Here is a 121,896-nt window from a genome sequence, read left to right as displayed (position 1 = left end):
ACCGCTGGCGTTGAAAAGAGCACAGGCAACCCTGTCTTAGTGCCAAAAGGTGACAATCAAGTATATCCTGCACTGTGTCTGCCTTCTGAACGTCGCTATTGTAAATGACAAATTAAACTTCAGCGTGCAAGTTACAACTTGAGTCATTTTGTGAACAGACATTATGAATAAATCAGAAACAGTATTTTTTAACTTGTTTGGTAGTAACTAGCTCATGCAATGCGGCCCTATACCAGAGACCAGAGACCGCATTTTCTTGCATTTTCACTGGTTGCCCAGATGTTTTTGTTTCGTTCTCACCCCATTCTCGTCCTGTTCTCAACGTGAGTGCCCGGATAGCTGCTCTCGATTTCGTCTGCAGTTGTCTTAAACGTCGTCCAGAGACTGGAGCTAAGAGCATTTCATGCTTAACATTACAAAGCAGTAACAAAATAAAGTCACAAAGGTCGTTCGCTCGCGTAGAATGGCTTCAGACGCACCACGTGAACATCAGGACACGCCCAGCGACGTCGTGATTGCGTAATGCCGACTCCAGCACGCCACTAGTTGAAGCATCCTGAGTGGTACGGAATAACGTCGAAGTGGCTTTCCACTAAATCCTCATTGGTGTATACACCGCTTTTTTCGTGGGCGCCGCCATATTATGAACTCAGTGGCGCCGCCTAGGAGCAGCGCCACACTGGCTTGGGTGAAAGCGGTGTTTGGCATGGCAGGTATACGAGCAGCTACAGTTGCAAGCGTTTTTTTTTTTCGTACTGGTGTGCTGTATTTCGCATGATGTGCTGTGTTCTACAGCGGAAGTGATCCTGTGTGACGTCCTGAATTCATTTAACCGATTTAACCGAACATGGCCTGGGTTTCTGCAGCCGGTGAAGGAGAGAGTGCGCCCGTGTTCGAGCCTACTGTCAGCGTCGGAGGTGAGTTGCTTATTTGTTTCTTTTGAGGAATTCGTCTATAGATTGTGCTGTTGCTAAAGTTTCCCTGTATTTCTCGAACTTCAGCAGGAAATGACCAGCTGAAAATAAAAAAACGCTAGACAATAGTAACAGCGTGTGCGCCGTTTTATTGTTTACTTCAAGAAGCATTAACTATGTTGTAGACACATTGCGCGACTGCTCAATTATTTAGAGGCCACTCTTGATCGCGCTTTTGATTAGGTAGTAACAGGATGTCGCACAAGGTACAGGCCGTTAAAAAGCTATCTTTATGTTCTACCTTCGTATCGCTGGTCGTCGTCCATGCGCCCACCTGTGTTAGGGAAATCGCGCCATGACAAGGAGCAACCGCCTCCTTTTTATGCAGTGTCCATTAGATACTACTTATTACTGGGCAAGGAACCGTTTCTGAAGCGAAACTCTTATGCAACATGTGTGTTAGCAACTGCAGCGATCACCATGTTGAGCCAAGCCATCGGCCTCGTAGACGGCATCGGCCCAGTGTAGACGTAGCTCCGTAGATTTGAGAAAAGCGAGAACAGTATCGTTGGTTTACGCAGGTATGCTCACGAGTGGCACTCACATGTTTGACAGTTTTTCAGACAGGCCTTTCCTTCAGACTGCATTGAGTAGGCAGTACGCGAGTACTGTTATATTTCATCAGTCCGGTCATACTTGATTGCCCGTTTGATCGACGAGAGTGCTGGTTATTGTGAAAATGTTGCGGCACTTGCATATTTGTAAACTGTGACAACACAAACAGTGGCCTGTTGAGCATTTTATGTTATTATTCATCGACCGCGGTATGTGCATGCGTCCCATTGTCGCTGCCATATGGTTTCCTTGCCCCCTTTTTCTGTTTGATGGACACATGCTTCAGTACTTACCGTAGCATTTGTATTCATAATTTCTGCTTTTGTCCCTGCCACAGAACAGTGGTTGTGGCACCTAAAATCCCAGAATTTCATTTTTTTAATACCCAGATAATGATATCATTGCAACTCTCATTGCTAAAGCTGGAAAACTAATCTACGCAAAACGAATGCATTTTGTGGACGCACACTAACAGAGTAATCATGACTAAATCCTTCCTGACCCAGCGCTGTGCCATGATCGCATAAAAAGTGTTAGTTCTCAATGAGTCACATTCATGCCCTGTTACTAGCGTGTTAAGCCAGCAACTTCTGAAATGTATGCATGACAGTGCACAGTCATGCAGAAACATGGGAGTAAACAATAAACACCGGAAGAACCACCTAATTTTGAGAAGCAGTTAAAGGAGCAAATGGTTCTGGTGTAACCTAAACTGCAATGTTGAGTAGTCTTGTTACTGTCGAGCGTTTCTGTTAGGAAACTCAAACATCTGATGTTTTACTACGAACTACTCGTCGTGAGCAAAGCTGTTTCAGCTGAATAAAGTCAAGGTAACTATTGTAGAAATCAAATGTAGCAAGCGTTGGTGACATACTTGTTGCGCCGCGACAGGTATGGTATCATAACTGGATTCCTATGTGCTATGTTATTGCGGTTGTCGATCCGCGCATGAGAAACCTGCAATGGGCTGGTCTGCGCTCCTTCAGCTGGCACTGTTGCGTTGCCTTTGAGAACTCTATTGTCGTCTAAGGATTAAGCCTTTTGAATGAATTTTCGCCCACGAAGACGTCGCAAAAATATATTTGAGATGACCGCCATAAGTATACAAGCAGAGGGAACGCGAGCAAACAAATGAAAACACTGCAGAAGGCGCCCGGACACCGCCCGAACTGCAGCAGACGACAGGCGCGAGTCCGTGCCCTGACGTCACGCGGGCGGCGCTCGCAGCGCCCCTGTAGTTCATTCTCAGAGTATTCGCTTTTCCCACGCCTCTCTACTAACGTCCAGCAGCAAGTAATCCGCCTGGCGGCTGTGGCCGTGAAGAAGCAACTACACTAGCCCTTAATCTGCAGGGCAGTCCTTGAACCCCCTCGGCCTGCGTGCCGGGGCCGCGCCCAGACAGCCCCTTTTCCGTGGAAATAAAAGTCCTTCATTCATTCATTCATTTTTGACCTAATAGCCATCATCAGCTGCACTGACCATTTTAGGTAGAGAAAGGTTCGACCAAGCCATTTTTAAAAGCATCAGCGGGGAGCAGGCCACCACACGAAGCAACAAAACAATAGTGTCACGTGGTGGTGACGTTGAAGAACACAGTAGCAATACTCTGAAAGACAAAACTAACTTTTATTTGGCGAACCTGTGCCCACAAAAACAGGCTACACTTATAGCACAACGATAGCGGCGAACACGGTCGGCGATCGTCGAAAATCTGATCTATGCGTCAAACGCGCCGGCTTTTATACATCAATCGTCGAATGTTCCAGATTAATCGTTGGAACCCGCGTGCCTTCCACAAAGTTCTACACCATTCGCGTCAGGCGATGAAATCAGATAACATAACGTTCGGCGACAACAGACAGCGGGTAGAAGCATCGATAACTTTCCAGAAACTGCGGATACATGCAGGCGCGTCCCCCGCTGTGCGACAACACATGTCAGGCGGCGAAACGTGGTCGCCCGATAAGGATAAGTACACGTGTCAATAGTGACAGGGAGAACTCGTCCTGACAAGAAGGGAGGAGGGGGCATTTTCCTCCGCTACAGCAGATCACATGTCGCAGCGTCGCCACAGGGAAAGAGCGGAGCATGCTGCGAAGGCGACGAGCACGTTTTTTATAGAAATGACTCTGCTACCCAGAAAACACCTGGTTCACTAAATATGACCTTCAAGCTCACCCAAGGTCAAACTGGAATTTAGCCTGCCACTATCGGCGGCTGCTACATGCGCCACGCGGGCGCCCATGCCATGCAAGCGATCTGCGATCTGTACAAAGTGTGCTGAGTGCTGCTAGCTTCGTATGCACTGTGTTTGTGACGCTCAGTTCACGTTGAAGCGAGGCGCAGCGTGAAGGTCAATTGACCACTTACAGAAGTACGACTGCGCATGCGCCATAGCCGGACGGGGCAGCCCTCGGAAGTGTCAGCAGTCAGTGTTACGTGCCCCACGAGGCCGAGAGCGCGTCATGCCAGCGAACTGCGTCGCTTTCAGCTGCACGAGCTATTACTATGAAAAGGGAAACAGTAATTTCTGAACATTTCCAACCACGAAGGTTAATGCGGATAGAAGTTTGTGGATGGCAGTGGTAAAGCGGTGGAACCCGGACCGCACGCCATGGCAGCCAAGGGCGCATTCTAGGATCTGTAGCGCGCATTTCATCACAGGTAAGTGTGATAAAGCGTTTATTGTTTGACGTTTGCGTAATTATTGCATCTATAAATGTAGGCCGGCCGTCTAAATCCACTATGCACCGTGAATACGTGCCTAGCCTGTTCACGTACAGGAGAGCTGGCAGCGACGCCGATGTTCGGTGGCACAACCTTTCTGCACAAAGGCGGGAGAGCAAAGGTAAGTTTCCTCATTTGCTTTCGCCACACCTCGCATCGCTGTCGTGTGTGCGCATGCGTATGTGTAATTCGAAAGTAAGCCGCACTAACAGGAGGAAATGATGCCGAACGCCACTTAGCAAATAGGGCATTCGAGCAGGTTATTCATGACCGCTACAGTAAAGCTGCGCTACGCAGAGCTGCGTTTTTCAACGACCGCTCCAGCTGGCCGCAGGTTGGTGCTCGGGAGGTTTTATTTTGCCGTGATCTGCTTACGCAACGCCGAGGTGCACACGCAGATTTGTACACACACAAAGCATTTACGTTATCCTTCCTCTGAAGTAGTCGCATTATTGCTTAGCTTTTTGAATAACGTTTATTGATTAATCTGACATAACAAATTTCATTTCAACTTGCTCCTACAATATGTTAAGCTTTTCGCTGATAGGTCTGTGCTTGAGGTCTGTAGGGGCTGCTACTATAGCTTCTGAAAGGAGAAAAGTGGACCCCGCGACTGTACCAGGAAAGGCCCAGCCTGCTGTAGTCATTCAGGGTGAGCATGCTTCATTGACTATATTTAATACATAAAAAATGGGAAGTTTCTATGGAATATTAAGCTCGAGTGCACTAATAAGTGTATATTGACTGTGGATACGTAGAGACGTCGCTTATATATTTGATATGTCACTTTTTGTGGGATAAAGGTGTAGTGCTGTGTATCATTAAGTTACAATGTGTACCATGTCATGGCTAACTTAACGGTACAGAATGTTAACTTGGGTGGAAGTTGCGCCAAGTTGATAGAAATAGTTAATAAAAAAGTGATCACTGGTATGGTTTGGCTGTGCATGCATCCATCAGTTTCTATTTCTTCATTTTATTGAGACTTCCGCATTTATTTGCAGAAGCTTAGGTGCCCATTTAACCCTCAGGTAGTGCAGCCTCGCCCGCGGACAACACGCCTGAACCGAAACCATTAGGAAGTGGTGAAGGTAAGGCTGCCGGCTTGTAGCATGCTGTGCTTCACGTGGTAGTTATAGGGCGCGCACTCGTATGGAAATCTGTAAAAGAAAGTATTTTGCTATTTGTAGAAAAGTAAGAGACTGCAAGTATTAAGCCTGCCTATTCTAAATCAGGGAAATCACTCCAAAGCATAAAAGGTGAGGCTAATGGATTGCCTTTTAGAAATAAGGCTGTCAGCTGAATGCACAGCTCAATTTCTTCACATTTGATTGGTATTGAACGTTGTTTTATTCATGGCTGACTCGAGTGCGATTGTTTTCGGTCCAGCTTGCAACTAATAGGAAAATATAATGGTGCTGAAATCGAGGGTTCGACGGAAGCCCGTCTGGTCGGGATGAAGCATTGAAGAAGTAAAACCAAGGACACCGACCAGCATAGAAGTGCTAAAAAATGAAAAAATCTAAAAGACGTTTCGGCTTCGCTACGGAAGCCTTGTTCACAATGGGATCACGGAAGGTTCAAGGAAGCTTATGTATGCTTTAAAACGTGACGTAAGCAGCGCGTGTATGACGGTGGGAGGGTTCCCTCATTTCGATTAAGCGTGTGATGTGTTTTTTGTATCTCCAGTGACTCCAGATACAGACGCGATTTTTGGTTTCTTTCTTGGCCGATAATTCTTGAGCGATCCCAGTCGATATCATGGCCCGTTGGATCCGCGTGCTCGGCAAGGGCATTCGACACTGTACGCTTCTTTTCGACATCTTTCTGATGCTGTCTCAGTCTCTGTTTGAAGTTGCCGGATTCACCGATGTATGCGTAGTCGCAATCAGCGCAGGGTATCTTATATACCACGCCGGGAAACGATTCTCTCGGAAGCCTGTCCTTTCCGCCGACGAGCGCTTGCCTCAGCTTACAAACGGGCACGTGCGCCACCTCAACGTCATAACTGCGTAGAACGCGAGACAGGGTTTCGCTTATTCCTGGAACGTAAGGTATGGCAGCACGCTTTCTTGGTCGCGGATTGGTCGGACGTGCAGGATTGGACAGACGGCGCTCCACAGCAGTCAAAAAGGATGTGGGGTAGCCGCTTGGCGAGAGATCACCTCGCACGTGGTCCAAGTCAGTGGAACGGCTTTCTGCTGTGGTGCAAATGCGGTTCGTACGGTTGAACAGTGAGGCAGCAACCGACCTTTTGTGAGCGTCAGGATGAACGGATTGAAAGTTCAGGTAGCGGCCAGTGTGGGTGTCCTTACGGTACACGCTGAACGAGAGCCGTCCATCGCGTCTGGTGACAAGTACATCTAAAAAAGGGAGTCTGCTGTCGACCTCTGTCTCAACCGTGAATTGGATGGCCTTTTCTTGACTGTTTAGGTGCGCAGTGAACGAATCCAAAGCGATGCGCCGAATCAGACAGAAACAGTCGTCCACATAGCGCAGAAAAACTTTTGGCCTAGGGCTGAAGGACGCGAGAGCACGCCTTTCCAAACATTCCATCGTAAGATTGGCAGCGGTAACAGAGACGTATGCACCCATTGCCGTACCGTGGACTTGCCTGTAGAAGACCTTGTCGAAACAGAAGTACGTGTTTCCAAGGCAAAAACAGAGGAGCCTCTTGAGGTCGGGAACGTCAATGGGCGACCTGTCTGGCAAGGTCCTGTCAGATTCCAGAGCAGAGGTGCATGCATCCACAGCCAAGTCAGTCGGAATTGAGGTAAACAGTGATACCACGTCGAACGAAACCATCACCTCGTCGTCGTCTAGAGACACGTCACGAACTTTTTCAATAAAGTCACAGGAGTTGCTCACGTGCGTTGAGCTCTTCCCGACGAGTGGAGCCAGTGGCTCCACTCGTCGGGAAGAGCTCAACGACGAGTGGACGAGCTCGAGTGGACGAGCTCGAGTCGACGAGTGGACGAGTGGAAGAGCTCAACGACGAGTGGAGCCAGTGGCTCCAGTCGTCGGGAAGAGCTCAACGCACGTGAGCAACTCCTGTGACTTTATTGAAAAAGTTCGTGACGTGTCTCTAGACGACGACGAGGTGATGGTTTCGTTCGACGTGGTATCACTGTTTACCTCAATTCCGACTGACTTGGCTGTGGATGCATGCACCTCTGCTCTGGAATCTGACAGGACCTTGCCAGACAGGTCGCCCATTGACGTTCCCGACCTCAAGAGGCTCCTCTGTTTTTGCCTTGGAAACACGTACTTCTGTTTCGACAAGGTCTTCTACAGGCAAGTCCACGGTACGGCAATGGGTGCATCCGTCTCTGTTACCGCTGCCAATCTTACGATGGAATGTTTGGAAAGGCGTGCTCTCGCGTCCTTCAGCCCTAGGCCAAAAGTTTTTCTGCGCTATGTGGACGACTGTTTCTGTCTGATTCGGCGCAGCGCTTTGGATTCGTTCACTGCGCACCTAAACAGTCAAGAAAAGGCCATCCAATTCACGGTTGAGACAGAGGTCGACAGCAGACTCCCCTTTTTTAGATGTACTTGTCACCAGACGCGATGGACGGCTCTCGTTCAGCGTGTACCGTAAGGACACCCACACTGGCCGCTACCTGAACTTTCAATCCGTTCATCCTGACGCTCACAAAAGGTCGGTTGCTGCCTCACTGTTCAACCGTACGAACCGCATTTTCACCACAGCAGAAAGCCGTTCCACTGACTTGGACCACGTGCGAGGTGATCTCTCGGCAAGCGGCTACCCCACATCCTTTTTGACTGCTGTGGAGCGCCGTCTGTCCAATCCTGCACGTCCGACCAATCCGCGACCAAGAAAGCGTGCTGCCATACCTTACGTTCCAGGAATAAGCGAAACCCTGTCTCGCGTTCTACGCAGTTATGACGTTGAGGTGGCGCACGTGCCCGTTTGTAAGCTGAGGCAAGCGCTCGTCGGCCGAAAGGACAGGCTTCCGAGAGAATCGTTTCCCGGCGTGGTATATAAGATACCCTGCGCTGATTGCGACTACGCATACATCGGTGAATCCGGCAACTTCAAACAGAGACTGAGACAGCATCAGAAAGATGTCGAAAAGAAGCGTACAGTGTCGAATGCCCTTGCCGAGCACGCGGATGCAACGGGCCATGATATCGACTGGGATCGCTCAAGAATTATCGGCCAAGAAAGAAACCAAAAATCGCGTCTGTATCTGGAGTCACTGGAGATACAAAAAACACATCACACGCTTAATCGAAATGAGAGAACCCTCCCACCGTCATACACGCGCTGCTTACGTCACGTTTTAAAGCATACATAAGCTTCCTTGAACCTTCCGTCATCCCATTGTGAACAAGGCTTCCGTAGCGAAGCCGAAACGTCTTTTAGATTTTTTCATTTTTTAGCACTTCTATGCTGGTCGGTGTCCTTGGTTTTACTTCTTCAATAATGGTGCTGTGAAAGTCATTTACCCTTGCACCACTCGGCAAGCAGTGGTTATAAAAATACACAGGAAAATATTGGGAAAGACAAGGGAAACAGAAATACATGGTTGTCAAGCACGGTTTTATGTTTTAATACAACTAAAATTAACCGCAACCAATGGAAGTGCTTTCTGGAGCAGTCATGTCAAAAACATTCTGGGGTTCTACGTTAAAACCACGATGTGATTGAGGCACGCCGTATTATGGGACTCGGAATTATTTTGACCACCTGGTGTTCTATAAAGTGCACCCAATGCATGGTACACGGACAGCAGTCAAAGTATGTAATGCAAATTCCAGGACAGGGCTGACATATTTGGTTTTTGGTATTTTATATCAAATTTGAATATCAGCACAACGAAATGAATGACCTAAACTGGGCTATTGCTTCTTAGGTGACATGCGAACGAGTCTTGCTGAAGAAGACACAGCTCCTGGGCGCTACAAATATCAGTGATTGGAAAGTGACTTCAGTAATTTAATCATAAGGCTATACGTTCACTATCGTCGTGCCTTTCTTTGAAGTAAAACTTAGCAGCTGTGAAGTTTTACTCATTTTAAGGTTCAGTGCATTGATTTGATAAACTTTCTAGGTGCTTCACATCCTTCTTTGTAGCTTACATCTGCCTTGAAAGCTTGCGTCAGAAAATGTAATCAAACCAACAGAAAATTCCATATCAAATGTTGTGTTCATAGTAAACAATGGTTTTAGCCTCGGGATTAGTCAACGTCGTTCATTCCAAACATCACTTCCAGTGAGTACATAGACAAAGGGACCGAAATAACGATGAAGACAAGTGCTGTCGATGCCCGACGAACTAGAAATATACTGAAGCAGGGCTTGAGTACGGGCAAGTTGGTATTTCATTGCAAACAGCGCTTGCCTCCGTCATTCTTTCGGTATCTGTGTACGTGCTGTAAGTGATGTTTCCAGTGGAATCCCAACTAGCTCGTACCCAAACCTCGCTTCAGTATCATTCATCGGACTGCACAACTGATTAAAAGTTATAGTAACCTGGCTGTTGTCCTCTCGTGCGAATTTTCTAGCAAAGCTGGCTTTGGGTAATTGATTGCTTACATCACTTAAGAAGTTTTATTATGTCTTTATATACCATTATCATAGGTTGCCAGGTGAGCACCAGCTACCCAAGTACTTTGACGAGCAGTGACGCACAGAGAGAAACGGCGTTGCTGCACCAAAACATTGCTTCTTCAGAAAAGGAATATTTGGCTTGAAATTAAGCTTGATGAAGCCAACTCAAGGATACTCACTTTAAATATCATTAAGCTCTCGGCAAACAAGCTCGCCTTCTATACGGGGCTGCCTAGTTTTGATGTGTTTCGAAGCCTCTTCGAATACGTTGAGCCCCAAGCCAGCAAGATGTAATACTGGGGGGGGGGGGGGGGGGGGGCAAAAGGAACGTTAGAAACATAGTCCCTGGCCGGCCAAGGGAACGTGAACTCGAAGTAGAGTTTTTCATGGTGCTCGTGTGGTTAAAAACTGGTATGCCCGGAGAAGACGTTGCTCGCAACTTTTCAATGTCCGCAAGCCATGTCAGCCGCATTTCGCTGCCTCGATTAATTTCCTTGAGCTTGAGTTGGAAGCGAGAATGCACATGCCGACGAGAGAAGTGATAGCGCCATACCTGCCAGAATTTTTTCGAGGTTTCGAAAACACTAGGTTGGTGCTAGCTCCAACGGAAGTTCGTGTACAGCGGCCCTCATCACTTAGTGCACAGCGCCAACCATTGTCTACTTATGAGCCCTACAATATTCATAAGGTGCCTTTGGGGTGTACACGGCGTGGGTATATTGCGTATGTGTCGCGCCTTTGTGGAGGATCGGGGTCTGATAATACTGTGCCTCAGTGCAGTGGGCTTTTGGATCGTATGGATGAGGGAGACACAGTAAAGGTAGACAAGGGGTTTACATTTCCTTATTTGCCACCAGGAATCACGGTTTTTTGATCCCCGTTCGCGAGCAACACGAGTCCCAGGTGAAGCCTGAAGCTGTTGAGCGGACACGTCGCATCGCATGTGCAAGAGTTCATGTTGAACGCGGGATAGGACGCATCAAAACAATCCAAATATTACGTAAACCGTTTCCGATCAGCATGACTGATATTGCAGAGCAAGTGTTTAGGGTGTGTTGTTTCCTCTGCAATTCCAAACCACTGCTGATAAAAGACGGCGAGTGACAGCTGCAAAGAACATGTAGAGGTCCATTATTATCTGGAAGAAGTTGTAATGATTTCGAAGCACGAATAAGAAAATTTCGGCCCTATTTTTTAGCCAATTTACGGCTGTAAATGCGAAGTCAACATATCTATTCTCGGCTGTGAACCTTCCTTGGACTGGCACGGAGCTGCTGTCATTTGTTGAAGATTGTGGTTGTGCTTCTGACGTTCATGGCGTTCAAGCAACGAAATGCGGCTCATTTTCTATAGGGAAAGAGACGAATGCCCATCGAAATACACCGGGAAATGCAGCCCACGTATGGGGAAAGGTGTCTCGCTTTGAGTGAAAGTGTGAGGTGGTGGTGTTGTGAGTTCGATGGCGGAGCGGTCCCAGACTGCTGTGGTCTTGCTTGCGAGCTTCTTGATAGTATGCATGAGTTCTGGCATGCTAAAGGGTCACTTTAGGAACTGCTAGTTTGTGCTAGAGTAGCAGATTGTGTAGAATGTAGGAGGTCCCGTAAAATGTACCTTGAGGGTCATGCATGCCTGTCTGAAGTTCTAGTAGGCGAGATGGTTGCCATATTTCGCGACAGCTGTATTGATGGTTGTGGTTATGGTTCTGTTGACGCCAGCAATTGAGAAGGCTGTTCAGTGTTTTTCACAAGCGTGCACATACAAGGTTGTCGATGGTGAACATTGCTTCTTCGGAGTGCTGATTATTAGAGGCTTTAAGAAAAGCCATATTTCTTGAGAATGCAAAAAAGCGTTAGTTGCTCACTCTGACCAGTAGTCATTCCATTGGTGTTACTGCCTGTGTTCGTGGCTTTTATTAGCATAATTTCTCCATTATACTATGGGTAGCTCTCTACTCTTTATTAGGGCTTTGTTAGCACACTTTGCATTGTTAGTACGTAGCATGGTCTCAAGGCTAGAGGAATGTCTTGACTACATAATTTTTGTCCAGTACAATAGCAAAATAGAATATACTACCAGGATCAATTGTCACTGAATGTAATCCTTCATTAGTTCGGGAGTTTCACTTCACACTTTGGGAATGGAGTGTTTCCAGTAGATCTTTTTGTTTACAAGTATGATTTTGCTTTGCTTTTTGTCGCATGAACTGTCGCATAATTCTATTTGTTTTCATAATTGAAGCTATTGCTATCGCCATTCCTGTTCGCTAAATAATGAAATTTTTCTTGATACAGATTTTAACCGTTTGTAGTTCTACTTTGCAATTCTTGTTACGCATTGTCGTTATTATATAAATTAGTCACATAGTTCTCTTCTTAGATCATCGTCCCAGCTTATGTAATACCGCAACCGGGATCATTGAGGGCAAAATAAATTGCCATATGCGTCCTTGTTCACTGTAAATGGCGGTGTCAGGTGCTGCGGCTCAAGATAGCATTGAAGCCTAGGATCCTTCCAGCCACAGGGATGAATAAGTCCGGGAGTAGGAGAGCGAAAAAGGGTTTATTCTGCAATATCTACAATGGCTATAGAATCCCACTTTATGTAGGAGTGGGCTTCCACTGCATGTCTCGGCATTAATTGGAACACATCGGGACACACGCTTGGTCCCAAATGTGCCCGCTTATAAAGCAGTATTCTTCCCTAGGTGACCAGACTAGGGAATCTGATGATCTTGGTTCCGCTAATCACAGGGGTCGTATTGTTCACAGAACTCCGCCTCTGATATCCAACCTTCTAAGTGACGACGAGGGAGTCTGGAAACTGGGCTCATATTCCTTCCACGAAAGTCGTCTATTTGCTTTGTTGCTCTCCGCGACGGTCATCTTGCCAGCGTCGGGAGAACGGCCTTCGCACTGGTCTCCACTGCCACTAAGGGTGGCAGTTGTGGTCGCTTCTAAGAGAGCTTCTTTGTTATAACGTTGTAGCCGGTGTCGGGCAGCGTCGCTAGGTAGGCGGACGTCGATGAAGGGGGGCCTTGGAAGAAACACTTAAAGAATGTGCGTTGCTATGTTGAGACAAGACACAAGATGCATGCTGTGATAGCAGTGAATTTCTATTGATACAAATAAAGCACACTTTGTTATAGTGTATGCGCTGAAGGTGGATCTTCTTGAGCCAAAACCACACAACAAAGTCGCACCAATTGCGACCTGTGATGGCCAGCTGTCCTTGATTTGATAGTAATATTCATGGTCTGTCTTCAACACAGCCTCACCATCTTCTAGCCCAAAGCAGAATTTCCTGTCTTTGCAGGCTTCCTCCATAGTCTATCCCTGTTTAGAAAATGGGCACATCACTTCCAGAGTGCCTTCCACTCTATCCGCTGTCCCAACTCTGTCTGATGATGCAGCCAGCAGTGGATGGTCACTGTGTGCATGCAGGCCTGTTTCCTGCAGCGTCACTTGCCAGTTTGGCTCCTGAGTAGGAGCGCATATGCCTCAAGGCATCGTTCTCATGTACCCTTCCGTATACCATTGCTTCAGCAGACGCTGCCCTATCGCTTGGATCGAGCAGGGTCTTCACCAAACTTTCTGGCTTTATGCAACGGCACACCCGCCTAAAAAGGGACGCTGTGAGCCGGCCAACTCTGGTAACATGTCAGTTTTTGTTGTCTGATTGCCCTATCGTAATTGCACGTATTCTTTCACGCTCATCCTTGTCTATGGGCTTTAAAGATGACGTGTGGACTGACTAACTCTTGAACTCTGTCACTCCACACGTCTTCTCCATCCCCAATTAACTGTGCAGATGGCTGACGTACATGCTGTTGTGCCGGTTGCCCCATGTATCGTACCGCTTGGAGGCTGGGGTAGCATTCCGAGAGGCTTTTCTCGAAACGGTACACTTGATTTTCGGTAAGAGGCGACGGGTGACCACATGGATTGTATTGCCGCTTTCTTTTTTGATGGAGTTGTTTGTTTACTCTGTACTTCCGGAAGAAGTTTTCCACCAAAGGCACCCTTGGTGCAGGCTTCTTGGCTGCAATACAGTAAAAAATCGTGGCTTCGTAGTGCCACATATTTGAACTTTTTCTAGCCTAATACCCACAACATCGGAAGGCCTACATGACATTCTGCTGTAGTTACGCCGAATCTAGCTGACCAGTCGACATAGAGATACAGTTGGCATTCTTGGCATAATTCACAACTACTTTCCTCTGACCTCTTTCTAGGTGGGAAGTAGCGGCTGGTACACCTTCAAACTTACTGACCGAGAGTCTTACTACCTCCAAAATCCTAATCATGAAATATGTAATCACCAATGAGGCATCAATTATAGGAAACAATGCTAAATTCAATAAAGTTGCGTAACATCTCTGAAAAATGGATTCGAATTGAGGTCAGATGTAATCTGTGACCTGCACTGCATAAACTGAAAGAAGACAGGTTATGAATGGTATCCAACGCTGAAATTTTAACCCTATGAAAATACGAAGGAATGTATCAGCATAACTACTGATATAAAGTTATTGTGTTTCTCGTGATTCTGCATACAGAGAAGGCCGAACAAAAAGGAGGGCAATGTTCTGCTCCAGGTTCATTAGTGTCTGTGTAATAAAATTATTTGTTGCCGCTCTATCAGCACTATACTCTCCACCATGTCTTGATGTGGCTTGTTTAGAGCTTTTAGGGAGCACTTCCCATGCTTATTTCCCGTGACAGTTGTCGGTGCTGGATTGGAATTAGTTTTGGCGGAGTGAACCTGTAAAACTGTATGTACACTGAGCATTTGAGCAAAGCTATTGTGTGTGCAGTGAAAGTATGTCTTGTTCTTGATTCAAACACCACTTGCAACGCATACAGGGACAAGGGACCGAAAGAACGACGAAGACAAGCGCCGACTTCCAACTGATTTTTATTTTGAGTAGCACGCATATACACTGAGACACCAAAACAAAACCGCCCCCCCCCTCCTCCCAAAGCATTAAACCCACATGAGTGTGCGCTCAAAATTGAAATGAACCATGACCGCCGCCTAAGATGAACGAGAGCGCATGTGCGACCTCAGAAATACGAGCTCGTTATCTGTTCATGCAATTGACGGCAGACTGAGTCACCTTCGGCAATTGCTGCTGCTTCAATAATAAGTTTGGTGCTTTCATCAGAATGCCAGAGTAAGATAGCAGTTTATATATATACAGTGAAAGCTCGTTAATTCGAACTTCAATAATTCGAATTTATGGATAATTCGAACTGCACGATTTGGTCCGGCCAAGCTCCACAGAAGTCTATGTATAAAAAAGTCCGTTAATTCGAACGCGAGAAGGTTCCCTCACGGATAATTCGAACTACGCTTGCCTGGCACACGGCCAGAGAAACGCGCCTACTGACTACACACAAGGCTGTCATCATCATCATCAGCCTGGTCACGCCCACTGCAGGGCAAAGGCCTCTCCCATATTTCTCCAACAACCCCGGTCATGTACTAATTGTGGCCATGCCGTCCATGCAAACTTCTTAATCTCATCCGCCCACCTAACTTTCTGCCGCCCCCTGCTACGCTTCCCTTCCCTTGGAATCCAGTCCGTAACCCCTAATGACCATCGGTTATCTGCCCTCCTCATTACATGTCCTGCCCATGCCCATTTCTTTTTCTTGATTTCAACTAAGATGTCATTAGCTCGCGTTTGTTCCCTCACCCAATCTGCTCTTTTCTTATCCCTTAACGTTACACCTATCATTCTTCTTTCCATAGCTCGTTGCGTCGTCCTCAATTTCAGTAGAACCCTTTTCGTAAGCCTCCAGGTTTCTGCCCCGTAGGTGAGTACTGGTAAGACACTGCTATTATACACTTTTCTCTTGAGGGATAAAGGCAACCTGCTGTTCATGATCTGAGAATGCCTGCCAAACGCACCCCAGCCCATTCTTATTCTTCTGATTATTTCCGTCTCATGATCCGGATCAGCAGTCACTACCTGCCCTAAGTAGATGTATTCCCTTACGACTTCCAGTGCCTCGCTGCCTATTGTAAATTGCTGTTCTCTTCCGAGACTGTTAAACATTACTTTAGTATTCTGCAGATTAATTTTTAGACCCACTCTTCTGCTTTGCCACTCGACGTCAGTGAACATGCATTGCAGTTGGTCCCCTGAGTTACTAAGCAAGGCAATATCATCAGCGAATCGCAAGTTACTAAGGTATTCTCCATTAACTTTCATCCCCATTTCTTCCAAATCCAGGTCTCTGAATACCTCCTGTAAACACGCTGTCAATAGCATTGGAGAGATCGTATCTCCCTGCCGGACGCCTTTCTTTATTGGGATTTTGTTGCTTTCTTTATGAAGGACTACGGTGGCTGTGGAGCCGCTATAGATATCTTTCAGTATTTTTGCATACGGCTCGTCTACACCCTGATTCCCTAATGCCTGCATGACTGCTGACGTTTCGACAGAATCAAATGCTTTCTCGTAATCCATGAAAGCTATAAATAAGGGTTGGTTATATTCCGCACATTTCTCTATAACCTGATTGATAGTGTGAATATGGTCTATTGTTGAGTAGCATTTACGAAATCCTGCCTGGTCCTTTGGTTGACAGAAGTCTAAGGTGTTCCTGATTCTATTTGCGATTAACTTAGTGAATACTTTGTAGGCAACAGACAGCAAGCTTATCGGTCTATAACTTTTCAAGTCTTTGGCGTCCCCTTTCTTATGGATTAGGATTATGTTAGCGTTTTTCCAAGATTCCGGTACGCTCGACGTTATGAGGCAGTGCGTATGCAGGGTGGCCAGTTTCTGTAGAACAATCTGCCCACCATCCTTCAACAAATCTGCTGTTACCTGATCCTCCCCAGCTGCCTTCCCCCTTTGCATATCTCCCAATGCTTTCTTTACTTCTTGCGGCGTTACCTGTGGGATTTCGAATTCGTCTAGACTATTTTCTCTTCCATTATCGCCGTGGGTGCCACTGCTACTGTATAAATCTCTATCGAACTCCTCAGCCACTTCAACTATCTCATCCATATTAGTAACGATATTGCCGGCTTTGTCTCTTAACGCATACATCTGATTCTTGCCAATTCCCAGTTTCTTCTTCAATGTTTTTAGGCTTCTTCCGTTCCTGAGAACATGTTCAATTCTATCCATATTATACTTCCTTATGTCAGCTGTCTTACGCTTGTTGATTAACTTCGAAAGTTCTGCCAGTTCTATTCTAGCTGTAGGGTTAGAGGCTTACATACATTGGCGTTTCTTGTTCAGATCTTTCGTCTCCTGCGATAGTTTACTGGTATCCTGCCTAACGGAGTTGCCATCGACTTCCAGCACACTCCTTAATGATGCCCACAATATTGTCATTCATTGCTTCAACACTACGGTCCTCTTCTTGAGTTAAAGCCGAATACCTGTTCTGTAGCTTGATCTGGAATTGCTCTATTTTCCCTCTTACCGCTAACTCATTGATGGGCTTCTTATGTACCAGTTTCTTCCGTTCCCTTCTCAGGTCTAGGATAATTCGAGTTCTTACCATCCTGTGGTCACTGCAGCGCACTTTGCCGAGCACGTCCACATCTTGTATGATGCCAGGGTTAGCGCAGAGTATGAAGTCTATATCATTTCTAGTCTCGCCTTCGGGCTCCTCCACGTCCACTTTCGGCTATCCCGCTTGCGGAAGAAGGTATTCATTATCCTCATATTATTCTGTTCTGCATACTCTACTAATAACTCTCCCCTGATATTCCTAGTGTCTATGCCATATTCCCCCACGGCTTTGTCTCCAGCCTGCTTCTTGCCTACCTTGGCATTAAAGTCGCCCATTAGTATACTGTATGTAGTTTTCACTCTACCCATCGCCAATTCCACGTCTTCATAGAAGCTGTATTGCCTCCAAGGCTGTATTGCCTCCAAAACGGAGAGAACGGCGAGAGAAGGCAAAATCGGAAAAAAAAATCTAACCGACGCGGGGTCAGCCAGAAGGCATCGGCGGCTGCCGCCTCTCCGTTCTCCGTAACCTCCGAGACTTCTTGCCCGTTGCGAATCTCGGAGGCTTTGCAAATTTTGTACAGCTGCTAATGTTGTGCGGAGATGGCACGGCAAGCGCCAAAACACAGCGATTCAAGTACGTCGCAGCTGCGCTTGCAATCAAGAACCACCGAATCAGGGCCTTCGCCACCTTCACATGTTCAGCGTCTTTGTCTCGGCAGTCTTCATCGTATGTGCACCTCTGTTTTCAGCTTAGGAGGTATCGGCCGTCGCGATTCATTGTGCTGGTGTTAAGCCTCGGCTAACGTTCGTTTCGATGGACAACGGTGGTGTGGCACAGTCGGACCCAGAGCTTTGACTTGAAGATGGCGTGTGCCCGCGGCACACGCCCAATTTCTGACAAGCCCTACTGCTTCCAAATCGCAGTGTACTGTTGCTCTCCTTCACTTTCGTTAATTCGAACTGAAGCGGCTTCCCCTTGCGGTTCGAATTGACGAGCTTTCACTGTTATATATATATATATATATATATATATGTATATATATGCGTCTTACTCAAAATAAGACACATTTGGCAGCCAGCGCTTGTCTTCATCGTCCCTTGTGCCTGTATGCGCAGTAAGTGATGTTTGAAACATTGGAGTACCAACTAGCCCGTACCCAAACCTTACCTTGTCCATGCGTTCACTTAAACACACCTTACACATGAACTGCAGAATAGCCAGCCGGACACTTAACCTAGTTGACCTTGCTCTGCCTTTCACTTCTTGCTTTCTTCTTCCTACACATATGGACTGTTTTGTAAATATCCAGTACATGTGAATATGGAGCACATCTTAAAAACTGCATGTTTGTGACCCTAAAATGCTACCGTAAAGGAGTCATATTAAAAGGTGTCAATATCGGTACACCTGTGCCACACCTTCTGGGGGAACAATCCACTTGCATGGTTGGTCCGTGCAGGCTACTTCCATTCCCTTATCTCCTGCCAGTTCAACAACGCTGAGCAGAAGGCCGGCGACGTGCTGGGAGGTCTCGCTGAGGCTGCAAAATATAAAGAATGCAGTTTTTCTTCGCGCTCGTCAATGCGCTCTCATTCCTGAAACAAGATTTAGGCACTCGTCGCTGAGTCAATCTGAGCATAAGCGACTACGATTGAGTGCAATGTGAAAAACGACGCAAACAGACGGCCGCCCAGTCTATACACTCTTCTGTGCATTTGATCATTCGTTTCCAATAAATTTTCATTTGTGAGTCTGCGCACTGCTTTCTTTGTTCTGTACGAGTCAGTTATGTTGCGCTCTCTTCCACAATGACTTCAAACCAACTCGCCCAACTATCTGCGTTGATATCAGTATGCTCTAGTGAGCGGGAGTGCACTGGCCCGCGGACGCTCGCGCTGCCCATATTTGAGCTAATATAACATATAAAATAGGTTGGCGTATGCTTTGAGGCCTTAGCGCTCACAAAAACACCCTGAATAACCTGCCGGGTAAATATAGCGCATAAGCAATTTGGGATGCGGTTTCGTACACCACAAGCATGCAACACCGCAGTTTGGCGAAAAAGCACGAGACGAATACCAAATTCGCAGGCTAGCACGAGTGAATCTACTCTTCCATGCAATAACTAAGAGTGCGAGGAATGCGAGAGGCAGAAAGTACTCACCCGCCCACACATTCACAGTGCGCTCCGGCAATGTCGCCAGTGGCTTTCGTGTACCACGCCGTAACCACCTAGATGCCCGATATCATGGATGGCGTGCACGTAGCTCGTATGAGGCCAAGTGCAGCGTCCGCGGTGTTCACGTTACGTTTTATTTTGGTAACGTAAGCTTCTTTTAAGGCCCATCCGAGGTGTACAGTCGCGATCTTTTTGAGGGTGAACACGGGAGCGCGTGGCTTTCCGTACTACCAGCGCAGTTTCGCGGCGGCAGCGAGAAGCAGTGCGCATGCGCAGTGCGTCTCGCGTGTGAGAATTCTACCTTCGCGCGCATTGCGTCACGCAAGCACGCGTGTGTCGTCTGTTACACGCGCACCGCTTCAAGAGCGGTAGCAATGTTGAACTTGAAATTACATACCGCACGATGTATGAATAAACTTGAAACTATGTTATCTTTTGCCAATGTTCCTAAGATCATTGTTGGACTGTAGCTAAGCTTTTGCGACGCATGCGTATTATACTGGTGGGCGTAACAGTGACCACCCCTGTGTTCGAGGAAGGTATATATCCGTTCACATTACCGCATTGATCAAAGCAACTGCTTAACGTCAGCATGGCCAGTGTTCCTGAAGAGGAGAGGTGGAAAATAGTAGAACTTTCGTTGAAGGGATATTCTCAGCGCTCCATCGGCGCATGGGTGGAGAGGCCGCTGAAGACTGTCAATAGGATCATCCAAGCGTTCAGGAAGGAAGGCCGCATTTCTGACGCCCCACATAGGCGTCGGGCAAGGGTAACGACAGATGAAGAAGATGCCTTTATGGTAGCTGCGGTAGTGCAGAATCCCTTTCAGTCGGTGAGGGAAGTGCGGCAGCTGCTCGATGTGGACGCTTCCGTTGTTACCATACGGCGACGCCTCAGGAGCGCTGGATTGGGAAGTTATGTGGCTGCACAGAAGCCCGCTCTCACCGCTTCGAACAAGGTGTCACGCCTGCAATTTGCCGAAGTTCACGCCTTGTGGACTTCCGATGACTGAGGCCGAGCAATCTTCTCGGACGAGTCGACTTTTTCGACACGCCAAGACCAACGCGTGCTGCTGTGGCACACAAGAGGAACACGGTAAGAAAATGTTTCTTAACGGACTTTATTTTGTGTGAAGAACTGAATTTACTACAATTTCCACGCAGGTACGAGCGAGCCAATCTGCAGGGAGTCGCGGCGAGCGGACGCACCTGCGTGAACGTGTGGGGCGTGGTGTCAAGACATGGTTTCGGGCCTCTATGCCGCATCGAGGGCACTCTTACTTCGCAGCGCTATTGCAGCGAAATCTTGGACAACGTGCTCCTTCCTTACGCCCACGCCACTTTCCCCGATGCTGATCTTGTGTTCCAGCATAACCTTGCGCCGGTGCACACCGCGAAAATTGTGGAAGAGCCCCTACAAAATCGTGGGATCCATCTGCCCTCCTGGCCGGCCAAGGGCGCTGACATGAACATCTGTGAAAACGTATGGGGCTGCATAAAAGCAGCCATGGTGTGACACCCTATACATTCGGCAACTGCGGACGAGCTGTGGGTAGCTGTTTCCTAAGAGTGGGAGCATCTTAGAGCAAGTAACTTTGTTCCTGCCCTGTACTCTTACCTACCGTCTAGAATGGCGGCAGTTGTCGCTGCAAAAGGGAGTAGACAAAATAATAGAGAAAGTGAAACAGCGATTAATTCCAGGTTGCAGCTGTTACTTTTCCGAGTCTTTCATTATTTTGTGAAAAATGGACAAAATAAAAGTTCTGACGTTTGTGTTTGTTAGCTTCTTTTCTTAATTGTGTGCCTGCAAAAACCCGGCAGAAAAGTAGGTAACGATTTCCAGGTAATTAGGGTAACGCTATGAATAAGGAACACACCATTTGTAATGGAAACATCTCGATTTCGCTTAGAGTAATAATTCGGTCATCGCCGAGGCAACAAAAAAGCAGCTAGGAGACAACAAGCGATCGCTCCGATGACGTGATGCGCGCGAAGGGACGCTACTCTTGCCGCGCATGAGCACAGAAATTGTGAGGCGCCACTAAACTTCGGTGGTAGTATCATAAGCCACGCGCTCCCGTGTTCACGCTCAAAAAGATTGCGACTGTACCTGACGAACGGACGAAGTGTTGGCGTGCAGATAACGCCACGCCTTACGGCTCGTTATGCTGCACCAGGAAAAGTCAGTCGTCCATCCAGTTTGCAAAAAAGGCAAGGGATGCAGTTCTCTTCAATCCTATTTAAGACAGGTCATACGCAACTACCAAAGAGCACCGACGCTTTCCTCAAAACGTGGCAGAAGCTCCATAAGCACAACGTCCCCACTCGATGCCACGGTACCAAAGCATGGCCGGAGCTCGGATGTTTTCCAACCAAGCGGCGAGGCACAAGCTTCCCGTTTTTCATGCTAGGTGGCGCTCCGACTTCTGGATGTTCTTGTCTGGATTTTGTGGCGAATGGACATGCTTTTCGGGGCTCCGTGGCGGCGACGAAATCATAAGTTTTTGTGCATGCTTTGAGCTTGCTTCCGTTTTTTATTTCCTGATTTTTTGCCTTCAAATAGTATTGGGTGGTTTTCTTTTTTTTTCCTTTTTTTAACTCGTATTTCGGGTGCACGGGTGTGCTTCGCGTATATTTGTTTTGCAGGATGGTTAGAGCGTCCTTTCGTGCCACGTGCTCCAAGACGTGCAGCCGGGTGGGGCGTTGTGTGTTTGCAGTCTTTAAATGGTAGCTTTGAAGTGGCAACACAAATAGCTATTAGTGGTTTTACTGTGCTTGTTTTGGTAGCGAAGTTAGAGCGTGGTCACGTGGTTGAGCGCGTGCGAGAGCGTGTCATGCCTTCGATCTCCGCGGAATTGATTGTTTTTGAAACAGTGGCCTTTTACACAAATCTTACTTTCTCTCTGGGTGGATGCTGCGGACGCTCCTTTGCCGGGGCTTCAACGACTTCGTTCCTAGCTAAGTACGCTTTTCTTCTTATTAGGTGGTGTTTTTGAAGTGTTTTCTTTTGCATGGAGCAGCAGCGCAAATTTTGAATTCCTGGTAAGAGTAGTAAACGTACCGGCTTTGTCTAGGTCTGGCGGTTTCCCCCGTTAGGCCTAGGTCCTAGGCCGGACCTATTTGATAGGCTTATTTAACTATCTCAGCTAGCCTTTCGAAGTGATTTGGCGGACTTGCTCGTTGAGCCTATGCACGTAGGCCTAGCGATGAAACCAAAGAAAGGGAAGGCCGCGTGGGACGCGGAGCAAGTGCAGTGCGACGAGTGCCTGCGCTGGTGTTCCCTCAACGAGACCAGTTCCCAGAGCTTAGCAGATGCGGAGTGGTCAAGCTTTACGTGCAGGCTGTGCGAAGGAGTCAGGGATGCAGTCCAAAAACTGGAAAGAAATTGGGCAGCCAAGTTCGAAGGGCTGAAAGCAGACCTGAGGGAGGAGGGGGTAGCACTGCAGACGAAAGTCGCCGAGTTGGTCGAGGTGCAAGCGGTCCAGGTCGTGCAATTAAATTAGTAATGACCGTGGCCGAGCTTGGAGAAGAGAGGGAAAGGAGAGCAGAACTGGATAGGCGGCTCGATGCGCTTGAGACGCGGGCAGCGGAAAACGATGGGTCGGGACACTAAGCCGGTGGCAAAAGCACAGAAAGTAGGGTAGACCCTGCAGGCGAAGTGGGAGGCAGGGAGCCAGAGCAAGTGGTCGTCGGCTCGCCACCGGTGAATCGGCGTAGCTATAATGAAGCAGCGCAACACGCCCCGAGTGAGGCGACGCTGCAGCCACAGGGGCGCCAGCGAGCGCGAGGAGAGGAGGGGAACAAGCTAACCCCAAGGAATGAGCTCATAGCCAATGATAAGAGCTGCAGCATAACCTGGAAGTTAGGAGGGAGGGAGGGAATGCCCAGGTACTTATCGTTGGTGATTCAGATATGAGGAGGTGCAAAAGAGCTATAATGGAGCGTGCAAATGGTGATAAGCAGGTAGCAGTCGGGACGTTTCCAGGCAGGAAAGTGGACGCAGTACTGATAGAAACAAAAAGCGAGCTTTCTGAGAATGTTGCAGAGCGCATCTTGGTAGTGGTAGTGGCGGGGCTAAGCGATACCTTGAATGGTGAAGCCGCAAAAGTAGTGGAAAGATTAGCAGAGGCAGTTGACGATTTAAGGGCGATAGCACAGCAAGTCCAGATCGTGGTATGCACAGTGCCGGAGGTGCAAGGACGGAACGGAGAAATCGCCAAGGACGTTGTGGCTGTTAATCGCGAGACAAGAAAGGCAAGCCAGGAGAAAGGATTAGAAGGGGCAGACATAAGCAGAGAAGTGCATAGAGCAGGGTTTGGTGGAGGCTTTACACGAAATGGCATCCACTTTAATGGAAGGCTACGAGCCGAGATCGGCTGGCGCATGGCAGGCCGGGCAGTAGCTTTTTAGGTGGTCCACTGCGGCTCAGGGCGTAGGGGTAGGTAGAAACAATGTGGAAAGTGCAACAACAGAGGCTGACGCCAATAAAATGGCCACTAGGAGGTCCAGGAAGAAAACTACAAAAAAGAAAATTTAACACCAGGATCAGGTACATAAACATGCAAGGCGGTAGAAAGAGAGCGAAGTGGTTAGAAATAGAACAGCAGTTAAAGGACGAAGAAGTAGGTGTATACGCGCTATGCGAAACAGATCTCAGGGATCTAGAAGACCCACCGTTTATTGAAGGCCACGTCTGGGAAGGGAGCAATAGAACAACAACGGAGAGGAAGGGAGGAGGAGTAGGTATGCTGATACATCGAGGAACAAATTGGCAAAGAATAAAGCTATCTTGCAAAGAACATGTCTGGGTATCAGGTACAATTGCCGGTAAAAGGCATGGCTAGGAGTAGTTTATTTAGGGACAGGGGACAAATGCAGGCAAGAGAACAAAGATCTAGTGAAGTGTCTCGACGACGATATAAAGCAGTTCGGAGAAGGTGCCGATATTTGTCTGCTGGGTGCCGTGAATGGCCACATCGAGGATCTGGATGGATACACAGATTGTAATGGGAAGTCGATGCTAGACTTTTGTGTGCGACATAACCTAGTTATAGTAAATAGAGAAACTAAGTGTAAGGGACAAATCACGTGGGAGTTCCATAGCAGACAAACGACCATTGACTACTGCTTAATTTCGCAGGGGTTGTATAGCAAGCTCGCAATAATGGAAATAAACGAAGAGGGGAAGTACAGCATCGGAAGTGATCATAAGCGTATTAGTCTACATTTGGGAGCCCTGCTCAAAAGAGAAATGCAGGGCAGTCAAAAAGAGTACGCAAAATTAAATGACGAACAAATAGCGCAAATAGCGGCGGGCATACAGGAAGCAATAGAGAAACATTTAATGGAAAGGTGGGATTATAATCAGTTGGAACTACTCATTAGTACAGAAATAAAAGAAGTAAAAGGAGTAAACCACTGGAGAGGAAAGAGGAAGCCACGGACGTGGGGGAATAAGGAAATTAGGGAGTCTATCGAACAACGACGGTGGGCATCTCGGGAACACAGACAACCAAAGAGGGCGCAATTATCTAAAGAGGAAATATGCCAAAAATGGGATTATTATCGAAAAAAGAAACAAGTGCAGATCATCGTCCAGGCTAAAATAAAACAGTCCTCTGATCGCTGGCTGGCTGAAGTTCGCGATGCAAATAAAGGGGGGAGGGGAGGGGTCAAGAAAATTCTGGAACCATAAAAACTGGCTGGGTAAAGCGAATCACAGAAAGCAGGAACAGATTTACGATGCCGAAGGAAATTGTTTAGAGGGAGATGACGCTGTGAACTACATTGGTTCAGTTATAGCAGAGTCATTTAGGAAAGACGATAGGGTAATCACCCCAAATGAGGGAGCAACACAGGATAGCATAATATAAAACAGCTTAGAAGTGACCAATCTTAACTGGAAAATAGTGGAAGCAAATGTTCCAAAATTCACGTCCGCAGGGATAGACGAAATTCCAATCACGTTAATTAATGAATTTGGCCCAAGAAGCAAGGAAACGCTGATAAAAGCATTGGAGGCAGTCATAACAAATAATCAAATTCCGCACAGCTGGAAACATAGTATAATTAATTTGATTTATAAAAGGAAAGGTGATAAGAAGAACATAAAAACCTTCCAACCAATTACGATAAGGAGTAATAATAAGTGATAAGTAACAAGAGTAATAAGAGTTGCTCTAGTACCTCTGGCCTGGCAACTACATCGGATTCCAGACGTGAGGTTCTTAATCTATGCGGATGACGTCACTTTGTGTACCGTGCATGAAGATATATCTAGACAAACTCAACAGCTTCAAGAAGCACTTGATGTTCTGAACAACTACGCTCGGAAAGCAGGGTTGGACATTCGCTCCCAAAAATCATGTTGTGGTGGCCAACAAGAAAGGACGCACAAGAATCACGCAGCACCCCTTTACATTTAGACTCGGCGCACTGACGATCCCTGAGGCTTCTGAGGTCCGCATACTGGGTCTCAATATTCACCACTCCGGCAATGGTGCACACTGGCTCCGTAAAACCAGACAAAGTTCGACAAAAACAGTTCACCTTATTCGTCGCATTGCAGCAAAAGCAGCTGGAGCTCGTACTGACGTAGCTCGACGGTTGGTGCGTGCAGTCTTGCAGCCACGAATTTTATATCAGGCACAATTTCAACGACTGACTTTGGCACAGCTGGCACAGTTGAAGACGATTAATCGCGATGCTGTGGGCACAATCATAGCACTGCCCCGCATCACTCCGATACCAACCTTACAGGAACATGCCCAGCTCAACGCAAGTGCTGAGCCAATTTTCAACGTGAAAAAGCACATGTAATAAAAAAGTAACTTATTGCGGCTGTCGGCGCGTTGCATGCTCATTTTCAACGCGGCTCTCGGATTGGCAATCAGCCCTATCCAATGCCTCCCTGGGAATTCACCAGCATCACAACTAATAAGCCAAAGAAGTTACGTCGCAGCGATACAACAGGTATTATTGACGAACACACTGTCGTTGATGCACGTGCGCTAACACCTGCAAAGTCTATACGGTTGATTCCACCTTCCCAGACGGCGGAAGGACATCATTCCTGAGTACTACGCATAATTTCATAAGTGGCCACCAGCGCTATTTATCTACGGAAGCCAACGCTCTAGTAATAGAACTTCAAGCCATCCACGACGCTGTGCAAGATGCGACATCTAAGCTGCCTACCATCAAGGAACTAGATATCTTCACTGATTCTTTAGCGGCTATTCAGTAACTCAAGAAGGTTGATAAGGCGATGGAAATCTGCGAGAAAATACATACTATGAATAGTAAAACAGCTACTTGCGTAGAGGTACACTGGATTCAAAGCCATTCAGCGAACCCTCACAACATTGCTGCTGACCAGCAGGCGCACTGCCTTCCTAATCCTGATCTTCCGCCTGTTGCCCTCCCACCCCAACCCTTTAACTCGCTCCGAGCCCGTAAAAATTTTCTCCGGCAGGACACACGCGCTCTTATCCCACCGTGTGTCTGCTCCCTCCCCATTCACATTACTAGGGCGGAGGAAGTTGTGCTTAGGAGGCTTCGGGCCGGGGTGGCCCTTACGCCGGCTGTTATCTCGAGGTGGAACTGGTCGCATTTACCACTGGGTGCTACGTGTCCATGGGCAGGTTGCGAACGTAGTTCCCGCGCCTACTAGGGCGCCCCTCGCGGTGGCGAGCGCGGAATCGGCAGGATACGACCGGCCCGCTTGCGTTCGGAAAGCCTGTATGCTCACTGTTTGGCGCGTAGCTGTTGCCTTTTCTGAGCAATGCCGAAGTCCAACCCGAGCTGTTGAGTAGTGGGCTTCAACAGTACGTACACCAACTCACGAGGAACAAAGTTTTACAGGTTTCTAAGCCGACCGTATGAAGCAGAACGGCGTCAACACTGCATAGCGCTCGTCCGACAACATAAGCTGTTTTATGTTCCGGCGTTATGCCAAGTGCGTTATAACGCGGAATTCTTTGCTTGTACAGCAATGATGGCAGCCACGGGACACCTGCAGTCAGTGGCGTAGCTAGGTCGTTTGGCACCCGGGGCCCATAGGTCTTCTGTCCCCCACCCCTCCCCCGGGTTTATTCGAGGAAGGCGAGGATATCAACTATTTCCGTGTGTCTCCAGGCGTATATGACCCCCCCCCCCCGTTGCTACGCCACTGCCTGCAGTGCGTACCAGGATATGCAGCAAACAAAGTAGTTTGTTTCCACTCTGTACTGCAGTAAAGCTGTGAAACTCTTTCCCAATCCTCTCCCATTCAAACAGCGCTAGGGCTTGCCGAGAGATTTGAGGAGGGGTTGCAGCCGGCTGAGCTGGCATACGCCCTTCTGCGCCCAGCATGAAGGGGCAGTTGAGATCACCAAAATTTTTGACAACGTGGTTTATTGGAACCTCCTTTGCACGCACTGAAAAATCGCAACATAAAAGTATCGCACTTCCAGTAACTTGGGCGAAAATATTTTCCCAACGTAGTCTAACACAACTGGTAAGTTCATCGCCTTTTTTTGTGTTTGGGGAGAGCAACGTTAGAATACCTCTGGTAGGTCTTACGAGTCGTTCGTACGCCCCACGTTCTTGGATTAGATGTTTTGGATTCGTATTTGCCGTCCTTTATGTACAGGTAAGCTACCGCGACGTTCTTGCACTTCCCTGCGATGCCAGCACGGCAATCGCAGCTCCCCGCTAGGATTTGTCTGCTGTCGCCGATCTTCAAGAATCAATGTCGCCTATAATTTCACGCGTCCACACCGTAGATAACGAAGTAACTTACGCTGAGCTTCACGCATCTCGCTGGTGCATTATTTTTCGTTTGCGGATTAAACCTAGCAGTCACTTCCGATCAGCGCGAGTTCAACACTTCCCTCACGTCGTAGACGTGCCCCAATTCAAATAGACGACTTCCTTTCTCTAAATTCTTTTCACGAAAATAGCTATGAAGATCTTGTAATTCCCGAAACCCGGTTAAAATTAATATCGGCACGCTGTTTCGCGCCATCACTACCGTTTGACAGGACGCCAAACACGCAGCGCGGGCTGCTGACGCCGTGAGTAATCCTACCACATTCGGGAAACTATTCGTCAGATGGCGCTAGGGGTCGGAAAGACAGGGCGCCGCCTAGCACTTGCAACGTGCCCATACTGCTCCGTTCCTGTGATGGAAGCAGATGCATACCACCTAATTTGGACATGTACTGGTTTAAAATTGGAACGCTCGCGTCTTCTACTGCAAGCCAGCCTCCGCTACAGTGTGACAACCATGACCACTGGATACATGGCAAGAGATTCCACGAAACACTGCTTCAATTTATACACAACACAGGCCTCACAGCATACATATTGCTACGGCATGAGCCGGGCGAGGAGAAGAAGAAGACGTTAGCGTGTGCAGCCTCGGACGCCATCTTTACTTCGCCATCAATCTCGGTCCCTAAATAAAGCCGGTTTAACATTAACCGCAACAGTTTTGTGGTGGAGGTGCTGGGTACTTCTACCAAGACGACGGAGCTGCTGCAGCAAGTACCACGCCGGAGCCGACGCCTCGCTCGACTGCCCTCAACACCACTTGAGATCCCTATGTCCCACAGCGGTGACCAACAACCTTCTCTGGCAGCTCCAGTGCGAACAACCGGCGCCTGGATGCATCAGATGGAGCCCCGCCGTTTCTCAGGAAAATTCGGCGAGGACGTGGAGGAGTGGCTCACCCACTACAAGCGTGTGAGCAAGTACAACGGCTGGAACTCCACGGCTCAGCTCGACAATGTGGTTCTGTTCCTCACAGACACTGCGCTAGTGTGGTTCGAGAACCATGAAATATCTGCACAACGTGGGACAGCTTCGTTACTCACCTTACCGAGTGCTTCGGCTATTCCACCACGAAAAAGAAGCGGGCGGAGCAGACATGGCTTCAGCGTGCTCAAGTCCCAGGTCAGACCTGTACTACGTACATTGAGGCAATCTTGAAGCTTTGCAGAACGGTCAATCCTCGAATGTCCGAAGAGGACAAGGTTGGACACCTTCTCAAAGGCATAGCCGAGGATGTGTACAATTTTGTAATCGGAAAGGAGAGTCTCGCCTCGGTCGCCGACCTCATCAAGCATTGCCGCACATTTGAGGCCTTGAAGCTGCGCCGTATCACGCCTAACTTCGGCAGGTTGACAAATGTCACAACGGTGGCAAGCGTTGAAGACAATGACAACTACAGTTTTCAACTTGACCTGGCGACCACTATAAGGCAAATTGTTCGCGAAGAACTTGAAAAACACACCAAAGGGGCGGATGTCGAACTGCTTGGCTGGGCTCCCAACCAGCCTCAAGAACATGCATCTGCTGTGTCCGCATTGTCTGCCATGCCAGGCGTTGCAGAGTGTCGAGTCGATCAGTTGCGACAGCACCGACGTACCTTTCCCGACGACGCGACGCACAATCAACGAACTCGTCGAGCCCACCACGAATCGGAATTCGGAAGATCGCGTTTATTATTCGCAGCGTCCCAGGGTTGACCCCGAGGTTTACAACGTCGGTCGCGCATCGCCTGTGTGTTACAGCTGTGGTGGCTCAGGACACATTGCTCGTTTTTGTCGCCGGCGCCGACAGACAAGAAGATATGGCCCACCACCAACTTGGCCTAATTTTGAACGTGACAGTTATGACGACCGTTGGCCGACAGACCCTGATAGTGCCAACGCCACGGGCGCGCCACCCCGGAATACTTTCCATCAATATAGTAGAAGGAGTGGCTCGCCAGCTTCAGACCGCAGCCTGACGCCCCCAACCAGTCGCCAACGCCGTTCACCGTCACCATGGCGACGTGCTGCGTCACCACCGCCGTCGGGAAACTAGCCGGCGCGGCCGATGGAGGTAAGGTCGCCGGACAGTCTGCGTCTCTGCGAAATACTCCTCTGCCTATTATGATGGTGAAAAACAAAGTGCATGTGTTAATTGATAGTATACCTGCAACAGCATTAGTGGATACTGGTGCTACCGTTTCCGTCATGAGTGTGACTTTCAAAGAGAGGCTGGGTCGGAAAGTTATGTTCCCCTGGAATGATGGTGTGACGTTTCGTGGTGTCAGTGGAGAGTGCCTAGTTCCCCTTGCTATTTGTGTTGCAAGTGTTTTATTCAGAGGAGAAGATCTTAAAACAGAATTTCTCGTACTACCGCGATGCACTCATGATGTGATTCTCGGGATTGACTTCCTTCAGGATTGTGGTGCATCCGTTAACTGTGGCACAGGGGAAATTACTTTGAATAGCGCGCTTCTCGCCACCCTTGCCGACACATCCTTACCAGTGAAAAACTATTGTGTTGTTTCGAACGATTTGCTGATACCGCCTTGGTCGCTCTCCCGTATCCCTGTCAATTTCGCTGCTGCCGACCTTTCATCGTTTGATGCGCAAGTCCAGCCACTTATGTCGAGCTGTGCAAACAAAGGTGTATTTGTACCACGGCTCTATCGTGAGAGTAGTGGATGGCACCTCAAAACATCCCCAACGAAACATTTCTGAAGAGCAGATCCTACGAATGATCATCAAGGCACTGCCCTCACATGAGCGCCGCACTCTCGCACAAGTTTTGTGGGCACATCTTTCTGTGTTCGATTTCACACAAGGCGACAAGCAGGCTTCACTCCCGCGTTCTCGTGCTCGCCACAGAATTGACGCCGGATCTGCGCACCCCATTCGGCAAAAGCCTTACCGCATTTCTTCAACAGAGGACAGTTATTGCTGAACAGGTGAAAGCAATGCTGCGGAATAATGTTGTTCAAGAGTCTTCTAGTCCGTGGGCAGCACCAGTAATACTAGTAAAGAAGAAGGATGGATCGTGGAGGTTTTGCGTTGATTACAGGAAACTGAATGCGGTCACCAAAAAGGATGTGTATCCGCTTCCTAGAATTGATGATATCACCGATTGTCTACATTCTGCTGCCTACTTTTCATCACTGGATTTGCGATCAGGGTATTGGCAGATACCCATGCACCCAGACGATAAGGAAAAAACGGCCTTCGTGACACCAGACGGTCTTTTTGAATTTAACGTTCTGCCGTTCGGTCTTTGTAACGCGCCAGCAACATTCGAACGATTCATGGATACTATCCTCCGAGGACTTAAATGGGAAATTTGTTTGTGCTACCTCGATGATGTGGTGATTTTTGGCAGCACATTGAGTGAACATAACAGCCGTCTCAATCTTGTTCTCGATTGTGTCAAACAAGCCGGCTTGGTCCTAAATTCCAAGAAATGTTTCGGAGAAACCGAGACGTTAGTACTTGGGCATCTGGTCGACAAAAACGGTGTGAGGCCAGATCCACGGAAGATTGAGGCGGTCAGCTCCTTCGAAGCACCGAAGTCAGTGCGGGAGTTGAGGAGTTTCTTGGGTCTGTGCTTGTACTTTCGTCGCTTCGTTCCAAGATTCGCCGACGTGGTGTACCCCCTAACATGTCTTCTCCAAAAAGCCGTCCCTTTCAATTGGACATCGGCTTGCGACGACGCGTTCCGTCAGCTAAAATTTCTACTAACATCAGGGCCCATATTGCGTAACTTCGATGCATCCGCACCTACGGAAGCGCACGCTGATGCCAGTGGCATCGGCATCGGTGCCGTGCTTGTGCAACGTCATCAAGGAGCTGAACACGTTGTGGCTTATGCTAGTCGCTCTTTGACTAAGGCGGAACGCAATTACACTGTGACCGAGCAAGAATGCTTGGCAGCTGTTCTCGCTGTGCACAAATTTCGACCCTATATCTACGGACGCCCGTTCACTATCATTACTGACCACGACGCGTTGTGCTGGTTGGTGAATCTCCGTGACCCGAGTGGACGACTGGCACGTTGGGCTCTTCGACTGCAGGAGTATGACTTCGTTATTTCCTACAAGTCCGGGCGTCGCCACCCAGATGCGGACTGTCTCTCCCGCTTTCCTCTGGTCCCGCTTTCCTCTGACGACGACGGAGTGTGATGAAGACAGTTTTGATTATTGTTTTGCTCCCATTTCTTCTACATTCCCAGACTCGATGACTTTCAAAGCAGAGCAGGAAAATGATATTAGTTTGGAATCTCTATTTGTAGCCGCATCGCGTCCTGGAGCCACCGGTAGATTTTGTGTCCGTGACGGCCTGCTTTACAAGACCAATTATTCGGTTAAAGGCGCACGCTTCCTTCTGGTGGTGCCGCAAAGTCTGCGAACGGACATACTGCGAGCCATGCACAGCGATGTAACCTCTGGCCATCTAGGATTCATAAGAACTTTGAACCGGACACAGGAGCGTTTTTACTGGCCCAAAATGCGGAACACAGTCAAGCACTACGTCGCCAGTTGCGAACAATGTCAACGCTACAAGCGCCCTACGACCGCTCCGCCAGGTCTTCTCCAACCTCTGCCGCCGCCTCGCTTGCCATTTGAACAAGTGGGTATCGATCTTCTGGGCCCATTTCCACGATCATCTAACGACAACCGATGGGTGATCGTATGTCTCGACCATCTGACCCGTTACGCGGAAACGGCGGCCGTACCATCTTCCACAGCTGCGTCCGTTGCGACGTTTTTGCATCGATTCATTATTCTTCGACATGGTCCCCCCCCCCCCCGTGTCATCATTAGCGATCGCGGTCGTCAGTTCGTTGCGGACGCCGTAGAAGAATTGCTTCGTCTCTGCAGTTCGCAGTTCCGTCATTCAACGCCTTATCACCCTCAGACAAATGGGCTTGTGGAACGTACGAACAGAACTCTAACTAACATGCTGGCCATGTACGTATCTTCCGATCACAAGGACTGGGATGACGTACTCCCCTTCATCACCTATGCTTATAATACTGCAAAGTATGAGACGACAGATTACAGTCCCTTTTATCTCCTTTACGTACGTTCACCGCTAAGCTGCATTGACACTATGCTGCCGTTTGACTTTCACAGCGAGTACTCTGTTGCCAAGACGCTTTGTCTTGCCGAAGAAGCCAGGCGTATCGCTCGTCTTCGTACTGTGGCATCGCGAGACCGATCGAAAGAGCGCTATGACAGCCGAGACCAGTCTGTCTCGCACGCCAAAGGTGACTTTGTGTGGTTGTGGACTCCGCAACGTAAACGTGGCTTATGCGAAAAGTTTTTACCGCAGTACACGGGCCCATTCGTCATTGTAGATCGCTTGAGTGACTTGACGTACGTGGTGGCCCGCTTGACGTCCGCTGGTCGTCGGTCTAGCCGGACCCAGTTAGTACATGTTGCCCGTCTTAAGCGGTTTCACCCTACGCTTTCCGAGTGATTTGGACTTACCCAGCGGGCTTCGTCTGGCAAACGGGGATTGCTACGGCATGAGCCGGGCGAGGAGAAGAAGAAGAAGTCGTTAGCATGTGCAGCCTCGGGACGCCATCTTTACTTCACCATCAATCTCGGTCCTTAAATAAAGCCGGTTTAACATTAACCGTAACAATATAATGCACATATACGCACCATGAATTATGCCTTAAGGGCAAGTCTATCGCAATAATAATAAAAAAATACGATAACATCAGTTATATATAGGCTGGCGATGCAGGCGGTGAAATTAAAAATGCAGTCTTGGGTAGAAAGTAATAGAATAATCGGAGAACTTCAGAACGGGTTCAGAAGTGGTAGGCGCTTAGATGATAGCCTGTTCGTGCTTACCCAGTGCATAGAAATAGCTAAGGCGGAAAACAGACCTCTGTATTTAGCCTTTCTGGACATAAGCGGTGCATACGACAACGTGAACAGAGAACTCCTGTGGAATATATTAAAGAGATGAAGGTATCGATCATGAGGGAATTGATTTTCTACAGGAAATGTATCGAAAAAATAATGTTGAAATAACATGGGAAGAAATTAGGAGTACGACAACTGTCGAGGTACACAAAGGATTAAGGCAAGGTTGTCCTCTATCACCGCTGCTGTTCATGCTTTATATTATAAGCATGAAAAGAAGGTTACAATGAAGCAACCTAGGGTATAATATGTCGTACAGATTAGGCGAATAGGTTGTTGAGCAACGAATAGCGGGTTTAATGTATACGGACGATATTGTACTGTTAGCAGGTAGCCAGGAAGATTTGCAAACTCTGGTTAATTACTGTGGAGACGAAGGAGAAAGTTTAGGTTTCAGTTTTAGTGCAGCTAAGTGCGGTGGGATGTTTTTCAACGATACAACTGATCAGAAGCTTACAATACAAGGCCATGAAATACCCCGAGCGGCCGATTACAAATATCTCGGGGTATGGATAAACAAAGCCCAGATGTAGACGGAAGAGCACGAACAGTCTCTCATAGCAAAAGGGCGAAGAAATGCCGGGATAATGAAACATAGGGCATTGTGGGGGTACAACAGGTATGAGGTGCTGAGAGGTATTTGGAAGGGAGTAATGGTTCCGGGGCTTACTTTCGGGAATGTGGTGCTGTGTTTAAGGGCAGAGGTTCAGTCGAGACTAGAAGTAAATCAGAGAGCTGTGGGAAGGTTAGCACTAGGTGCCCACGGTAAAACCACAAACGAAGCAGTACAGGGAGATATGGGCTGGGCATCGTTCGAAGCACGGGAAACTCAGAGTAAAATCCTATACGAAAAACGTCTGAGGAAATGGCACGATAACAGGTGGGCAGGTAAGGTATTTAAATACCTATACAGAAAGAGCGTTGACTCACAATGTCGGAAAAGAACTAGGAAGCTAACCAGTAAGTTTGCCAGACACGAGGACGAAGAAATACAAAGCATTAAACGACAGGTTAAAAACACGCAAGGTAAGAACTGGAGAAATTCAAGAGAAAAGAAGCATAGTGTGGAACTATATCGATACTGGAAACAGGAGATCAGGAAGGAAGCGTTATAACTCAAGAGGCAGTGCCCTACGCTTTGAAGCTAGATCAGGATGTCTTAGAACGCGGAGCTATACAAAGAAGTTTAACGAAGACACATGTACTGTGTGTGATAAATATGTAGAAACAATGGAACACCTCATACTAAAATGTGATGCTATCAGTCCCAATGTCGATGCGGCCACAGTCACGCTTCCTGAGGCCCTATGGTTCAGAGATAATAATAGTTAAGTAAATAAATATGCGGTGGAAATTAGCAAAATGCGATTGGAGGATTAGTGGCTCAAAAGCAGAGGTGACATGAGGTTAAAAGAGTAGAAGGACGTATTTTAAAAAAATCGAGAATTTCAATAATACACAACACAAATAAAAATAAAAATACAATGCAAAATAAAAATCTGAGCATGGTGGCCACTGCCATCACCCCGTTTCAAAGGGGACGCTCCTACCTTTCAGGCACGGGATGAAAATCCATCCAGGCACGGGATGCATCGGGATGCCTTGGAACACGCACCTATAACGCGAGATATAAGAAGGAACAGGAAGCATGTGCTTGCTGCGGTAAAGCTAGGGAAACTATATATGGAGCATGTTTTATTAGAATGTGAAGACATCTACCGATCGGTCGATTTAGGCACCACTGGCCTCCTTGAAGCCCTTTGGTTCAGCGAGAGCAATGAAAAAGTAAACATGTCCGCAGTAGGCATTAGTAAGAGGCGATTGGAGGATTGGTGGACGAAAAGTAGGGAAATGACAAAAAATGGAGATGTACAAAAGCACTGTTAGCAATAGGGGATCAGAAAATTTGGGTGTGGGAGTTCGTAGTGTTGTTTATATATACATATATATATATATATATATATATATATATATATATATATATATATATATATATATTATTGTTTAACTTAGGTAGGACATTAGGCAGTATAATAGCAAGAGCTTGGTGGCACAACTGACCGCCCCGTTCAAAAGTAGACGCTCATGACATCCAGCCTTCCATGGTCCATTCGTTCGCTGCTACTGCCGCGTCCACCAGCCTTTGTGCGTTGTCTTGCGGTGCAGTTGCGCCGAGTGGCGTTTGTGTCCTTTCCCAAAGCAAGCAAAACTGCGCTGTTAATCGACAAACTCGGTTTAGCCGCGTTCAACCATCGCAAAAAAGAGTTCTTCTCACGCTTTCTCCATGGCTTTCCGCCCAGTGGACTAACGTAGCAGGCTTTAGAACAGAACAGCGGGTGCCGTGCTTGAGCCGCGAGCAGGCGCCGACCACCTTTACTTTTGTCATCTTGCAGTGCCGACCGACGCCGATCTTCAGCGTCCGCGCGTAGTAACGTCGGTGGGCGCTACAAAAGTTCTACGCCTTGGACGGCTTCAGGGCAGTTAGATTACCGGCCTTTTGCAGAAGTGAATATCTTGGCGATGTATAAAGCCGCCAAGGCTGCACAGCGATTCTTGAAATACACTAACATTTATGAGCATCTGTGATAGATTCTACGACGAACGCTTAATTGATTGCGTGTAAATATTGCAAAGCGTGGACTTATCTCTTTCTCCGGATACTTTAGTTCCACCTTCCCTTTCTCTGTGCAGGGTAGCCTACACGGGTCCGCCAGGTAGAACTCCCTGTTTTTCTTTTATCTCTCTCTCTATGTAGACGACTGTGTAGTTTCAATCCCGATTAGCAAGGCACAAGATCAATCAAAGCATAGAAAATCCCTAGAGTATATATTTAATTGGTGTAATAATTATGGAATGCAAAGTGATACTCGTAAGACGCTAAGCATTGCGATAACTCACCGAAAGGCATCACTTTATTTAAAGACAATTTAGTACTCACGTGAACCGGGTAATCAAATAAAACATTTAAGGCTCGCCTTAACGCCGTCTACGATGTGTACCTTGATCAAACTTGTATGCGAACATTCGAGAAACTAGTTGTCTTAAGGATAGAACTTGTTAGTGCGTCCCGCCAAGTGAAACTAATAGCGTAGAAACCACTCATTCGGCTCATCTTAGAGAACGCAGCAGTAGCTTGGAATCCATACTCGGAGTAGAGGACCGACGTATTAGAAATAAATATCTAAAATAAGGCTCTTACTTTTCTTTATTCTAAGTATGCTACAAAGGAAAGCATTACATCACACCGTATGCAACTGGCCAGCCGGCAAAAGAAAACCTCCATAAGATACATCTTAAAACTTTCTGTGCGCAAACAGAGACGAAGAATAGGGGCAACACAAGGACGAGCGCTTGTCCTTGTGTTGCCCCTATTCTTCGTCCCTGTTTGCGCACAAAAAGTTTTAAGATGAATCGTTTCCAATTAGGCCGACTCGCTGTTATCCTCCATAAGATAATTTTGTTTATCAGAACATGATAAAAATATATAGTGTCGTTGAGCGGAAATACGGGTGGGAAGAAACGGAGTGGACAGGACCGACACTCTTCCGTTGGAAAAGAATTTGCAGAATATTGAAAGCAGAATCTTGGAAACACATCTGCATTCTTGAGGACTGGCTAAGATTGGCGTGTTTCGAATGGAAAGGCATCAGAGATGGTGGCATAGCGTCAGCTAAGGAATTGCGGGGATCTACTGCAGCGATCACCGAGTTTTTGTGTGCCAGCACTACTGAAACGTCGTAAAATATTTTCAGGAAATCTGCCGCCTATGTTCCTGGGTGGGGCGTATAGGTGCCGCCGGCAGTAGGAAAAAATCTTAGAAAGAGGTCCCAAGTCTAGTCTTCAAGTTTCACTCCCCAAACATGTGCTCTTGGTTGCAGCTCACAAAATGGCAGACAAGGCGCCAAGCCAGGAAAGGGACTTTTCAATTGTGTGGAAGTGCTAGTCCATTCATCGCCGCGCGCGCTTCATAGCCGTAGTGTTCTTCGCAAGGTAGTGAACCACTTTAACAATTCAGGCCTCAAACAAGTCCAGTGTAACAAAGAAGGAGGTTTTGCTGTACTTCCAACGTCATTGTTCAAATAAAATGCAGGTTCAGCCATAGTGAAGAACTTCAGGTTGGAGGACACCGCCCCTTCTAAGGTGAAGTCCAGGGCAGTAGCCCTCCTTGCTGACATGGAATTGGAAGGCCTCAGAAAAGCAGTAAAATCCTCTAAAGGTGATGCCATTGAGGTATTCTTCACCGCAAAAACACGCAAAGATTCGTGTCCCTTCCTCACCATCGTCACGAAAGATTGCTGCTGGCAGGGCAATGTCAGTTCTTTCTTGCAACGCCACCTCCATATGTTGACACCTGTAGACCCCTTCAAGTTAAAGAACTCGAAATTGCTCGTGCAGGACCTAGTGGAAGGATTACCTCGAGCAAACTACGGCGTATCGATGTTGAGGAACTTTTCTACTCTGTGCCGCACGATGAATTGTTTTAGCAATCTGTGATGCAATTGATTGGCGTGGGGTAGTGCCCTTTCAAAACACCTCGTTATTCAATGTGGACAATTTTTTAAAGTTTTGAGCGTCTGTCCTGTCCACTCCGTTTCTTCCCAACCCGTATTTCCACTCAACAACACTACATGATGCACCAACTGGACCAAAAGTCTGCGCTTATGATAAAAATATTGACGAATCCATAAAGCATCCGTACCGTCGATTTCGTTGCACATATGATGGAAACTTATTCTGCCATCCCTGCAATGTTTAAATACATCTCAGTGTTCGTTTCTTTTCTTTCAATCATGGAGACAGTGCCGAATCGGTTCATTCACTTTTGCCGCTTATGGAATAGCATTTTGTGTTGTTGGCGTTCCATATAGGCTGCTGATTATATAGGCTTTGTTGCGTAAAAAAAGCAACGGGGATGCATCGCGCATGTAGAGGCGCGTCTGTATCTGTACGAATCTTCTTATTTATTCTTACCGCATTAACCTACGTAGGTACAAAGCATACTTGTCATTCTTGCTTTCTGTAGCTGATGACAATATTGTGGTTTGAAATAATCCCCACCCCCACTTGAAAGTACATCCGTTGCTGTATTTTTATTTTGTTTTGAGCTATTTATAAATTTTTTTCTCAATGCGCTCAATGCGAAATGTTCGAACACTAAGTTACTCCTTTTATTTTGCTTTTTTTTTCTTTTGTGGCCACTTTCCACCTGCGTTTCCTTTTTGCCTTGCTTGCAGTACCCTGCGTGCCCTCTCCGCTGTAGTCCTGAAAAACTCAGTATTATTTGTAAATAAAAAGGAGACTACCATGGTGAAGCCGAATATGCAGATTATCGCTCCTAGGTCACGACGCATCAATTCAGAAAGGCAGCACGTGCTAGTAACCTGTTTGGTTGCGTCAATGCAATCGGGCATGTACACAATCGTTGCTCTCTCTTTCTCTAAGGTATCTACAAAAATCCCGCAAGGGGTACAGGACAGAAAAGACGGCTGCCTGAAATGTCGCCGAACTTGTATTGTCATTTGTTCAACTCCGAAGACGAATTAGCGTATGAGCGAAAGACCCTCACGACGCGAACCACTTCATCTGAGCTCTACTGCACATTTGCATCTGTCCTCTACAGCAAACAAAGCGCTACAGTGACAACCGCCACAACCTGTTCCGATGTGGTTCGTGTCCAGACGCATTCAAGATCGTCGTACGCCGGGACGACAGCTCAAAATTGTTACTTCCGCAGATGGGCTGCCTTCCGATTCCCTGCATCGTGTTGACATCCAGTAATCACAGATGCATAAAGCCACAAGATAACGAAGCCTAGGCAAGGATAAGAGAGATCATTTGTTGTGTTAAGTTAAGCGTAAAAATGATAAGTTAAGAAAATGAAAGTGGAAGAAACTGAAGCTTCATGACGATATAATGTAAAGTGATACCATGAGCATTAGGCGTGCTTTGAATGTTCGCTAGCCACGGCGATAGCTGTACCCGCGTCCACATTCTTTGGCATTTCTGTATGTTCACAAGATGAAACATCGGATGAACACTGAGAAATAATTGTGAGCGTTCCCGAATTTCATGAAGCTAGACCCGTTTGCCTTTCTTATATGCATATTCTCCTTTTACTAGAATACCTTTGTATCGAGAAATTGTTAACGCTGAAAAAAAAAATGTGCTCGCTTGAATTTTCAGTTTTTTAAAATACCCACTTTTTCGCCACAAATATTAAGCTTTTTTCTTATCCCTAAATCTCATTGCCTAGGGCAGGGTTTCTGCGTCCGCATCGATCTCTGGTTGGATACTGCAACTCAAACAATATGCTCTGTTTCCACCGTAACTTGCTCAAAACATCATATCTTACTCCACAAAACGATTCTGGCGATAAATCACCAGTATCGTTTTGTGGAGTGTACAGAAGCCATGGTGTATTCAATACCTTTGAAATGTGGAAAAAGTAAATAGGGCAAACTTCAAGATGCACAAACTAAAGGCTAAAAGAACATAAACATAGCGTCGAGCACGCTAACAGGGATCTAGGTATTCAGGTCAGGGATTGCCCCTCTAATGCTTGCACCGCAGAATTCAGACGTTGTGAAGTGCTAAAGAAACACGACCAGCTGGACCGGGAGATAATTGAGGCTGCCGAGATTACCAGACTTCGCGATCAATGCGTCAGCGCGCCGTCCTTGCTACTGACAAAAAAGAACTTGAGCTTTTGCACGTACAATGACTATCTTGAGTGCAAAAAAGAAAAAAAAGAAAAAGTGCATGTTTCACATGATATTTATGATCACGTGTCTCTGACACGTGTGGGCAATGGTATAAGAAGCCGTGTTTCTTTCAAATAACCGTTGCTGAAAGTCAGCGCTTGTGGTGTCGCCCTCCTCTCGTCTCGTGTCTCGTCTAGGTTTTGCGCTGTTAACACCAGGATGGAAAATCAACAAGCCCAAGCTGCTATTCTAGTGAAATTCATTTACGACATTGCTCCGCGCGCTGGCTGAATCACTGACGTGGTATTCCTGCAAGTAAGGGCTATGACTCATCCACTTTCACGCAGGAGGGGTGAATTATCTGCCTTTCGGACCTAGTGGAGAAGGAGTAGCCGATAGAGGGAGTGACGTCAATGTCCAATTGCTTATTTCCCGTAGAAAAACAGCGTGGCACACACGCCTCAGAGTCTTTCGGGACGTACACCGGAACGGCCCAGACGACGTCCTTGTACCGACACTTCGACCACTGCATCTGGCCTGTGCCGGTGAGTTAGTGTTTATGCACATTACAGTACTGCTGATGTCAGGGCTAAAATTTACGCACACAGATTACGATGGGATGAGAGCGTGCATAAAACTTGTGTGCATGGTCACCCCACCCCCTCCACCGAGCCTTCGTGTCGTCCAAGATCTTTTCATTTTTGGTACTCGACCGAATCGTGAACCACGCTGCACGGACGAAAAGCATTCCGAAAATAATGTCTTTCTTGTCTAGGATATGCATAACAAGCGCCCCCGCCTTTTTCTTTTTTTCCCAAGCTTTCTTTGCCTTTACCTTCGACTTTCCGACTGCTCTTTTTCCTGCTGCTGTCTAGCACACGGCGCCGTGGGCAGGTTCACAGCGCGTGTATACATGACAGGAGCGCGGCAGAAACTCGTTTGAAACTTTGTACCGCGTCGTATGCGCAAAATGTCATCTGGAGCTCCCTGGGCGTCGTCACATAGCCCGTCGACAGTTGTAATTATCTGTGACAACCCCCAACCCCAAACTATTGCAGAAATTGCAGTGCTTACCTGCCTACTAACGTGCAAGTCCAGAGGCAAGCTAGATAGAATGGTCGAGGGGGGAGAGAAGGCAGAGAATGGTAGAACCGACGCAGTCGCGAACCGAATGATAACAGCCTGGCCACTCTTCACTCGCAGTTCCCATATGAGGACTAGGGGCTAGGCAAAAGGTTACGTGAGAAGGCAAGGAAAGGCTACTATTACAGACAAGATAGCAGTTGGGGGTAACCGGGATAAACTTAAGGTACAGCACATTTCTGCCATTTCAGAAAAAAAATTATGCAAATCCCACACACTGTGAGAATCGATGTAAGCGAAGCATTCCGTGCTGGATGCTTTGATTGACAATTATTAGTGGTGATGTTCATGACTAAAGCTTAATTTCTTCAACATTTAGTCTAAGACGAGAGTGGTGAGTTGATGTTAAACGTTAGCTTGCGGGCACCACTGCTGTTTCTCTGCATAGTATACAGAACACGCAGGGAGAGGCGTTTGGTTGAGGCGTTGTTGTGTGCCATATTTGGTAACCTCTGAGAAGGTTGAGCGTAGTAATTGCCTCACATGCCACATCGCTTTGTGGCAGAAGCATTAAACTTGAATTGGCTTATGGAGCTGGGTAAGTGCCAAAACCACAATCGGATTATGAGGCATGCCATAGTGGCGGACTCCGGAATAATTTTGACATCGTGATGTTCTTTAACGTGTTCCAGAACATAAGTGCCCGTGCGTTTTCTCCTTCGACCTGTCGAAATGCGGCTACCGCGAGTGGGATCAAATCCACGACGTTTAGCAATGCCATAGGCGCAGCTAACACAGCGGGCACAGAACTGTTGATTTGACGGTCGACCGCTTCCGCAGTGTCTCCTGGATCCTGCGGTGCGTTCTAATTGATGCGGCTGTGCTTCTGCACGCCCTGCGTAAGTTGCCCGCTTGACATATTTGCATTGCGATTATTTTTCAGAAATAGCACTAGCGTACTGTACCGTACCTTGAACTTCAGCTTATCCTGTTTCCCCGCAAGCGCTGTCGTATAGTACTGGGGTTTCCTTGCCTGCTCACGTCACCTCCGGCCCCCCCTATCTTGTATAGCAACTGCATCTTCTCCTCCCTCTCCTTCTTTCTACAGTTCTATCTGCGTCCTCTCGGGCCACACGCGTTAGTGAAAAGAGAAGCGCTGCATTTTCTGCAACGCTTCTGAGGGAAGTCACGGATACAGCTGTCAAGCAGCTAAAGAGGCGATGGCCAGGGAGTCCCAGAGGGCATTGTGCACATTCGACGTGGTGTGGTGAAAAGAGCTTCTCCCATCGCCTTTCCTCTTACTCGCACCTGTCATACACGCTACGCTCTCAAGAGGCAAAGGAAGCATCGCTTTAAAAACCCGCATGTAAATCTGTCAAGCGGCTCACATACGCAATGCCTGCAGAGGCAGAGCTGCAATAAAGTGCCTAGATATTAAAGCGAAGCTTTCTTCGCCACCTTTCTTCGACTTTCCCACAGTTGCTGGTGCCTCTGTTGTGGGCTGCTGTGGCTGCTGCTGTCGCACACACCGCGTCGGGGATGTGGTTCAGAGCTGGGATGTGACAGAATCGAGTAAGAGAGGAAAGGCAACGGGAGAATCTCGTTTTCACACCACCGCGCCGATTGCACACAATGCCCGCGGGAGCTCCCTGGCCGTCTCAACAATAACCGTTTGACAGCTGTAATTATCCGTGACTGTACTCAGAAGCATTGCACAAGCGGTAGCGCTTCCCTTTCAACTAACGTGCGAGGCCAGAGGGGAGGCAGATAGAACTGTAGAGAGGAGATGAGAGGGAGGAGAAGAGGCAGTTCCCATACAAGAAAGGGAGGAGGTGATGTGAGAAGGCAAGGAAACCAAAGTATTATACGACAGCGGTTGCGGGGTAACAGGATAACCTTCAGTTCAAGGTACGGTACAGTACGTTGCTGCTATTTTTGAAAAATAAACTCCGTGCAAATATATCAAGTGGTCAACTTAAGCAGTGCGTGTGAACCACAGCCGCATTAATTAAAGTGCACCGCAGGGTCCAGGAGACACTACGGAAGTGGTCGACCGTCAAATAAACAGTTCTGTGACCGCCGCGTTAGCTTTGCGGCTATGGCATTGCTAGACGTCGTGGATTTGATCCCAATCGTGACAGCTGGATTCCGACGGGGTGCTGTAGAAAGCGCACGTGCACTTATATTTTTGGATAGGTTACAGAACATCACCGTGTCAAAACTAATCAGGAGTACGCCACTGCTGCGTGCCTCATAATCCGAGTGTGGGTTTGGAACGCACAGCTCCATAATCCAATACAATTTTAATACTTCTGCCACGATCGGATGACAACGCTCATGACAACGCTCAACCCTCTCAGAGGTTACAAAATATGCGCACGACAACGCCTCAAGCAAACACATCTCCGTGTGTGTCCTGTGTACTGTGCAGATAAACAACACTGGCGCACGCAAGGTAACGTTTAACATCTACTCACCACTCTCGTCTTAGACTAAACGTTGAAGAAATTAAGCTTTAACTGCCAACATCACCGCTAACTATCGTCAATCAAAGCATCCAGCACGGAAAGCTTCGCTTACATCGATTCCCACAGTGCGTGGGATTTACATCCTGTTTCCTTGCTTCTTTCTTTTTTTAAATACAGAAAATCTTGGGACATTAAGCCACATTAAAGCGCGCCGTAGGGTCTAGGTGTCACTACGGAAGTGGTCAATCCACAAATGAACACTTCTGTGTTTGTCGACCTAGCTTTGCGGCTACGACATTGCTCGAGGCAGCGGGTGTGATGTCGTCCGTGGTAGCGGCATTTTTATCGGGACAAAATAAAACACGCTCGCGCATTTAGATTTAGGGACGCGTTAAAGAACACCACAGTGTCAAAATTAATCCGGAGTCCGCCAAGATGAAGTGCCTCCTGATCCGATTGGGGTTTTGGCACCTACAGCTCCAGGCTTTAAATAATGTTTTTTACTTCTCCGACGACGCGATGTGTCATGTGAAGCAATGAATTTGATTAATTTGATTAGTAGTAGTGATTAGTAGTAGTGATTCATTTGAGTACTTTGATTTTGTGAAAAGCCAGCGGCGAGAATGACGGCCTTGCAACATTTATCCGAAGACAATAGCTTCGAAAGCTATGCACGGTTTCTTCGACGAGTAAACGAAGTTCTTTACGGGACTGTGTACAGCCATACTGGCAGAGCTGCAACTGCATTGTAACACTGACAACAGAGGAGAGCCGCTGCCTGCTCTCTTGAAGGTCCTCATCGCACTGCGTTTTTACTGCACCAGTGCCATGCAAACTGGTGTAGGCGACTTTGTGTGTGTATTGCAACCCTCTGTGTGCCGATGTATTTGGGAGGTGGCACAGCTGATGTGCCTACGCCTGTATCCTAAGTACGTTCGGCTGCCAAACGCCAGTGAAGGGAGTGTAGCCATGACGAGGTTCTATTCAATCGGAGGATTGCCCGGGGTTACTGGGTGCAACGATTGTACTCATATACCCTTTAAAAGTCCCGGTGGAGATGATGCAGAAGTCTTCCGAAACAGGAAAGGGGTATTCTCGGCGAATACACACACACACGAACCAAAGCGCACGCAAAAAAAAAGCGACGCCTGACCAACCGAACTCAGATGCTGCTATAATTGCTAGACTGAGTTTTCTTTCCTGCCATATGCATCATTTTAGAACTATTTCTACGTTATTAACCAAAGAAATGAAATTTGTGCCCCGGTATAGAAGTAGAAATGCAATTTTAACAGTCCCGGCATTTTACCTTGACAATTCATTACAAATAGTTAGCTTTTTTTGTAAGTAATCTCGAAACCAGAAGCCTCTAAGGTTACACTTCCTTTGGTGAGGCGCTCCTTCCGCAGGAAAGGCGAAAGGAAGCTTTTAGAATTCGCGGTGGTCTTCCGAAGGCGCCTAACGTTTAGGTAGTATGGCGGACTCCTTGCGGAAGGTAGGGAAGCGGTCTAAGGTTAGCAGCATTTCAGAATCCGGCCCTGAGTTCTTGCTGAACCCCGTGCTCCGCGGTGCGGCCGAGCCGACCTGCGCATTTGTCGCCAGCGTACCGAAAGACCACGAGCATTTCACATAAAAACTGAGATGTTTGTAGCACTTTGTCACAGCTTTAGAGAAATGCTATAACGGATCGACGTGGGCGGGCGCAATACTTGACCGTTGTATCATCCCGCCAGAAACGCATGTGTTTACGTTCTGGGCTGTACCCCGTGCGCCAACGAGCGGCTGAGCTTTGCGGCTACAGTGGGCCTGAAAACAAGATTGGTAGAGCATAAGGCGCAGGCACCGAATTCGCGGCGTGAAAGCAACAAGCTTCTGTCGTGACTCCTCGTCACTCGAAAGATAATGCAACTGTACCAGCGAAAAATAAAACTACCTGCACGGCTTTCTTTACATCTGCATGCGCTCGCATAACGACGTAAAAAAAAAAGACGTCCAAAAAATCGCATCTGGGATAACCTTTGCGATATTCTTCATTTAATTATTGAATATAAATATCTCCCCATAACAACTCAATCCGTGAAAGGAAGTCGAGAACATTACAGAGCAGTAAAATTAGTCTCTGTCGTGAAACGGCTATGTGCGAAAGGCAGGCTTTGCGGGCCGGCGCGATTAGCACGAAGAAAAAGATAAAATACTAGCTAACGTTGCTCGATATAACGTCCCCGGGCAGAAATTCTAGCTCGCGGCTTCTGCCGGGCATGTTACGTCTGCAGGCAAAGCCTTGCCACAGCGACAGATGATGTGATGCCGGCCTTCACGTCGCAACAAATAAAGATCTTGGCGTTCATGACCTTTTCCCCTTCAATGAGGAACCGTGTCCGCGTTTCTTAGGCGTCTATGTAGCGCGTGTTGTCACTTAGCGACAGTGATTGTGAAAAAGGTAGAGCCAACTTGAAGCGCGAAGCCAAATATGAGCTGACGTGAAGGACGCACATGTGCACAGGGGTCCCTACACTCTAAGAAGAAAAGGAGGAAATGGGGTATCGAGGTTACTCCTTTAGGGGAGCAACTGATCTGTCACAACCATTCCTCCCTTTAGGGGGTAAGTGCGATGGGATGAACTGTTACTCCCCATGCCGTTACTCCTCCGAGGACTAACAGTTGCTGTTTTCCGATGCTCCTCAAGGGAGTAACGATCATTATTTCCGATGCTCCGCAAAGGTGGAATTAATGAAATTAGGCATTTATGCACTGATAAAAAAGATTACTGAGCTGAAAAAAAAGAAGAAAAAAATCTGCCCGAAAGCAGGATTCCAACTCACGTCCTCGCGCTCCCATGTCAGCTACTCTAACCACGGCACCACGGCAGACTTTTCCTTTCTTTATTACTTTGATTTCAACACCACTCAAACGCGTACAGAGTAGATCATTTGGTGCAGAAAAATAATCTTACATCACTTCGAGGGACTGTACATATTTAAAAGGCACTCAAAGAAGATATTACAGACGCCAAAGTGTCAAGCTCCTCAAACTACTCTGGCGGTTCAATCATGTGCTTGAGGGCATCACGTGTCTACCTAAGACTTTCGCTTAGGTGTTCCCTCGCAGACCTTTCATCTACGCGGGCATTCCTGATATCCTTGCGCGTTAGACTGGTTGATGGGGGTAGGAAATTGAGACAGGTTAAGCATCAGAACGCAGGTGTGGCAATGTAAAAGTGACTCGGCATTTAGTGTATGCTGTGCGGGGAGAGTGTAACGTTGAGTGTACTTGCAACCATAAGCGAGTGCGAAAAGGAATCTGCCCGAGTATTCTTAGGGTGCTTTACACTGAGGCACTAGGTTATGTAAACGTCTAGCGATCTAAAACGGGGCACCTAAGACGACAGAGACGGACAATTGCTCTGTCGATTAGTGTGTCCCGTTTGAGCTACACATCGCTTCAGTTAAGTTCGTAATCTCCTTGGAACGGAAGGAATTTAGGTGCTGTTGAACAGCAAAATCTGGCAGTCTATCAATGACTTGCGCGTTTAATGTGTATCGCTCACTTATGGTTTGCGCACGAAGGGCATGGCTCTTCACATACCAACTTTAGGTTTCACACAATTTTCTCACGAGGAGGCAAAGTGCTGCTTTGCATGTAGTTGGGGTGCACGAACTTCGAACTATTCACGATTTATAGACAATACAGTTTTTGCCGCATCACTGCACGACATGCACGGGCGAAAACAGCGGAGTGCATGGGGAGTAACTGTTGCCGTTCGTCCTCCCGTTGCTCTTTCCGACCAGGGACTAAACACTTACTCTCCAAAATTTGCACACTGCACGCACATCCATGCAGTTACTCCCTTGAGGGACGAAAGCGCCCTTCTTGGGACTAACTGCGCAGTTACTCCCGTTTTCCCCGGAATTCTTAGAGTGTATACTTAATGGGGGCGCCATATTGAGGCACCCACACTTGACGAAGCTTGTGAATAGTGTTTCGTTGCTAAGCACGAGCTCGTGAGATCAAATCGCGGCCACTGTGGCCGCATTCTTATGGGGGCGAAATGCAAGAACACCCGTGTACTTAGATTTCGCTGCACGTTAAAAAATCCCATGCTGCCCAAATTATGGCGGAGTCCCCCGCTACCGCGTACCTCATAATCATATCGTGGTTCTGGAACCTGAAACCTGAAGCGCTTCGCAGCGATGTCCGTGCTGTTTACTTCTCTGACATGATGTGCATGGTTGTAGCCGTCAATTTGACGTCCATTCTCAAGGTCGGTCGACACGTTTCAAAAGAGCGCCGCAGAAGCACGCCTCCGTACCAGTGGCCTCCTCGGTGTTCCGCGGAAAGGAAACTGGCGCTGACGCTGATCCGACCGTTGCACCAATTGACCATTGAAGGTAGCTTATTGGGGGCGAGCTCCACCCCTGAAAAAGGTAGCGCCTTCGTCGGCGCGACGTGGTATGAGGGACCACGTGGACACGGCGGCCGCGTCGGCTGCGTCAAAAGCACAGAAGAAAACTGATAACAAAAGTTTTAAGTCCCACCTGCGCTGCAGTTGCTATTAAGCGACGAGGTTTCCCCGCTTCGGGTGTCTGCTTGACAAGACTTGACAGTACTATAATAGGTACCTTTGAAGGCGTCCAACATGATAGGCTTACGGCTCGGTGCCGCGGTGCCGGATGTACAGAACGGAGCCCAGTATGAACATTCACAAGAAACTGCATGAAACTTGGATTGCGAAGCTTAGAACTGGCAAGCAGCTATCGGCTACAATTCGGATGTGAAGCACAAGCACTTCCGCGAGGAAGGATTCTCACACGGCGTCGACGCTGCGATGGTTGGCGAGTAGCAGAAAGTACGAACTGAGACGCTGGCTAGCGCGCTCTGCCCGGCCATGTCATAAAGCTTTATTATTTGAACTTTTTGATGCTTGATACCGGCAAGGTCATTGGAATGGAAAGGGAACGGTAAGAAGCACATGAAAAAAAGGCGGGACGTATGATCATGCTTGTGTTAGCGCCAAACAATGAAATGTACTGAATTGAGAAAGGAAGCAGCGGGTAACTACTCGCTGAGAAGGCTGACAAACATTAAGTGCGACACAACTTGAAAAATAATATATTGAAACGTTCGAGACTTAAGAAGACAAAAAAAAAAGATCAGGCAGATTACACTCACTGTGGGAGTCGATAAAAGCGAAGTTTTCTGTGCTGTTTGCTTTGATTGACGATAATTAGCGTTGATATCGAGGCGAAATGTTTAATTTCTTCAACGTTTTGTCCAACAAGAGTTGATGTTAAATGTTGCCTTGCATGCACCACTGTTTGTCTGCGTAGTACACAGAACACGCAGGGAGAGGTGTTTGCTCAAGGCATTGTTGTGCGCCACATAGTATAACATCTGAGAGGGTTAAGCATTGTCATTGCCTCACATCGCATCACGGCAGATGTATTAAAATTGAATTGGATTATGGGGCTGTACGTGCCAAAACCGCGATTGGATTATGAGGCACGCATGAAGTGGCATACTCCGGATTAATTTTGACACCGTGATGTTCTTTAACGTGTCCTAAAATTTAAGTGCAGTTGTTGTTTTTTTTCACCCTCGTCGAAATACGGCTGCGGCGGTCGGAATCAAATCCGCGACCTCTAGAAAAGCTATAGCCCCAAAGCTACCGCGGCGGGTACAAAAGTGTGGACTGGGCGGATGACCGCCTCCATAGTGCCGCCTGGACCCTGCAAGGTGGGGGTACTACGGCAGCCATTTTACGAGTAGTTCATATTCACCCACCAGGCGACGCCACTCAGTCATGACTGACTGAGGGCTGGGAGAGTGTTCAGGTATCTGTACAGGAAAAACATTGATTCACAGTGGAGGAAAAGAACCAGGAAGTATGCGGCCTGCAGTGTGGACAACGCAACAACAAAGGTCAAGCGGAAAGTCAGAGAAGCTGAATTAATCTCATGGGTGGCGGCAATGGAAAAGATACCTGCCATGAGTAACTACTTAAGAGGAAAAAACGAAATCAGGAAAGAAACCATTTATGATAACTCAAAGGGAAGCTCATTACTTTTCGAAGCGAGATCAGGATGCCTTAGAACACGCACCTATAAAGCGAGATATAAGAAGGAAGAAGAATCATGTGCTTGCTGTGGTAAAGCTAGGGAAACTACGGAGCATGTTTTATTAGAATGTGAAGACGTCTACCCAGCGGTCGATTTAGGCACCACTGGCCTCCTTGAAGCCCTTGGGTTCAGAGGGAGCAGTGGTAAAGCAAACATGTCCGCAATAGACATTAGTAAGAGGCGACTGGAGGATTGGTGGAAGAAAAGTAGGGAAACGACAAAAGGCGGAGACGTACAAAAGCACAGTTCGCAATAGGGGATCAGAAAATTTGGGCGTGGTAGTTCATAGTGTTTTTTTGTGTCTTTTTTCATTGTTTAACCTAGGTAGAATGTTAGGCAGTATAGTAGCAAGAGCTTGGTGGCGCAACCCACCGCCCCGTTCCAAAGGGGACGCTCATAACATCCATCCGTCCATTCATGCACGGATGCTCTTTGCCAATGCAGCACAGCGTTATCGCTCGGTGCAGGACACGCCTGCATGTATCGGAAGTTTCTCGAACGTTATCGATGCTTCCATCCGTTGTCTGTTGTAACCGACGCTTATGAAATATGATTGTATGAGCGACGCGAATTGTCTAGTACTTACTGGAAAACATGCAAGAAGCAGGGATTACTCTGGAACCTTCGAGGACTCGTGTATAAACGCCGACGCGTTTCGCCGCTGATCAGATTTCGACGATCGCCGACTGTGTTCGCCGCTATCGTTGTGCTTCGAGTGCAACTTGCATTTGTGGGCACAGGTTCGCCCAATAAAGTCCGTTTCGTCATTCACAGTTTTGCGACTGTTTTCTTCACCGCCACTACTACGTGACAATAGGAATACAACTGAACCGTAATATGACAAACTCCTTCTCACCGTGAAGCTTACTGCAGGTTGCCTTTGCAGCGCCACTTGATTAGTGTCTATTTAGGAATCTCAGTAGCGTGAAGGAACACGACACAAAAGAAAACCAGGGTAGTCTGTCGACCTCAGTGTCTCCGCGACAATGAAACATTGTCAATGAAACATGAAACAATGAAACATGCCCGGAAAGACGAATGCGTCCGTGTCCTGGGTTCTTTTTCTCCTTTCCCTGTCTTTGCGACTGTCTGCCTGGCCGTCCCGACGCACTTACCACGTGCAGATGACAAGGCGTGGATCTTATTCGTGGTTGTGAGAAGAAAAGGCTGAGGGAAGTTGTGCTGGCCTGACAATCCGAATGGCTGACAGCTGAACATCGACAAGCAGGACCATAGGGTAAATATGGGTAAAGGAAACGACGCTCAGCCTGCTCTAATTGGCTACAGCCCAGCGAGCCAAGTGCAGCACAAGGCGTCATCGCCTCTGCTCGCCACTACATTCGTCTGCACGAGTCTGCACCATCTGTAGAAAAAGAAGCCTAATATTCCCTCTGCCGGGAAGGTGCAAAACGAATTGCTGCTGTCGTGTGACTTCACCCCCCCCCTTACCCCTGACCGAAACACTGCTTTAACGCACCGGCAAGGTTCCGACGCAGTGCTATATATGCTTACGTTGTTAGACGGGGGCCACCTTCTCGGCGTAGGCAGTTGACGCTTGTTCATCCTCGGCCAATATCTTGAATATAACCTTTTATTTTAGCTTTCGCCCATTCAGTTACGCTTGTGCATTTCCATGAATTACCACAGAATACACCCAGAATTCCTTGGTATGAGGAGCAGTGTATAAAAGATTAGTTTTACCAGTTTTGGAGTATGCCTGACCTTTGTTGGACCCGTTTTGAAGTGTGCATAATAATGCATTGGAAAAAGCGGGTAAATAGCAGAGAGGAAGGAAAGTGATAGCTCAGCGCACTCTCGCATTGCGTGGTCAGCGCTGTCTTGTTCCGCGGGACATGCATACATACAAAAACAAACAAAAAAAACGTACAAAAACGCGCACGTGCTCTTTTGTCCGTCGAAAATGTGAAGGCATCTCGTCAAAAACGCGTATTCTTGTAGTGCAAATTTCGCTATTACTGCTTTCTTCCTTTTTTTTATTTGAAGGCTTTGCTAACGCAGGGGTTGGTCTTCTTTATTGATATGTGATGTATGTAATGTTTTCACGCTGTTACACTTCTAGCCTACTTCAAGGACGTAAACACTCGCTGCTATAGATTGCGGTACAGAAAAGCGAAGATGACGGAAGCACATAACGATGTTCTTTGTCACACTTTCTCGACACGTATGGTATTGTTCGAAACAACACGTGAACGAGACACTATAGCTAAGGCTGTATTTCGGATCCCGTCATTATTTACATGATTTGGAAGGAGGGGGGGGGGGGTATGAGCTAGCGTGAAAAAACACAAATGGACGGGGCATTCGCAATAAAGCTGGCCACGAGGCTCCCTTTTCATCTTTCTCGTCCATCCATTTTGGGACCCTCGTCTGCCTACTGTATGTACTAAACTGATGTTTTATTATGTATTCATCATTATCAACATATCAGCTGCTCTTTTTTGTTCGCTTAGTCACATGTTCTCTCCGCAATAAGTTCACGTTCCACTTTTCGTGAGGTGTTAGAATAGCATATCGAAAGGCGAAATTGCACATCAGGTTTGAATAGCCTGGCAAAACATGTCGTAATAGATAAATACGATCTCCGCAGCGTTCGTTTTTCGGAATGGTCGACTGTTGGTGAGTTTTTAGAGGTTAGGGCGTTTTAGGGCCGCCAACTTCCATATATTTGCAAATCGTCTGCTGGCTTCATTTATAGTCACAAATCATATCGTAGGGCGTGTGCGATCCCCACTTCAGCAGTGAATACTCAGGTCGATTTTATACTGAAACACTGCAGGGACGCACGTGCGCAAATGACAAAAAGAACATATCGATTAGAAACGTACCTCGAAATAGGGAGGACCCCGTTATCTAAAACACGACACCTATAAGAGAGAGTGGAACCTTTGACAAATTTCTTTATTTATTTTCTTTCTCTCTCTTCGGGAACTAGACCTTGAGTTCATGTCTCCAAACGAAGGACAAGGGAAAGAACGTACGTACAACAAAAAACCCATAGTACACTTTCATCACAATTTTACATATATATATATATATATATATATATATATATATATATATATATATATATATATATATATATATATATATATATATATATATATATATATATATAAGGCTAGGTCACTTGACGGTGTTCTTGCTCAATTTCATATAAGCAGGCATGAAACGAGCCATAGTCTCCACAATCTTGTTAGAATATGATTCACGCATATTTCACAACATGTGCTTCCTCTGACATGTCACCCAGGGTTCACGATGCTTCCAACAAGGGTAATTTTGCAGATCGCCGGCATCAAAATTCGGCTTGTATGGCCTGGTGTCGAACCAGTGATCTTGACTTCAGCAGCGGAATTTTTCTCCGCATGAGTACTGTCGTTTAGATTCCATGTTTTGAGATGAGAATCGTCACACGAGTCGGTAATATATTCTAAAAAAATATGATGAAGAAATTCTGTCGGACACATGTCCAAGTATCATCGCACTGAGCGCTTCTCTGGCATGGGCACGCCAGTTTGTGCTGCTGACAGGTGACAGCCGTTTCATTGCTAATTTCTAAAACCTCTCATGAAAAGTATCCCCGCGCTGGTCATAATTCATCCGTGTCGAGAACCATTTTGACAAGGCTGTCAGCCCTTTCACTATAATCATGCGAGCCGTGGCCGAGGGGTGTCGTGTGGTGAACGGCCGATCACAACATCCCGTCCACCGCCAGGAAGAGCGCTCGAAAGGGGCAGCTCATCGGTGCCCCTTAAAGAGTCCTTGGCCGCTCAGCAGGCGCAGCACCGGCTCGAAGTAGCAGGCTCGCCAGGAGGATCGAAAGGCCGATCACAACAATGCGATATCCTTTATTCTATGATAGTCTTATCCACCGCTCACGCCCGGTTTATCCCATTGATAACGTGAGCGTACCGTCGCTTTAACCACTGACCAAGCGCGAAAAGCACGAAAAGGCATTCACATCGGCAAGGCATCGCTACAAAATACCGGCCCAGGCAAATTGGTGATACCACGTGGTGTCGATGGGGTGCAATTTGTTCTCTGCAGTTTCGTCTTACTGCGCGTTGAGTACTACAACATGCGTGCTTTTCGCGTGGCTCATTCAATCAGGTTACACTAGCGTCGGGGACAACAGACAGCGGATAGAAGCATCGATAACGTTCGAGAAACTTCCGATACATGCAGGCGTGTCCTGTGCCCGGTGAAAAGCGGTCACATGGGAAAGATGTTTACACAAGTACACGTGTCAATACAACTCCATTCCACTGCGTTGTGTCAGCCAAAGGAAAAAGAGAAGGGGAAGATTCCTCTATTGTACTACTGTAATCGCACCACCTACAAGGTCAACAACTGAACAGAAGTTTCACGGAGGAATTTTAGCGCACCATGGGTGGGGCCACCTCCTTTCGACCACGCAGGCGGCTCTCATGCTTGGCTGGCACGTGCTTTCGCCGTGGCTGCTATGCACGTGCTAGCCCAACAAAAGCAGGAAACAACAGCGTGTCTCGCGGCCTTCGCTATGCCTCTAACTATTCAGGATGATTGACAGGCATCGAGGGGGAGCCCAGGGGCGCAATCTTATTACGATTCTAAATGCGAACCGGGGCGCTATTCTGGATATTCCGCCATTTTCTTCGAGGCGTGACGTTGACGCGACACGTTCGAAATGGCGCTGATAGCCTCGTTTTTCTGTCTTAACGTGACGCAAATTTGACGTTTTGCCTAATAAACTGAAATGAAGGCACCCAACCTAACGCTCTTGATAAAGCAAAGCAGTTTTCCTCCCCAGTAAAAATAAAGCAGCTAGCTCAAAGCGTACGATTATTCCATCGTAAACGCTTCTCGCTTCCGTCGTCTGCTGTGCACAAGCCGTTGTCTGCTTCATTACCAAGGATGCGTGTACCCGGTAAACAGAATGAGTCATCGTACGTTGGTGCCAAAGTGCTTGTTTTCTACCTGCAGGCAACCTACTGACCGACCAGAGGTGATGAGCACACGTGCTAGACCGCGTTATCTCGCGAAACGCCAGTGACTCAGTTCAACTCGGCTGGCTGAGAAACGGCCGTATATCACCGATAGCATTGCACGCGCCAGAGATATCCGCTAGCGCGATGCAAACGCCGGCGCTGCCATTTCTTGTTCAGTTCGCTGGTCACTCGCACCGCGGAAGGAAAGGCGCCGCCTTGCGTGCATTCCTTTTTATAAATTAAAGAGACGCCGTTGTCATGACCTTTGATTGTGCAAAAAGGCATCACTCTTGATTACAATACAAACGCAGCAGTGGAAAGTGGACAACGTTGCGCAAAGTTTGCTATGTTCAACCAATATTATTTCGCATAAACGCGTTCTTTTAAAAAAGGATGGCCCGAAACACAAATGCCAACACCACCCCAGAAAGATGCAAATAATATGAGCACGCGTTATGAACAAAAGATTTTCATTGTGCCAAACGACGGGGAAAATGTGGCGATACACATTCATCTCGCCGGCCATTGCATGTATGGCTGCTCATTACCATAATTCGCGTGGCTCGTCGCACCACCAATTATGGCGGAAAATATCTGAAATGCCGGCACAGCGCAACGTCACGCAACGTCAAATTGACGTTTACGAAACGACCCTTTCTGTGACGTTCCCCACAGCACATTCCTTCAGCCAATCAGCAAGCTGGCATGGCACATATATCTTATCCTCACCACATATTCGCGAAATTGCAGATGCATTGCACTGGCTTCTGTACGCTACCGCTCACTTTGTTTTTGACGCACTACGTCGCAATATAGCTGCCAAGGACCAAAAAATCTATTAGTTGATAAAATTTGTAGCTCCACGTCACGTTTCGTCATCTCGATGAAAACGCAAAATTGCAATTTGCAGAACTTCCGTTTCCAGGCAGAAATTTCAAGGCACGTGAGCTCTCGATAGCCAATCATAGTCAACATCAAGGACAATGGCGACCGTGCAGCCACCATGCGTGTCGAGAATAGCACCGCGGTTCGCTTCACCGCTTACGTCACTAAATAGGTCACTCCTAAGCCAGAGGTGGTAGACGCGACCAATAAACGAGAGCGTGCCACCTCTGAAGCGTACGTCATCATATGACGAGTTAAGAATTGCAGAAAGTTTCTTCTTGCTCAATAAATATGAACTGTTATTTAAATATTGTCCTGAAATATTTAAATTATCGTCGCGTGTTGGCATATTCAATTATTGTAGATTAGGCAACATAATGTTACCATTTGTTTATATGTTCGTCGCCAGGTGGTCACCCACGCGTTAAAAATTGTTACCACTCGAATCAAAGGAAATAGCCCCACCACCATCAGTTGCGCGGAAATTTTGAAAGTTGGTTCTTTAATCTTTGATGTCATACCACAGGGACATATTCCTCGGGCCGCACGTCTCGCACCGGCAAAGGGCGATGCATGGCTGCTCGTCTCCTCCAGTTCGTCGCGTAGCCATCGGATGGTTCCCTTAGACAGACGATAATGACGCCGAAACTCCTCATCTGTCAGCGCCGATAGCGCGTCTAGCACCTCCAGTCGTTCACGGGCCCGGGCGAGCAACCCGAGGCAAAGATTGAGGGGGTGGCGCCATGTTTTCATGTGCATGAATTCACACCTCAGAGATGATCAACGCGCCCGAGCGCGCACCACCCGCGAGTCTCTGAGGCGGCATGGCCGTGGTCGCAAGCAAACAGCCAAGCCACAGCCACGGAACCCAAAGCGGACTACCTCTTCTCCGGTTCCACTCATGGCTGACGACCGGTTCAAAATTTGCGGTACCGCACCGCTGTCTCTGACGACCTCTGACGTAATCACCATTCTGACCAATCACGTCAGGGCATGGGAACCGTTCCCCTTTCGGAACCATTAAATGATTCCACCCCAGGAATACTTCGGCGGAAAAGTCTAAAACGTTCGTTCCTGAGGTAAAATGTTTGCCCCGCCACATCCGGAGAAACTGCGAACTTCCCGGTCCACCACTTTTGTGGCAGTCGTGTAGATGGCCAGAGGTGAAAATTTTGCACGTAATTGTAAAAATAGTATAAGTTTCTTCCTTATTTGCAGTTTGTCGCTGTGATTATAGCATACTACAATAACAAATGACGATAGCTGCTAATGTCTGAGATACGAGTCCTTAGATTGTGGTACGGTTTGAAGATTGCCTCGACTTTATCGATGTTATCAGTGAAAAAAAAGTAAAATTCACGCGTCCCGTACACCGTTTCTTCATGCTTTATTGGAAAAGCTTGCGTTGAAATTTTGAATTCGGCAGCTTCGTACCTTTAGTACCTTCCCGCAAAAATGGGCAAAAGTGGGACCAGAATTCTAAATATTGCTTGATTTCAGTCGCATTATTAGGAAAACTAGTAAAGGTACATAAATTAAATTTTGCGTCCTAAATGAAAATTTCTTGAACTCCAATAGTTCCAAAATTTAGCTTCCTTAAGCCTGTAGTTGCTGGGATGTTTACAACGAAAGTTGCGATATTTGGCAATATTCAAAAGCAAATTATCCAAAAAGTAAAAATGCAGCATTACGTTTCTGCGTCTAGGAAATAGATAAATACGTACTAAAGCTACAGAGCAAGCCGCAATGCAGTAAATGCGGTAGTTTCTTCTAAATATGGTCACAACTGAGACACAGTTCGCAAAAACTATGTATCTCATGCTTGTTCCTGAACATTTATTTCTAAATCACGATAATCAATTTCTTTATATTATACATACTTGAATATACAAGAATTAAGCTTTTTGATGGTATATACGACAGCTTCATGTCCTAAGTAGAAGAAGCGCCACGGTTGCTCCAGAAGTACTGAAAAAGGGGGAGGGGGGGGGCTTGTGCCGCCGGAGTGAGACCGCCACCTTATGCGGCTCGGCTTCTGCACTCCCTGCGTATTTCGTCCGCTTGACATATTTGCATGGTGTTTCTTTTTCAAAAATAGGAGGAGCGTACGGTACCGTTCGTTGAACTAACACTGTAGTTGAACTTAAGCTTATCTAGTTTCCCCGGAGCCGGTATTGTGTACTAGCAGGGTTTCCTTGCATACTCAGGTTAACACCCCTCTCCCCGCCCTTGTTTGGGAAGTGCCCCTTCTTCCCCTTCCTCTCTGCAGGTCTATATTCGTCCCCCCTGGACTCGCACGTTAGTAGAAAGGGAAGCACGGCAGTTTCTGCATTGCTTCAGAGGGGAGTCACGGATAAATTACAGCTGTCAATAAGCTAAAGTGGTGACGTCCAGAGAACTCCAACGGGCATTGTGCACATCCGACGCGGATGGGTCTAAAAGAGTTTCTCCTCGTCGCCTCTCCTCTGTGACCCGCCGCTGTCATGTATACACACGCTCTGAACCACTCCCCGACTCGGTGTGCCAGACAGCATCAGCAGCAGTGGGAATGTCGAAGGAAACGGCACAGAAGAATGATAAACGTCATTCTACGAAGGAACTCTGTATGGTTATTCTCGGGTGGAGCCCTCTGGCGGCGGCAGTTTGCCGGACCTGGTGCATGGTCGCCAGTTGGCTTCCCAGTGCCAGATAAAAAAGTCGTGCCTCCCAAGACCACGTCGTGAGTGTTTGTGGTGAGATTACCAGCCTGGATACTGCCTGGGCCGGGCGCACCGTAGACTCGTAAGTAATTTGTTATTGTGGCTGTGTGGTCGTAGCACCACGAACATATCCTGGTTGTGTATTCCTCTCGAAAGATTGCGTGCAGTCTCGATATGTGCGATTATGTGTTTGTTTGAAGGCGGTGCGAGTCCGTCGCTTGTTGGCTGCTTAAGTTGGGATGGGGAGGAGCGCACTTCCGTCTGGCCAGGCACTGGTCCTCCGAAACCTACCTGCTCGTGATGGTTTCTTCATGGTACTCGGAAGGGGGTCCTGAGAAGGGTTCTGCAGCTCGGCCAGGAAGTCTTTGAGCTACGCAGTCCGCCTTCTCGTTGCCCCCCAGGCCCATGTGCCCTCGGCACCACATGATGGCATGTTTCTCAGTGAACCCGGAGCCCAGGATATCGGTGACGCAAATGGGAAGTGTGCCTCTGAGGTATAACCGACAGGCAGCTCGTGAATCCGTATGTGGGGTGAACCCTTCGTTCTGCTTCTCTTATTGCTTATTGCTTCTCTTATTGCTTATTGCTTCTCTTATTGCATATTGCTTCTCTTCTATGCTGCGGACTCCGCGGTGGCGCTTGATCTGATGGATATGGACGCGCGAGCCGCCACCTTGTTTTGGTTGGTTATTGCCGTTGAGTGTGCCTGTTTTCTGGGTCTTTTAGTGGTGAGGGGTAAGGGCTAGCGTCGGTGTAGTAGTTATCAGGATCGTTGGTTCTCTGGAGGAGTTTTAGTGCTTGCGCATGCCTCCGCTTTTGTTGCGGAGCAGATGCATGTTCTTGGGGACCGGTTCCACGATGATACGTGCCCGTAAGTGCATCGGTACGATGGCCGTTTCGTCTTCAGTATTGGAGGGTGAGTGAGTATCCCAGTCTTCGCAGTAGTTTTCTGCCCTGGTGTGTGTGTTGAGTCGTTCTCTTTGTGCGATTTGCATAGCGGCTGCCAGTTCTTCATATGTGTTATTTATGCCAATCGACATGAGTCTGTCTGTGCTCGTGCAGTTCGGAAGTTGCGGTGCAGCTTTGTATGCGATTCTTATGAGCTTGTCGGTGTGTTTCATCTCGGTCTTGCGTGTAGCTTCAAAGGGTAGGGCGAAGGTAATACAGCTGAGGACCAAGTCCTGTACGAGGCGTAGTGTCTCGACTTCTGTCATTACATCTTTACTTCTTGCTATTCTAGCTATGAGGGCTGCCATACCCTTGACACTGATCGGTCTATAATTTTTCAAGTCTTTGGCGTCCCTTTTCTTATGGATTAGGGTTATGTTAGCGTTCTTTCAAGATTCCGGTACGCTCGAGGTTATCAATATAACCTCGAGCGTACCGGAATCTTGGAAGAACGCTAACATAATCCTAATCCATAAGAAAAGGGACGCCAAAGACGTGAAAATTTATAGACCGATCAGCTTACTGCCCGTCGCCTACAAAGTATTTACTAAGGTAATCGCAAATAGAATCAGGAACACCTTAGACTTCTGTCAGCCAAAGGACCAGGCAGGATTCCGTAAAGGTTACTCAACAATAGACCATATTCACACTATCAATCAGGTGATAGAAAAATGTGCAGAATATAACCAACCCTTATATATAGCTTTCATTTATTACGAGAAAGCGTTTGATTCAGTCGAAACCTCAGCAGTCATGGAGGTATTACGGAATCAGGGTGTAGATGAGCCATATGTAAAAATACTGGAAGATACCTATATCGGCTCGACAGCCACCGTAGTCTTCCACAAAGAAAGCAACAAAATCCCAATAAAGAAAAGCGTCAGACAGGGAGATACGATCTCTCCAATGCTATTCACCGCATGTTTACAGGAGGTATTCAGAGACCTGGAGTGGGAAGAATGGCGGATAAAAGTTGATGGAGAATACCTTAGCAACTTGCGATTCGCTGATGATATTGCCTTGCTTAGTAACTCAAGAGACCAATTGCAATGCATGCTCATTGACCTGGAGAGGCAAAGCAGAAGGGTGGGTCTGAAAGTTAATCTGCAGAAAACTAAAGTAATGTTTAACAGTCTCGGAAGAGAACAGCAGTTTACGATAGGTAGCGAGGCACTGGAAGTGGTAAGGGAATACATCTACTTAGGGCAGGTAGTGACCACGGATCCGGATCATGAGACTGAAATAACCAGAAGAATAAGAATGGGCTGGGGTGCGTTTGGCAGGCATTCTCAAATCATGAACAGCAGGTTGCCACTATCCCTCAAAAGGAAAGTGTATAACAGCTGTGTGTTACCAGTACTCACATATGGGGCACAAACCTGGAGGCTTACGAAAAGGGTTCTGCTGAAATTGATGACGACGCAACGAGCTATGGAAAGAAGAATGATCGGTGTAACGTTAAGGGATAAGAAAAGAGCAGATTGGGTGAGGCAACAAACGCGGGTAAATGACATATTAGCTGAAATAAAGAAAAAGAAATGGACATGGGCCGGACATGTAATGATGAGGGGAGACAACCGATGGTCATTAAGGGTTACGGACTGGATTCCAAGGGAAGGGAAGCGTAGCAGGGGGCGGCAGAAAGTTAGGTGGGCGGATGACATTAAGACGTTTGCAGGGACAACATGGCCACAATTAGTACATGACCGGGGTAGTTGGAGAAGTATGGGAGAGGCCTTTGCCCTGCAGTGGGCGTAACTAGGCTGATGATGATGATGATGATGATTCGTGCTGCCGGGGTCCTGTTGATGCCCTCTCCGGCAATCGGGGGAGGGGGAGGGGAGTGCACGGGTGGACTGGGTGTGCGGTGGCCTTAATTTGCAGGTATTCCTATTTGTTTGGGTTGCACGTCATACCTGCTGCCTGAAGGTAAAGCTTCACTGTAAAGAAAGATTGAATCGTAGTGACGGCACATTGCAGTCGTAGGCTTCGAAATCCCTAGCTATAACGAAATTATTTTTCCTTATCGCTGGAAGAAAATTATCATCGGTCGGCACAATGTTTGGCAGAACAGTAGTACACCCAAATGACGTCTCTCCATTTCCAGATGGAACCACAGTTCCTTTCTTATACCCAAGTCACACGAGCATGCCAAAGGTCCTTTGAAGCTCAGGAGCATTGAGTTTTCAAAGGCACATTAGTTCAAGGGATATGTGTCGGTGCTACACGGTCTCCAGATTGTGTCCGTTGAAGGTTTTAACAAAAACTGCAACGTACCCTTAGCGCAGACATTGCCTCGAAAGTAATAAAATAATATGACCCAATTGCGTCTTATAAAACATTTGCCACATTTTTTTCAGCAATACCTATTTTTCCTAAAACACAGAAACATCCAAACAAGATGCACGCGTAGTAAAGGCGTTAGTTTACCAAAGAGAGATGTATTTATTGTAATGATCGCCACCATGTGTACCGCTTCGTGCACCGCATATTGGAGTCCATTATTCGTTGTTGCCCTTGCTTCAGCTGCTTTGTTTCATTCGTTGTGGCAGCGGTATGTACGCGTAAACGCGGTAAAATAAATAACTACAAAACAAAAGTGACGAAGGAAAAAGACGCTCAGAAAAAAGCCGAGGCGACTGGGATGCCTAGCAGCCGCTAACCAAAGAACCAAATCGCACATGGTACCCGTGCTCTGTCGTTGTTGCCGCTGACGACAAGCCGTGCCGGCTCTGCTGTACCAGCGCCTTCATGATGGAGATTGCGGGTTTCCCGAAAATGTCCAGTACTTTAGGAATAGTATTCAGTACTAATAAGCTTGTTCTGATGAGGTAAAAACTCAGCTTTCATATTTTTAGAGATCTTTTTTTTCTGCTGCCGGACGCCCTCTAGGCTCCAGAGTATTCCCTTTAGGTTACAAGGACGAACGCGTACTCCTTTGACTGAAAGCTCAGTTCCAGTAGGGCTCCTTTGCTGTGCCTGTGTGACAGTGCGCATTTTTCCTTGAAGTAAAGGATCATTGGTTCAAAGGACTCTGAAAGTGCCCATGTGACTGGGGTATCATTTTTGCCAGTACTTCGTGCAGTCCCGGCTGTTTGTCCGTGAACGTCGCTTTGCATCTCGCCAGCCATACCTGATGATTAGTAGAGCAAACTGGTTTATCCCTTCTTTCAGGAGTGGGTTTAAGTACCGGACAGTCAGGTAAGGCACTCCCGGCAGCTTGAAAATAGGTTTCATTCTCTCAATTAATGCTGTCGGCATCAAGCACTCGTAGAAAATGTGCTCAGGCGTTTCTTTCCCGTTGCAAGATGGGCAGTTTTTGTTGAGCTGCCCACAGTGGATACAAAAGCTCTTTTTCTTATAGGCAGACACTCGCGTGCAAAAAGCCGCATGAATGATGACTTTCGGGCATCGAGGAAGTCTGCTAAGAAGAATTGCATATTTAGCTTTTCGGCTGGTTTGTTGAAAGGTACCATTTGTTTCGGTAGCTTCGGCGACAAGTGCTCTATAAGCACTTTGATAACCGTGCTTGTCAGATCAAAGTTCGGGATGCTCTTCTTCAATGTACAGTGCGCGTTGCAGCTTCTTTATAACAGGGTAGGGGGAATTCTGAACGGGGGGGGGGGGGAATGCGGGAGTGGTGGACCAGTGAACGAAACATTTCTCGCACTGAGAAAAAACTTTGCTAGGTTAATATCCCAGTCTAAGGAAATTTGTGTTCGCTTAGTATGTAGGGCTAGTGCCATTACATTCAAATCTGGAATGCCTAGGCCACCTTAGAATCGTGGCAGTTTTACTACTATTCCCTTTACTTGATCAGGCCCTCCTTGCCAGCGGAAGTGAAAAAAAATTATCTTTTCTAAATTCACTTTTGCTCCATTAGGAATATCTAGCACTCTCGCGGTATAGATAAGGAAAGATGTTAAAAAATTCTTATTATATTAGCCTACGCCGTAATGGGGCATTTTAATGCGCTATAATTGTTTACTTTCTGCCGAAGTTTCTCTTCTGCATTACACTGGTTAGATTGAGAAAGTCCTTTCCTATCAAATACGTAGCCAAGTATTCTTTTTTTTTGTGAGGCAAGCCGTGCAAAAGTCCTGCTGACCCAGGCTCAGGATGCGGGCTCATAATTGCGCTTTTAGCGCGGTTGAGGCTTGCTCCACTTGCTCGGCATTACCGATCAGCTGTTTTAAGCAAACTAGTGACAGAATTGCCGTCTGGTACAATTACAGTAATATCATCCGCGTATGGAAATATCGGAGTGCAGTGTGGAACTACAGGAAGGGGCAATTTGTTGTAGTAGCGGTTCTATGGCTAATATATACAGTAGTGGACTGAGTGGGCGATCCTGGTGCACACCTCTTTCTATTTGGAAATGTGTTGACGTTCTTCCATGAACTATAACTGCCGATGTAAGGCCATTGTACAAGCACTGGACTTGTTCACAGAAATCTTCGCTAATTCCTGCCTGTTGTAGTATATGAATGAGAAATTCGTAACCTATTTTATCGAAGGCTTTCTCTTGATCTAGTGAGCATACCTAGCCAGGTAAATTTCTTGATGCAGCCAATGCCAGTATGTCATTTATTCCTAAGCCATGTAATTCAGCTGACCTACCTGGGATGCAGCATGCCTGGTAGGTCCCGACTATGTTTCTTAGTGCGGGTGTCCAACGGAGCGAAAGGCTTTTCGCCATAATCTACATGATCGCTGTTTAGGAGCGTAATGGAATGCCACGCTCGGAGGTCGGATGCTTTTCATACATCCTTACATAAAAGTGTGATTAAGCCTTGTCTTTGCGAAGCTGGGAGGAACCCTTCTTCTAAGGAAGCATTTACTAGGGCTGTGAAATATTTTGCCGGGAGGGGACAAAATATTGTTTAAAAGGCCGGCGGGAGGCCATTTGTGCCTTGGCTTTTGTTTTGCTTCATTGCCTGTAGGGATTTGAAAAGCTCTTCCGCTTGAAAGCACATATCTACAATTATGGGGCTCGTTTCAGGTCTTTTCAGAGGGAATGAGGGGGGGGGGGGGGTGCAATGGATTCTCTGCCCATGGAAGGACCTAACAGCGTCCGTTACCTCTTCTGGCTTTGTTGCAGCGACTCCTGTGACTGGGTCTGTGGCTTCGCACAGTATGGGACTTTTTTTAGACAGGCCACGACGTGGGAGATGTCTAGAGCACCATGTATCCCTGTCCCATCCTGCTGCACGCGCTGTAGCCCGTAGTCTATCCCTTTTTTGTTGAGGAAGCTGTGGAGCACTTTTCTGAGCTCACTCAAAGTGCCAGCTATGGTTGGCGCTTGGGATAGCGGTGCACTGAGAATTAAAATAGCATCTGAAACTTTCCTTATCTCGTCGTGTTCCTCTCTGGTTATTTTAGTGCTCCGACTTTGGTAACATTCCTTAATGTTTGCTTTAAGGCACTCCCATGATTTGCCGGTCGGTGTAGATTTAAGGGAGGTTTTTATCAGGTTGATAATGTCATCAGCTACGTGTGGATCTTCAAGAAGTTTTATCTTAAGGCGCCAGCATCCCTTGGCTCGCGGAGCCAGATCATAATCCGTGAAACGAAAGATTAGAAACTTGTCATCGCTCAGCGAGGTGGGAAGGATCCACGCCGACTGAAGCAAAGGTGCCAATGCATTTGAAGTGTACAAGTGGTCGATGCGGTTTTCCTAGCCGCGACCAGTCGAAGTCATTCCTGAACGGCCGGGCTGTAACATTTTGGACGCGTCTATAAGTCATATTTTATCTACTATACAGAGCGCAGTGCCTGCGCGCGATTGTAGTCGCACCCAGTACGCCTACGGTTGCTGTGGTGAGGGCGCCTATCGCTCGATTCTAAAACACAGTTGAAGTAACCCAAGAGGATGATTCTAATCGATCCCACCAGATAATGTTCTATTCATTGAAAAAAATTTTCTTTGGCTACGCTTACAAGGTGCATAAACATTAATTATTCTGATACGATTATCTAAGTCAATGCTGAGCGTAGGAGGCGCACCGTCACTTTCATAGCGATGTACTACTAAATATATTTCTTGAAAAAAAAACAATTGCGACTCCAGCCGAACACTTCCTTCCAAAAGTCCAGTATGATTTAGTGTCGATATTTAGGTCGAATTGCCATATCTGATCGAAGTGGTGAATGTACGTTTCTTGAAGGGCCAGTACATCGATTTTCATCTGGCGTGCCAATTGTATTACTTCCGCTTGTTTAGTGCTCTCCTCAAACCACGGCAGATGAGAGAAGCTATCCTGAGCGAAAGAGCTATCTTGGAAGGGTGAGAGAAGGTGTGCCTAAATTAAAAAAATAAAGGGCAGCCTTCCCTTAAGGAGAGGCGACGGACGAGGGCAGGCCTTCGCTAGACGACAAGTTTATAGGTGTCCGACATCATAGAGCAACCACACTTGCTCAGGCGACAAAATTTGCTTAGCGTTTTCCCTGTTGGCATCGATACAACACTCTGCCTCGCTTTCTGAGTTACTTTCATCAGTACTGCCTGCGAAGATTTGCCGCTTGCGGTGCGGCTTATCAGTCGAACTTTTCAAGCTGGGGCTTCCATTGTCCGACCCTGTTCCCTCCTTGGTGGGGGTAGTAGTCGGGGTTGTCTTTTTTGCCTTTCGTTTTCTTTTAACTGTGGCCTTTGTTTTCTCCCCGCAACTCTTGATACTTCTGAGATGGCTGTCGTATTATCCGAAGGGGGGAACTAACCCGCTCCTGATCCCTGTCTAGCCGGGCTTGCTCACCATTGTTACAAGTAAGCTCGTTGGGCTGACTCGGGCCGCCCTCGGTATTCTTTAGCTAGGTGGCTTTATCCGCAGCTGGCGGGCCCTGGAGTGGAGGCAACATTAGAGGTGCCTGTTCTCAGTAGTCGGCCACGACCGCATTTTCTTTGTCCACGGCTAGCCCCTCACTATTCACTACGGCAAACGTGCGTTTTTTGCACTTGTTGACCACGTGGTCTTCCCCGAATTTTGGGCAGGGTTCATTGCACTCCACGTGGCCATCTCTCGCATTGCGGAGGGTCGCAGGTGGCGCCGAAATGGCCTTCGCAGCCGCAGCGCCAGCACACTCGCACACCTTCGAACTCGCACTGAACAGTCGTGTCAATGACCTGCAGGAAATTAGGTAATCAGGGTAGCATTTCGATTTTCCCGCGGCGTATGCCGGTGGTCACCGAAGGAAATCCGCGTACTCTCACGTGCGACGCTCAAGATCTTTCCATACTTTTCCATCACCTTCGATAATTAAGAATCCTGGTGTTCGGCAGAGCATCCAAACAATCTTTGCTCTGGTTCCTCGATACTCGAACTGTACGGCTGTGTCGACGACGGGATCAGTTAAGAACCGCTCGACCGCCGCGCGTGTCTTCAGAAAGATTTTATACTTCCCAGCCGTACAATCTTGGAAACCCCCTAACCCACTCTTCGTAAACTTCAGCGTCACACATTTACTCTATTCGACAGTGGTTACGCCGTGCGAGACGCGCCCGAAAAACGTGAAGGGGTTGAGTGGCTTTTGGCTTGGAATCGCGGTTGGAGTATCGCGTGGCTAGCGCTTACCACTCTCACCAGAGAAAGACAATCTAGCACTATGTGCGTCACCTCTGGCCTCGCACGTTAATAGAAAGGGAAGCGCTGCAGTTTCTGCATTGCTTCTGAGGGGAGTCACGGAAAATTACAGCTTTAAAGCGGCTCAAGTGGCGACGGCCAGGGAGCTCCAGAGGGCATTGTGCACATTCGACGCATCATCATCATCATCAGCCTATTTATGTCCACTGCAGGATGGAGGCCCCTCCCTGTGATCTCCAATTACCCCTGTCCTGCGCCAACCGATTTCAACTAGCATCAGCAAATTTCCTAATTTCGTCGCATGACCTAGTCTTCTGCCGTCCTCTACTGAGCTTCCATTCTACTGATACCCATTCTATCACCTTAAATGTCCAACGGTTATCTAATCTGCGCATTACATGACCTGTCCAGCGCCATTTCTTTCTGTTAATGTCTATTGAAATATCGTCTATACACGTGTGCACTCTGATCCAAACCGCTCTCTTTCTGCCTCTTAACGTTATGCCTATCATTCTTCGTCCCATCGCTCTCTGAGCGGTCCTTAACTTGTCCTCAAGCTTCTTTGTCAGTCTCCGAGTCTCTGCGTGATGTGTCAGCACCAGTGAAATGCACTCATTGTGTACTTTGCTTTTCAATTATAACGGTCAGCTCCAAGTCAGGAGCTCATTGTGTCTGCCGTATGCGAGCCCACCCATTTTTTTCTGCGAATTTCCTAGTCATGGTCAGAGTTACCTGTAATTAGTTGACCTAAGTAAACATACTCCTTCACAAACTATAGAGCCTGACTTGCGATCTTCAACTCTTGTTCCTTTGCCCGGCTATTTATCATTATCTTTGTCTTTTGCATATTAATCTTCAGCCCCACTCTTACACTCTCCCTGTTAAGGTCCTCAATAATTTGTCGTAACTGATCCGCAATGTTACTCAATAGAACAAAGTCATCTGAAAACCGACAGTAGCTGAGGTATTCGTCGTCGATCCCTACTGCTAAACCTTCACAGTTTAATAGCTGGAATACTTCTTCCAAGCACGCCTTGGCGAGATTGTGTCTCCTTGTCTGACCTCTTTCTTTATAGGTATCTTCCTACTTTTCTTGTGTAGAATTAAGGTAGCTGTGGGGTCTGTGTACACATTTTCCAAGATATTTGCACAGGCGGGCTGTACTGCTTGATTACGTAATGCCTCTATGACTGCTGGTATCTCTACCGAATCAAATGCTTTTTCGTAATCTATGAAAGCCATCTAGAGAGACCTATTGTACTTTGCGGATTTCTTGATAACCTGATTAATGACCTGGACGTGATCAATTGTAGAGTATCCTTTCCTAAAGCCAGCCTGTTCCCTTGGTTGACTAAAGTCTAATGTTGCCCTTATTCTACTGAAGATTATTTTGATAAATATTTTACATAATACTGGGAGTAAGCTAGTGGGCCTGTAACCTTTCAGTTCTTTAACGTCACCTTTATTTATGGATTAGTATAATATTTGCATTCTTCCAGTTTTCTGTAACCCTTGCAGTCGATAGACACTTTGTATTGAGAGCAGCCAGTTTTCCTAGCGTTATGTGTCTTCCATCTTTGATTAAATCGACTATTATATGTCTGTTCTATATAATATAGCCGCATGCTTCTGTAAGAGCTATGCGAACAAACATTTTCCAATCAGACGGTGTCGACAAGCGTAACTGACGCAGAAAAAGAAAGTGTGTAAAGTCAACCCGACCGAACGTAGCCTTTTGTCATGTAAAAATGTGGCTCCGTAAGTGTGTTCCTGGTGGACAGTCCGCTTTCGATTTTTATTAAGAGGAAGCTTTAACTCGGGCCCAACTCCAACGCGGCCTATTCAAATGCATATAAAACGCACAAACGTTTTTCTGAGATAACCCCTGGACCAATTTTAATAATATTTGTTGCATTTGAGAGAGAAAGTTAAATTCTAGAGACTGAAGGAAGCGGAATTTCCATTTAGGGCCTGAATTTTATAAAAAGGGCTGAAAATTCGAAAGTTTAAAGAAACACAGAAGCACGAAATTCATGAATTATTGGCTCTGTATCAAGAAGAGATATCACGGTTCTAAAAACGGTATCCACAAGATCATTTAAAGCGGACAAATTTGATATGTCATTTGATATCTTACGGGAATTTCTGACGTTGTGTACAAGGGTTCCGCAAAGGCTGTATTTACATATTACAATATTTTTTTTATATTCATGCGTAAGTAATTTTATTTGTCCGCTTTAAATGTACTGTTAGATGCAATTCACATATTTGTTACATTATTTCTCGTTGCTGACTTAGAGCATTGTGAACTTGATAGTTTCGTTTTCTGAGAATTTAAGATTTTCGCCACTTCTTAATAAATGGATGGCCTAAATCGAAAGTTCGAAACCAACACTCACTAGATTTTAAATCTTCCTTTTAAATGAAACAAACCTTGGCAAAATTGGTACAGTGGTTGCCCACAAAAACGAATTCTCCTTTTAGATGTATATATATTACAGCACCCGAGCTAAAGAGCTACCTCTTAAAGTTGTTTATTCCAAGGTATGCAGTTTACAGTTTTAATATCAATAAACCAGCGAAGGTATGCCGGCGAAAGCGTGCTTGGTCGTAGAAGCGACGCAAGATGCAATGATGGTGCAGGTTTAGCGCGTCGTTGGCTTGAAGACAGTGAGCTGCCGCCGTGGGAAGGAAGATAACGAACGTGAACAGCTAGATAGCGGCTCACGGAGCCGTGCTGATGGTGAGAGTGCCATCGTTACGAAATCTGGGGCGGCGATATTGCCGGTACAAGCATCTTTGTTTCTTTTTTGCCTTGATTTCGCTTTCAGAAAGAGATGGTGCTATAAATGCAGAGTAATTCGTACTTGTCTCGTAGGTTTAAATACGGCTTTAAATGAACTATACGTCCCATTCATCCCGGAGAGTAGGCGTCAGTGGGGAATTGCTCGCTCACACACACACACACACACACACACACACACACACACACACACACACACACACACACACACACACACACACACACACACACACACACACACACACACACACACACACACGCACGCACACACACGCACACGCACACGCACACACAGAGAGAGAGAGAAAGAGATACGCATATTTCGTCCGCATTTACATTTATGCGCGTCACACGCGCACTAAATGTACGCGCGCAGGCACACGGAACTGCACGCACACTCAAATGTACGTGTGCTTGCACATGCACTCATGCGCACGCTCAAGGCATCTGCACGCATATACACTCCCTCTCCTTCCCTGCCGACTCGCTAAAACATGCGCGTGCAGACTGAATGACACTCTTTGTCCAATCACCGTTCAAACTCCAGGTGAAATAAATGGCTTTACGGTTTAAATCTGGCGCTTCTTCAAGTCAATGTGCCCCCTGCCTACGGGGCACAAAACCATTTGCTCCTCTCGCGTGACATAACCGCCCATCCCCGACCGAAACACTGCTTTAACGGACCGCCAATGTTCCTACTATGTGTCACAAATGCATATGTTGTTAGAAACGACAACCTATTGGTGCAGGCAGTTGAAGCTTGTTGATAGTTGGCTATTATATAGAATAAAATTGTTTAAATTTTTGCCCACTCAGTTACGCATGTGCATTGCCGTGAAGTTTCACAGGATGGTAAAAATGATATGTCCAAAATTCCTGAGTATCTCCATGCTACAAGGCACGATACTATCTTTCTTAACCTAACACAAAGATATGCGCATGCACGTTATTATGTTGACCAAAGAATAAAATCTGATAATAAAAGCGACGACTTAACAAATAGGCAACCTATTAGTACATTTTAGGAAGCAAAAATAGACAATTCAATGTTTGAATAGCACTCCTGAAAAACTAAAACGGAAACCGAACCTAGAGTTTCGTGCTACGGCCATCTGGAAGACTGTAAAACTGAGTCCTACGTGGCGTTAAAAAAAGGAGTATCACGCAGCAAGGCATCAAACCACTCCCAGCATGACGCAGAACGATGGGTGGGAGCAATTAAACGAGTCCGCCGCGGCTTCCAACGTTCCAGCGAGGGATGAGCTCGGGTTTTTGTAGATACCATGTGAAATTGCATGACTGCGTTTCAAAAGTTGCTTTCGCGAACAGTGCTGCGCCATCTGTAGAGTCGAGACAGACATCAATTGACAGCTGAGCCTCCTAACTTCATAAGCTGCAGTGACTTTTACGATAGACGCCGCAGTTTTATCACAAGTGACGTTTTTGTCTCGATAATCAAGCGCTAGGTTTCGTCGTTTCCATAGGCTTCCATTGCAGAATCTTTAACCGCTCTGGGAAGAGAATTCTTGCTTGCCACAGCATGATCACTGCATTTGGCTCATGTGGCTTGTCTCATAGAACATGTCTGTCACCTGCCTTTTTCAATAATCGACATGCAGCTTTTGTTATTCGCGAAAAACTCGCTCGTTTCATTGAAAACGCGCTAGCTTCGTGTCGGGGCCGCCCTGGGCGCTAGTTGATAGTGTTCAGAAAAGCTGGGTATGGGCGGGTCTTCTACAACTATGCTGGCATGAGTTCTGATCAGTTCTTAGAGTTTTTCCATTTCTATTAACCGTGCACCATGTTACAGTTCAAGCGGCTTTCTGTACACTCGAGTGATCTTGGTCAGGACAACAGGCACCGTGCTCCCAGCTTTGAAAAGTGAGGCACGGGCCAAATGGCCTACCTTGACCACCTAGTTCTGAGAGTAGGTGGGTGGGGGTGGAGAGGCACTTGATTTGTGGCGGCTGCGAGCGGTCGCGTGGCCGTATTTCGAGAGCGATCGGCCGTGTGGCAGAGTCTACGTGTGTCGACGGCTCATAGCTTTGTGCGGGCTGTGTGTTCTCGGCCCTCAGTTAGGGTTGAAGCGATAGACAGCAGGAAGGACACTTTGCTCGCTGCTACTGCCGCACTTCCTCACGCCAGCGTTTTGACAGTGAGTGTCCCCAGTCATCGAGTGTGATGTGTTCATCTCTACTGCGCGCGCTGACACCATGCTTGCTAATTTATTTAGAAAGCGAATGTTTATAAGTTGATACAGCCGATAAAAATACTAAAAGTACTATCCTTACTTCGTATGGCTGTCTGCTAATTCGCTATCGCAATCGACGCTTTGGCATTTAGGTGAAACTGCGACTTTTGTTTCTATCGAGCCTTGTCCACTCTTGCCCGCATCCGCCCACCTTCACTTTCCTGCGCCCCTCGGGCGCAGAAAGGAAGCTTGCGGTAAATAGGGCGCGTCGTTGTATTACACATTGCGGCCACGCCTTTCCCATACTTCGGCATAGCTGTTTAGGGGCCCAGGCGTCTGTCCGAGCGCAAGCCCGAAGCTGCGCCCTTTTCCACACAACCAAACATGACTTTTTAAGCCCTCAGTTGTACAAGGAAGTCGCAAACCAGCCAATCACACATGCGAGTTCACATCATTATAACCAATAACACAGCCACCTTCGTACCGCACATGACATCGGCGGAAACAGTGGCACTCGTTACAAGACTCCGGGAGATAGGATTTCTCAAAAACACGTGTCACCTCCCTCTCCCCTACGTTGGGCTGCGAGTGTCGGCAACATATCCTAGACAAGAAGGCCAGAGTGCTCGGCGAGTGACGTCGCGGGCAAGAGGCCATCGGCACGCTCGGGGATACGGGTTCAGTGAACGGATCGCGGCTTGGTTCACCTAGCAGCCATATGCTTTTATTCACCACTCCACACGTTTTCTTCAGTCGAAACTGCGGAATAAGCAGCAGGCACCTTACCAAGCATTTGTTTAGAGGCACAGATACAAAACAGCTTTGTAAAGCTTGTGCATGTATTCATGCCAGCAGCTTTTTATAGCGCCGCGCTTTGTCGTCTTTGTAATGTACGTTTTTTGTGCTTTATAATAATAACAGTGATTTATTACACCCCACACTTCATAACTTTTACTTCAAATAAATTGAATCCATAAAAGCTTTTTCTTCCATATTTTTGTACTTATGGTTTTTATGGCGCGGCAATGGTGAATGTAACGCACTCTATCAGCTTCACAATTGCATATGCACAATTTTATTGGGGACACATGTATATTTTCCAATCTGGATTATCCTTAATCGAATAATTACGCTTTTGACGCATTAATTACAGCAGTGCACTAATTTACAACAACTAACGTAAGTGTAGAAACGGAATATAAAACATTCGTGCAGCTATTTACAAGGAAACAGCTGCCTTATTGCGCAGAGTTTCAGCTTTTCTCTTCCTTGCCTTTGCATTGGCATCCAATATTTTGTCGTTCCTCTTGCAGCAGTAATTCCTCAATAAAATATTCGTGCCACACCACAGAAGGTGCCTTAACACAAATTCACATTTGTGTCCATCCTCGCAAGCGTCGAACTCTGAGGAATCATCACTGACGAGCAGTTGAAGCGTGAGGTCAGTCACTAAACGACGTTGGTTTGGCAGATTAATAATTTCCTCTTTCACTGATAGTTGCTTAACAACCACGTAGCTGTGTGCGACAGCGTTATGCAGTTTGACTGTACATGTCGCGCCACCTGGCATAGGCGGTGAGCATCCGCGGGTAGGCCGTCACCGTCATTTCACCAGTGGCGGCGGTGCGCTCACGCGCGCCTGCAAGCCTGCTTTTCCACTTTTCCAATAGATTCCCCGCGGCCTCTTCGCGGCTCCTTCGTGAGAAGTGTGAACAAAAAGAACAAGCGCAGATACTGCTGCGTTAAGAACTGTCACAACCGCGAAGGGGATGTCGGCATCAAATTGTGCCGCTTCCCTTCGAAACCGGGGGAAGCAACCCGGCGGCTGAAGTGGATCGTCGCGGTTCGTGTCGGTCTTGCGAATTTCTGCTAAACGAACTAAGACGTAAGTTGAAAAACAAGAAAAAGAAATGAAAAAAAGCCAGGAGCGGCATCTGTAAAAAGACACAATAAAGCGTCAACTGCATGAAAATGCGTGAACTGATTCCTGCTGTTGTAAATCAGTTTGGTAGTTGTTTAGCTCTTCTTGCTCCAAAACAAACTCGCAGTGGTTGTTAAGTGTCAAATCTAGCTTCGTAAGCGCTCCGTAATGGAGCTTTGCATGCGCTTGCTTCCTCCTGCGCCAAGATCAAGACGCGAATGCTGGTACCGAGCTCATTCGTGCCGATGTTTTCTCGCGCTTAGAACAACAGAACTAAGGTTGCAGTACACTGCAGAACACGACGAGTATTCGAAAATTAGCATTTCCCTCGCGCACACAAGAGCATATTTGTTCAATCTTCACGTTGTTGAGTCTCAGCTGATTGCTTTCTATGATTCTTCAGCGGTAATACCTTCTGACATTCGAGCCCGAACGACAATACCAGAATATGCTCGAGACACTTCGTCAACGGAGAAAAGGGCACTTACCTGCCAATTCGCCAAAACCTCTACAATGTGAGGTGCAAGGCACGCTCCAAGTAAGGAAGCGACAAATGACAGTTCAAAGACGTCCACGGCCGTATTCGCTCACTTAAGTGGCATAAAATAATGATTTGTTAACGCACTTCGAAATCGACGTCGTAAGCATACTTACTTCGTTGTGAAAAATACTTCGCTACCTGCGGTGGTTGCTTCGTGGCTACGGTGTTGGGCTGCTGAGCGCGAGGTCGCGGGAATAAATCCCGGCCACCGCGGCGGAATTTCGATGGAGTCGAAATACTAAAACACCCGTGTAGTAAGATTTAGGTCCACGTTAAAGAACCCCAGGCGGTCCAAAGTATTCCGGAGTCTCCCAACACGGCGTGACTCCTAATCGGATCGTGGTTTTGGCACCTAAAACACCACAATTTAATTTAAGCACCTCCTCATTGGTATGTCTGCGCTGTTTACTTCTTTGACACGGTATACGTGGTTGTAGTAAAAGATTTCACGTCCTTTTTCAAGCGTCGGTGGTCCAAAATGGGCCTCGACGTTTTCGATTGCCTTAAAACCGCAATTTAGAACGTCCAAAAACTTTCAAACGAGTGCCGCAAAAGCATGCCTCCGTAGCAGCGGCTGCCTCGGTGTTTCGCGCAACTGATAGGGTGGCGCTGACGGCTGAGCCGATCGCCGCGCCGCCTGACCATTGCAGGGAGCCCATACTGGATTGACAAGTCCTCCCCTGTCAAGTTGTTTCACAAGGTCGTACCGTCCATCCGAGTCTGAGACCGTGATTTTTTTGCCCCGATTTGTAATTGCTCCGGCAATTGGGCACGCAGCCCTTATTAGGCATATCTAGGCATGGCACTCCACATTCCGGGGCAATGAAGACTTGCGGTACACACAATCACAAGCACAGCACAAGTGTTGAGACTGCATGCACTGGTCACGTCTAGAAAAAGAATGTGCGTTCGGGAGCATGCGGCAGCACGGCTGAGCATGCCGGGACTTGTTTAACCTTGAAGCTATTCAGGGACTTACAGGGTTCCTGGAACTAATCGAATTGTTTTCGCCACCGTCGTCCCCTCGTTCTTCTCCGAATAACCGGGGTTAACTATTGTATATCTTTCGCGCTTCATTTTCAACACGTGTGCGCCCCTAGTAGTTTCGCAGCGCGCTGCACGGAACTTCTATGTTGGCCTCCTATGCGTGACGTAGCTCAAGGGGAGAGGGTCAGCCAGAAGGCCTTCAGTTCTCTAGAGGGTGTTGGTGTCGGCCCCTGATGTCTTCCTCTTTTCACCTGCAAGCGGCCGCCATGCAAGCTGCCGAGAATGTTTCTGTGAAATCACGGATTATTGACTGCATATCCGCGGGACTAGCGGGCTACCTTTCCAGTACTCAGAAAGCTGTCTCCCGTGTAGCTGTGTGCCGGTTCGCGTGAAATCCAAACACCATAATTGAAACGCGATGGCGATCGCACACAAAAGCATCCATCGGCCGTAGCCGGCTAAGTGGTTTAAAGCTACCGCCGTTTTCACGGGCATTCTTAGAAGGCGGACGCCAAACATCAAACCGGCTGGGCAGCCTCGCGTCGCCCAATTTCCATAACCGAGACGGTCGATGGGACATTTGGGAAGCGCACGGGCATTAGCGGTGGTGGTGATCTCAAGCACCCCCCAACTATCATCTTCACGCCCGTCTCCCCGAACGCTCCCCTTCAGCTAGGGCCCTCTATCCTTTTGTTCCAGCGAGGGTGCAGATCTAGTGCCTTTTCTAGGGTGCAGCCACTAATCCGTTTTCTTTTCACGCGTGAGTGTTTCCCGCGTCCCCTTTTCGCGGAACCCACATGTGTGCCTCGTTTCCAGTTATTGGCCGACACAGAAGGTGTAAGCTCGTCCTGCGCTTTACTGTAGTCGCTTAATTTGGGCCAGAGAATAGCAGCAAGGTCAAGTCCCTAATATCAAACTGACGGCGAAACTGCGACTTTTGTTTCTATCGAACTTTGTCCACTCTTGCCCGCATCTGCCCACCTTCACTCCCCTGCGCCCCTCGGGCGCAGAAAGGAAGTTTGCGGTAAATAGGGTGCGTCGTTGTATTACACATAGCGGCCACGCCTTTCTCATACATCGGTATAGCTGTATAGTGTCCCACAAATGCATCATCCTCTGTCGAACGCAGCAACACGGCACAACTGTCACGGACATGTAAGGCTGTTATCTTACAGATTCTGATGTACAGTTGTTTCAGTCTTTGATAGCACGTTAGTACGAATCCTCCGGAGACGGCTACAATACTCCAAGCGTGCGGTACACGGTGCACTGCGTTGTATGCGCGCTCGTTTCATGCTTTGCATTTCTTCGAGTCCCACATGGCTTGCAGGTTTTAAGCCTCTGGAGCGAAGGAGAAAGACGGCTCACCCGAATCGAAACCAGAGTAGAACCGCGAGCCGTGACTTGGCGTGCCACGACCAGGCGCCGTCTTTATTTTCTTCTCGTGAGGCGCGCACTATCAAGGTTTCGGCGCCGCCAAGGGAGGGCGCTACGGGCTAAAACACCAGCACGCTGTAGCGTTCACGGCGGCTCAGAATGCAAACCGCCTGACACGACACGGCACGAGACACGGCCACGGCACGAGACATGCGGAGCTGCACACACATGACCACATACCACCATAAGAATTCCGCAATTGTTCCCCGTGTTGCAAGTCGAGGTGGTGTTGGGGCAAGGAATCCACCAAGCCCATCAACGAATACGTCCAGAAGCACGAATGAAGGAAAAAGGGGTTTCGAGGCCTCAGTTACGCTGCTCCTGTTATGAAAGCCCCTTCCATGCAGGAGAAAAGTCAAACATCTGTGTTCGTATCAGGACAGCTTGGCCACTGCACGAAGTCTCCACTTTTAATACCACAATCGACTAAGGAATGTGATGACTGTATCGGAGCCAACTACAATCGCAATCGGTTGCAATACCACGTCCATGCTATCGCAACGTTCCGCAGCCTCCCCCTTTTCCGAAGCCTCCGCTCACCCAAAGCATAGAATAGGGGATTGGATGCCAACTTCGGAATCTATGGTCGGCGCCGTTCTTTGGTAGCATTTGACGTTGAACCTGTTCACCATTAGTTCAGGCTGCCAGGTATAGTGGCGGTGGTGGATGCTTTTTGTGGACCCGTCAGCAGTCGGTGTCAACGCTGTGTTGACTTCTTGGTAGGCGCTGATGGATTGGTGGGCGGTTGCCTCATGCCAAAAGTCTAATCAACGCCTCTGGCCGTGTTGAGACGTAACACCCGACAAAACGGACGCTACAGGAAAGAAAATTACTTGACTCCCTCCACTTTTCTCCTAGAATATCCGACAAAATGTTCCGGTCTACGTTGTCATAGGCTCCTGTAATTTTTAATAGGCCACATATAATGGTCTGCTTTCTACTCTTGATAGCTCAATACACTGAGTAAGAACAAGTAAGTTATCTAAACACCTACCTGTACTGAAGCCATTCTGAAGTTCTCCCAAAATGCCCTTATTCTCTGCCGATGCTTGAAGCTTTAATTTGATTGCGTGCATTACTACCCTGTACATTACCGGTGTAATGATCAACGGTGTATACGAGTGAATTCTATCTTTCTTCCCGTTACCTTTATAAATTAAATTCATTCTACTTTGTCGCCAATTGTCTGGTATTCGTCTATCTTTTAAAGTTTTTTGCACTGCTTCCACCAGAGCTTCCTTACGTTTTGGTCCTAGTTCATTAACCCATTAGGGACCGGTTTCTTTATTTGCTTGCTATCTTGAAATAAATGTCATATCTTAACTTACATTTATACTAATAATTCACATGCAAGAAATTATTACTCTTGCCTAATTAGTTTTTGAAATACAGCCCGTGACCATATGGTCACACTGGGCCCTTACGCTACAGCAAAATACGCGAAGTTAAAAAACCTTTATTTCAAGCCATGAAACATCACAAAAAATATATATATAGCGAATAGTCGAGCACTTATTTAGTGTGAGATGGTTTAAATCTTGGAATAAACATGCCGACGTCATACTTTGTGCATTGTGTGTGCACCGCGCTGTTGCAATTATCTCATGCACACCTCTACCTCTTGCCATTAGGTATCGGTGCAACAAAGTGGGCCACTTGGTCACACCGCGTACCAGTCAGGGCATCCCAAGTCTTTGGTATTCTGCGTAGACCAGGTCATCTAGGCTTATTGTCCCATCGTATCAGGTAGCTTTGTGCAATTTGCCTGCGGAATTCCACCTGCGTGACGTTGAACCCTGTGCTATGAATTAGCGCCCAAGCGTTGCTGATAAATACATCACAAAGTGAAGTGAAAATCGGCCACCACCACTTTTTCTCACGGATTGCAATCCTATAGGCGCCTGCATTCGCATCCATCTGGGCCGTACCTCCTATAAATCTTGTACTTAGTAACAGTGTTTGGATGGGCCACCTTGATTCGCTTCTCCTCAACATACGAGTACTTGCCCTATCGAGTACGGCGTTGTCAAAAAGATCAAACAACTCAACAGGTGAAAAGTCCCTGTAAGCAGCAAAGTTTGGGTCGGGAAATATGCCAAGGCTTGTCTGGAGATCACCCTTCGTCCACTTAGAAGCAGTGGATAATTTTGCCGGAATGGCCAGATCAACTACAGAAGAAGAAACCTCTGATATTCTGTCACCTCGCTCACTGGGGTCGTCATCGTCCGAGTTGCATCCACCAATGCGGCGTCCGTCAGAGAAAACAGTTTCAGCGCCAGCTAATAGAATGTCAATGAGCCCTGCTTAGAATGTCTGAGCCCACCTGAGTCTTCATCGGCCGAGTTTTCACCCGAATAGGTGCTAGCCTCTGGCGGCTCGATATAAATCACTGACACGTCGTCACGTTCCTCTACGACTGCTTCGCTATTTCTTCCAACATCAACCTATTCAGACAATAAAATTAGAAATAACCACTGCGAGAACGCGCCAACAGTTTCGCAAGATATGAGAATGCAGTTAAAAATAAATAAAAAGTTAGGTAGCCTAAAGGCCCAGCGTGACCATATGGCAATGCGCAAGATAACACGCTCGTTCATGGATAAATCAAACATTAATCCTTCACAACTGCTCGTCGAAGGTCATATATTCAAAGAACAATACGGAGGTAAGGATATCTGACTATTGCTTAAAGAAGTAGTGGGAAAAAAAACACGCTTACCCCTTGGAGCAATGCATGGCAACGCTACTCCCAGAGCAACACTTACTCCCTCCTTTGCGAGGGGCTCCCACAAAACGACTGACAGCTGCTGTTACTTGGTATCCATAAAGGGAACTCTAAACTGTCAAACGGCACGTCAAAGGTGATTTTGGTGCCGTTTTGTTAATCGTAATTAATTGAAATCCACTGTGCAGACTACCGTGACCATATGGTCACGCTGGTCTTTAATGGGTTTTAATCAGACTAACGGGAACCTCGTCTAGCTCCGTGGCTGTGCGCTTTGGAATTTTCTCTTCCGCTTTCTTCGAGTTGAAATTTGTCAGCACCTGCGCCTTTTATACTTGGGTCTCTTTCATGCTCTTTTTTTCTTCAAATACAACCTCGTCATTGCCTTCCCGCTTCTCATTCTAGTGTGTTTTCATCTTCGTCTAGGATATGTTGTATTGTTGTTGACTTCCTGCCTAATAGTTTTAGTGGTCTCAAAATATTCTAGGTGCGGCCTTCTTTTTCTCACGTATTTCTGACAACCAACGTTGACTTTCAACTTTTAATATTGCTTGCACCAGTATTTGAACCATAGACTTTTTCTTGCGGTATATTTCCCATTTACTGGTTACTTCACCCAGCGGAAACTGCGCCTGCTTTGCGTACCTGTGCTCTCGGGATGCTTTTTGTCGTACGGCGATCGCTTCTCGTATCTCCCTGTTTCACACCAGCTTTTCGGTTTCTTTCTTCCTTTCCAACGAACATGTTGTTTCTCTTTCCGTATTTCTGTCGTTATTACACTTCCTAGCTAAACATATTCCCACTCTTTACTTGGGCATTTCCCAAGTTCTTCCTCGACTCTAGTGACTATATTTGCTATTTGTTCAGCGTTCAAATTGGGACTGGCCATCTTGAGCTCCTTGCTCTCATTCCCAACTACATATCCCATTTTCAAAATGATGCGATTATTGTCACTCCCTATGCTGCTATGCCCTTCCTTATCAATGACCATTCCTCTCAACTTATCATATGTTGCTCACAAAGCTCTAACATTGACTTCCCGTTGTTGTCGGTATAGCCATCTAAACCCTGTATGTCGGCATTCATGTCACTTAATAGGACAATTTGATCACCATTCCCGAAAACCTTAATATCAGCGCTTATGCATTCCACTAACTCTTTATTCCTCTCTGTGCAATTATTTCCAGTCCACAAATACGTAACGCCCAGCCAAGTTTTTTCCCACTCATTGTACCTGATAACCAAAGATGCTCTTGACATTTTCAATTTACTCTTTTCTATTTGGCTCCCTGATGGATGAGCGTTCCGCCTCCCCCTCGCTTTCTTTCCGACTTATTTCTGTTGCACCCTTCCCAAACATAATTCTCCATAACTGGCGGCTCTTCTGAGTCTCTGAGGTGCCTTCCTGTAACCGCATACACCCCTGTTTGCTCTCTATTTACCTGCTCCTCAATCTCTGTCCAGTCTTACTTTCTTCTGCTGCCCTGCATGTTTATGTAGCCTATTCCATGGCGACCTCTTTTTCTTGCTTTCCTCTTTTTTCGGCTGTCGACGGCGATGCTATTCTGAGGTTCCCCTAGGCGACCGTCTCCATTACTATCTACTCTGTCCTCCTGAGCGCCCGCGGGCCCCCTAAAAAAGCAACCGCGCGACCACTAATTCGCCAGCCCTCTTATCGTGCCAGCCTCTAATTGAAGTGGATCTTGTCTCGTTTAAAACCACACCTTCTCACTTCCCTGTTTACTTCGACAACTTCGAATCCTTTCTCTCGGCTCATTTTCAATATTGCCTCACTAGCAGCCACTACGGCTCTTTGTACGTGACTTTCATGTACAGGCACCTCCGGCACCGTGTACACCACAATTTGAACCTGAGGGGAAAGCTCGCGCAACTCGTCCGCCCCCTTCGCCAAGCGCTGGGCTAGTCCAGTCACTTTCCTGCTTAGGACGTTATTTAGCCCACCAGATACTATGACAAGGTTGCGCATGTGGGCATTTTCCGCGAGCTTTTCTTTTGCTCGCTCCATGACAGAACACAGTGTCTGCCCTAATAATGTCCGTACCGCCGCTCTTTTATCAATTTTCACCTTCTCCACGACTGCTTTTGAGCTCCCAGCCAGGTTTGAGTCGCCAGCGGTAATCACCCTTTCATTCTCTCATACCTCTCCATGCTTCCCTTTGTCCTTCCCGCGTGATTTAGAGTCGAGAAGGATCATTGCCCCTGGGCTTCTGCTGTTTTCGCGTGGCGGCCTCAAGGTAGATGCCGCTCTTTCCAGCTAACTCTTCGTCACGCTGCATGCATTCCACGTACTTTGCTGACACTCCCTCGCCTGTCGCGTCGGGGATCTGCGTTCCATTGTCACGCATATTCTCTTTCACAATGGCGGTCCTGTTCAGCTTTTCCTCGGCTGACTCAAATCTCTTTTCAACTACCTTCCTTGCATCACACTCCCTGTTTGTCTAATTTTGGAGCTCTTGCACTTGTTTGAGAAGATCTTCCTGGAAAACCTCCATTTTCTGCAGCCTAGTATCGACATCACATTGTGTGCCGGTTGATTCAATGCCCTCTCCATTCTCATCCGTCTCCTCATCTGCCTTGAGGAAACACCGGCGCACTGCCTGCTGTCCTGTCTTTTTTGATGTTGTGCAAGGCTTTTTGCAAATATCATAATACCATAATAATGCTACTACTGATGCAAATACTATAATGCTATATCAATGCAGAGCACGTGACTTTTAGCAAAAACGGACACGCACAGGATCCAAATCCCCAAAATGTCGCAAAGCAACTCTCACCACTGTTTCAAAAGTAATCAATGCCACGGAGACCGAAGGTATGACACGCTCTCGCATGCGCTTAACCACGCGGCCACGCTCTCACTTTCTTACCAAAACATGCATAGTAAAATCACTAATAGCTATTTGTCTTGCCACTTCCAAGCTACCATTTAAAGACCACAAACACTCAACGTCCCACCCGGCTGCACGTGTTGGAGCACGTGGTACGAAAGGACGCTCTAACCATGCTGCAAAACCAGATGTACACAAAGCCCACCCGCGCACCCGAAATGCGAGAGACAAAAAAAAAGGAAAGAAAGAGAACACCACCCAATTACTATTTAAAGGGGTAAAATCGGCAAATAAAAACAGAAGCAAGCTCTAAGCATGTACAAAAACATGATGATTTCGTCGCCGCCACCGAGCCCCGAAAAGCAGGTCCATTCGCCACAACATACAAACTTTGTCTTTCGCTACCTGTCGCTTCCCCTTCAGGCGGTCTTCTTTTGGCTGGGCAGCGTCCCTGTGTACCAGTGCACGGCATTGAGTGCTGGGGTGTGCCGTTGCGAAGCTTCAATGCACCCATTTGAAGATTGTGGCTAGTATCATCTCCAATTAGTCTGCTTTGCCGGTTGTCATTTCGAGCTTATATTTAATCTCGATTGCGCGAGAGCCAGCCATCTTTTTCTCCCTTTCTCCATGACTCCGGCGGTTCGATTTTAACGGAGAGAGCTCGTTCCCTGCTCCGCAACGCTTCCGCTTGGATACATTTCGTGCGTCGAGGAGGCTTTCGGATGCTCCAGTACTGTTGTTGTGGCATGGGTAAGGCAGGGAAAAATATATTGCGCTGCTAAGCGTCATGCCTCTTTAGAATTACACTTTAAAATTTTAATTGGCGCAAAGTGCGTGCTGGGGAATATTCTGAAATGCGTTGTTTTTCTTTCTCGAAGCACATTCCTTGCACACTCACATAGATATGTAGAAGTGGAATGGCTCTGGAAGCGTTCGTTATGTTGCGGAAAATCACCAAATTCAAATTTTAAGGTTTATATTTATGTTTATGAGATTCCGAGTTGGTTTCAAAGCTTTGGAGGAGTCGCTTGTTGGTGTCATCACTTGCTTTTGTCTGGGCAGTTTGCGGTCATGATCGGGGTTAAATTAAGCATCGCGCACCATGTTCCGCTTGCAGATGCCTGTTGTATAGCTCGTTTACTTCCATTTATTTGCCCGTTATAGATTTATACTTGAACACAATCAATCAAGAGTCCCCTACTGCGGCGTCTACCTCATAATTCTGTCGTGCTTCTGGCACGTAGATTCCAAAATATATTTAGTGTTTTCTTTTTATTACGCCGCGATGGCCACAGTAACGCTTCGTCATGCCAAATCACCAACTCGAATGGAAATTATCTTGCCATTGATTACAGCATCTTCGATACTGTTTCTGGCAGGAATCAGACTTGTGCGTTCTGACATGCTTTGTCAGCTAACGAGCGAATGCTTTCAAAATAACCATACGAGAGTACAGAAAGGCTCTTACAAAATTAATGAGCTAACCCGAAGGCAAATATTCCAAGTGAATCCGATACGTGTAACCACACATAGATTGTTTCAGCTAAGAGCAATAAACTTAAAGAAAGGTTTCTTGGGGGCTTAAAAAAAATCCGTGAGTTCTGCTGCGTGAGTTTGCACGTCATTGTCTGCCGCCTGTTGCAGTGTCAAGACTCAAAGGAGTGACAAATTGTGCGTTATATGACATTATGACAAATTTTGCAATTATCTACTCACTTGATTATTTACTCTTTTATTTACTCACCAACGTTCTTCTAGTCAATTTATTGTTTTTTGCACCATTTCTTTCTATTCGTATTGCGTGACAGAGGGACGGACAGGTTTTCTTGTTGGCTAGGCATAGCAATGCTTACGCAATTAAGGAGAATAAAATGCTTTATGATAAACAGCGCAATTACGAATAGTGCAAAACGGCCTCCTCAGAGGATTTCAGACAACGGGTAGAATTTCCGAAAAATTCCCGTAGTTGCCTCTGAACTTGCTGCCAAGACATGCTATTGCTTTTACTGCATTTCTATAGTGAACACTTCACCACGAAAATATTTCTGATTAGTTCGTCCTGGAGCGCTCGTGTTCACGAATGGAGCCAACTTTGGGCCGTCGTCGTTGATGTGCCCCTCACCGACACTGCGATAATGTACCAGGCTGTGCGAAAGAACGGCGTCGAAGGCAGGGTGACTTTGAAGTGCGCGCTATTTGTCAGGGAATGCCTGGAGGCGGTTGAAACGTGCAGCGGCATTTCACACGTCATCATCAACTGCGAGACACTTGCCGTAGCGAAATGCTCGAAAGCGCCTGTATGTACGAAGCTTGCTATATTTTAACGCTGTGTACGTTAAGGCCACTGGATTTATCGCACGACGTATCAGATGAAGGCACATGAGCAGAAACATTCGCGATCTTATTTGCTGTACACGGTGACGCTTGTTTCATCTACAAATTTATCTGAAACAAGCAGTTTCACGAACTGGTCTCCGTGTTCCCTGTTTTCAGGGCTCTTGTGGCACTGCAGAATAATACTGCGTACCAGGCTTATGGGGACGACAACGCCACGCGTGCCGAAGTGTACACACATAGACTAGTAGCAGGCATTGCAACGCAAACGGACGCGTGGCCGCTCCGACGGGAACGGAAGCGACGGGTGGCGTCGCAAATTGTCGGGCAGTGCAGCAATCGGCGCTATAGTGTCGCGTTGTGAAAAGTCAGGTTCTCTCGCCTATTATTTCTTGAATAGATCGACGTTGCCTACCGTGTTTGCAAACATATGATAGGTATATACGCCGGCTGCAACAATATTCCTTGAGAATACGTTCGTTTTGTTCCTTGCGGGGCTGCCACCGCCATACCATCTGCTCTCTCTACTGTATCTTTGAGTGTGGGTTAACCTGGGACATTACTCTAAAAGTTTCCAGAAAGCACCATTTTCGCCGTCCTGCATCTTTGAGTCGATGTCTCTATGTGCACCCATATAAACACTGCATGACACTACAATTATGACATGTGTGGCCCATAGCTATTGCAAATTATTTCATGTTCCATATAATTTAAATTATGGAAATTGCACGCGTCGCATTTACGTGGTTTTTACTTGATTAACCATTTAATGAAAACTTCGCCTCCCATGGTTTCCACCATGTACATTGTGTGCTCAGACATTTGTATATTTGAAAACTTAATAATGGTATTCCAGAAGAAAGTGTAGTGATATTCGATCGCAAAAGCTTAATTTCAGCATACTGTGTAGTGCGCAACGTGATAGTATTCTTCAGTTTTGTGATGCTAACGCAGACCGAGCACATTTAACCTAACTCTGGTTACTTCAGTCACTAAGTGTAACATTCTACTGCGTCGACCATGAACCAGCTTTTATATGTTCTCACTGCAGGTGGAGTTGACCCTGGTGTCTGGGAACCTCGGCGTCTACCACGATGTTTCATAGCTCTTTGGACAGAAATGAAAGTTTGGGGCATTGTACGCAAATCGCCGCAAGCAGAAGGTGCGCCATCTTTGATCACTTGCACAGCGTCAACGCTGAAATAAGCACTGTCAACCTTGAGCTTCGGGAAGTGGCCCCGGGACATCTGGAGCTGAAGACACTAAAGCTCGATCATATTGCTCGGCAATATATCGCCGAGGCGAACCCTTCTGTGACGCATCTGCTAGATTTCATTCTGCAGCGTCATCACTGTATCGTGTCCATAGACATTGATGTAAAAGATCTCAACCGTGGGCGGCAGGCAAACACTTTCTTGATAGGCATCGTAGCCCGCAAGGTGCCTTCTTTGGTCAAGGTGCATGTACACAACATCCACGCTACTGAAGAAGAGCGAGACACTGTGGTTTCTGCCTTGGCCACGGCTTATAGCCTCCAAGAGCTGCACATGCACAATGTTACCCTCAACAGCTTGTGCGTGGTGCTTCTTCATAACTTCTTTAACGCAACCGAAAGACTGACCACACTTTCGCTGATTGACGTGCACGTCCACCCTGACTACGCCGCGCTGTGGCTCAAGGCACTCAAACGGAACTCGAGCATACACACGCTGACTCTGGCACTGTGCACTTGCTTCCATGGAGCCGACCACGGTGCCCTGCTGGCCACCGTTGTTGCCCGAAAGGAGTGTCTCAGGACGCTCAATCTGAAGCAATGCTGCTTCACGTGCCCAGCAGGAATGTACGCCATCATGAGCGCACTTGTAGATAATCGTCACCTGTATGGGCTGTCACTACATGGGTATATGCACAGCCGTGTCTTTGAAGAACTGATTCCGCGGATGCTGGCTCAAAATGATGCACTGCGCAATTTGCGTGTAGGATATGGAAGACACAACGATGACTGCAGCTGCAAGGGCGGCATGCGTGGCTGCGGCATGGATTATTCTGACGAAGGTGGGTGCATCGATCGACTTACCCAAGGATTTCTGCAGAACAAATGGTTGGAGGAGTTGACAGTCGACCTTTCGTGTTCATGCATGTCAGGGTGCGTGCGTTTCTTCGAGGCACTAAGGCGGAACCAAACACTACGCAAGGCCGTCGTCGTCGATGTGCCCCTCACCGATACTGCGATAATGTACCAGGCTATGCGAAAGAACGGCGTCGAAAGCAGGGTGACCTTCAAGTGCGCGCTAATTGTGACGGAATGCCTGGAGGCGGTTGAAACGTGCAGCGGCATTTCGCACGTTATCATTAACAGCGAGACAGTTGTTCGTAGCGAAATGCTCGAAAGCGCCTTAGCATTGCTGCCTCAGTGGGCGCACATCCGGCGCCTCGGCCTGTGCTTTTCGGGTGAGCAATTTTTGTCTCTTCAAGCACTTCTAATCCCTTACCTAGCGGCGAACACGGCACTCAGAAACCTGTATCTGAACGTTGGAGGGCGGATTGACGACCGCCACGTACGCCGAAGCCTTCTCATGGCCTTAATGAACAATCGGAGCCTGCAAAAGCTGCACGTTGAAGGCACAATTATTGTTGATGAGGAGGAGGCCATAGGCGTCGCGTGTGCGTTGTCTGTTAACCGTACGCTTTCAAATGTTGCTTTGTACTACTCCGACGACGATGTCGACGATATCGACGACACTTCCCTAGTGCTCCGTGAAATTGGTACGATGCTACGCTGCCTCGCTCTTCGGCTGCAAGAGAACCACACCCTCTGCATATTTGATCACAACGAAGTTCCACACTCGAGCCATTACCACACAGTTCGGAGCGTCGTAAATCGCAACCGTGCGCTGGCAATGTGCGCGGCCCACTTCGTAATGGGCACCAACCGGAGCGACTACTGCGCCAATGCCCTGAGCCTCGTCTCGCGTAGTCCGCAGCTGCTGTTCAACGTCATGGAAATGGCTTCCGTCGAAGAAGCTGAGGCGGCCTGTCGCATCCAGCGAACCCTGACGGAGTCGCGTCGCCTGCAATCTTAGCACGGTGTCCTGACCGGAAGTGCCCAACTGTGATTCCGCTGCGCGCGCATCTGCGGGACCTTCAGTGGTTGTGAAAAGGCGTCATTGAGGTCCAGACCCTCGATATTATTTAGAAAGCATAAAAAATGTTGTGTGTGGCGAAGACGGTGCAGCGGGCTACAGGCTTCATCACCGCTTTCTACACGTGAACCAAACTGAAGATGTGTTTGTTTTAGCGTTGTACACAACACTATCTTAAAAGCTGTGATATCCTGTGTGCTTAGCGGTGCTCCAGGTTTAGCCGTTTTAGTTGTTCAGAAGAGCACAGCATTACAACACTGAGGACCTGCGCTGTTGCCATATGCCCTGGCGGTGAACAAAATTGTCAGCAGTAATATCGGTTTTGACGATTGTTACAAAAGAAATGCTCAATATTGCCCCAAATTACCTTCATTTCTGCAATGTTGTATATGTTTTCTATACTTTATTCCGGCACATGAAACAAGACGCTTATCTTTTAAATTTACTGTTCCAATTTGGCTGACATTACCTGCTTTCTTTGATAAACCGAATTACCTGCCGAATGTCTACACGGTGCTATGTGGACATAGGCAATCATGTTGTAGTTCCTGTTGTGCTGAATTAGTATCAGGTATCACCCTGTTGCTTTCAATCATTGGGTCGCTCCTGCTATATTCGTGGCCCTTCATTGCGGGAAATAATGTTCGCAAATAGAATATCAAGCACTTATATTCCATAGTAAAAGTAAATGCGAGCGCAATCAGCGGTGCTAGAGTGAGTGTTACAGAACAAGCAACGCGAGTCTTTGGTGGTGAGCGGCTGTCACAAGATATGATGGAGCCCCAAAGGGTGAGTACAATTATGGAAGCTTCGTTTCATAAAGAAAATTTTGAAGAGGCACACTATTTCAACCAGTGCATACAATATGCGCATGTAGGTGGTTTCAGGCTCACAAAGCAGACTGCGGACAGCCAACTTTCTCGCGGAGTGGTGAAAGCATTTCCATGAAGCAAGATTCAGTAAATGGAGTCAAATATATTGCTTCGCCGTTTTCACCTCACCACGTCGAATGTGCATAATGCCCTCTGGAGCTCAGATGACAGTCGCTACATTACCCGCTTGAGAGCTGTAATTATCCGTGACTCCCCTCAGAAGCATTTCAGAAAGTGCAGTGTTCCCCTTTCTACTAACGCGTGAGGCAGATGGAACTGTAGAGAGGAGAAGAGGCAGTTTCCATGTAAGCGAGGGGACGACGTGACAGGGAAAGGAAATCCCACCAATATACGACAACGGTTGCGGGGAAACAGGACAAGCTTAAGTTCTGGGTGCGGTACAGTACGTTGCAAGTATTTCTGAGAAATAAACGCCACGGAAATATGTAAACTGGGCAAATTGCTTAGGACGTGCTGAAGCAGAGCCGCAGTAATTAAAGGAATAATGACACGAAATTTCGAAGTAGAAATAACGTGTCCGACCAATTTATGTCGGCACACACACATTGTCTGCAAAATAGCAACGGTGAATACCGCTCCGGATATAATTAAAATGAATCTTAATATAGTGCGCGCAGCGAACCGCATAATGCAGATCCTCGCGACACCGACATCAAGAAAGGAATGTAAACAACCGAGATAACGCTGCCTCACCAGTTTGCGCAGCAGTCGGGGAGGGCCCGGCGAGAAGGTTTCTCGCCGCTGCGATCATCCAGATGTCTTTTTTTTTTCTCCCTGGTCGTGACGGCCACCCTTTTCGCCAGTAGCGGTGGCGCAAAAATCAGCTATAACTTGTTTCCTACTCGAAATAACTCACAGTAAAGTGACCTCGAAAGTGTGCATGTCTTAAAACGTTGCGCGAAATATTAAATCGTTGCCATGATTTTTGACTCGCAAGCGGTCAGCGCAATTACCGCTGCAACCGTCTCGCCTGGCTATTTCTCATCGCTAGCAACCGCATCGGGAAAACTAATTGTATAGTCACTGATAAGCGACATAAATGTGCAAAGGTTGATTGTTTTGTTGAATACAGGTGCTTTATTAGGAGCTGCGGACGGATCGCGCGGGCCGTCGACCTCGGATGCGATGGGCAGCGAGCTAGGCCCATACCGTGTCCCAGCGATCGCAATCTCGCCTGGATTGCACGTTGATTGCGTTGGCTACCGTCGACGCCGACGAGCGGCAGAAGTGGTCCGAGTTCGTGCGCGCCACTGAAACGTAAAATGGACCTTGCTGAAGAGCAGCCAGGTTTGCTCGTTTCGCTTCGAGCGTGCTTGGTATAAAGAAAACCCGCCGAGCTTCGGCCAAGACTACGTACCCCCGAGCCTGACGCTGTGCCAACGTTTGCTCGCCTTGTATCCGGCTCCGGAATATGATTCATTCCCAAAGCGCCCTCGACGAATGGTTCTTAGTACTCGTAGTGGTGCGTACGCATATCGATAGCTGTCGCGCTAGACGAATTTTCGTAGTCGCTGCTTTGTAGTGGATCCAATCAAACGTGGTGGGCCGCGTCTATTACGGCGGCGACTGCCGCAAGCAGAAAATAGTAACGGCTGGACGACAAAAATGAGGACGACCATGATGGCGAGACCATCCCAAAGCACGTGCAGGTGTAGCAGCCGAACTAGCAACGCGAAGCCCCCGCGCTTGCATGAGTACGTCAGTTTTGTGCGATCACGCGTCCAGCTGTGTTTACATTCCTTCTTTGGCCCATCTCATTGTTCTCTGAAACTGAAACTTGAACTGTTCGCTATAAACTAGTCTCCAAAAAATTACCTGCCGCGTTCTGAAGTCAATACGTTTCATGCCGTGATTACTGGGTCATTAGCTACTTATGGCAGCACAAAAAACTCTATCGAAAATTTTTGTGTCAGGACTCCTTTAAAGCGCACCGCGGTGTCCAGAGGCCGAATCTTACAACGGTTCGGAATACGAACCGTTCGCTTCGCCGTTTACGTCACTAAATGTGCCACTCCCAAGCCGGTGGTGGAGGAAGGGGAGGACGCGACCAATAGATGAGAGGGTGCCACCTCTCAAGTGTGCGTCGTTATATGACGAGCTAATCGAGGAATTGCAGAATGTTTCTGCTTGCTAAATAAATGTGAAATATAAATTAAATAATATACGCCAAGATCTCAACTATAAACGTGTAGTGCCGGGAGTTTACGCAATGCAGAAGAAATTTATTAATGTCATTCTTTTTCATTCTCAGCCGACAGGCGGTATCGCAAGCGTAAATGAGGTGACAGAGCGCAGCGCTATTGTGGTCTGCTACCAGGAGCTCGCACGATGCACGCAACAGAAGTGCACTGCCAGCACTTCTTAAGTAGCGAGCGCGACAAAACCGTGAAGTGCTTCTTAGGGACACTTTCACTAGCCGACTATATCAATTTTTGTTTTTTCGCCCTTCGTCATCGGCTCGGACATCACTTGCTCGCCGCCGCGCGGCCGCTATACCTGCGATCTGCCCCACGGCGCGTCGCCTGATAGAAGCAACGGAACTTGAAATCGAATATCACGATATACGGGCCCTGCATTGCCTGCGCGAAGTAAAATCGAAGAGCGTGGTGCTGATGGTGCGCGCTGTGCGGTGAAATTGAGGAACAAAGTGCGGCACTCCCGAACTAGAGAAAAAAAGGCAGCCAAATAAGAATGAGAGATCTCCACAATAGCTTCCCGTCAATAGCTTCCCCTTTTTTAGGATCATCCAGAAACTAAACTGAATATTTCAAAACGTGCAGGCGTCAAAAGAAGTTAGTGAAATGGTTGTGAATGGCACAACAATTTCAGGAACTGATCTAGCTAATGTTTTCAACGACTATCTAGTGAACTTGAAGTTTCCTGCAACATCAGGACACTATACCCAATACTTGACTGGCAGTTGTCTTGAGACAATTTATTTGAGTCCATTTTCGGAAACTGAAGTTTCCTCTATTATCATGAAATTAAGAAATACTAGCTCCAGTGATATCTTTGACATTCATGTCCGCCCGATTAAATTCATTGCTGACATTATTGCTGTCCCACTTGACCATATTTTCAATCTTAGTCTGTCAAGTGGAGTATTTCCAGCACAGCTACAGTGCGCAAAGGTTTGTGTTCTACACGAGAAAGGTGACAAAAACAATTTAGCGAATTACAGACCCATTTCTATATTACCGATTTTTCTAAAGTACTTGAAAATGCCTTCCATTGACGTCTAGTTTTTTTTACAGATAAACATAACATCCTGACTGACTGTCAATACGGTTTTAGGAAACAGTGTTCCACGGAACTTCTGCTTCATCAAAAAGAGTTCATTCTAAAAAAAACTTGAAGAAAAAGGATACGTACTGGGAGTTTTTATGGACTTTACCAAGGCAGTTGGTTCTCTTAACCGGGGTATTTTGCTGGTAAAATTAGAATTCTACAGAAATCGTGGTGTTGCCTTGAAGTTATTGGAATCATAACCTTAGTACTCGCATGCAGTCTGTTTCAGTAAACAGCAGCACCTACACATTAAATCTACTTTGTTTGGTGTTCCTCAGGGCAGTATTTTGGGACCGTATTTATTTATTTACATAAATGACATTGTTAAAATTGATGATGATACGAAATTCCTGATCTACGCAGATGACACCAGCCTGTCTTTCGAGGGTGACGATTACGACATGATTGGTGTTCCTGCAACGGCTTGGTTATTAATATTCAAAAAATTAAAGCAGTCGTTTTCCGAGCGAAGGGCACAGACATTGTTCCAAATAATCTTCTTCGAATACAGTGTCAGCCGATAGAAATTGTGACAGAATTTAAAAGTCTAGGCGTTATTTTTTCAGAGCACATGCTGTGGGACTCGAACACTAATGATGTTATCACGACCGTAGCTCGCACTATAGGATTAATCTACAGGCATCGAGACCTATTTCCTGTAAGCGAAAGACTGCTCATTTATCATTCACTGTTTTTATCGCGCATAAGTTAACGCTTTTTAGTGTGGGGCAAGACAACCTCAACAAACGTCAGGGAACTGACGGTAACGCAAAATAAAGTAATCCGGATTATTGCAAACTCTCCACTAGACTATTCATCAGACAGCTTGCTTAGAAAGTTTAGACTAATTAACATAGAGAACTTGTATAACTATAACGTTTGTAAAAAATTAAGACATGAAAAGAAACAAGGCATTAATCTTATAACTAATCTGGCAAACTTGCAAACGAATACCCATTATTATACAACTAGACATCCTGAGCACTGAGAAGTCCATCGTAACCACACTAATTACGGTGAACAAATGTTACGGCACACAGTACCAAGTGTAATAAATTACTTTTTTCGCAAAGAAATTGATATGATGAGCATTTCGAAAACAGATTTCAGAGATTTATTCCTTTAGTTCTTTAGAAATAGCGTTGATAAAAAATCATTCCTTCTTTTTTCTTTCTCAAATGCTACAAATGTATTTCCTATGCACTACCTTTTATGGAAAGTTATTGCCAGGTTTGAACTGTATGATCTGTGTACCTGTTAATTCTTCTGTTTCATTTTATAGCTGCTGTTCTTTCAAACCTTTGAAGTATTTCAATCATGCATACTTACACTATGTTTCGTTCTTGTATTTATTTTACGGAAATTGTCCTTCACCATTTTTAGTGATGTATAAGATGTGCATCAAAACGTGTGTGTGTGCGCATGTATGCTGATAATATCTGTATATATAATATCTGTATCTGTATATATCTGTAATCGGTATCTGTAATATCTGTATATAATGTGTAATATCTGTATAATATCTGTATATGATAATATCTGTGTATGTATATTGTATGAGCTGCTGTTGCCTATGTGAACAAGGGGGCGTGGAAGCTTGTCAAGCTGCTGTTCAGCAGCTTTTTCTTCCATCTCCCCATGTTTCCAACAAACATGAAATAAATCATATTTGTGCTTGTATTTGTCCTGACTGTATACAGTTTTATAAGCCGAACGAAGGAACCGCTGAACCAGCCTAGGTTGAACCCTTCCGATTGCTGAATGGCGATCTGCGAGCTATTCACGCTGGCGAGAGCACTGGGAATTGCATCTCAACATGCAAATATCTATCTCCTTGGCATTGGCTTTGAAGCGGAGGTCACGGGAAATGAGTTCATGAGAGTGGCTTGTTGGGCTAGTTGGTACATGGTTATGCTAGGAGAATGCCAGCAAACTTTAGAGCAGGAAAAAATCGAGAGGCAGACATAGACATGTCTATGTCTGCCTCTCGATTTTTTCCTGCTCTAAAGTTTGCTGGCATTCTCCTAGCATAGTCACGGGAAAGCTGACCCAGCCCTTTTACCGTTCAACACAGTGATTGCGAGAGCAATTTTGTGGACAGTGTCGGCAGCAGAGATCTAGGCCATTCCGATGAATACTTCGCGAATGACCGAGCTGTGGGAGCTGCAGGCCTGTGGCGATGAACCGCGGCGCGCAATATTCATTCCTGTGCGTGGAATGACCACTGGTACGCTTGCACCTGAGTCTCCTCCATTTGATAGCGTAGCCTGCAAAAGGCGTGCTTAGAAAGCCGGCAAGGACGGTGCAACTCATTATCCGTCACTTATTCAAACGCGTATCGCACTTCAAGCCGTGGTTGACACCGATAGAGCAACGCTAAGCAGACGACGAAGGCGAGTAATAACCTCCGAAGCAACCAACGCACGCGCGTGCGACACCCGCGTGTCTGCGGGGCCACGCGACAGGCGCACGCGGCCACGGCCGCAAGCCAACAGCCAAGCCACAGCAACGGAACCCAAAGCGGACTCCCCTTCGCCGGTTCCTACGACCGGTTCGCTATGAAGATGATTGACAGATGCGTGAAGTATTCATAAATCGCAATACCGCCCCGCTGCCTGTGACGACCTCTAACGTTATAAAAATTTTGGCCAATCAGGTTAGGCCAAACGAATGGTTCCCCAACCGAACCGTTATAAGATTCGGCCCCAGAAGACCCTACGGAAACAGTCGACCATTAAATCAACATTCTGTTTCGGCCACGTTAGCTTTTCGGCTATGGTAATGCTAGAGGTCGTGGATTCGATCCCAATCGTGGCAGCCGCATTTGGACAGAGGCGAAATAGAAAACGCACGTGCACTCAGATGTTGGGACACGTTAAAGAACAGCACGATGTCAAAATTAATCCGGAGTCCGTCACTACGGCTTGCCTCATAATCCGATTGTGGTTTTGGCACGTACAGCCCCGTAATCCGATTCCAGCTTAATACTTCTGCCACAATGTGCCATGTGAGGAACTGACAACGCGCAACCTTCTCAGAGTTTATAAAGTATGGCGCACATCGCCTCAAGCAAACTATTCTCCCTTTGTGTTCGGTGTACTACGCATACAAACAGCAGTGGCGCACGCAAGGTAACATTTAACATCAGCTTTGAGCCAATGCCCTTTGCATGACGAATATTTTAGATACGCTGGCTCTAGAGCACGTATCCATTCTTGCCGCAAACCTTTTGCTAGCATCATTTTTTGTAGTAATTGTCCCCACACCGCCTTCCTCAGTAGTAGCTAGGAAAGCTTGACAAAAGGATACTACGTCAAGAAGCAGAAGTCCTTCAAACAGTTTATTGACAGACAGTGCCCTCAGGATAGGAATTGGGCAAGGTACCGAGGACGGTGGGCTGGCGAGGGGTTTTAGGTCAGGGAGCTGACGTCAGTAGGGAGGTTGGTCAGTGCTTGGATGACGGCGGGCTGGTCAGGCCCTCGAGGACCACGATAACTTGCTGCTTCCGTTGAATTTGCGGCCACTTCCCATAGCAATTTCACCATTACTTAGAGGAGATGCTTGCACTGTAAAATAAAAAGAGATATCAGATACGTTGGTATGACAAGTGTATGTGGCAATGTTTTCATTTGAAAAATTGCCATAGCACAAGAATAGTATAAATTTGAGCAGAGAGTTCGAAGGGGTGAATCAAGAAACTTTCTTGCAAGAGATTTGTGAGGTAACACTTTAATAATATTTCGACATATGTGGCATATTTCGTAGAAGGTGTCACAGAATATTTAGAACAAACATAAAATGCGCAGGATCTGTCCGCCTTACACCCAACACATATTCAGCTAGCGTAGCACTTTATAATTAAAAATTGCAGCAAAGCCTGCTACAGCACAAGAAGCCTAGTTTCGTACTGTCTAGAGACAATGCGGCCTTCGTGCGAAGTTTTTGATATGGAATACGAGCAGTTCCGTCAGTAAACACTAGCAAAATAGACATTTATTACACGAAATGAAATACTGCCGGTTTGAAATGATGCTTGACCTAGAACAGTGAGAAGAAGCGCGGTTCCTCGGTATGACTAGCAGAGCAGGCAGCGCGCATGGATTGATAAAATCAGAGTCCTGGAATTTGGGTGAAACTCAGAGATTTACACGTGTTCTACTCCGGGAACTATTCAAAGGCTGCGAATAAAAATAGCTATGTAATTACAGGCACTCTACATTAGCCAGTGCTGTTTAAGTAATATATATACCGCGTGATATTGCTCCTTATATAACTTATAACATGCGCAAAATAAATGCACTCACCATTGTAGTATCCATGCTTCTGTGTATCAGAGTTCATCCCACATCAAAGACGGTTGCCACCAGCGCCAACTTTTTTCTAGTTGTTGTTTCGCCTATATTAATTCTAACACTAACAAAAATTCGTGGCCACATTTCTGCGTATTTCAAGACGTAGGTTTCTCAGTAGGAGTGACGACCGCAAGCGAGCATTTTTCACGATAGGAGTGAGCTGACAAGAACGGACAAGACTGCAAGCCCTCAGGTGGCGTTGCACCCATTAAGTGTGCTAGCGATGCATGGAAGGAAAGGGTAAAAGAAAGTGGTGAATGAAGAAAACGGCGTAAACGCCACACTTCTCCCGCTAGACCTAGCCCAACCGCGTTCTTTGGGTGGCAGCGACGGAGGGAGACAAGGATGAAAATACTGACCCCACCGCTTTCCCCCGTGCTTCCGAGAGCAGCCAATTCGACACAGCAGCTTATAGCTCTCTGAGCGCTTGACTGACAGCATTGACCAGGCTCACGTGGGTGCGTGGGGGAGAGGCAAGCCGGGGGCTGAAGGACGGAAAGTTTGCCGAAAAAGAGAATCCGAAATGCGCCGTGCCAAATACAGGCAAAGACTAGAGGTTGTTGACACGGAAAAAACCTAAACGTGTAACTAATTTTTCTTTCTGTCGGGCATTCATACAAGGAGCTTACTAACCATGCACCAACAAACAAATATGTTGGAATAGGAGCATGATGGCTATGTCAACGTAACATGCTATGCATGCTAAACAAACAAAAAAAAGTTTAACTAATTCATATGCGCTCCATCTCGATGCAATATAAAGCGGTTCCATTAGCTCTGTGGCACTGTAATTCTCGATTCTCCTCAGAATGCTGATCCTCCGAAGGCGCGGAGCGTACATCCAAAATATACAATGCGCAGGCAAGTGCGCAATACAGTTGCTTCTTATCGAAAGCTCAAGGTCCCATGCACGATCAATAAAGCAGCGGCGAGTTTGCCCGTCATGCGACTTCCCCTGCTTACTTAGTTGTGTACTGGCTTTTCTCTGGAGGGGGCGCATTTCGGTGAAGGCGAAGTGTAAAAATGTCCCTGTACCATGCATTTAGTTGACATGGGAGAACCACAGGTGGTTCCACAGCGGGTCGCAGCTTCTAAACATATTGCTGGCTCCTTCACAGTGTGCCTGTGATAAGTGCGTTAGTTTTCAAAACATGTGGTTGAATCTGAGCAAGTCGTAGAGCACTAAAAACCGACAAGGCAAAAATTGGCTTATTACGGGGCAATGTCCTCCAATAAAAGCCAACTCTTAACCCAAATCGGCAAATCCGTGCTAAAGTCGGTCCAATAATTCCCACCTTGTTGAACGGCACTGCCAATGTTGTTTACTGACTGTGTAATGTGGGCCAACGTTGCATCTCTATCAGAATGACACAGCCAATATTCGCGCCACGCTGTTAACCTTAGGCCATCATTGGGCCAGGAATAACAATGGCACTGTCAGTATTAGAACCACGTTGTTAATCTTAGGCCCTCATTGGGCCAGGAAGTGCCAATACGTTTCCAACGTTGGCCCCACCTAACGTGCCACCTGGGCTGTAGCTTCATCGTTATGACGTTCGTCTTTGCAAGTACAGCATCATATTAGAGAATATTAGAATAGGGGCCCCAATAGTTTGGGGCCCCAAAGAGCTTTGCGGCTGTTAGTGTTGGGGCATGTAGGAGTAAAGAGTTTTAAAACAGGGTTTTACGTTTACGGATAGCGTCTTGCGCTGACAGCGCCACTAAGGCGTCAAAGAAAAGCTATTAGAAATAATTAAATAAAATATACCATTTTATGATAGGAATAATAATTTTGACTTTCATGTATTCGCATTTAATTACAATTTAGGGGTTATTCTTTAAGCAGCAAACATTTAGTTGCGCTTAGGTTCGAGCAAACCAACTTTACTAGCCTTCACCAGCCAAGCTTAGCCGTGTTAGGCCTACGAGCCATAAAATCCACAATCGAATTCAAAATCAGCGGCGTCTAATGAGTCAATCTTCATAACACATGCTATTTGAGAGAAAGCGATAACCGCAGTCACTTCTCCTAGCTTGCGAACTTCACGCGTTACCGCGAATCGAACCCAGTTTGGTGCTAGGTTAGAGCCGTCGCTTCGATGGGTGCCGCAATGTTTGCCGATGCAAAACTTTTGGGGCACTATTTCGGCTCCCGCTAAATCGGTGAAATAGCATTCCCAACGCAAAACCCAAAGGCAGTTTGCGTCTTGTGCATGCACAGTGGCTTCGACGCTATTTCTTTGGGGCCTCAAAACGTTTGGGGCCCCTATTCTAAAATTCTGTATTGCTCGCCCTGGTCGACTATAAGTAGGTACGTGAACGTCGGTTCACCAAGGCGCTGTCACGACGCGTATGTGTACCGCCAGTCATCATTAGCCGATATGGTTGAAGGACCCTTGTTCCAAGCCACAACAGCAACAACCAGCGGAGTTGCGGTGCCACCGTTGTGCCTGTGGGATCAGGCGTTCCCGCTGACTTCTAACCTAATGAAACTCTTCAAGAGCTTTGGAGAGAACGATCGGCACAGGTCGTACAATTATTATTTATCGAGGTCCTGGAGGATTGTTGAAAACGCGTTCAGGAGGCTCAAAGTTCTATTTAAGCTGGTTCTTAAAGGAGTACTGACACAAAAAAGAATCCACGTGGTCCTTTCTGCTTTAATAAGTAGTTAATGACCCAGTAATCACGGCACGACACCTCATTTACTTCAGAGCGCCACAGGTAATTATTTGCAGTCTTTTTTGTAGCAACCAGTCGAAGTTTCGGTTCCAGAGAGCAACGAGACGGGACAAACGGGAGTGTAAACAAAGTGGTCACGTGTTCGCAAAAAGCCATGACGTATGCTCTGACGCGCAGCCAGCGTGCGTGACCAAGTTTCTGAATATTGTCGTGCGACTGCCGCATCGGTCGGACGACTGCAGCCAATGACAGCGCCGGTAGCGTGAACGTCATGGCCACGTGGTAGACCCGGTGGGGCGGGGCCAACGAGCGGGCGCCTCGCCGCTCCGATCATGACTGTTTTTTTTGCTCTCCCTGGTCGAACCGCGCGCCTCTTTCGCCGCTGACGGCGGCACATAAATGGGGTACAATTTCTTTCTGGCACGAAATAACTTCTAGAATAAAGTGACCTCGAAAGAGTGCGAGTTATAAAACGTTGTGCGAAATAGTGAATCGTTGGAGTGATTTTTACTCGGACGTGGTAAGCGCAGACGCGCCAGCAATCGTCTATATACGAAGCGGCTCGCCTGACTGGCCTGTTTACCCATCGCTACTAACGGCACCGGGAAAACTAACCGTATTTTCACTTAAGAGAAACATAAAATGTTCAGGCATTGATTGTGCTGAAGAATTTAGGCGCTTTATTACGAGCTGCGGACGCATCTCAAGGACCTTCGGCTCCGGATAGACGGCCGGCGAGCTAGGCCTACATCGTCTCCCAGCGATCGCAAGCTCGCTTGGCATGCTCGTTCGCTTCTGTCGGCGCCAATGAAATCAAATGTGCTGCAATTTAAGCGTGACATAACTGTGTACACCTTGTGCCCACTAACATATGCGCTTAGTTACACAAGCGCAGCCGGTGTCGGATTCGATGGCCCAGCGAGCTATGCCTGCCGGCTCTAGGCCATCGCCGGCTGTCAACGGATCCGATACAGCTAACGCGGCCTTGCGGAAACACTACAGTGCTCGCATAGACGTGTTTGCATTGTCATCGTTTGTTTGAAACAAGATAGCTGTGCGAATACGCTTGCTTTCACTTTCTGTTCGAAGTTACGCAGCATTTCGAACTTCCACGCAGGAGCGCCGGTTCTGGGCCGCCGCTCGCTCATTCGTACCAAGTGTCCCGAATCGCCGCATGGGGCGAGTCGCACACGACGCGCCGTACTACAGATCGCACGGAAAATCGCGCCTTGTGTCTCGTGCTTTAGACGTGGCCAATCACTTAGCGACTCAGATATTGCAGCCGGCGATGGCGAGGACGAACCTCAACAAAACCCTCGCATCGGCCGCAATCAATGGTAAGACACAACAAATCGGCGTTGAACGTTGTGGCAGCGCAGTCAAGCTGATAGTGTGGGAAATATCCCGATGGACACGACAAAAACTGCAGCTGCAGCGACACGGAGAGCGTCCCACTACAAGTACAACAGCTAGAACAAGCAACAACAGAGGAGAAGAGCACATGTAAGCCGCATGGCAGCCAACGAAAATTCGTGACGTAGCCACATGACGTAGCGTTTTCTTGGCTATTTACAATCCCGGTTGATGTCAATGTTGCGAGGTGCTCTGTTTTGCAGTTGGCTGCGCGCACGTACTTTAAATTGATTTTAAATGTGTTCTAAGCGATATTCGCCGCTGATATTTTATAGACGATGTGTGTGTGACCAACTAAATCGATCTCACAAGTTATGTCGACTTCAAATGTTTGTGTCAGTGCTCGTTTATGAAAATGGATGCCGACATTAAGAATGTTCCAATGATCATAAGGGCCTGTTGTGTGTTCTACAACACATCTGAACACTTTTAAGACTCTCTTTCACAGCAGTGGCTGCAAGAGAAATTGAAAGTACGGTGTATGTGCAACCTGAACATTCTACAGATGTGCAAGTTGGAAGCGGACCAGATGTTCGAAGAGCCCTCGTTGAACATTATCGCGAGCGTGAAGGACACCAAAGTTTGTGATGCAGGGATATGTTCAGTTTGCTGTGCTGCACGTCATTGTCCACTCGTACACATACATATCGACGTTTTTTTTTGTTTCCCCTTTTGAATTCTCTGTGAAATGCAAAGCAGTTTCTAAGCCAAAGTAAAGTAGCTACGTTACTGAATAGCAGCAAGTTAGCGGGATCATCATGTTGCTTCACAAGTTATCTTTATCACAGAAACAACAAAGTTGCCTGCATGATTGTGTGCATTACAGTGATGCAAAATAGCATCAAATGTTTTACACGCCTTTTATAAACATTTTCTCTAGGCTCATAATAGCTGTTACCTTCAGTCAAACTAACAATTCCACAGTAAATAGCGAAATATAGGAGCTGCTGAACAGCTCCCTGTTATGTATCTTGCATCTAGCAACTGGTGTGTCACACACGATCATGATCCTCATACAGTAAAATATTTTTCTCTTTTGCAGCAGAGAAAGTAGGAAAATTAACTTGAAAGCTGAATGACTTATTTTACACTGATCACTGATCAGTCACTTACCTTACAATGCAATAACAGTGCAAGACCAGATGTTTTCTAACGCTCCGAAAGTGCAAACCAGCATTTATAGGCAGGCTGCACTACAACCACAGATCACCTTTTAAGCTCTACTGGCAAATGTAAAGATACTGTGTAGCAGGTGGCGGTTCTACTGTAGCACAGCGAATGGTTCCGACAAATTACGTCTTACGCCATTTATTCTACTGCCATTTTTGTTTAATGAAGCAGCAGTTCTGTATAAATATGACAGGAAACTGGATTGATTGAAAACATGTTTTGTGGTCACTTTTATACATGTGTGTTCCTGATGTGCGCCAGCTGATGTTGGCACTCCGTATATTCACAATATACAAGGTTTGTCTAGGAAGTACTAGGACTGATTTTCCCACACCACAACGTGGTGAAGGAGAAAGACGTTATTGCACTGGTTGGGTGGTGGGGGTCTTAGCTACGGTTGCACCAGTCGTCTGCAAGTCTTCAGGGAGTGTAGATAGAGTTTAAGCTGACGCCCTTTAAAAGTTCATTTTCATCTGCAGAATGAATCGTCTGTTAGAGCAGCGTTACGCAGTAAAGTTTTGGGTCAAACTGGATAACTGCGAGTGAGACCTATTTCATGATGAAGTGTGTTTGAGTGGCACAAATTGTTTCAGGAGGGAAGAGAGCAAGAGGGGGGGGGGTAACGAGGAAGCTGAAGAGCATTTCCGTTTCTGCGTTCCAGGGAGCCTTCAGTGATTGGCAAAGTCGCTGAAAATGCTGTGTTGATGCAGACGGCGCATATTTTGCAAACTATTAAGTCGATGTGTCAAAATTGTGAATGCATTTTTCAATTCAGTCCTACTACTTTCCGGACAAACCCTGCATGTATGTTCAAAATAGAAAACGTAAGAATACTTATGTACTAGTAAAGAATTCCAGCATCATGCACAAACAACCTGCAGCTGATAGTCCTGAAGCTGTAAGCTGAGCAACAGCTGAATCCATTTCATTCTTCACTAGACTATTGAAATTTTCACACCTTTTTGGGTGTAATGCGGGTGTATTTAACTTTTCACTCTTGTAAACACCCTTGAAACACCCTTTTTAACTGGCAAGGGTGTTCAACAAGAAAACACCCTTGGAACACCCCAGTCTTTTTAATTTACACCCTAATTATAAGGGAGTAAGTGAACAAGCTACAGTATATGATAAATGAACATTGGCAGTTAAGGCGTTGATATTGGCTATACATGAAACGCTTTGTACGCTTTTGTACGCTTTTCTTCTGTCATACAGCAATGTGTCCATGACGCAACCACTTTTGTTCGATGTAACAAGAAGGATCCAGCACCTCACAACCCGTGGCTCACAGATGCATTGCTAAAGTGCATGCGCAAGAAAGAGAATATGTACAAGAAAATTAAACGTTGCCCATTTAACTTCAAATTGCAGAAGCGATATGCTTGCTACAAAAATATCCTGAACAAATTGTTAAAAGGTGCCAAAAAGAAGTACTATGGAATTAAAATTAATGAAGCTGAAGGTATCGCTAAACAGTGGAAGCTCATAAACTCTTTTTTGAATAGAAACTTAAAAGACTCGCAAATAAGTGAGATTTCAAGCTCTAGTGGCACGTATCGAAATCCATCAGACATCGCAAATGAATTTAATAATTTCTTTTCCGATAATAATAAGCCCCTTCCTACCAGTCCTATAACAGCACCCCAGAGACAACCACAATCTTTTTTTTGATATCCTACCATTCCGGACGAAATATATAATGTCATACAACTAAAGCTAACAAGTGCCGGTCTTGATGAAATACAACCAGTGCACCTAAAATATGTTGCCGATATTGTTGCTGACCCATTTTCTTATGTAATTAACCTTTTATTTAAATGCGGTGTATTTCCATCTAAACTTGAGAAAGCCAAAATAATACCTGTATTTAAAAAAGGTGATAGAGGGTTGATTTCTAACTATCGTCCTATTGCTATATTATCCGTGTTCAGCAAAATTATAGAGAAATGTTTTGAAAAGCGTCTAACTAAGTATCTAACAAAATTTGACATTCTTTGCACCACGCAGTTTGGTTTTCGTGCAGGTTACTCTACTAATCTTGCACTTCTTTCTTTCACTGATCGAATTAAGCACCACATTGACGAAGGTAAATATGCAGGAGCAGTGTTTAGTGACCTCACCAAAGCGTTTGACTCAATTCTCCATAATATTCTAATTACTAAATTAAACGCAATCGACGTTGTAGGACCGGCGCTGGTTTTTGTTCGCGATTATTTAACTAATAGACAACAGGCTGTTCGTATTTCTAATCATCTTTCTAACTTCAAATTAATTGATAGGGGAGTTCCTCAGGGGTCTATACTAGGCCCATTGCTCTTCACTATCTACATTAATGACTTAACTGCCCATTTTTCGCATTGTGAACCTTATCTCTATGCGGACGACACTACGATTCTAACTGCTGACACCTATATTAATGGTCTAACTTCTAAGCTCAATACCGATTTGGAAAACATTATTCGCTGGTGTTGTTGCAACTCTTTAGAAATTAACTCTAGTAAAGCAGTCTTCATGCTATTTCATCCCACTCAAAAGAAAATAATAAATATTCCAACCATAACTATCGATAGTTACCCCATCAAACCCTCTAGTCATTGTCGTTTTTTGGGGGTTGTCCTCGGTTCCAACTTAAAGTACACTACCCATATTGCACATCTAAAGCAAAAAATTGGATACGGTATCCGGATTCTTATAAAAGCACGTCCATACTTTAGACTACCAACCTTGCTATCTCTTTATCATGCATTTATACACAGTCACTTCACTTACTGCATTGCGACTTGGGGCAACACATATAGCTCTCATCTTGTTCCTTTACAATACCTCCAGAACCAGGCCATCCGCATTATTACTTTCCAGTCACCTCAATGTAGTGCATCTGCTCTTTTGCAAGAGCATCGCATTCTCACAATTCATAAACTATTTCAATTAAACATGGCAATCCTTGTCTATAATTCCCCTCACTCAAACATTCCCCAAATAATCTTTAACACTGAACAACTTGCTAATCATAATAATACTCGATTTGCATTAGCTAACAACTTCTTATTACCTAAAATCAGAACTAATTTTGGCAAATTCACTTCTTCGTTCACAGCGATGTCTTACTGGTACTGTATTCCAACGGACATAAAGCTGTCTCCCAGTATAGGCAGCTTTAAAAAGCATTTATTCTCATATTTACTTAACATGTGAATGCTATAATGTAATTTCACATGTTCTGTTTGCTTCATAATGGGTAAACCATTATATCTCTTTAACATTTCACATTTCACCATTTCACCAACATTTCATCATATCTGTCCACTTGCTTCCTTGTGTCAGTTATTGTTAGAACACTGTCTCATAGGCTACATTTCACTTCCCGTGTTTTGTTTTGTTTTTAATTCAGTACATGATGAAATTTTTTACAGTGTTATGCCATGTTTTCAGTTGATTTGTTTTCTTGCATTAATACATGTTAACAATTCTACCTCTTTGCTGTATTTGCATGAACCTGAATTGTTTTGTTACTTTTATTTGTTCATAACGCCATTCTTTGTACTATATGTTTCGGTTCCTTTGCTGTCATGTGTATTTATTTGTAGACAACTTTAATACTTTGCTGCGTTTGCTGTAACCTAATTTGTTTTGATCTTTCTAATTAGAACAGGAGGTCCCCCTACAGCCTTGCGCTTTGGGACCTCCTTCTGTATATCTTGTTATTGTGATTTTATTTTCTTGAGTGAATAAATAAAATTCTTCTTCTTCTTCTTCTTCATTGAATAGCATAACACCTGATTTTCTGACACTAAATTTCCCACCTGAATTCTTGCCTTCCTGTGCACAGATATTAGCCTAACGTTGCAAATCCCTTCGCTTGTTAGCTAGCACCACAACGTCGTCCGCATAAAATAAACCTGGAAGCTGCTGCTCTACTGCTGCACCTGCCTGCTTATATGAGAGATTAAGCCCGATATTACTTCCTTCTAGAGCCCTCTCCATCCTCACCATGCACATCATAAACGACAGTGGAGATAAAGGGCACCCCTGCCTCAGTCACTTGTTGATACCAACTTTCTCCTCGCTCCTCATCCCTTCTCATTCAATGCAAACAATATTTGCTGGGTAAATCGCTCTCAAAAGCTGTAGACAATCGTCACCTAAGTTTCCCTTCCAGAATATCCCAGAACATGTTGCGGCCTACGTTGTCATTCGCTCCTGTAATGTCTAAAAAGGCCACATATAAAAGTCTCCTTTCTACTCTTGATATTTCAATGCACCGAGTAAGAACAAATAAGTTATCATCCAAATGCCTACCTGTTCTGAAGCCATTTTCCCAAAATGTCATTATTCTCTGCCCGTGCTTGCAGCTTTAATTTGATTGCCTGCATTACTAGCCCTGCACATTACGGATGTAATGGTCAATGGTCTTCATTCATTCTACTTTGTCGCGAACTCTCTGGTATTCGTCTATGTTTCACAATTTCTTTCCACTGTTTTCACCAGAGCTTCTTCACATTTTGATCCTAGTTCATTAATCAGTCTAACGGCAACCTCGTCTAGCCCTGTGGCTGTGTACTTACGAATTTTCTGTTCGGCTTTCTTCCAGTTGAAATATGTCAGCACCAGCTCCTGTTTCACCTGGTTCTTTTTTATGCTGTTTTTTTTTCTGCAAATACAACCTCATTATTGCCTTGCAAAGGTTCGGCTGTTATTTTTCGGATGTAACCTAATGCCGCTTTCCCTTGCAGGTTTGTTTCCATCGTCGACTAGAATATGGTGTATTGTTGACTTTCTGCCTAATAAGTTTATGTGGTCTCAAAATATTCTAGGTGTGGCCTTCTTTTTCTCGCGTATTTCTGACAACCAGCGCTCACTTTCACCTTTTATCTTTACCCGCCGTGGTTGCTCAGTGGCTATGGTGTTGGGCTGCTTAGCAAGAGGTCGCGGGATCGAATCCCGGCCACGGTGGCTGAATTTCGATGGGGGCAAAATGTGATAACACCCATATAATTATATTTAGGTGCACGTTAAAGAACCCCAGGTGGTCGAAACGGCGTGCCTCATAATTCGAAAGTTGTTTTGGCACATAAAACCCCATAACTTAATGAATCTTTTTTAAGCTTTTATCTTTCCTTGGACCAGTATTTGAACCACGGACTTTTTCTCCCGGTATATTTCTCATTTACTGGCTGCTTCATCCTGCGGCAACTGCGCCTTCTTTGACTACATGTGCTCTCGGGATGCTTTCTGTCGTTCGGCGATCGCTTCTCGTGCCTCCCTGTTCCACCGGCTTTTTGGTTTTTTTTCCTTTCCAATGGATGCGTTGTTTCTCTTTCCGTATTTCTGTCATTATTACACTTACCCCCGAATGCAGAGATCTAACTTCTCTCGAACTTGACTTCTGGCAGTCTCAAGAGTGATTCGCCACCCTTTAAATCGTGCTCGACCTTGCGGACGACTTGCGGACGACTTGGCTGGGTAGAAGTTCCCTCAAGATATGTCTGCTCCCGCGCTAGCTTGAAACTGACTTCGTACGTTATTCCAGCATGGTAGCCTAATGGTAACACCATGGATACAGGATGTTCAGAGGCAAATTCCTTGCCGAAAATTCGACGACCCGCCCTACGTGACCGAGGGTATCCAAGGGAGCTGTACGACGACGAACTATTTCTCGGTCGCTACAGACCCATAAACAACGCCGTCCGACAGCTTCTCGCTATGTTTATCCGGGAAAGTGGGGACAACAGAGGACAGCCTGGATGCCTCCCACAGTGAAGTTAGTGATGGTTCTGATGTTTTACGGCGCTGGCACGTTTTAAACAGTCACCGGGGATCTGGTCCGCATTCCTCAGTCAACAGTGTGCCGCGAGTTGGAAAGATGACTCATCGCGAAGCACTTTCGCCCAATGCTGGTGTGCTTCCCGCAGTCGCGGAAAGATTGATTGCGAGCGTATTTTCTCATCTCCAATAGCTATACATGCCATCACTAGTTATTAGCGCTCACGACCATATTTACGTTCATCATGCCAAACTGTCACGCAGTAATCCACCGAATACAAAACATGCGCATGATCACAATAAAAAGTAGTCCAAATGAGCCAGTCATGCAGAACATGTGCGCTTACCAGTTTTCTGGCGCTCTCTCTTTTTTTTCGCAGCTTCCTCTTTCCGCTTTTGCTTCACGTTGTTCCAGCATTTCTTCAGTTGCAGGTGATCGCGCCGCGTAATCCCTTGGTTAGAATTATATTGTTTTTATATTTCTTTCCATGTTTCGTTCTTGGTCAAGGACGCGACATCACTTTTCTTGCATTCCACAATATGCTTGTAGTCGTTCACGAGTGCCGTCAGCGGGCTCTTTTCATCTTCTGTAAAACGGGGTGCTTTCTTGCGTTGCAGTGCATTCTCTTGGGAGGAGAGCGTACGTGAGTGCGACATTTCAGCGTCAAAGCCTGCTGACAGGACAGCAGTTTCGTACCAAATGCGGCGCGCGGCCGTCGCGCGAGCCCCACAACTTGTTTTCTTAACAGACGACACGCGCTGCGAATTTGCGATGTCTATGACTCTGCCACACTCACTCTCTCCTTGTTCCCGACAAAGATTCCATGCGAAGTAGACAAATCGTTTGCACGTGTAATATTAATTGTTTGTTTATTTTGTTTTTTCAGGTGTTGTCACCCATATGGGTCCGGACAGGGGACTCTACGGCGCTCGGTTCTACTCGTTCGCAGCACGTGTTGCAGTTTTTTTATTCTTCATGACTCCGGCCTAGCGCGTTCAGATGGGTTTGCCTTTTCTTGAAAGTGTCGCGTAGCGTAGTGTCGTGGCCCTTGTTCTGGTTGGGCGAACAGAACAAGGGCCGTCACCTTCCTGCTGGGATGCCTATAGGCGAACAGGGACGCGCGAGCTCCCTCAGAAACTGACCTTATGCCTCGTCTCAGTCTCTTCCATCCGGTTGCCGGTCCAGACGGCGCATGAACACCTTGCGACAATCGAGAACAGAAGCCATTGAAAGACCACCATACAAACGAGCCATTTCGTTCGCTTCTCTACGGCCAGTTATACAAACGCGCAACAAGTTCTGATAAAAAGAAGTTAAAACCGAAATAAATGTGACTATAAGATTAATTTGCACTCAAACACAGTGTCGTGTAAAAGTCGAGCACCGACTTGAAAACATTTTGAAACCTGCAACTCAAAAAGCGAGCCAAAATATCGAAACTTGACTATTTAAACCCACCGGTAGCGGGCGCATTCCGCAAGCAACACTGTGCATCGCAGTGGCGGACGTCGCCAGATGGAACAAATTTACCCAAACTATACTTCATCACTTGTGCCTTGCTAGAAATTTGGAAAGATACATACTTTTTTGTTGTACAAGATGCCTTACACTAACAAATTTAGTATTAACCTCCAACACAGACGAGGAACCAACTTTTGCATTGAAGCACAGTCTTGACTTAACGAAGCAAGTCAGCTTGAGCGTCTGTGAAATGCGAAAGCGGACTTGGGTGTTTTGAAGTCTGCTTCCTGCTTCGGGCCGATTTCGTCAAGTACAAGCACGATTCAACTTAGATCTCCGCATTTGTGGGTTAGAAGCTAACTATATTCCCACTCTTGGCCATTTGCCAAGTTCTTCCTCCATTCTAATGACTATATTTGTTATTTGTTTAGCGTTCACATTTGGACTGGCCATTTGGCCCTCCTTGCCCTCTTTCCTAGCTACATATCCCATTTTCGAAATGCTGCGTTTATGGTAACCCCCTATGCTGCTACACCCTTCTTCATCAATGAAAATTTCTCTTAACTTATCATGAATTCCTTGTCATCAGACAGTTATCTATGGTTGATTGCCGGTTTCGCACTTCCCACATATTCTGCCCTTTTCACTTAGGCTTCGACTGTTCGTCAGGTGCATCGAGGCTGGCGCTACATGATGAAGGCTACAGGGCAAATCAAATTTAAGCTTCCCCATAGCTGATTCAGAAGGTGGACTGACTGGCACGAGCGACATGCTAGTCGTCCATAAAGACGGGCAGCGTGTACCTGGTGTCGGCGTGGTATATAGCCGGAACCTGTATTGGCAGCTCCTGTGCAGTTTCCATGGTCATCTATCCATGGTCAACTATTCCTTACCATTGATTGCTAGGAAATATGTTACATGTGCGCAGCAGGAAAGCCTTACACTGCTACACGAGGAATAAGTGCCGTGACCCAAGCCGCAGTGAACAAGCTAACATCAAGGGAACTTTCAGGACACCTCAAACATTCTTTTTAAGGATGTATTTTTAGATGCCACTCACACATCATATAAGTAGAGGCCATGGTGCAGCCACTGTAGGATCCTCTGGCGACCTGCAAAGCGCTTGCCAGCCTGGGGCCTTTGTGCCATCATCAGGATACCTGGTGGCACAGCCAGGAGGCAGTAAACACTGCCTCGTGCTGGCTGCGTTGACTGTGGCTCTTGTAGGACATCTGCAATTCTATGACGGCAATAAAGAAAATATATTTTGTCGTGCTGTCGTGAGATGCCGTCTCATGTGTTTCAGTAGCAACTACCAATTCAGAAAAGAGGCTTCTCAATTGAGAAGCCTCTTTTATTAGGAAACTTTCACGTCTGGATTTTTCATTTACAGGCGTCTTGTAACACACTGCATCGAACTGAAAAATATCAAAAACCACTCACCGGATCTGGCCGGTCTCTGTCTTTTCTTTTGGATTTATTTTCGATCGCGTCTTCTTCCGCGACGTCCACATAGACTTGAAAGTCTTCGTCAAAACGATACAAAAATAAGAATGCCACAGCTAAGTAAAGAACTACTTTACACAGGGCTTAACACTTTGCAAGTCTTGAAGCCAACATGAATATTCGCTGCCTCCTGTTGCCAACGGCGTTTATTTCTATATCTCGAACTAGCGCTATAGCAAGTAACAAGTGCGACGTTTTACTACATTTAATGTTAACACACTAACAACCACATCTGACCACTCCTAGTAACGCAGGCTCCTCCTACACTTGAACGAAAAACCAGTTAGTTAGTTAATTTGGTTTTTAATGGCACAAAGGCAACTAAGGCCATGCTGCGCCAGACACAAGACAAATGAAATGCAATGTTAAAATAGGTAAACCTGTATTACATTATAGTTGGTGTAAATAACCACTTTTTTCTAAAAAGTCGAACAAGTTAGCAAATGGCACTAGGGGGTCATCTGCTAGTAATAGTGCAGGGTGTAATGGAGTGTGCGAATTATATAGGCTGTGTAAAAACCTTCGTCTCAGTATGTCGATGTGTGGACATGTTATTAGGATGTGTATGACTGTGAGAGGTTCAAGGCATTTTTCGCAGGTTGGCGGGTTTTCTTTTCGGAGGAGGAAATTGTGCGTCAAATGTGTGTGTCCAATTCGCAGTCGAGACAATATCACCTCGTAGAACCGTTGTTGGTGACTGCATGATTTCCACTCGCTTATTACAGGTTTAATAAGGTGCAGCTTGTTTTCTGTACAAAGGTCCCATTCGTGTTGCCACTTTGACGTTAAGGCCTTCCTAATGGCACGGATACTATCTTTATATGGAAGTGTTGTGTTTATTATGTCTTTGTGCGCTGCCATTGATGCGCATCTATCCGCCGCTTCGTTGCCCGGTATACCAACATGACTTGGTACCCAGCAAAACCTAATTGACCTGCCGTATTTGTTTATTGTTATCATGTTTAAGATATCCCCTATGAGGGGTTCACATTCGGATTTCAGGTGAAGAGCCTTCAGCGTGCTTAACGAGTCAGTGTATATGATTGTGTTTTCGTGTTTTTCAGCGATGGTCTTTTTTACCACAGTCCATAATGCATAGACTTCAGCTGTGTAGACAGAGGCATGCTGTGGCAAACGAATACTTACTTCCCAATGTTCTGTTACGGCCCCCACACCCACGTGTTCTTTTGTTTTAGAGCCATCAGTGTAAAATTCTGTGTAATTTTCATATTTGTCCTGTAGAAAGCGGAATTCTTGTATAATGTGTTCGTGTGGGGTGTCTTTTTTCTTTAAATGTGGATGGATGGAAACAACTTTATTCTGAATCCGGCAAATTTGACGACCCGGGCTCAGGTCTCCCATGAGGGGACTTCGAGGCCTTGCCTCGTCGCCGCCTCTCGGGCTTGCTGGACAGCCCACTCTTGTGTCTTGAGGTTGGAGCTGCGCAGAGCGGCGGCCCACTTCGACGCAAGAGCCTCCGGAGCTACTGCCATTGTAGCTGATGTAACCCGACACTCCCACAACATGTGTGACAGCGTCGCTCTAGTTGCCTGACATAATTTGCAAAGAGCAGTCGGGTATTGCGCGGGGAAAATGTGCTGCAATCGCACCGGACTGGGGAAGGTTTGTGTTTGCAATTGTCGCCAGATGACTGCCTGGCGACGTTTCAGCATGGGGTGAGGTGGGGGCAGCAACCGCCTGCCTAGCTGGTAGTGCTTGGTGATGTCATTGTACCTGACCAGGCGTTCTCGCGTGTTTTGAGCCAGCAGTTCTGAACTCGAAGAGGCGGTCTCCGATTCTGCGCGGCGGGTCAGTTCTCGCGCAGAGCGGTGTGCTACCTCGTTCAAGTTAATGAGGCCCTCATCGGTGGGGGTGGCGACGTGCGCTGGAAACCATATGATGGCGGTGTTATCTAAGTGCTGTCGACCAGCTTTCCTTAGAATCTGGAGAGATTCGGAGGAAATGCGCCCCCGCGCGTAGTTGCGAACTGCGGATTGTGAGTCGCTAAAAACTACCTCGCAGAGGGGGTCGGTAAGCGCAAGCGCAATTGCTACCTCTTCTGCTGTTTCGGGGTATTCTGTTGCGACACTACACGCGTGCGTAAGCCGGGAGCTCACGTCTACGACTACCGCCGTGAACCGGTGTTCTCGTGTGTATTCTGCGGCGTCTACAAAGCGCGTAGTCCTCTTTCCACCCAAGGAGCGCAGCAGTGCCTTGGCACGGGCCTGGCGTCGGCCCCGATTAAATTCGGGGTGCATGTTTCGAGGTATAGGGGCGACAATCAGCGTGTCGCTGAGGTCAGGTGGAATGACCTGTTTCTGACCGTGTTGGACGTGGTAGTTGAAGCCGAGTTTCTGCAGGATGTAGCGGCCCGTGGCTGTCAGAGACATGCATTCGAGTTGAGAGGTTCTTTGCGCATCCACAATTTCCTCAAGCGTGTTGTATACCCCCAGCTGTAGCAGACGAGCAGTGCTTGTGGACTTCGGTAGGCCAAGGGCGATCTTGTAAGTCTTGCGTATAAGGGTGTTGATTTTCTCCCTTTCAGTGACATTCCAGTTGTGGAAGGCAGCCACATAAGTGATGTGACTGATTGCGAAAGAGTGTATGAGGCGCATGACACTGTCCTCCTTCATGCCCGTGTGCTTGTTTGTAATGCGTTTGATCAGGCGGGTAGCCGCTGTAACCTTGCCTTCGATTTTGCGAATAGCTTCTATGTTTGACCCGTTGGCTGTTATATGCATGCCTAGGATGCGTATCTTCGGGACTCGGGGAATGCAGGAGCCGTCTTGCGTATAGAGGATTATGTCGTCACATTGGCGCGATTCGGCTGTAGGCTTGGGCCGGCGGCGCGAGCGGTAGACGAGCAGCTCCGATTTCAGTGGAGATAGTCGGAGACCTGTGTCTTGGAGGTAGGTTTCGACTGCAGAGACCGCTGCTTGTAAGGTGCATTCTATCTGACCATCACTGCCCTTGTTGACCCACAGGGTGATGTCATCTGCGTACAAGGCGTGATGGAGGCCATCGATCTGGTCGAGGTAGGCCGGGAGACCCAGCATAACGAGGTTGAAAAGGAGCGGGGATATGACCGATCCTTGAGGAGTGCCGGTGCTTCCTAGTGTATGTTCGTCGGATGTCATGCTGCCGACCGCGAGGGTGACTGTGCGGTGCGACAGGAAGTCTCTGACGTAGTTGTAGCTTCGCTCACCGAAGTTGAGCTTGTTTATGCGGCTCAGGATTGCTGCATGTGCTACATTGTCAAATGCCTTTTCCAAATCTAGACCGAGGATGGCCCGGTTGCCACTAGTTGGGTCATTGATAATCTGGTGGTAGAGCTGGAGCATGACGTCTTTAAATGACATCTTTAAATGTGTCAATGTCCAGTCACATACTGGTGCGAAAACGTGCCACGGCGGCAAACGCTGTGGTTTTCGCGCAACCTGAAGGACTTCGCGAGGAATGTTATAATCCCGAATATATTCCTCATATCGTAGGACAAGCGGCTTAATCATGTTTGGTTTGTTTGTATAGTGTAAACGTGAGTTACACTGTGTGACACTGTTGAAACATATGTGTTCTGGTGAGGACTGGATTCTGAGTACGTAAGAGAAAGTTAGTAGCACTCTACGCTGCTGTAGAGGAGGTTCATTACAGTCAACATACAAACTCTGGACAGGCGATGTTCTGTAAGCGCCACTTGCCAGTCGCAGTCCAAGGTTGTGAACTGGATCAAGTCGACGGACGTAGGACTGCCTAGCTGAACCGTATACAATGCTGCCATAATCTAATATGCTGCGCACCAAAGTACGGTAGATGCGTAGCAGGCATTCACGGTCAGAGCCCCAGCGCTTCCGGGACAGGACTTTGAGGACGTTAAGTGCATTGTTTGCTTTTATTTTAAGACTCTTTATGTGTGCCAGGAAGTTTAGCTTTTTATCAAACAGAACACCCAGAAACTTGTGTTCTTGTTTTACTGGTAATGTGGCTTGTTGTAGCTTAAGGGTGGGTTCTGGTTGTAGGCCTCTTTTTTGTGTAAATACAACGCTGATAGTTTTTTCACTTGAGAAACGAAAACCATTTTCACACGCCCACTGTGTTAGTTTGTTTAGTGTAATTTGAATTTGCCGCTTGCAGGAATTCAGGTTGGATGCACGACACGCAATTTGCAGATCATCCACATATAATGAATGCATTATAGAGGATGGGATTACCTTATTGACAGAGTTCATTTTCACCACAAACAATGTTGTGCTTAATACGCATCCTTGTGGCACACCATTTTCCTGGGTGAATACACGTGACAGCGCCGTTCCTAAACGCACCTGAAATGTTCGGTCCGACATGAAATCGGCTAGACATTTAAGCATTCTACCTCGGATTCCTAAATCTGCCAAGTCCTTTAATATACCAAACCTCCATGTTGTGTCATACGCCTTTTCTAAGTCAAAGAAAACAGTGAGACAATGTTGTTTATGTAGGAAGGCCGCACGTATCTCGTCTTCTAGCCGGACTAGGTGATCTGTTGTGGAGCAACCTTTCTTATATCCACACTGATGGCTATGAAGCATGTTCTCTGTGTCAAGGACGTATGTTAATCTTATGTTGATGATGGTTTCATAGGACTTTACCAGGCAGCTTGTGAGTGCTATCGGTCTATAGCTGGTTGCTGTTGTGGGAGGTTTTCCAGCTTTCAGGAAAGGGATGATGATGGCTTTCTTCCACTCTTTTGGCAATTTTCCCATTTCCCAGATTTTATTAAAGAAACGAAGCAAGGTTTCAACTGCATTAGGAGATAAATGAGCGATCATCGCGTAATGTACTCTGTCCGGACCAGGTGCTGTTTTTTTGCCAGTAGTAAGTACTCTATTGATTTCTGGAAGTGTTAAAGCGGCATTATACTGGGTTTCTGAACTTCCTGTGGTCGGAAGCTTTAGTTTTTCTGCTAACTGTTTATGTTTTAGAAATTCTGCGGAGTAGTTTACTGAGCTTGATATATCATGAAAGTGCTGCCCTAATATGTCTGCTTGTTCTACTAAATTTGTTTGCGTGTCTGGGGGTGAAAGTATGGGTATCGTGTAAGGAGCGTAGTCGCCTCTAAACTTACGAACCTGATCCCACATTCTTTTGGAAGTTATCGAGCTATTTATTGAAGAGACATAATTTTTCCAGGACTGTCTTTCGGCTTGTCTGCGTGTGTACCTGGCTTTCGCTTTTGCTTTTTTGAAGGAGAGTAGATTGTCTTGTGTTGGGTATCGCCGAAAGATACCCCACGCTTTGTTTTGTAGTTTTTTTGTTTGTGTGCATTCCTTCGTCCACCAGGGTTTTAGGTTTTTTCTTAGGAAGCCAGACGATTGTGGGATTGTTTCTGCTGCGGCAGCAAGTATACAGGTGGTGATCTTGTCATTCATTTCATCTATGGTTAGCTCATCTGATATGTTATCCAGACTGGCCTTTTCAGTAAAGAGAGGCCAGTCTGCTAGGTCGAGTTTCCAACGGGGTGGTCTTAATGGTATGGTAGGAGAAGGAGATTTTCTTTTAATGACAGCAGGCATATGGTCACTACCGTAGGGGTTATCAATCACACTCCACTGAAAATCGTCAAAGAGAGATGGAGAGCATAGTGCCAGATCTAAGCAACTCATAGCGCCTGTGCTTGGGGAGTAGTAAGTTGCCGCACCGGTGTTTAAAAGGCATATGTCGTTTGTTAGGATAAAATCTTCAAGTGTTTGACCCCTGGTGTCAGTTGTTTTGCTACCCCACAACGTGTTATGTGAATTAAAATCACCGGCTAATAAAAATGGTTCGGGTAGCTGGTTTAAAATTAACTCTAGGTCTCTTACGATAAAATGTAAATGCGGCGGAATGTATACTGAACAAATCGTGATGGTTTTGTGAGCTAAAACGGTGACAGCAACGGCTTCTATGTGAGTGTTAATGGGAACTTCTCTGGCTGCTATACCACCTGGCAGGACAATGGCTACACCACCTGACAGCCGGTTCGCCTGAGTACGGTCGCGCCGTACAACAGTGAAACCTTTTAAAATGTTTTTGTGTTTTTCGCCTAGGTTTGTTTCCTGTAGGCACAGGGCCACAGGAGAGAAGTTTATTAACATGTCTTTGATGTCACCCAAGTTATTTAAGAGACCTCTACAATTCCATTGGATCATAAAAGCCATTATAAAATTGAAAGGTAAAAATGATATTAACGAGTGAGTAGGAGATGAGAAAGATGTTAGGTGACATGGATCTGAAGAAAATAGATACAATGGAGCGATAACCCATTAGGTTATCGCCTTCCTATTTAGGGTAGTTATTGGGAGCTTGTCCCTCTTTAAGCGCTCCAGAGAGCGCTTCTCCTTGGGTGTCGATGACACCGGGGTTTTTGCGTCGACCTCCATCGCTCTCTCTGAGGCGCTGGAGGACCGAGAGTTTGGCGCCGAGACACGTGTCTCGGGCCTTGGTGTTCGCTTGATCTTAGGGCCCTGCGGGACTGGTGTCTGCAGGGTCTGCGAAGATGATGGAGCAGGACTGGCTGCTACCACCACGGGGGCGGGAGGCGTCACTACGGGACCACTGTGCGTGGGCTCGCAGGACTCCTCAGGCCTCTGTGACGATGCCCCCACCTTCGTCACATCGGCATAACTGCGTCGCGAAAGGTACGACAGTCGTTTTCGGGCTTCAAAGAACGATATTTTTTCTTTGACAGTTAGTGCTATTACTTCTTTTTCTTTTTTCCAGCATGGGCAAGACCGCGAGTAGGCTGGATGGTCTCCTTTACAGTTCGTACAATGTGGGGAAGAAGTGCAGTTTTCAGATTGATGATCAGTTGAGCTGCATTTAGCACAGGTTGTTTGGCCTCGGCATGCATGTGAAGCATGTCCGAACCTTTGACACTTGAAACACCGTCTTGGGTTCGGGATATATGGTCTGACGTTTACTTTTACGTACCCTGCATCCAGAGAGGTAGGCATTACGCTTGTACCAAATGTAAGTATGACATGTTTGGTGGGGATTTCTTGGTCGTTTCTACGGATTACTATTCTTTGTACCTTTGTCACATTTTGTTCCTGGAAACCTTCCAGCAGTTCTTCGTCACTTAAGCCAATAAAGTCTTCTTCAGATATTACTCCCCTGCTTGTATTAAGTGTTCTGTGGGCTGAAACAGTCACTGTCGCGTCGCCAATACTGGTAAGTTCAGAGAGCTTATCTGCTTGATCTTTGTTATTCAGTTCTAGGAGGAGGTCCCCGCTAGACATTTTGGATGCTTTGTATGTTGGTCCGATTTTGTCTTTCAGACACTTCGCTACCAGGAAAGGAGAGAGTTTCGTTACCGGAATGTTGCTTTCACTATGCACTACATAGTACTTTGGAAATGTTGGGGCGTTGCTTTGAAATGAAAATTGAAATGGTACTTCGGTGCGGCATCTCATCAGACGCCGATCATAAACAATAGAGGCTTGCGGTGCCATAGGAAAAAGTGTATGTTCGGCAACAGCGCCGACCGCCCACCACGGAGCCCAACGAGGGGACGCGGCACAGCTTGTGTACAAGCCTGCACGACGCCAGCCGTACGCTATCACTATAACCCAATATGGTGTACCCAAGGTAGGATATCCACACAAGGTTAACCCTTGCCGCCGTGGAGAAAGGAAGTAAATGGAAGAGAGAAGAAGACAGGAAAGATGTAAAGTGAGAGATAAAGACGAAGGTTTGAGAAGGGAGAGATAGGAAGAGGCGACTACCGATTTCCCCCGGGTGGGTCAGCCCGGGGGTGCCGTCTACGTGAAGCAGAGGCCAAAGAGGTGTGTTGCCTCCGCCGGGGGGCCTTAAAGGTCCTATCACCCGGCATCGGCTCAACCTCCAGGATCCCCCTTTCCCCGGACACGGCTAAGCCGCGCACGACTACACGCGGGAGGGTCCAACCCTCGTGTGCTCGGGTCCGTGGTGTCGCAACACACCAAACGCCTGCTTGCGCAGACGCCCCTGCGGGGGAACGAAAAACCAGTCAAGAACACAAAGGACAAGAGGAGAGGTACACACCACAACGACTGTTTTTCGTTCAAGTATGTACCAACTGGCCCAGATTTCAACCCTTCTCCTCCTACACGAACGACCAAGCTAGAGAAATTACTGGAATGAACACTTTGCGTAGCCCCGAAGTAGTCTTCCCTGCACAAAGCAATTTCTTCCGCGGATGCTATGACGAGAACTGAGGCTGAAATTTGGTGCCACAATGATTGTCAACGAGGTTTGAAAACAAACTGAACGTTATGTAAAAGTTAGCGCTGCCGGGTTTTAATGTGACAAGCACAAGAACGAGGCACTAGGACGCACAAACCTCAGTTAAAAACGCAGCTGCAAACGCGACATGACAATTTAGAAGGGGAAAAAACGATTGTGCACCATGCATGTAGTATTCACATCAGTTAACCAGTAAGCACTCACCGTTAAAACGAGAGCAGAGGAGCAAACTTCTTGGAACATATCTAGTTCTTTCATGTGCTCGAATAACTAGCGACCCGTCCACGGCTCGTCGAAAGTGACGACATTTCTGTCACCGTAGGTTAGTAGACACTTTGATCCCATCGTTTTATGTAGGACCAAGAACCGCGTACAGGCGTGGCGCCGTTGTCAAATTGGAAGAATACTTCGCACAAGCCTACCGCATGCGTATACCGCAGCACATGTGCTCTATATATATACACGTGGATTGCGTGCTCCTTGTTGTCGATGTTGGTGGCCCAGCCCGCGCAGCGACAGCGACATCGCGAGGCCAACCGGAACAGACTAAATATTTTTTTTACTTCCAACTCTCTGGTACGTAAATAAAAAAGCATACTGACGCTAAAACAATTTTTGTACCATAATTTGCTTTTGAAAATTACTAACCAACCCCGTCGTATTACAAAACTCGCTATTAAATGGCATGTACGGGGCCCGTGTTTGTGCGTTCTTTGATTGTTTTGTTCACGAAGCCTACAGCCAAAGGTGCAGCTTCTCAGCCATGCTTTCAGCAGCGTTGCGGCGTATTCGTATCTTCCGTGTGCCATATAATAATACTCGTATCGCTTGTGGATGTGTGTGAAGTCTCCGATTATTGAGAACTTGTTCACGCACCTGACGGATCCCGCCCGCTATTTGGATGAACAGCAAGGACAAGTGGCTTTCCAGAGAGCAACGGAGCACGTTTCTAACGCACGGAAACGGTCGGGGGATGTGTAAATACAGCGATGAATGTGAAGTACTGCCCGAGGCGCCCGTTCTCCTCTTATGAGCTTACAAGAGTGATAGCGCACTTAGGTTTAGTGCACAGTGGAGAGTCAAACTTCAGCATATTGTGCGGCATCGAAGGCTGCGCCAACACGTACAGAAACTTTTCCTCGTATAGGTCACACCTGTATGGCCACCACCCAGCCGTGCTTGAAGACAATGGCAGCAATTGTCATCAGCGGTCCTTCGAGAGTCCAAGTGTTGGATGTGGCGCTGAACTGCCATCAAGCGAACAGTTTCTGCAAGAAATGGACAGCGCTGACATGTAAGACTGTGTTAGCGGTAATCCGCAGAAAGAAGCCTCAACGACGAATTTGCCATCCCCGCTGGGGACAGCTCCACATAACTTTGAGTGCTTTCTGCAACAAACGAAATTTACCATATGAAATTTCTTATTTTCCGTTACAGCACAACACAACATGCCGCATGTTGCAGCTGGGAAGATATCTACTGAATTGAAGGTAGTGTTTGAGCTTGTGCTGATGGCATATGGCAAAGAGCTTGTACACACAATGAAGGCAGTAGCTATGGGCTCGGAATTACAGTCTTCTTGACTGTTCATTTCTGCCTGGACTGTTTGATAGAATTGACAGCAAATGGAAAGTGGAAAAATATTTAATGCAGAATTTTCGATTTGAGCCAGCTGAAGAGCACCATTTAGGAAATGCTGCAAAGTATCGCTACGTTCTATTACCAAAGCTCCTGACCGTAATTTCTCAGCTCCCTGACCTTACAGCTCATTTGACGATGCCAAATTTTGACAGACATGCACCCTCAGTGTACGAAGATTACACAGATGGCCTGGTGTACAGGGACAACCTGCGATCTATCATTATGGAGAGCAGCACACAATGTACTATTCTTTTATTTTACACAGAGGAAATAGAAGTGGTAAATCCCCTCAGAGCAAAACGAGGCAAGCGCAAGCTCCTTGCCGAGCCACGAAGATACGCATCCTAGGCATGCACATGATAGCCAACGGTCAAACATAGAAGCTATTCGCAAAATCGAAGGCAAGGTTACAGCGGCTACCCGCCTGATCAAACGCATTACACACAACCACACGGACATGAAGGAGGACAGTGTCCATGCGACTCATACACTCTGTCGCAATCAGTCACATCACTTATGTGGCTGCCTTACACAACAAGAATGTCACCGAAAGGGAGAAAATCAACACCCTTATACGCAAGATTTACAAGATCACTCTTGGCCTACCGGAGTCTACAAGCACTGCTCGTCTGCTACAGCTGGGGGTATACAACACGCTTGAAAAAATCGTGGATGCGCAAAGAACCTCCCAACTCGAACGCATGTCTCTGACAGCCACGGGCCGGTACATCCTGCAGAAAGTCGGCTTCAACTGCCACGTCCAACACGGTCAGAAAAGGTCATTCTACCCGACCTCAGCGACACGCTGATTGTCGCCCCTATCCCTCGAAACATGCACCCCGAATTTAATCGGGGCCGACGCCAGGCCCGCGCCAAGGGA

General features: G+C 46.8%; 1 protein-coding gene across 1 annotated transcript; it reads left to right on the top strand.

The window, feature by feature from the left end:
• Positions 1-631: 631 nt before the first annotated feature.
• LOC139047000 (uncharacterized) lies at positions 632-88,661 on the top strand. Its single transcript, XM_070520932.1, has 4 exons — positions 632-713; positions 867-917; positions 41,355-41,461; positions 86,520-88,661. The coding sequence occupies exon 4, from the start codon at positions 86,563-86,565 to the stop codon at positions 88,549-88,551; it is 1,989 nt and encodes a 662-aa protein (XP_070377033.1). The 5' UTR covers positions 632-713; positions 867-917; positions 41,355-41,461; positions 86,520-86,562; the 3' UTR covers positions 88,552-88,661.
• Positions 88,662-121,896: the final 33,235 nt, after the last annotated feature.

This window comes from Dermacentor albipictus, chromosome 6, assembly GCF_038994185.2.
Source record: "Dermacentor albipictus isolate Rhodes 1998 colony chromosome 6, USDA_Dalb.pri_finalv2, whole genome shotgun sequence".
Taxonomy (NCBI): Eukaryota; Metazoa; Arthropoda; class Arachnida; order Ixodida; family Ixodidae; genus Dermacentor; species Dermacentor albipictus.
The sequence above is the reverse complement of the archived record's forward strand: the minus strand, read 5'-3'. Positions and strand labels throughout refer to the sequence as shown.

Bases quoted from the DNA above. Each gene is read 5' to 3' on its own strand.
- LOC139047000 (XM_070520932.1), top strand. From the start codon at position 86,563: ATGTTTCATAGCTCTTTGGACAGAAATGAAAGTTTGGGGCATTGTACG.